Genomic DNA, 143,482 nt, shown 5'->3' with positions numbered 1-143,482 from the left:
TGCTGCCTGTGCTGCCTCTCCTTGCTCCCTCTGTTGGGGGGGTGGGGCTGTGTCCCACCTCTCCCCCTCTATACCCATTCATAAGCCGACCCTCTTCTCTGGTGCTTCCCTTTTTTACTAAAAAATTTGACTTATAAACGAGTATATATGTAGTTAAGTCCCAGGCAGACTGCGAAGAGCTACAAAAGGATCTCTCACAACTGGATGACTGGGCAACAAAATGGCAGATGAATTTCAATGTTGATAAACGTAAAGTAACACACACTGAAAAACATAATCCCAACTATACATATCAAATGATGGGGTCTAAATTAGTTGTTACCACTCAAGAAAGAGACCTTGGAGTCAGGGTGGACAATTCTCTGAAAACATTCACTCAATGTGCAGCGGCAGTCAAAAAAGCAAACCATGTTGGGAATCATTAAGAAATGGATGGATAGATAATAAGACAGAAAATATCATATTGCCTCTATATAAATCCATAGTTAGCAGGTTTAAAACAAAAAAGTATTTTTTCATACAACACAGTCAATCTGCAGAGCTCCTTGCCAGAGGATGTTATGAAGGCCAAGACTATAACAAGGTTCAAAAAAGAACTAGATAAGTTCATGGAGAATAGGTCCATGAATAGCTGTTAGCCAGGATGGGCAGGGATGGTGTTCCCTAGCCTCTGTTTGACAGAAGGTGGAAATGGATCACTGGATGATTATCTGTTCTGTTCATTCCCTCTGGGGCACCTGGCATTGGCCACTGTCAGAAGACCAGATACTGGGGTAGATGGACCTTTGATCCAACCCAGTATAGCCGTTCTTATAAATCCAGCAGGATGAATATATATATCCATCTGTAAAGGTGGTACCAGTGCCACATCCTCATCTGAAACCTGACTGAAGCATCTAAGAACATTGGTTGAGATCAGTTGCTGCTGGACTATTCTCAGGACCACTTTCTTGATAATTTTGGTGCAAAGAAGGTAGGTTGCTAGCTGGCTTGAGAACTATCTAGATTACTGTACAATTTAGGGTGGTCAGTAGATTGCCCACAATGAGAAACTTTGATAATATTGGTCAACAGAGGACCCAGCTACTCTCCAACAATCACAGGGGTAACAGGTCCATTTCATATAGATCACAGCCTTCTATTTAAGAATTCCCATTTGTACAATTGGGTCACATAGAAGACCATTTCTAATTCTCAGTTTAGACTATAAACCTTTCAGGGTAGGGACTTTTATTCCATGTCTGTACAGCTCCTAATAATGGGACACTTACCACACTTGAGAACCCTAGACACTACTGTAACAAAAGAATTTTGTTGATCCTTTCAAAAAAGGAGGCATGAGAGCTCTTATCAACGAGAGGGACTCTGATCTGAAGCTGTCAACTGCAGTCTGGGTTGAGATATTGCAGATGGTGTGGGAGTGAAGATTCTTTTGACCGCTAGCACAGTTGCTCTATTTATGACTGCATAAAATTTCTTGTGATGCTAATGGGAATCCAAGAATATTTAGCACCAGTTGTATTATAATATTCTGCCCATCAGCTGATGTAGATAAGTAGTAAATTATGATAAGCTATGAGGACAAGGCAGGAGACAAAGAATTTTAGAACTAAAGTTCTGCTGAATGATAGCAGATGATTGTTATGTTTGAACTACACACATTTTGGTTCCATAAATGGACAACACGCTCCTCAACTATACTGGCTCAAGGAGGCCCTAGCATGCATGATCAAACCCACTCTCTCACCTCGAGCTGGTAGTAATAGCATCTTGGATTGAATGGTAACATCGGTAACTCTAAATAAGAGGCACTTAACATTTTAATAGTCACTAGCACAGGACTGTTCTCCTGAGTACTCTGATACCTGGCATTGATTATTTTTTGTTTTTGAAGAATAAGGTAATATTGAATTGGCAGTAGGGAAAAGATAGTTTATCAACCTCACACTGTAGGAAAAGAATAGACAAGCTGGTAAACCTAGCATGTTCAGAGAACAACACTATTCCCCTTAAACATTCTCACTCAGACTTATGGACTTTAAGGTCAGAAGGGACCACCATGATCATCTAGTCCAGTTGTTTTCAAACTGCGGGTTGCAATCCACTACTGGGTTGTGGAACGTAAGACACTCAGTCATGGCTGCTCTGGTCAGCACTGCTGACAAGGCCGTTAAAAGTCCCGTCAGCAGTGCTGCCCGGCTAAGGCAGGCTAGCCTCTATCCATTCCAACACCGCACTGTGCCCTGGAAGCAGCCAGCAGCAGGTCCGGCTCCCAGGCAGGGGGCCACGGGGCTCCACGCACTGCCCCTGCCCCAAGCACCGGCTCCACACTCCCATTGGCCAGTTCCCAGCCAATGGGAGCTGGGGGTTGGCACCTGCGCGTGAGAGCCGCGCAGAGCTGCTTGCATGCCTCCGCTTAGGAGCCAGACCTGCTGCTGGCCACTGCCAGGGCACAGCACAGTCCGCTGTGCCAAGACAGGCAGGAAGCCCACCTTAGGACCCCTGCTGTGCTGCTGACCAGGAACCGCTGGAGGTAAGCTGGCGCCCCAAATCTTCACTCCAAACTCCTTATCCCCACCCCCACCCTAGAGCCTGCACCCTCAGCCCAAAACCCTGACCCCCTCCCACATCCCAACCCTCTGCCCTGACCCCCCCAAACCCAGAGCCCCCTCATTCCCCACCCCAGAGCCTGCACCCCCAGCCCATTATTAATAATTTTACCATTAGCCTCCACATTTTTATTATAGAAGAGAACAAACAACTACTTTACTTCCTCTACTTTTCCTCTTAAAAGCTAGTGAAAGGTGATACCGTGACAGCCTGGAGACTGGGTTTGCTACAGGCACTGTCAGTGTCCCCATGCTAGCCTGCAGTGTGCTTGACGTGACTCGTCTCTCAAATATTGTAATTTTGATATTAAATACTTCTCTTTTATCAAATGATAAGTCAGTCATGGCATATTTTTTCCCCAAAAGGCCAGTTTCTGCTTCACTAAGGACAAAGAAAAGTCATCTCTTTGCAGCTATTTTGCTGAATTCCTCTAGTCTTGTCAAAATGTGTCTGACTGGCGGGGGCGGGGATAGCTCAGTGGTTTGAGCATTGGCCTGCTCATTCTAGGGTTGTGAGTTCAATCCTCAAGGGGGCCGCTTAGGGATCTGGGGCAAAATTGGTCCTGCTAGTGAAGGCAGGGGGCTGGACTCAATGACCTTTCAAGGTCCCTTCCAGTTCTGCGAGATTGGTATATCTCCAATTAATACAAGTGGTAACGGAGGCAACCTATTAGATCTAGTCCATCTAACAGCAATGGCATTATATATTCAATAGGTGACTCACAATACCTCTTTAGGTTACAAGTTTATCCAAAATGCCTTACACTGAAAGTCAACATGCATATTGCTTGTACTGAATCTGTAGTATTAGGGTTTTTTAAATTATTGCCCTGTACCAATGCCCAATGTTAACAGTCCTTATCAGCGGCCATTTAAAGAGGAAGAAGAGAAGCTCTGCATAACGCAGAAAGTTTGAATTGAACTGCTTTGAGGCCCGTATTTTTTCTGTGGGAGAAGATTCGTGTTTTGATTCCACACGGTTTATAGAAACTATTACATTAAGTGACCTCAGTTAAAATATTTAACTTCAGCTATAGTAACAAGCATATGCAATCAGTAGTCAGTCTCCAATCCCCCTCTTGTACTCACCACCTCTTCCCCTAAGAGGCTCTGCCATTCCTTGCTATACAGTCATCTTGAATTCCCTGGGAAAGCATTCTCAGGGAAGACAACTGGCAGAGTGGAGTGGGTGGCCTGGAAGCTGACAACTGATTAGAAAGCCAAGATAAACCTGAAAAATTTAGCAGTCTTAAACTGTTTTCCTGGTAACAAATGTCAGCCTGATTCTGCGGCATTACCAGAGATGGATATCAGCATTATGACAAACTAATATAGGGTATATTTAAATATTGGAATAATTGCTTAAGCAAAACAGACAAGTATCTAACTTAGAAAAAAGTACAATAGCAATTGTAATCTAACATTTAGAGTAGATTGAGTCAGGTCTCCTTGGGCGTATTTCCAGCTCTGCCACTTACTTTGTAAACTTGGGCAAGTTACTTAACTGCTTCACCTCAGTTTACCCAAAATGGGAACAGTAATGCCAGCTTCTGTGAAAGGAAGCCTTGTACAGTTTTATCAATGACTAAAACACGAGACCATCTGATAAACACTGCTGGAGCAGGCTGGGATAGGAGTTAAATTTCCCATATGTGGTCAGGCTATGTATGCTCACCTTTCTGGGAAGTTTAAGAAGGTACAGAGAAACAATGTCTTAAAGGATACTACTAGAAAAAAAGCATTTCATGATAAATACCCCAAGCCATGATTTCAGTAGCCTCTTGAAATTAAAGTGGTGCAAATATACACACTGATACCTACATCTAGCCTTAAATAAATACCTATTTGTGATTAAAAGTCGCCCGATGTAATAACAATTTTTAAGATTTCTCCACAAAGATTGAGCATCAAAAGAGGTATAGTATATCTGTGAAAGTAAATCTCTATGTTATTATGCTAAGTGAGTTATGCATATTGTTTGAAAGGCAGCTACACAGTTAAATTCAGAGAAAACAGATGATACTGGATCACCCTGGACCTGAACTCAACCCACCACATGCCCTTGGGCATATTACTTGACCTTCCTGTGCCTCACGCAACCCATCTGCAATTGAGTATGAACAACACCTCACTAATTCAGATGTTGTGCCTGGTTTTTAAATCTTGACTGAGTAAATTACTATACAAGTGTCAAAAATCTAAGCTGTAAGGAAATAAGGTAACATTAATAGTACAATTGTGTTGTCCTCTTCAGCTATCAATGAAAAATGTATTACAGATGTGTGTGAACAGGGAAACATTCTAACCACAGAGAGCACAGGACTGGGATCAAGGAACTATTTAGTTTTAATCCTGGCTATAACATTGGCCTGGACTTCATCTATACCACCAGTTCAGCTGCAATCTCTCTAGCTCAGTTTCTTATCTAACATAGGGATAATAATTCTCCATGATGAAGGTGTTACCAGTACTGCAGTTTATCTAATGCTAAACACCTAGTATTTTGTGTTATGGATTTTTATATAAACCCCTATATTTCTCTCAATTACAACAGTACAATTAACTAAAGGAAGAAAATACTAATTTTACTGACTTGCTTTTAGGATCGTGTGACTAATGACACACATATGTTTGTGAGAATTGAACAGCCTGGTTTGTCAGTCCACCATGGAAATCATCATCACTATAAATAGACTAAGTGAGATAATGCTATTTCATTGGAGCAGGCACTAGTGCTGTGGTAGCTCAGCAACTCCTAGAGCTTTAGATACAGCTAAAAGTTAAATGCAAAACTGAAGGTCCTCTGAGTTGAATGTGGATAAGCGTTTTGCAATACGAACACTTGCTCAGCAATCCCCCAGCAGTATCTGAAGTTTTAGGTCACAAATTTTGTATTATTATATTACATACCCAGTGCTATCAATACAGACACTTATCCTGTGACCTTTCAGTTTTAGGAATATTAGAGGTTACTAGTAACTGTAAGCAATGAAGTGTTGAGGGAGATAAAAGTTCACTGTGTTCCTTTAAAATCTACAATTTTTCAAAAACTTTCACAGGTAGCACTGTAGATGTGGGGAGGGGCAGGAGGGGGAAATAAACACAGCCAACAGTTCTAACCACTTTCTTCTTTACACAAATACAACCTGCAGCCACTCCTTTAGACGTAAGATCTGTGTAACTACAGGGTCCAAGGGACACAGATGCCTGTCCGATGAAACTTGCATTGTCGGTGGAGCAGAGGATATGGGAGTGGTCACAATAAGACAAAAGGAGATGGGTGAGTAAGAACACAGAGCCATGAAGGTCCTTAAAAACAAAGAGCGGAAGTTTGAACTTGATGCAGTATAATTGAGAAGACAGTGAAGAGATTCAAAGAGGAGAGATGTGATCAGAGCAACAGGCAAAGTTGACAGCAGATATGTTACTTGCTGCTTTGAGCAAACCATACCCTTTTTTGGATCTCTCCACTGCACCCTTCCCTCTTAATCTTCAAGGCCATTCAGAATTCTGTATCTATTCTTTGTTCATCCAGTCTTACTTCATTAACCCTCATCTCCTCTGCATTGTTGATGGTAGCCTTATCTACCAGTCTGTCAGCTTCCCACCGGAGTTTCTATGTCTTCTTTTACAATTCAGGAGGATTTACATGGCATGTGCTGTGACCACTGACTATCATGCTATTCTTAGTTGCCTTGCTGTTGCTTTGCATTTCCTTCATCATCTGTTTGTTGTACCATTTGTTTATTATCTTATAGATTGTAAGCTCTTCAGAGCATGCAGTCTTTTTGTTGCAGTTTTTACAATGCGTATTTTAGTGTGGGCCCAAGTACTACCACAATACAAGCAAACAAATAACTAAACACAAAGTCACACTTTTCTTCTTTCAAATCTCTACTCAAAACACAGTTCTGCTGAGATGCCTTTAAGAAGTCAGCCAATTAATTATTAGTTTGAAAAGCAGATAGGGATAGCTGGCACTTATAATTAAAAAAATACAAGTGGGTACATATATAAAAAATGAATCTCAACTGTTATCCTAATCCTTCTGTTCATATGCAGCTTACTGTATTCAGCAATCATTTTCCAGCATCTTTTCTGCCCCTCCCCCCATTGTTCACTTAACAAAACACTGGTATTACAGGTACACTGACATTATTATCTGATATTACACCAGCCATCCAAGTCTCAAAGTAATGAAACCCTTCTCTGGATCAGTTTCTTTTGTAAACACCTGATTCTTCCAGATTATTAACCATGCAGATAAACTGTTCAAGAGGACAGCACTCACAGGTTGATCAAGCACATTATTATAGTCTTAGGAATAGTTGCTGTGTTGATTGCCAAACTGCACCACATTTCATCTCACTGATTGGGTGATACTGATTTACGTAGACATGGATCCAAACTCCATGTAGGAAAAAAAGGTTGTGTGCTTGCTAGACCCAAACCACAGAAAATCCTGTGTCACCCAAAATTTTATTTCAAGCTTGTAAAATGAATTCTAGATTTGCAAGGAGGCCTAAGAGAACAGTTGCCCTGGAGAAGGGGAGAAAGTTGCATCTTCCCCAGACACAGCTCTTGGCACTTAATCACAGGAAAAACAATTACACCTAACATTAGGGCTAGGTGTGGCAACCACCACAATAGAACTACCTCTGAAGCAGTGGTTCTCAAAAAGCAACCCACTTGCAGCCCAATCAGCACACAGCTGCTGCCCATGTGACATCTTAAGGACCACAAAGGTAGTATTGGATACAGCCCACATAATACCTCATGGGCTGCATAACAATAAGTAGGTTGAGAACCACTGCTCTGAAGGATGATACTATATTCATTTCCCATCTCACCACTTTTATCTAAAATGGCTAAAGGGATGCTGTCAGATAGTTGAAGCCAAAAATTAAGTTTTATAAAGACAAATATTTAAATAAGAAACTGTCAGATTTTAAATCCCTTACTACAGACCTAGAAAAACTAAACTGAAGTAGTCTTGTTCACTCTTCACCTTTTATACGATTTTTATTTTTAATTTCACTAGCCCAGACAATGAAAATAGACTAGCACTTCACTTGTGTATAATCAGTCTAAATAGCATAACATTATTATCTGGGTTGCAAGTACTGCAGAAGAATGGTTAAAGCTAAATAAACTGTTTTCAGAAGATAATGAAATTTGATAGATTTAAAGGAACACTGTTCGGTATTTCAGCAAAGATTTATGCTTGGTTGACTTTAATAGCCAAGATTCACTGATTCCAGTAAAACTAGCATTCCTACAGAAGAGTTCTAACAGTCTTTGAAACAAAGTCAGAAACTGTGCTTTACTTATATATTAACACTAGCTATCATCAAAAAAGTTTGAAACTTTGTAACTATGCTGTTTGAGTTATGACTTCACAAGAAGACTACAAAAGCAAATGTGTAAACTTCTCGGAGCACAAACAATTTGGCTGATTTCTTTCAAGATTAAAAATATTTCAGAAGTGACCCATGGGGTCAGACAGATTTAAGAATAGTCTTCAGTATTCTGAATAAGAGTGATGACAACTTTGGAAGAGTCTGTCCAAAAATGCCAGAATTTATAACAATGAGTAGAACCAAAAGGAAAAGCTCAAACATTAGAAAATGTCATCTGAAATACATTCAACATCTTTGGTTATGTCTATACTAGAGAGTTTACAGCGGCACAGCTGTTCCAATGCAGCTGCACTGCTATAAGATCTCTCATACAGCCACTCTATGCCAAGGGGACAGAGCTCTCCTGTCAATATAATTAAACCACCCCCATCAACCGGCAGTAGCTACGTCCGCAGGAGAAGCGCACACCACCACTTATGCCAGCATAATTTATATCGCTCAGGGCGGGCGTGGTGTTTTTTTCACACCCAAGTGACAAATTGCCAGCATAAGTGGTTGGCGAGACATAGCCATAGTGTCTCTCTTAAACCAAGCAGGACAGTGAAGTTTTATTTTACAGTATTTTTAAAAGATCTTTATACTTAAAGCTTCGAGACAAGTCCTACTGTCATTCAGTAGAAACTCCTATTAAAGTCAATGGGAAATTTGCCTAAGTAAGGAACGCACAATCTGAACTCGTCACAAACCCTTGAATTGGAATTTTTGCATAGATTTAGACAGATCTACTATTTATTACATATATTATCCATGCATTTGTTTCAAGGGACTTTTCAAACAAAACACATTATGGTATCAAATTATGTAAATTTCTTTCTAGACCTATTTAAGTTAAGTAACCAAAAATTTGCTTCCCAGCATTGTCAAGACAGATTCAGCGAGCTACAGTAAGCAAGTCACAACCAATTATGGGGCTATAAAGAACTGGAAAACTTGAAAGTTGAGTTTTTATGTCAAGACATCAATGAACACAAATCATCACATCAGTGCTCACCGGCTCTAACCTAGTAAACCTGAATACCAGGAACGATTATTTCAGTTACCCCTATGTATTCTCTCTGTCCTTGGTAATATTGACTTAAAAAAACATGGTAAGTAAGATCCCTAAAGGCAGATAGGATGAGCATAAGAGTTTATAACTAGAATGCTAGGCAGCAGAGCTGGAGCAGTGGTGGGGTTGGGGGAGGGAGGAAAGGCACTTAGCCACTTTTTGACTTGGTCAAACCTGAAGGCACTTTGAGCCCACACTCCATGTTGCAACACCATTCAGGACACTCCTCTGTGATGACAGAGGGGCAGCTGAACCAAATCTGAGTGAATGGCATCCCCACCTCGCACACAGGGTTATGGCAGCACTCAGGTTTGCACCAGGGTCACAATGCCATCTACTCAAATTTGGCCCAGTCACCCCTCCATCACAATGGAAGGGCAACTGGGTCAGACCTGAGTGGTTCTGCAACCTCACACGCCAGACTGCAGCATCACTTGTTCAAATTTGGAAAGGATGCATGTAGGGGCTCATGGGCAGGAAGACCAGGCTGCTAGTGGGTGGGGTGCCTGAGCAAAGAAGAGAAAGGTCAGACAGAGAAGCAAATTCTATTGGCCCCCACTTCAAACAGATCTACACGGCCTTGACTGGAACAAGTCCAACATACTAAAGGTCTCTACTGGGCTTCTCATGAAATCAGAAGTGAAGTGTTGCACTCCCACACTTCCTGCCATCTGGTAAAATGGGCAGGAGTGGGGGCAGAGAGATACATCTAAGGGCTCCTGAAAAGCCACCCCCAAAACGTAGAAGGTTCTTTAAGAGTCATTCCCGTGCTGCGCTGAATTGCATTACCTGGAGCTCAAGGGTGTAGACGTGACCTCCCACCAGGCTGCCCGGCATTCACACACCACACGGGCCCTGAGGCACTAGAACCACCCCTAAGCTCCCCCCTCCCGCGCAGAATTCACCCTGCGCCTTGGCACCAGAGGGCCCCTCCTGCCCGCGCTGCGCACTCTAAGGGCGCAGGCCCGTCCCTCCTCAGTGCCTCCTCCCGGCATCCCTTCGGGGCCCAGCCCGGTGCAGCGCGCCGGGACCCGGGCCCTGCCTCCGCTCACGGGCTTCCTCCCCGGCCCAGAGCGGGGCGGATTCTACCCGAGGCCCCCTCCTGCCAGTCCCGGCGCGCTGGGGGCGGGTGTACGGGCCTCTTCCTCCCAGCGCCAGCGGGAGGGGGCCAGCGAGCCCGGATCTCGGTGAGGGCGGCCGGGCGGGTCCCCCAAGACTGGCTCTGGCGAGGGGCCCGAGCCCCCAGCGGCTGAACGCGGGTCACTCACCAGTGCGGCAGCTGCCGCCGCCACCGCTGCTCCTCTTCGCCTCCCCCTCGCGGGGGAGCAGCTCGGACATGGGGGGCCGAGGCCAAGTCTCCGCCGCCACCGCCACCGCCGCCTGCCTCGCTCCCCGCCCTGCGCGCCACTGAGAGAAAATGTCACCGGAGGCCGCTCGGCTCCGCTCGCGGCGTCACTTCCGGCGGCCAGGACCGGGCTGCCGCTGACCGGCGAGCGGCGCACAGAGCGGCCCCGCCGCTGGTCCCTGCAGCGCCACCTGTCGGCCCCTGCGGCGCGTCGACCCTCTGCCAGCCCCACCAGGGCCCCATAGGGATCGAGGAAAAAGCCAGGACCCTTCCTTCCTGCCCCCACCAGGGCCCCCTGGGGAAAGGAACCAGGGAGACCCCTGACCCCTTCTCCCCTAGATCCCTCTCTCCTCCTCTGGGGAGTCAGGAGGGGGAATAATCCAGAGCCTCCCAACTAGGGTCCCGTCCAGAGGGATGGGACCCAGAGCCTGTTCCCAGCCCCCCTTCTCTCCCACACTCAAGCCCAATGGGAGAGACCCAGAGCCTCACCTGCAAGCTCCTTCTCCCTGTGGGGCCAGGTGGGAATGGTGTGTGAGCATTGCTTGTGGTATCACCCTCAGGGAAGGCAGGGCAGTGCTGGCCGTCCCATGATGGATGGCCGCCTTGTCTGAAACAGGAGGCTTGGACACAAACAAGTTAACACCAAGTCCCATCCTCGTGGTCATGTCCAGGGCTGGATTTGGGGTGCCAGGCTTGGGAAGCACCAGCCAGCAAGTGTGAAAAATCAGGACGGGGGTGGGGGATAGTAGACACCTACAGAAGAAAATGCCCCAAATATTGGGACTGTCCCTATAAAATAGGGATATCTGGTTACCCTGCTCCGGTTGCTGTTTTTGTTGTTAGTGACAAAAGGAAAAACAGAATGTTTGAAGTAAAATGTTTCAGGTGTTCCATGCGCAAATTCATTTTTCACTCACCTCGTAGAATGTTCCAGACCTTTGTAGAACCTCATGCAACCTTCCAGAGTTTTTGAGAACTACATTTTCTTTGAACCTCCTCGAATGTTGTCAGCCATGCCCTCATGGGTATAGAAGGGGTTGTTAGTCAGTAAGATACAGAGTGAAGTGAGAGCCCAGCTGCAATATTGTGTAATTGTGAAAGTGTACTTGTGTTTTAAGACTTGAAGAGTGTAAATAGTGACTAGTAAAGGACTATTTAACGAGACACCAGAGATATCTATTGAACCCCTATCTGTGCAACAATATAAAAGAAATACAGTTACTTCTTTTGCCATACTTAACACATAATGTTCAATGACTTTCTAAGACTGCAGAACATAGACTTTTGCTCTCCATAATACTGTCTGTTCTTCCCCATAGAAAATAAAAGATTCCCCGCAAAGAAGCTTTCAAGAGCTCAGTATAGGAAGCAAAAAGTTCAATTGCAATCTTGTTTGAAGCAAGAGGCAAGTTTGATGGGAAAATATCTGAAACAGAACAACACAAACCAGGCTTTAGGCAATAGTGATTGTCCCAGTGCAGAAGAAATTGAGGAGCAAAGTGTAAATGATAAGAAGTCATATTACTAAGGAATTAGCAGATTTACCTGATAAGGAATGGAAATGTGAGGAAAGTGATGGAGAATCATCCAGATTTCCTGGCGGTGTAAAGGAGAGTGATGATAAAGAAAAATCTGGTTTACATGAAAAGGAGAGAAACAATAGAAAAAATTCAGCCTCGCATGATGGCAGAAACAGAAGTAAGAAAAATTGCAACCCACAAATCAATACATCAGATTCTGCTTTATTGCCAGTGATCCTAAACTCTGCTCATACTGATCATAAAATTTTGAATGGACTGGGCTAATTCGAAGATATGTTTCCAGTAAATGAAAAATGACGCTTCTCAAAGTCACACTGCAAAAGAGTACTCAAGAATGGTAAGAAACTGAATTGGCATTGGCTAGTTTACTCAAAACCAACTGACAATGTGTTCTGTTTTTATTGCAAAATATTTGACAAGAATGTCAAATCTTTGGTTGTGCTTTTGGAGTACAATTATTGGCATAACTTAGCTGATGCTTTGAAGCAACATGAAAAGGCATCTGGCCGTTTTATGGCCTACTCCAAATATATGGAGGTCCAGTCCAGGCTCAAACTGAATAAATACACAGATGCAGAAAACCAGCACATTATTAATGTAAAAATCCAGCACTGAAGGAGCGTGCTCAAACCTCTGATCTCAATTACCCTCTTCCCTGCAAAGAATAATTTGCCTTTCTGGGGTTCTGATAAGTTGTTCACTGAACATAATGGTAATTTCCTTGGTTTGGTAGCGCTCCTTGGGAAATATGACAATATCATGCATGAGCACTTACATTGAGTAGTTTGTAAAGAAGCTATGAACCATTACCACAGCAAAACAATTTGTAAGCAGGGTCTGAATAAGTTCTTCCCTGACAGCTAGTTGGAGAGACTTCAGAAGCAAACTGTATTTACATTAACACATCTACCCTGCATAGGTATCCAGCAGACAGGAGCTATGTAGCTCCAAGTGATCAACTTTGGCTGGTGTTGGGTAAAAAAATCACTTTAGTACTGAATGCAGGGGTAGTGAAATGAGATAAAACTAGCTAGAGACATAAAGGGAACAAGAAAACATTCTACAAATACATTAGAAGCAAGAGGAAGACTGAGGACAGTGTAGGCCCGTTGCTTAATGAGGAGGGGGAAACAATAACAGCAAATGTGGAAATCGCAGAGGTACTTAATGACTTGTTTGTTTCAGTTTTCACCAAGAAGATTGCTTGGTGATTGGACATCTAACATGCTGAATGCCAGTGAAAATGAGGTAGGATCAGAGGCTAAAACAGGGAAAGAACAAGTTAAAAATTACTTAGATAAGTTAGATGTCTTCAAGTCACCAGGGCCTGATGAAATGCATCCTAGAATACTCAAGGAGCTGACTGAGGAGATATCTGAGCCGTTAGTGATTATCTTTGAAAAGTCATGGAAGACAGGAGAGATTTCAGAGGACTGGAAAAGGGCAAATATAGTGCCAATCTATAAAAAAGAAAATAAGGACAACCCTGGGAATTACAGACCAGTCATCTTAACTTCTGTACCTGGAAAGATAATGGAGCAAATAATTAAGCAATCAATCTGCAAGCATCTAAAAGATAATAAGGTGATAAGTAACAGTCAGCATGGATTTGTCAAGAACAAATCGTGTCAAACCAACCTGATAGCTTTCTTTGACAGAGTAACAAGCCTTATGGATGGGGGGAAGTGGTAGATGTGGTATATCTCAAATTTAATAAAGCTTTTGATACCGTCTCACATGACCTTCTCTTAAGCAAACTAGAGAAATGCAACCTAGATGGAGCTACTATAAGGTGGATGCATAACTGGTTGGAAAACTGTTCCCAGAGAGTAGTTATCAGTGGTTCACAGTCATGATGGAAGGGCATATCAAGTGGGGTCCCTCAGGGATCAGTTCTGGATCTGGTTCTGTTCAATAACTTCATCAGTGATTTAGATAACAGCATAGAGAGCACACTTCCATTAAAAGTTTCTTTTTTACACTCAGACTCTGTGCTGGCGAGTGGGAAAGTATTGCCTCTGAGAGGCGCCCAGGGGTGGTGTGTAATTTTCCCAGGTTACTGGGTGGGGGCTTGAGCTGGTTCTGTGTTGTATTGTAGAAAAGGAACCCCTAGATATTGAACTTGTTGCTGCCAGCTCCACCTGGCAGAAGGGTTACAAATTCAAAATGAATTGATTGACCTTATGGCAAGGAAGGTTCTTGATAACATATTGATGCAACTTGAAAAAGCAAAGTACTATGCCATAATAATGGACTGCACTCCCAACATTAGTCACAGGGAAAAGATGTCATTTACAGTAAGATTTGTTGATGACAAGCATGGCTGTATCCAAGTAAAGGAACACTTAATCTGTTTCCAGTCAGTGGATGACACTACTGGAAAAGGCCTAACAGAACTGTTTATGAACGTTTTGAATGAGAATAAAATAAAGCTTTAGGACTGCTGCTGCCAAGACTACAACAACAACGTGAATATGAAGGGAAGAAACAGTGGTGTCCAGGCAAGAATCCTTATGCTGAATTCAAGAGATTCCTTCATGCCTTGTGGTTGTCATTCCCTCAAAATGGTTGTGTCAGATGCAGTGTCTTCTGACCTTCTTCTTTAGGTTCATTAACTCTCTTCAGAGTACTGCAAGGGCTATATATCCTGTTTTCAGCATCAACTATCAGGTGGAAAATCCTCAAGGTCATTGACAATGCTTCAAATCTGACTGTGAAGCCGCTAAGTGACACTTGCTGGGAGAGCCACATTGACAGTGTAAGGCCAGTGAGATATCAAGTTTCTGAGGTATACGATGCCCTCATGGAACTGGTGCAGTCAATTAAAGCCAAGGCTAGAATCCAACACAAGGTGCAAAGCCTGGAAAACCAGATTACTGACTTCAAATTTTTGGTCTCAGTTATGGGCTGGCACAATATCCTGTTCCAAGTAAACATTTCAAGCAAGGCATTACAAACTCAGTTGCTGGACATTGTGACCACTACTACTTCGACGACAAGCTGCCTTGATTTCATTGTAGCCTACAGAGACAATGAATTCGAAGGTGTCATCACTGCTGCCAAAGAAATGGCGGAAAACTTTGGAGTTGAGCCTGTCTTCAAGGAAACTCGTATTCATCAGAAGAGACAGTTTGGTTATGAGGGCAGAGAAGGGAAGCTTGGAAGAAAAATTAAAAAGGGAAGTTCTTCGCTCATTCATTTACACTGCTTTAGACTCCATCGAAGAAAGGTTTGGACAAATGAAGCACCACAAAAGGATCTGGGGCGGTTGTATTACCTTAGTAACATTCTTGAACAATTGTACAGACCTTCACCAGACACTGACAGATGGGGAATGTAATGTTCAGACGCAGGGCCATCCTTAGGCATACACAGCTGCCTAGGGCACTATGACAGTGCGGTTCTGGCGGGACCCAACTGAGAGTGCCAATTCAGGACCAATCGCTTAAAACGGGACAGTCACAGCCCAAGGCTGGGGTTTTTCCACCTCTAAGGCAAACCAAACCAGCCAGGCAGAGAGGACTTTGGTCTCACCCCACTGGCTAACCACAAGTCACGCAAGCACTTCCCTTAGACACCCATTCCCAGTATCACACCCAGTGACCCTCTGCGGGAATGAATGGTTATGAAAACAAAGACCCCAATAAAAGAAAAGGTTTCTCGATCCAAAGAATCAGCCCAGACCCAGGTCAATATACAAATCACATCTTACACACAAATACGCTGGTGCCAGCTTGAGAATCATAATAATCTAAAGTTTATTCATAAAATAGGAAAAAGATAGAGATGAGAGCTAGAATTCTGGTTAAATAGAATCAATACTCATGATGGCAAAGTTCTTAGTTCAGGCTTGTAGCAGTGATGGAATAAACTGCAGGTTCAAATCAAGTCTCTGGAGCACATCCCCAGCTGAAATGGGTCATTCAGTCCTTTGTGCAGAGCTTCCATTTGTAGCAAAGTCCCTCCAGAGGTAAGAAGCAGGATTGAAGACCAGATGGAGATGAGGCATCAGCCTTTTATAGGCTTTTCCAGGTGTAAGAACAGCTGTTTGTTCATACTGTGGAAAATTACAGCAAAATGGAGTCTTGGAGTCACATGGGCAAGTTCCTGCATGCTTTGCTGAGTTACAAGACGTATCTGCCTTCTTTCAATAGGTTAATTCTATAGCTGATGGTCTTTAATGGGCCATCAAGCAGGCTAGGCAGAGCTAACACCAACTTGTCTGGGATGTCACCCAGAAGCATAGCATAAGTTTGAATTACAGACAGTATAGAGCCAATATTCATAACTTTAACTAAAAAATGACACATGCATATAGACAGCATAATCATAACCAGCACCCATAACCTGGTCTTAGGCACCTTATATGACCCCCTTTACATAAAATTTGGTGCCAATAGAGGACCTTGGTTGCAACCATGTTCTATATGGTCCGAGATTATATCAATAAGGTCACAGGCACCATGAAATTTGGGGCATCAAATTGCCCCAAATTTCATGGTACCCTAGGCAGCTGCGTGCTGCATATATGGCAGCACCAGCCCCGGCGACCAGCCCTATCCCTCGGCCAGCCCCCCCGTAAGGGGCAGGGCTGTTCCTAGGGGTGTGTAGGGTCCCGGAAAACTCCCTCCGCCCTGCCTCTTACTCTTCCCTCAGCTCTGCCCCCAATCCACCCCCATTCCACCTGTTCTCTCAGCAGGGCCGGCTCCAGGCCCCAGCGCGCCAGGCGCATGCTTGGGGCGGCATGTTGCGGGGGGGCGCTCTACCGGTTGCCTGGAAGGCAGCAGGCGGCTCCAGTGGATCTCCCACAGACATGCCTGCGGGAGGTCCACCGGAGCCGCGGGACTGGCGAGCGGCAGAGCGCTCTCAGCGGCGCGCTGCTGTGCTTGGGGCGGTGAATGGCTAGAGCCGGTCTTGTCCCTCAGAGACCCCGCCCTCACTGGCAGCGGTGGGAAGTGGAGCAACCCGGCCCCAGCCTGCTCTACTCCGCCAGCTCCCAGCCACGGCACTCCGCTTCCTGCCACCAGTGAGTGCGGGGAAAGGATCGCCCCCCACACTGGTGGTGGGAATCAGAGAGACGCGGTCCCAACCCACTCCGCTTCCCTTGCCCCGGCCCCAGCCATGTCGCTCAGGTTGGGGAAAGTATCACCCACCCTGCACTCACCGGCGGTGGGAAGCAGAGTGCCACAGTTGGGAGCTGATGGAGTAGAATGGGCTGGAGCTGGGATGCTCCACCTCCTGCCGCTGCTAGTGATTGGGGGAATCCATTCCCCCAAGCCCCCTCCCCCGGGCGACACAGCTGGGGCCAGGGTGAGGGAAGCAGAATGGGCTGCTCCCGGCCCCCCCCCACTCCCGCGGGCCACTCTGGGCCTGTGGGACCCCCAAAAGTGGCCCCCCACAGCTTCTGCCTCCCAGAACTGGAGGGGGAGGCCTAGGGCCCACACACAGCCCCCCTGCGTGGGGCGGGGGTGTACTGCATAGGATACCCAAATGGCTAAGGACAGCCCTGTTCAGACTTCAATGATAAAGATCTCTATGTTGAATCGAAGAACATTCATCACATTTTGCAACACGGGAAGCACTCTCCACCCCAAATTCTCTAATTCATTCATAATGCAGAGCTGAAGGACACTTTTCCAAATGTGTGGATAGCTTTGAGGATTCTGCTCACGCTGCCAATCACAGTCGTAAGTGGTGAGCACAGCTTTTCGAAGCTCTGGCTCATTAAAACCAGGGGCGGCTCCAGGCACCAGCACGCCAAGTGAATGCTTGGGGCGGCAAGCCACTAAGGGCACTCTGCCGGTCGCCGCGAGGGCGTCAGGCAGGCTGCCTTCAGCATCTTGCCTGCGAAGGGTCCGCTAGTCCTGTGGCTTCAGGACCAGCGGACCCTCCGCAGGCATGCCACTGAAGGCAGCCTGCCTGCCATGCTTGGGGCAGCAAAATGCCTAGAGCCGCCCCTGATTAAAACATATATTCGATCGACAGTAGCTGATGAGAGACAGACATTGCTTGCTATTTTTTCACTTGAAAATGCTATTGGCCAGTCTTTGGATTTCTCTCTGATGCTGTGGTTCAATTCACAAGGGCAAAGGTGACAAAAGCGACCTTTTGAACTACAGGACTAGCATCAACATTCCAAGGTTGTCACCTACTGTAACGTGATTTAATACCAGTCTACCCAGTGTGGAGGCACAGTTCCATTTCTTGATGTTCGTACGTTTCAGTTATTCTTAAAATTAAAAAGTTTCTGTAAGCTTAGAGGAAACTAATTTTTGTATTTGCTTATATATGGCATGAATAAATACAGATTTACAGATCCTAGCGTTCAAATGTATCACATGGTGAGGATAACTCATGCTTGCAAACTGTGCATCAAAATCATGAAATGGGCTACAAATGGAATTAAAAAAATATGATATTCAAAAGTTTAGCAAATGGAGAGAGGGCATGGCAGAAGCTCCTCATCCAAGGCTGGCCCCAATGATGCCTATAAAACAATCAGGCATTAGCAATGGCCTAAGCCCCCTGGGCAGGGCTTGGAAGGATTAGATTTTTATGAGTGTTGGTAAATGTCTATTTCATGGTACACACATAAACCCACAAAATATATTTCCAGTGATAATAAATGAAATTTACAGATAGGCAACATAAAAAAATGCATCTGGGGAACTTTGATTCAAAATCCAGTGATTTAGAGAGTGAGTTAGGCTTGTTTACAATGGATTACCAAATGAATAGGAACAACAGGTATGATTTGGATATTTACTGTGTATATTTTAGCATGTGACACTGACAGTTTGTGTTTAATGGTTTATAAAACTTTGATTCTCAACATCTACTGTCAATAAGTAGTGGTCTGACCCTCCCCCATAATTCAAACTGTGAAAATTTGTATCTGTAAAAATAAGTGCTTAAAAATAATAAATATCAACCCTCAAAAGTTATTTAAAAATCAAATTCTGCCAATCCTAAAGCTAAGTTGCTTTTTATAATCAAACCAAATTCAAGTGTCTATATTATAGGAAGTGCTTGCAGCTCAGCCTATTTATTAAGATTGCCCACTTCTCATGATATGATCCTGTTTCCTTGTTTATATAACTTTGCCAAACTTTTAACCATTTAGACTGAAATTTCCCATGCTGCGTGTCTGCCTCACGATGAATTGTTTTGGAAAGTTTAAGCCAAAATGGTTCCACCGTTTCTGAGAATGACGATAGGGAAAGGCCATGTTAGAAGTTTCTTAGTCTTTTTGTTGGTGAGCTCTAATGCCCCCATGCTTTGGGGCAATGACCTGAAATTTGGCTGGGGAGTTGTCTGCATCTCAGCAATGTGCCTTTTGCTGTTCTTATGAAAATCCACCCAGATTTGGCGAAGTTATAAATCATTGAAAAACTGCAGTTTGCATATGCTCAGTAAAGACTTCTCAGAGCTTCACAGCTAAAGACTCTAACTCTCTCTGCACCACGCTTGCTCGAGCCCTATCCAGGGCATTATTTGCCCAGTTTACTCAGTCTTAAATGCACAATTAAAAATCCCCATCTAAATTATCAAATCACTCTGCTATTTCTCTCACAATAGACCACACTCAGATTAGGCCACAACCTCTTTCATACCCACAACCTAGATCAGGGGTGGGCAAAGTTTTTGGCCCAAGGGCCATATTGGGGTTGTGCAACTGTATGGAGGGCCAGGTAAGGAAGGCTGTGCCTCCCCAAACAGCCTGGGCCCTGCCCCCTAACTGCCCCCTTCAAAACCCCCTAACCCATCTCTAACCCCCCCCCCGCTTCCTTTGTTCCTCCTGACCGCCCTTTCCTGGGACCCCACCCCTAACTGCCCACTGGGATCCCACCCTCCCTGCTCCCTGTCCCCTGACTGCCCTCCTGACCCCTATCCACATCCCTGCCCCTCGACAGCCCCCCTGGGACTCCCACTCCTAATCCTCCCTGTCCCCCACCCTCCGACCGCCCCCCAGAATCTCTGCCCCATCCAACCACTCCCTCCTCCCTGACTGCCCCCCAGGACTCCACTGCTCCCCGCCCCCTTACCAGCAGCAGGAGCCAGCTGCGCTCCCCATGTTGCCTAGCAGGAGCAGTGGGCCAGAGCACGGCCTGGCTGTAGGGGATGGGGAACAGCGGGGGAGCAGCCGGGGACTAGGCTCCCCGGCTGGGAGCTCAGGGGCTGGGCAGGATGGTCCCACGGGCCGGATGTGGCCCACTGGCTGTAGTTTGCCCATGTCTGACCTAGATAGACTTTCTAAGGACATGGCCACACTTGCGAGTTAGAACGCATTAAAGCAGCCCAGTGCGCTCTAACTCGCAACGCATCCACACCGGCAAGGCACGTAGAGTGGTCTGACTCCACAGTTAGAGCGTTCCTGGTACTCCACCTCAGCGAGTGGAATAACATTTGACGCACCCCTGCTGGAACGCCACAGCGCCAGTGTGGACGCCCTGGTCTGTTAATGTGCTCTGATCAGCCTCCAGAAGTATCCCACAATGCCTCTTCTAGCCACTCTGGTCATCAGTTTGACTCTACTGACTGCCCTCAGGCGACCAACTGTCAGACTCACCCTTTACATTCTCTGGGAATTTTGAAAATCCCCTTCCTGTTTGCTCAGCAAGGTGTGGAGCGCTCTGAGCAAATCTTTCCAGGTGACCATGCCTCCACGCGCCAGGTGATCCCCAATATGGAGCAATGGCAAGGTGCTGGTCCTCATCAGTGTTTGAGCGGAGGAAGCTGTCCAGTCCCAGCTGTACTCCAGCCATAGGAATTACGATACCTTCGGGCAGATATCAAGGGACATGATGGAAAGGGACCATGACAGGGACGCACTGCAGTGCAGGGTTAAAGTGAAGGAGCTGCGGAACACCTACCACAAAGCCCGCGAGGCAAACTGCCACTCCGGTGCTGCCCCCACCACTTGCTGTTTCTACAAAGAGCTGGATGCAATACTTGGGGGCGACCCCACCGCCACTCCGACTACCACCATGGACACTTCAGAGCCCAGTTCAACAAGGCAGGAGGAAGAGAAGCAAAGCGGGAGCAAGGGTGCTGAGGCAGAGGAATACACTCTGGAATCCCTAGATGCATGCAGCCAGGAGCTGTTCTTAAGCCAGGAGGAAGGTAGCCAGTCACAGCAGCAGGTGCTTGGGGAAGGACAAACACCAGAGGAGGTTCCTGGTAAGCAGCTTTTATTTTGGGAAGGAAGTTATTCGGTGTGTGCTCTTAGGGTGAGGAGGGTTAGGGCTGTATGCATGCTTAGATGCAGAATAGGGCATTGATGTGCTCTCTCACATCACGGTATTCGGCCTCGCTAATCTCTTCAAAGGTCTCATCCAGCACTTGGGCAATCCACTTGCTCAGGTTTATTGGGAGAGACACTGTGGTCCTTTTCCCAGTCAGGCTATCTGGAGTATTTCCAGCTGTGTGACTTTCATAATGTACAATACCAATGATGAGGGATCTCTTACTATTTTGTAAAGCAACATGTACATTTACAACACTATGTAATTGAAGAACTGAGAACTGTGCTGTGACAACTGGCAGTTGATTTATGTGACTGCAGCAGATGGCTCAGTTCTGGCACAGAGCTAGCACACAGCTGTTTGATTCCCGAGACATTTCCTAGCAGTACCAAGTAGGATAGCAATCCAGCTATCTTTGGACAGTAGCACTAAAGTCAAACTCCAGCCCCTGCGGCTACTGTCAGCCAATACCAATGTATGTAGTGTGGATGTTTGGGTAGGTTCTGCTGCTGCAAAGCCAGATATGGAAAAATGCAAGTTTGCAGTGTACTGTACTAAAATCAAGGGCTTAATTTAGCACTGAACTGAGTAAAGCCTCACTCAAGTATTATTCCCAGCTAGTCCACTGCCACTCTGTATCCAGCAGACTGATGTTCCTGAAGCCTCTGGGTCCTATTAGCTGAACCTAGAAAGAGGTGAAACCATCTACAAAGGTAAATAGCCCTAATCCTGGCTTATTTAACATTATTATTTAATAGCCAAACCACAAGTCTTCTCTTCTGAGATGGTGAGGTGGTCCAGAAAACTCCCATGAGATTCAGCTCACAGAGGTTTCTCTAAATCATCTCCTTGGGGAAAGGTTTAGGGAGAACCACAAAGGAGGTTGAGTATAGAACGCCAGTCTTGTAGATCTGCAGCTCCTGATCACACGCATAACCAAGATCACCATGGCCCTAGATTCCATGCTGGTATTGCATCAAGAGGCAGGTAGGCACAAGCAGGAACAAGGTCATGGAGAAAGTAGATCCTCCTATAGATCCAGCAAAGCCCAATCCCTGCTGTGAATTGAATGGGGGAGTGCACATGAAGGAGGGGACAGTAATTGGCATGCAGTGGTAACTAATGCAGGCAATGAACTCTCCCCTTATTTGCCTGCTCATTCAGCCGTTGCTTCTATTTCTACATTCTCCAGGCTCAATACACCCAAAGATTAGGTGCTCCGAGAACTAGAAGAGTCAATTAGGCACCTATATCTTTTTTCTATCACTTTCCCCCTCATAGTTGAGCTACAGCAAGTTCTCTGGAGTTTCTTCCATTGATTTAGTATTAATCATAATGTACTAAAAAGAACAAGGAAGGCAGCAAAGCCTTAACCCAGTGCAAACCTCACAGTTGAGGATATAGTCTAATTTGATTAGACTCCCGGGCAAGTAGACACCCTCCCGGGGTCAGTATTAGATTTCAGCTCTAGGTCACTGATTCAAATCCAACCCAGGTGAGCAGTGAAAGCTGTTGCCAGCCAAAGGCTGTTCAGTGATCGATATGAAACGAAGAACTGAGCTCAGGGTGATGGCAGGCAGCCATCCATCCCATCAAAAAAGGCATCCTCCTTGTTGACTGGCTCCAGGGCTTGAATAGGCTATAGTGTGCTACTACTCTACAGCGGCCTTACTACTCTCAGTGCCTTCCAAGTCAGTCACTTCAATTTCTGTCTGCAGCAGGCACCTGTTATGTTAAAGTGGGGAAAGTAATTAAGCTTTGTCTTAACAACTAGAACTCTACATTCATTTTAAACAAGGATTTGAAGAGGAGAAGAGAAAAGTGATTGATATTGGGTTATTACGTCTCACAAGACGTAATAACAAATACTGTCTAGTTTCCCTCGACTCACCCAGTAGAGGACTCTTCTAAGGCTAGAGATCTAGACCCTGGCAGGGGAGAAGAAGAGACCAAGACTAACCAGACAGCTTTCTGTCAAGTCTCAACTCCTTCCCTTTTCCCCCAGTTGATCTAATTTAGTAAAACAGAAGATACCTAGTACAGAAATTTAACCAAACATGAAACTGCTTGTTTGTTGATTAGGTCACCATCTGGAGGTCATTTACCAGTTTTAGCTCATATTTATAAAAGTGAACAGAGAAAGAAGCCTTGTTTTTTTTATTCAGTCTTACAGAAAACAGAAATATACATATTTTTTACAAAACCAAAAGCTATGAGAAACCATCAAAATCTGTGTGCTTGGAAGAAAGATGGCAAGCGTGCAGGCCCCAACAGTGAGGAATACACCACCACATTTAAGAGTGCAAAAAGTCTGCCTTAAAAAAAAAAAAAAAAAGTCCTTTCCCCACATAGTTGACGTCAGGTATATCGGCGTTTGCTGGGCTCTGGTACCGACAGTGCCATCATGTCCACTTTACTGGAGAACTCAGCCTCAAGAGCATTCTAGAGGGAGGAAGAAACAAGAGAAATCAGTGGCAATGCAAATAACTTTTACATTGCTGTTAGACAAATATGTTGCTAATGGTCAACCCCATTGGACATCATTTGTATGCATTAACCCAAATAACTGAAAGAGCATTATTGGTGTGGGATGTTTACCAGTACTCAGTACAATGCACAGTTAGTTGAAAATATAATAGGTGACTCAGCATTTAGCAGCTCATGAACAGAGAAAAATGAGTCATCATAAAAAGCCAAAAATTAGCATTACTAATCGGAATGATGACCCAAAAAGATATACAGTATTCTTTAATATTATGACAATGTTACATTGTTCCCAGGACAATCTCCAAATATCAAACCCTAATAAAGCATCCACTGTTACACTGATAGTCCACAAAGAAACAATTTTGGCTTGTAACATCTAGAGTTCTTATTGCCAGGTAGCTAAAAGGCTAAATCACAGTAATTATTTCCAAACTGACACCACTGGTTCATGTTGTGTGATCCTCATGGTCCTTGGAATGCAACATTTTTAGAACCAAGCAGCTGGTGAACAGGGGGTGAATAGAGAGTCCATGACACAGTCTCTTACAATGTGATGCATGGAACAGGAATATTGAAGAACCTTGTACTCTAGTTTTACTGAGATTAACATACAAATTCCACACGTATGCACAAAAACAGCAAAATGCTAGTCACATGTTGTGGGCTTCCCATCATGCTTGGAAGGGTTATTAGACACAGATAGGCTGCCAAAGCATATTACTAAGGTGAAAAAACTCTTACCTGAAAAAGCCCTACCAGTGGTGAAGTGGGATCAAATTCATGAAATAAGTGCCTCACCATTGATCCTATTGGTACAGTCCAAAGAGATGGATGGTTTCATAATTGTGATCCTGACTGTTTAGGGCCTTAATGATTATCAACACCTTCAATTGTATCTAGAAGCAAATAGGAAGCTAGTGCAAAAACTTAAGCACAGGTTTTATGTACACACTGGTCCATGACACTCAGGAGAAAGACAGCTGCAGTCCCATGTGGACTTCAAAGGCAACCCTATATACAGCACTTAGCAGCGATCAAGCCTGCAGGAGACAAATGCATAGATGACCTTTGTGCAGTCTATTTTATAGAGAAATGGCCATACTCCTGTCCAACTGCTGATTAAAAAATGCATTACAAGCCATAACTACCGTCTGAGAATCCAGCAGCAGTGATGTATCCAAAAGGGCCTAGAGACTGCAAAGCGTTTCAGCAAAAAGCATCCTTGAAAGGTGGCACAAACACTTCTGCACAGTTCTTCAAAGCTATTTAGGTGATTAACTTCCACTCATTGCATGAGACTAAGGCATCCAAATAACTCCGAAAAGCTGGGCCATCCTTCAACATGTTCCTCCCTATCAACAAGAATCACTTCCATCTAACCTCAGCCACATTTTTACCCAGATCTTTATCTCTGGAGAGCATCAAGATTAGAATCGGAGGCAGATAAACCCAAACCTAGCCATCATCAACATTGGAGTTTTGGATGATTTTTTTTTGGGGGGGGGGGGGGAGTGCCAGGGTCCAATTAAATCTCTGTAAGCAACAAAAGCCCCTACCAGCTCCCGCTTTGCTTCTTCAATCTTCACTCGAGCAAGGGAAGGATTCTAAAAGAAAGAAAAATGGCATGTTAACCGCAAGTAGCAACAGTCCCACTTCAGCTTGAAACACAGGGTTTCTCCTCACCCAAAAGATTTTAATAAAGGGTAGGAGAGGAGTGGGGGATAATCAAATGGTCTCTACGTGTTTCCCCCAAGATGCAAAAAGTGCTGCAATTAAAGACACAGAACAACCCAAAACTCAATGGATTTTGAAAGCGCTTTTACAAAGCCGAATGTTAAAAGAAACATTTCCATGAAAAATTCACAAAGCTCTTGACCAAGAGAGCCTGGCTTTAAACATTCCTGGCAGTGTTTGCAGCCCAGATGCCGAATAGGAAGGTGCCCACATGTGCACATAGCCTGCTTGTAGGAACACTCCTCTCCTGCTCAGCATCTCAGGCACTCAGCCAGTGGTGAGAGAAGCACAAAGGCTAAGGGGCAGGGCTAAGCCTTCTACATTCACTGAAAGCAAGATAGGGAAAGAATAAAAGCCAATTCTGGTGTCTCGAGTCCCTTGATAGAACCAAGCAAACTGCCTCTGGGGACTAGGATAGAAGGGGGTACGCAGAGGTCTTCCAGAGGGTATGTCAACTCATCTAGATATTTGCCTAGTTTTACAAAAGGCTACATGAAAAGCTCTAGCAAAATCATAAACGAAAATTTCATATTGAAAATGACTTGTTTATACTGCTCTACATGCTATATCAGTGTTTCACAACCAGGGGTGCGTGTGCTGAGATTTAGTTTACAATTACATGGTAAAAAGGAGAAAGGAAGCAATTTTTCAGTAATAGTATGCTGGGACAGATTTGCATTTTTATGTCTGTTTTTTAAGCAAGTAGTTTTTAAATGAGGTGAAATTTGGGGTACGCAAGACAAATCAGCCTCCTGAAAGGGGTCTAGTAGTCTGGAAAGGTTGAGAACCACTGATCTAAGGTGAGGGAGTCAAGCCTGCAGCAAGGATGTGCGTAGTGGGGAACTCACTGCAAGGAGCAGGTTGGTGAAGAGAAGAAGGATGGTCCAGTGGGTTAGGGACATTAGCTGAGGACCTGGGAGACCTGGATTCAGTTCCTTGTTCCAGCACAGCTCCCCATGTGACCTTGGGGAAGTCATTTAATGGCTCTGTGCCTCATTTCCCCATCTGAGATAGGGGATAATAGCACTTCCCTACCTCACAGGGTGCTGTGAGGATAAATACATTAAAGATTGTGAGGCACCCAGAGACTACAGTAATGGGACCAGATAAATACGAGAGGTAGAATGGTGAATCTCGACACACAGGTTCATTTAATAAATCACAAAGCTACCCCTCACAATTGTTGCAGCATCTTCCCTATGTCCAAGAGAGAGAATCCCTCACTACTGATCTGAGAAAGGAACATGAATTTTGTGTTTCATCCACTTTCAGAGGAGCTCTGCAAGTGCTGCAGTTAGATTGTCCCCCAAACAACACATACAGGTGACCTGTCCACTTCATGCAAAGACAGCGTTTGGATACTTCTCACTTTGTGGATTAATAAACTACTGTTGGCTCTAATCTCTTTGAATTACTGTACAGTTGTTTACAGAGGTTCCCTTGACTGAACTCCAACTACTGCACAATGCTGTAACCATTTATACTGCTACATAAATGATTAACAGTAATGGTGGTATGTACCAACAGATTCAAAGTTTCATGTATATACCTTTTAAAATGACTGATAATCTTTGGAAAATAATTGTGCCATAGATTTTTGTTTTCCTCTCAGCTTTTCCAGATAATTCACCTGATGCCTAGCTTATCCAATCAGTTTATTTGGGTTCAATTCCCATGCATTGTGGTAGGAGAGAGCAAAATCTATCTAGTGGAACTATTTAAACATCCTTCTATTTAAGCAAAATTCTTCCGTACACAGAGTTTGGGAACAGCATAACTGTGAGCCTGTCAACTCATTGCAACAGAATTTATTTACATTTTGATGTCTATATATATCTAAAATATTTCAGCTACAAAACATCCCCTGAAGTTAATTTGACGTGAAATTAATGCCTAAGTTATAGCACCTAAAGAGAAGCAATTCCATTTTCTTATATATACACACATACACATTTAGGGTACTAGAAGATAGTAGCAGTAGTAGAAATAATTACAGGAGTTAAGTCCAAGTAGGACTCCAGTTTCTTCTTCAAAGGCACAGTCTGTTGCTTTAGTTCAGTCAGTTTCTGTGAAAAGGGCAAAGCACCAGGTTATATTTCTGCAATCTAATTTGGTATAAGTGATGCAAACCAGTAAAACAAAGCATTTACGAATTTCCAAATGTTTTATTCTGTATAGATTTTAAGGGAGCCCATCGTTGCCGTAATTCTGATTAAGGATCTATAACTCTTCCCAGGATTTAATATTCCAACAATTTTATTTAGTCAAATCCAGTTGAAGTTTTATATTGAAGTAAATATACAAATTTTTGCATACATCTTTTCATACAGTGTACCATTTGGTGGCTGTCCGTTGGTCTGTGGTGATCTCAATCTATAACCCAGTGGACAGATGTCCACGTCACCTTCACAATGGGCACTATCTGAGACCCTTACTGGTGATCTCAGCACAGGCCAAGACTGAAAAGATCACTAAGAATGAGTTACACACTAATACCAAGAGGCTGCCCTGCCAGAACAGAGCTGAGCCACATTGGTGGGACAGTGTGGGGAACTTTCCACCACCACTTTTGGTGCTGTAACCATTCAGTGCACAAAGCGAAGAGTTAACTTGCGGATTACTAATCAAGCAACTTTCACCAGCTCTAAAGCCATTTAAAAATCAAAGATAAACCTATGATGCATTATGATGCAGTAATTTACACCCCCTTCACCCCAAATATTTGTTCAGCACTCTGCAAAACAGATAAAAGAACACTGTCAAGTCAAACTTGCCCCCATATTTAGGCTCTATTAGAAAACAAGTTTTACAAAACCAAGACCTAGGTAGAAGTTTCTATGATTTTTTTAAATTTAAGATTTCAATGGGAACATTTTTCAACCAGCATTTTGCAATCCAAATAATGCCAAATAATGCTAGTTCATGACATCCACAAAATGAAACTGACTAGGTTATATTCATCATTCAAACTAACTAATAAGCAAGAAATAAAACACCACAAACAGCAAAAAGCACATTACCCGTTTGGATTTCTCTCTGTTATAGTAACAGGGTGATATTAGTGTTGTGACAGCAGAAAGAACAGACTCAGACAGACATCATGTGCAGCATCAAAGAGCTGGAGAATCCACAATTAGAAACACAGGAAACTTGTTTTTTTAAAAATGAAAGTATTGTGACAGTGTCTCTTTAACAAATTACACCATTCACAATTATATCAAAAGATGTTATGTTCACCTAAAATTGGAGGTAGCCTCAGGATGTAAAATTTGGATCACAGATTAGATTTTGGACACCCCCACAGATCAGAGACATTTGGATGTGGATGTTAGTTTGGGCCTCTCTCTAACATACACATGTACTCAAATAGCCATATGAATAAATGTTATTTCTTTAAAACTATCCAAACAAATGCTGATTCACATGCACCACTTCAGAAATGTCCCTCTTGTCACAACACACCCACCTCTGAGAGGCTCACTAATGACTGATGTGTCAAGGAAGGATCCATCCCACTTGCAGAAAGCTGTTCCTACAAAAGAAGAAACAGTTCACAGTTTGTACAGCACACCCTGCTCCTCTACTGAACAGACAGTGTACAATACGTTATGCATTTTCTGTTTAAAGTTTTGCTATGAATAGAGATATTCTGATGCTTACTTGTATTTTAACATAAGCAGGGAAAAAGAAAAAAAAGTCAACTAGAGCAAGATTTTAATGCTGTTTTAAGTGCTAATCTCCAAGCAACTTTAAACTGTGGAGCCAGTGGCTAATGAAACATGCATAAACAGCAATATACCTACTAGAAAACCAGCAGGACTAGAGCATTCAATGAGGACATGAGTAGGTTTACCTAGTAAAATGTCACCACACTAATAGAACATTTATCCCTCAGAATTGCCAGACTATTGAACATAGTCATTTTGTCAAAGTGGAATCTAACACTCACTCTTACTTGCTTCATAAGGGGGTTGGGAAACTTCATTTCTCATATAGCACTTAACTAGTCCAACAATGGGTTTCAGAATCAGTCAAGTACCCAATATGCAATGCATGTTACACTGTACCACTATTGAAATCATGACACTGGAAGAGAACATGCTCTCTGATATCATCTGTATAGACAAGTATGTGAAGAGTAATTCCAACTATAGCCCATGCTTATACATTTTTAAATTTATGAAAGTTCCCCAAATTTATGAAGGTTCCTGCTTTGAGCAGAGGGTTGGACTAGACCTCCTGAGGGGTCTCTTCCAACCCTAATCTTCTATGATTCTATATCAAGGAACAACTGTACAAAATTGCTCTTATTCAACAGAAAAACAGCTATGGGGGATGTAAATTTACTTACTGTTATAAGCTTATGCTCAAACAAATTTGTTCGTCTCTAAGGTGCCACAAGTACTCCTGTTCTTTTTACCTGGAATTGTTGCTTTAAGGTCCCAGTTCTCCAACACTTAAAGCCCATGTGTAACTTTGACTTTATGGGACAATTCATGTGAGTAAAAAGCTACACACTTGCTTACATATTTGCATTTGTCCTCCCAGTATACAATTAAGGCTACATTTTTGGCATAACAGTCGCATTCATAGTAATAATTCATTTTAATAAAGTCAATTTAATAAAGCCACAATTGTGGGGTGAGCTCATTTTTCAATCCCCCACTCCCAGACCGTAACCTTTCTGTGAGCATGGTTCCCCCCTCCCTGCCCAAACACACACACACACCTGTTATGAAATTGACTAAAAATTTGTTTAACAAAATCATAGCCTTATACACAACTAGTGGGAACTTCCCTAACTTTAAAATATTGAGGCAACTACTTGCCACCCCACTCCAGCAGGGAACTACCATTCAACCCCTAAGGCCTCTCTTACCTCTTAAGCAAAAGGATTCAAGCATCACAGCATCCATCCACTTATCCCCAGCTCTGCAGGAAAGGTGACGGGGGATCAGTTACAACTGATTCCCTTCAGGGACCAACCATTCTTTATTTCCAAATATCAGCTGTAATAGATTCCCCCTCTTGAAGGTTAAGAAGCTCCAAAGATGTCTCTAATAGTGAAACCATACATTTTGGGGCCCAATTTGACACGTATTCCTTCAACAATACTGGTAGAAGATGTTTATCACCAACCTCTGCAGCCTTTATCCTGAATTTGAAGTCCTCAGATTTATCCTTCAGGAACTTCATGTTCTGGGTTCGGCTGTCAGCTTTGGCTTTTTCCATTGCCAGATGTTCTTCTGTTTTTTTAAGGTCCCTTTAAGAAGAAAATTGTGGTGAATGTATGTGGCTTAGTAACCTTCAGCCAAATTAACACTCTCAAGTAAACACCCACAGGAGGGACAGAGTTTCACACTCAGTCTCTCCACCAGCTTAGTTATTGGTGGAATGAAATTTCCACGTGCACAGATACCCCACAGATTCCCAAGACCCTAGGATATCCCTACTGATAGCAGGGCATCTGCATGAAAAGCCAGGACATCTATACAACAACTGATACCAATAACCTGGTGCATAACTATAATAGATTAGTTAGTAGAGAATCTAAGAATACAACTGTTCAGTGACTTGACTAAAATCATGCAGTGTGGTAATGGCAGAGCTGGGACAAGTACACAGAAATGCTAGTTCTACAACATTAACTATGCTGCTGCTGCTATCAGTGCCACCATAGTTAGAGTAAACTCTAACGCCCCTCATTGTCATATCCAAGCACTTCAATGTAAATGAAATCTGCATGGTGAGCTGCTGGTGGACTTAGTGGAATTTTATAATCTTTTGGTTAAAGAGGATTCTTCTTGGGAATCGTCTTTGTTCTAACCCAGTCCCTTATTTTTATCACTAAACCACACTGCTCATGCTCAGAAAAATATGCTCACTTTGAACTTATGCATAAAGCAGTAAGTGGGAGATGCGCCAGGCATGTACTTGTGAGCATTATTCATCCCATAATATTTAATTTCATCATTGTAGGCTTAGGATTTTTAACCTTTTTTCGACTATCTGAAGTAAATTTTCTGCAAGGACCCTTGACTAGTGGTTTAAATTGCTGTGAAGTAGAGCAATATTGAACTGAATATTCAGATATCCTTGTTACTGTTTATAGACAATAAAGTTGCTGAGAACAGGAGACCAGCAAACCCCATTCAGCTCTTTCCCTTTCTTCTCCACTACTCACTCTTGGAGATGTTTTTCCAACACCAGAGCTGCAGTTAGCTTTTTCCTAAGGCTGGTCAATTCAAGCTCCATTTCTCTGTTTCTTGATTCTGTCGCATGTAAATCTGAGGTCAAATCATTGATAGCAGGGATGAAGCTAATGAAACAAGAGATTTCATTGATCTGTTTAGAAGTCAACTCTGCCGAAGCTCAGGGTTATATAATTCCTTATTTTCTTTCACACTTTCCATAAACGTTTTGTAGGATTGTTCTCAAATAATGGCAAATCTGATAACAGTTAGGTCTGTCTAAGTGATCTTACAATCCAAATAGCTAAGAACTTCTATAAGCCAGGGTTCGACAATTTACACAAAATTCAAAATAGCTTAACATTTTAATTACTATGCAATACACATTTATACAGCTCCTTTTATCATGAAGCATTTCACAAGCTATAAACATGCACTAACTGAACTGCAACCGCTTTCGGGACAGATCATGGCATGCAGCCTGAGCACACCACACTGCACAGCAGCTGGAGTAGGAAGGAAAGAAACAGAGGCAGAAATGGACATTTTAGCTAAAAGTACATGGAAAACCCCTAGTTTTATTAAGAGAGCCAGAATGAACCTCAGTTTTGTAAGGTTTCATCTGAGAAATCAATGCAGGGTGCACAGCTAAATACTCCATTTAAATCTCTTCAGAAGGATGAAGGGCTGAGCAGATCCTGGCAGGTTTTAGGCAATCAGATTTGAAATACTGAGGTGTCCAACCTATGGCTCTTGAGGGTGACTACATTAAGGAAAAGTCTATTTAATTAAGAATTGAATATGCAACCCCTGAAACCACACTCTGCAATTCTTCAGCAGAAACATCTGAATCAGCCAACCACCGCAGCTACGCACTGAGCAGCTATCAGTCCTTCTCTGCTGCAAGTGCTCAACAGCACCTCTGCTGGCAGCCTGCACCACCACAGGAATAGGAAGTGAGAGTAACATTGACTATTCCATTGCCGGCTTCTTGGCTAGCTCTGGGGGCCCCAGGAAGAGCCGCACAGCACTAGAATGGCTCCCTCTGGGCCTACTGAAGTGGCTAGCAAAGGCTGGCTCCCACTCCCACACACACTGACTCAGAGCAGCCCAAGAGGTGGGAAAAAGAGGAGAAGCTGGGAATGAGCAGCCAATTACAGCTCCCTGATTCTTTAGCTGAGTCCAGGTTAGAGTAGTCTGGGAGCTGCTATAAATTGTGCCTGTTAGCATAAGAGCCCCCAGGGAGGGACCATATGGCAGCAGGGGATAGCTGGAGTGCAGCATCCTTCAACTACTCTCCCTCCGCCCCCTTGACCTACCGCAGAGAGTACAGGGAGGGAGGGAGGAGTAGGAGATGGCCATTTCATCTCTACATCTACTGGGAGCTCCTCCACCACAGAATTCTGGGTGCTTTCCACTCACTTTGTGCTGCATAAGTGACACAGAGAAGTGGAACAGGGCAGAAAATTGGCCCCAGAGAATTGATTGTGGCCTCAAGCTGAGGAGGTTGGACACCAATGATACAGACTTCAGCAAACTGTGGAAGAATTACCTTGCTAAGGAAGTGTCCCTTGTTTCAAGCGCCATTGCACTGTCTACCAATGCGTTCAGATAGCTGGTGCCTGCGCTAGAGAGACTGTTGAAGGAAAGATTCACACTCTCCATGAGAAGATCCTGTAGATAGTTGACTGAAAAAACAAATAGTTACTTTCATTTAATATTTGTCACATGTGTGCATGGGACTATACACATTTAGAATACAAAGTCTCTCCTTCAAGGTGCTTACAGTCTGATCAGACACAAAAGACACAGTTTAAGGTTCAATGTTCTGTGCTCCATTTTGTAGTATTACATAAACAATCTATTGGCTGGATCTTAAAGAGTCCTACAAAAAGCAGAAACTAGGTCAAACTACAAAGGATGGATATAAACAAATAACACAAGCATGTAGAGACAAAATTAGAAAGGCCAAGGCATAAAACAAGATTAAACTAGCTAGCGACATAAAGGATAACAAGAAAACATTCTACAAATGCATTTACAGCAGTTCTCAAACTGTGGGTTGGGACCTCAAAGTGCGTTGCAATTCCATTTTAATGGGGGTCACCAGGGCCAGCATTAGACTTGCTGGGACACAGGGTTGACGCTGAAACCTGAGCACCACTCTCACCCGGGGAGGCGGGGATGAAGCTGCAGCCCCTTCTCCCCGTCCCCATGGTGGTAGGGTCAGGCTCCAGCCCTCCCCCAGGGTCATAAAGTAACTGTTGTCAGAACGGGGTGGTGGTGCAGCAAAGTTTGAGAATCCCTGAGGCAAGGGGAAGACCAAGGACAGGTTAGGCCCATTACTCAATTGGGGTGGGGAGGGGTGCACAGTAACAGAAAAGGTGAAAATGGCAAAAGTGCTAAATTACTTTCTTGTTTCAGTTTTCACTAAAAAGGTTAGTAGTGACCGGATGTGAATGCTAGTGAAAATGAGGTATGATCAGAGGTTAAAATAGGGAAAGAAAAAATTAAAAATTACTTAGGCCTGGTCTATACAGGGGAATTGATCTAAGATACACAACTTCAGCTATGAGAATAGTGTAGCTGAAGTTGACGTATCTTAGGTCAACTCCCCAAACATCCTCACAGTGCGGGGTCAACTGCCGCCACTCCCCCATCGACTCCGCTTCCGCCTCTCGCCGTGGTGGAGTACAGGAGTCAACCGCAGAGCGATCGGGGATCAATATATCGCGTATACACTAGACGGGATAAATCGATCCCTGATAGATCAATCACTACCCGCCGATCTGGGAGGTAGTGTAGACGTCCCCTTAGACAAGTTAGATGTCTTCAAGTCACAAGGGTCTGATGAAATGCACCCTAGAATATTCAAGGAGCTGACTGGGCAGATATCTGAGCCATTAGCGATTATCTTTGAAAAGTAGTGGAAGACTGGAGAGATTTCAGAGGACTGGAAAAGGGCAAATATAGTGCTAATCTATAAAAAGGGAAATACAGACAATTTAGGGAATTACAGACCAGTCAGCTTAATTTCAGTACCCAGAAAGATAATGGAGCAAATAATTAAGCAATCAACTTGCAAAAACCTAGAAAATAATAAGGTGATAAGTAACAGTCAACATGGATTTGCCAAGAACAAGCTGAACCTAACAGCTTTCTTTGACAGGGTAACAAACCTTCTGGATGGATAGAGGGGGAGTGGTAGATGTGGCATATCTTGACTTTGGTAAGGTTTTTGATACTGTCTCACATGACCTTCTCATAAACAAACTACAGATGGAGCTACTGTAAGGTGGATGCATAACTGGTTGGAAAACTGTTCCCAGAGAGTAGTTATCAGTGGTTAAGTCACGCTGGAAGGGCATATCCCGTGGGGTCCCACAGGGATAAGTTCTGGGTCTAGTTCTGTTCAATATCTTCACTAGTGATTTAGATAACAGCATAGAGACCACACTTATAAAGTTTGCGGATGATACCAAACTGTGCACGACTGCAAGTGCTTTGGAGGATAGGATTAAAATTCAAAATGATCTGGACAAAAACTGGAAGTAAATAGGATGAAATTCAATAAGGCACTCCACTTAGGAAGGAACAATCAGTCGCACGCATACAAAAGGGGAAATGACTGCCTAGGAAAGAGTATTGCAGAAAGGGATCTGGGGGTCATAGTGGATCACAAGCTAAATATGTGTGAACAATGTAACACTGTTGCAAAAAAAGCAAATATTCTGGGATGTATTAGCAGGAGTGTTGTACGCAAGACACAAGAAGTAATTCTGCTCTATTCCATGCTGTTTAGGTCTCAACTGGAATATTGTGTCCAGTTCTGGACGTCAGATTTTAGGAAAGATGTGGACAAATTGGAGGAAGTCTAGGGAAGAGCAACAAAAATTATTAAAGGTCTAGAAAACATGACCTATGAGCGAAGACTGAAAAAATTGGATTTGTTTTGTCTGGAGAAAAGAAGACTCAGAGGAGACATGATAACTCTTTATGTACTTGAAAACTGTTGTTACAAGGAGGTGGGAGGTCAATTGTTCTCGTTAACCTCTGAGGACAGACAAGAAGCAATGGCTTAAATTGAAGCAAGGGCAGTTTAGGAAAAACTTCCTAATTGTCAGGGTAGGTAAGCAATGGAATAAATTGCCTTGGGAGATTGTGGAATCTCCATAATTGGAGATTTTTAAGAGCAGATTAGACAAACACCTCTCAGGAATAGTCTAAATAATACTAAGTCCTGCCAAGAGTGTAGGGGACTGGACTAGATGACCTCTCAAGGTCCCTTTCAGTCCTACAAGTCTATGATTCATTGGGAGACTACACTGGGAAAAAAACAAACAAAAAACACACACACACACATTTTTGGGAGTGATTAGGAAAGGAGAAAGAAATTCTCCTCCATATAATATCAGAATTCTTATATCATAAACTTATAGAATCCTACCTAATTAAAACCTTGCAACTGGTTTTTATTTAGTATATGAAACGCGAAAATAAGAATGATTACGGTGGCCTGAGTTGCGTGGTCACTCGAGAACTACTGACTGCTGTTCTCCACTTTATCCAATGCTCACTCCCTATGATTAGCTAAGGAGTTGCTAAATAACATCGCTGCTGTTTCAAAATCTTAAATTGCTTCCCTCAGTTAGAGATTAACATGGGCTCAGACACTTGAGATCAACACTAACCCTGACCCCCACCCTTGTACATACAGTATCTCTATTTCAGTGCTGTGCCATCTAGCTTGGCAGTGTAGGAAGTTCAGCAGCTAAGATGCTTATCAGCCTTTACAGCCTGCTCAAGTTGATTTATGAAATTGTTGTTGGCCACTCTGATGTCACTGTTGGGAGCAAAGCATTTGTTTATGACAATATATAGCTGGAATTCAAGGAAATCTGAGCCTACTGCTACTTTTTCACACTTCTTATAAAGTATTACAGCGAATAGTAAAGAGAAACCTTATAGGGTCACTTAGAAAAAGGCGTTTTTACTGTAACTGGAGTTTGAAGCACCAAGCTCACCTTCTGACTCATATTCTGCAGTCTTCTGTTTCATGTCATCTATCACGAGGGAGACATCCCTGTCTCTGGTTTCATTGCATTCCACAAGCTCATATAAAATATCAACAGTCCGTGAATTCACTTCGTATTGTGGAATGGGTTGATCCCCAAATGTCCTTTTTAGCCATAAAGTAACCTGCCGGGAAAGTGGGAGTAAAGAAGGTAAATGGTTTAATTTAAGGAAGGGGAATTAAATATCAGGCAAGAGAATTGGAATGTAGAGCCATCAACCACAAATCTTACTCCTGTCTGAGGGGTTTTGTCTACCCTAGACTTTTTTTTTGGGAGGGGGATCGTCCATTGTTGCACTACCATTGGTTGTAGCAATGGTAGAAGCACAAATGTAGACTGGAAGAACAGTGTTCACCCCCAAATTTAGTCTGCTGGTTGGATCATTAGCTTCCCTGGCCTGGTACTGACAGGGAGCACGACATGAATGCTTATCCATGTCACCCTTTGCAACCATGAAGAAGCACATGAAGCTCACATGCAAAATGGCGCAAGACTTCAGGATAACGCTCTCACAAGACAAGTGATCACAAGTGGTAAAATCTAAGAGTCTGGAATTTCCAGTACTATGCAAAACTGTTTGGCATGCTAACACAGATAAGGCTAAACAGTTTCTAAGGTACGTTGTGACTGAATTCACTTCATGGTCAATTCATATGGTTTTAAATAATTTATTTAAATAATTGGCTTTTAGGCAACCCAGTTACCCCTCCAGCAAGTGACATTAAATATAGTTTTTCTTCAGCATTCAACTGTAGCTTTGATTAGAAGCTCTTTGGCTGATCTGCTCTAGCCAGATGAACAGGCAGAACACACTGTGGCTCCTGTTACCATAGTATCTCAGCATCCCACACTGTTTAGAATTTACCCTATCAACAGCCCTGTGAAATAGGAGGATGTTATTATTCTGATTTTACAAATGAGGAACAAAGGACCAGATCCTCAAACTTCCTCCAGGGACATTAGGACGCTAAATACCTTTAAGGATCAAGGAGTCTAATTGACTTGCCCAAAGTCACATAGGAAGTCTGTGGCAGAGTAGGAATTTGAATCTAGGTCTCCCATATCCCAGAGTAGTGCCTTAACCACTGAACTATTCTTCCTGTCTGCTTAGCCTGAAATGGTTTTATATTGAGTTTAAATGTTGATAACAGATGGATTATTGTGGGACATTAAAGAGGCCAAAAGACATTTGTTGTTTTGTCCCCCTCGTTCTAAAAACAAGCCATGCAAGTGGATTCCTCCCATCAGCTGAGCTTACAGCTCAGAGCACAATAGAGGAGGGGGAGAAAGACACCTAAAAAGAAGGAACTGGATCTCTATGCTGCTTATAGTCTGAGGAACAAGGTTTTCTAAGCATAAACAAGAAGTCCATAGCCTCTTAACCTGGGTTAGACCTAAAGCAGTAGTTTTCAACCTTTTTTTATTTGTGGGCCCCTAACAAATTTTGAATGGAGATGCAGACCCCATTTGAAGTTCAACCTGTAGTCTGTGGACCCCTACCATAGAAGTCTTTGACTGATAACTGACTGAACAGAATTCAACTACCATTGCTGTGTGTTCTTGGCAGGGCATTTGACGTAGTGTGAAAAAGTGTGCTAAACTGTGGGCTTCTATGGTAATGACACTTCCAGGGTTTTGACAACGGGGGTGGAGGGGAGGGAGTGTGTGTGTGAAGGGGAAAGGATTCACATACTTTTGATTCAAACTTTATTTTCATAGTCACCTTTTGCGTACCTCTTAAATACAGTCTGTGGACCCCCCAGGGTCCTAAAGGGCATATAGAACTTGCTGAATACAGAAGCTTCTATTACCTTTGGAAACTTAAAACTGTAACTCATTTGGGTGTGAATGTTCACCTGCTTTAATTTTATAAAAACTTGTTTCCTTTTCCTACTTAATATATTTTGTACAGTTTATTACAAGATTGGCTACAAGCATCATCTTTGGTATAAGATCTAATGGTCTTGGATGACCTGGGGTAAGTAACTGATCCTTTGAGACTGAGTGTAACCTGAATATAGCTGTGATTCTTGGTGTAAGGAACCATTTATCACGAAGATAAGCTTAGTTGGATGGCAAGATAGTGCCCAAGGGGACTGTCTGTGACTGCATGTTAAAGCTGTACAGTAAGTCCTCACTTATAATCGTCCCAGTTAACGTAGTTTCATTGTTATGTTGCTGATCAATTAGGGAACATGCTCGTTTAAAGTTGTGCAATGTTCCCTTCTCACATTGTTTGGCAGCCGCCTGCTTTGTCCACTGCTTGCAGGAAGAGCAGCCCGTTGCAGCTAGCTGGTGGGGGCTTGGAACCAGGGTGAATCGGCAGCCCCCCGACAAGCTCCCCGCTCCCCTAAGTTCCCTGTGCAGCAGCTGCCCAGCAGCCTAGCAATTGCTGGCAGTTCAGCTGTCCCTCCCCCACTGCCATGTGCTGTTCCTGCCCTCTGCCTTGGAGCTGTTCCCCAAGACTCCTGTTTGCTGTGCGGGGGGAGGAGAGGAAGAGGGGGGCTCTCAGGGTGTCCCCCTCCCCCCTGCTCCCGCCGACCCTATCTTCCATAGAGCAGGGGGACACATGACAGGGCTCAGGACAGAGGGAGCTTGCTGGCAGCAGCTGGGGTCTCAGCAAGCTGATCTAATTAACAAGGCATTGTACTTAAGAGTAGGGTCAGCAAAACATGCATCTCTCTCTTTCACACATGGTATGTGTCTCTGTCTCTATCTGCAATGCTGTCTTCCCTCCCTCCATTCCTGCTGTCTTGTAGAGTGTGAGAGTTAACCTCGAGGACTCAGCCAATTGCTAGGTCATCATTTAGCAGTAAGGCATTCCCTGGGAAATATCCCACCCTCTGACTCCTCCACCTCAACCAAGCTTCATAATCGTCTCACTGTGTACCAGTACTAAACTGTTTGTTTAAAATGTACACTCTGTGTGTGTGTGTATAAAATATATATATCAATATAGTCTTTTGTCTGGTGAAAAAAATTTCCCTGGAACCTAATCCCCTCTTACACATTAATTCTTATGGGGAAATTGGATTAGCTTAATATCATTTTGTTTAAAGTAATGTTTTTCAGGAACATAAATACAATGTTAAGTGAGGAGTTACTGCATAGCATCTGAGGAACTTACACTTGATAACTGTTTAGTGTAATCTAATTATAGAACTTTCAACCAATCTGATGTTTGTGCTCTCCTTCCTAACAGTCTGCCTTGAGTCTGGTACTCCTGTTTTTGAATCACTGCAGGTAACTTTACATCAGCAAATCACAATTTTCTGACACAGAAGATCTATCTTAATAGTATAGTACCTTAAACCTGTCAAGGCTACCAGCCCAGACATCATTTAAGTCACACTGAATTAGGGCTGACTATTTTTTTAATGGGACTTTGCTTTGTTTTGAACATTCCCCTTCCTTTTCTTCTGGTTACAAACATAATAAGAAAGCAGGGTTTTTTTAGTTTAATGCTCCATATAAACAAGAGGTAGGAAAGCACTTATCCAGGATAACACAGGTGTACCCCAGCCTATACTAGTGAAGTGGGATGCGGAAGTTGCAACCCCTGTTCTTCCTGAGCACAAATATCTACTTCTCTACAAACTTTTGTGCAAACCACAATGTCTAGTTAAACACAGGAACTCTGTAGTTTATGAGCTATCTCCCAAAATTGTTGAAAGGGGTCAGAGGGCTTCGAGTAAGCCCTAGTGACCCGTCCCATCAGTAAGTAATATACAGAGTAGGATAATTATGAATGTACCCCTCCACATTCCATAGGACAAGTGGAGAAGTATATGCAGTGGACTGTTTTGTTTAGGAAATGTTTTTTGATAAACATTTGATAAATGGGCTGGAGGGGGGCCGCGGAGGCAAAGCCCGGGGAGCGAGCTGCCACGGGCTGGGGGGCGGACGCGGAGGCAAACCCCGGGGGCGGGCACAGGTGGGCGGTGGGACACAGACGACAACCCTGGGGGGGCACTGGGCCGCGCGGGGGGCCGGACGCTGGTGGACATAGAGACAAACTTGGCGGGGGGGCACTGGGCCGGGGGGACGGCTGTGGGGGACACGAGACAACCCTGGGGGGGGCACTGGACCGGGGGGCACGGGCTGGGGTGGGGGTGGGGGGAGGACATGGAGGCAACCCTGGGTGGGGCACTAGGGACGATGGGGCACGGGAGCTGGGGGGGACATGGAGGCAACCCTGGCCTGCGGACCGGGGGGCGCTGAAGCGGGGGCAAGGGCTGAGCGGGGACACAGAGACAAACACCCTGTGTGGGGGGGCACTTGGGACCGGGGGGCACGGGCCTGGGGGGTGAACATAGGAGACAACCCTGGGGAGGCACTGGGAGCGAGGGGGGAACACGGGCTGGTGGGAGACACAGAGACAAACCCTGGGGGGGGCAACTGGACGGCGGGGCACGTGGCTGGGGGGAACTATGGAGGCAACCCCTGGGGGGGCAGGTAGAGCCGGGGGGGCACGGCTAGGTGGGGACACCCAGAGACAAACCTGGGGGCAGGGCTGGGGGGACATGGAGGCAAGACCCTGGGGGGCAACTGGGGACGGGGAGCAGGCTGGCGGGGACACAGAGACAAACCCTGGGGGGGGCACTGGGGACCGGGGGGCACGGGCTGGTGGGGACATAGAAGACAAGACGCTGGTGGGGGGCACTGCGGAGCCCGGGGGGCACGGGGCTGCGGGGACACAGAGACAAACCTGGGGGGGCACTGGATCCGAGGGGGCACGGGCTGGGGGGACATGGAGCAACTGGCGCGGGGGCATGGACGCCGGGGGCACGGGGCCTGGGGGGGACATGGAGTGGCAAACCGCCTGGGGGGCACTGCGGACGGGGGGCACGGGCTGGGGGGACATGGAGGCAAACCCCTGCGGGGGCACTGGGAGCGGGGGGGGACCCAGGGGCTGGGGGGACGCAGAAGCAAACCTCGGGGGAAGGAAGGCGCGGGGATGAGGAAGAGGCCAGAGGGCACGGGAGGCGCACAGTGAGGAGGGGCCATGAGGCGGGGGGTCAGGGGTGGAGGAGTATCCCGGCCGGGCGGACACGTCCCTCTCTGTGGGGACCCCTCCAAGGACTGTCAGTCGGGGGCAGCACCCGCGCGGTGACCGTTACCCGTCTCAGCTTCTCCTCCATACCGGCCTCTGCCACTTGAATTCCACCTCCTTCCCGTCAGCCTCCGCGCACTGCCGCAGCCAGCACTGAGGGAAACGAGGCCGCTAACAGACGACCTCAGTGCCGCGGCGCTTGCTGGGAGTTGTAGTTCACAGCGGGTGTCCTGCTCTCAGACTCCGCCCCTCCCTAAACCACGCCCAGAAGAGACTGACAGGCTGGTGGCAGCTCCTGTTGTCCTAGAGACAGCACACGAGGGGCCTGGGCTGTGACCCTCTGTCTAAAACGAGGGGCCTCACCTTGCTCAGCCTGGGCAAGAAGAATGTTGCAGAATTTGCAAAAGCCCCATGTCACGTTTACAGTACAGTAACCAAGACCCCAGCGGGGAACCTATCACTGTGATGATGTGTCGACACAGAATCATGAAATCTGTCATCATGTCAGGACAACATGGGTCGTCTTCCCTGCCCCCCTCCAAAAAAACCCACTGTTGTATCACAATGTATTGATGCTGTCAGGAAACCCATCACAATGTCTTGGGGTGGTGACATGGTGTCCCAAAATCTTGTGATTGTACCATAGTGTTATTTTCAGGAAAACATTAGTAAGATTGCTAAAACATGATATCAGGTCACAATACAATGGAACAATGTCCTGAAAAAATGTCATCATAAAATAGGATTTGGACATTTTGAAGAAAATAGCATCACACCATGATATGATAATGCACATCTCCTCAGTAACACACACTAGCCGCTATGAACACATCAGACCCATCCTCCTCTCCCTGCACTGCCTTCCCATAGACTATCAAATGAAGTTCAAGGTCTCAGTCCTTTTCTTCAAGACACTCAATGGCCTGGCCCAGGGTATCTGAAAGATCACGTAAAGGTCTGAGATGAGGACTGTTGTCAGCAACTTTGCTCCTCTGGTACAGAGAAGCTTGACAGTGGAAAAGCTCACCTATGCAAGACACAAAGCTTTCTCTGAGACTGTTTGCCCGAGACTGTGGAATGAATTCCCCCAGCAATTAAGGACCATCATAAACCTCACCACCTTCTGCTCTAGGTACAAGAAGCATTTCTTTGACCTTGCCTTCTCCAACAAATGTACAACAACTTGGATATTTTTTATCAAAAAACATTTCCTAAAGAAAACATTCCACCGCATATACTTCTCCCCCTGAAAGGAGGATGAGACAAGGAATCCATGACAGATGTTAGTCATGTTGCTTAATGCACTACTGGAAGGCTCTCAGATACTACTATCATTGGTACAGTAAAGAACCTGAATAGAATACATTAGAATAACATGTTTTACAGGTTTGGATATAATTTTATAATGGTAAAAAGATCTTTCACTATGCAGAATCGCCCCAGTAAAATTAGGACAAGTGGCAACCCTGGTTTAGTATCATACAGACAGATCATAGGTAGGGCTCTGTGTCTGTCAAAGTGGTTGCAGAAGTCATGAATTCCGTGACTTTCCGTGATCTCTGTGACTTCTCAGCGGTTCTGCAGCCAGCTGCACCAGTGCTGCTTGGGTGGCCCCAGGCATCTGGCCCTGGGGACCGCCCAGGGGTGGCTCCAGGCCCCAGCACGCCAAGTGCGTGCTTGGGGCAGCATGCCGCGGGGGGTGCTCTGCTGGTCGCCGGTAGGGCGGCAGGCAGCTCCGGTGGACCTTCCACAGGTGTGCCTGCGGAGGGTCCGCTGGTTCCAAGGCTCCGGTGGACCTCCCGCGGGACCAACGGACCCTCTGCAGGCACGCCTGCGAGAGGTCCACCGGAGACGCCTGCTGCTCTACCGGAGACCGGTAGAGCGCCCCCCGCGGCATGCCGCCCTGCTTGGGGCGGCAAAATGTCTAGAGCCACCCCTGGGACCGCCAAAGCCAGAGGTGCCAACATCGCCTCTTTTCTGTAGGTGCTCAACCCTCACCTCTGGCCCCACCCCTGCCATACCCCTTCCCGCCCCCATTTCAACCCCTTCCCCAAAGTCCCTGCCTCAGCTCTGCTCCTCCCTGCCCCTATTCCAACTCCTTCCCCAAATCTCTGCCTCTTCCCCACCTCCTCCCCTGCTTCCGGAGCATGCAAACAGCTGTTTGGCGATGGCTAGGCAGGAAGCGCTGGGAAGTGGGTGGAGGAGTGGGGACACAGCATGCTCGGTGAGGGAGGAGGATGAGGTGGAGCAGTGGGTGAGGGGAGCTTGGCTGCCGGTGGGAGCAGAGCACCCATTAATTTTTCCCTGTGGGTGCTCCAGCCCTGGAGCACCCACGGAGTCGGCACTTGTGGCCTGAGCAGCAGTCCTGGGAGCGGAAAGAGCAGCGGCAATTGGGTGGCCTCGCAGCCAGCCACAACGATGCTGCAGGAGCAGCCTCAGGGCCAGCTGCATCAGCTGCTTCTCGAGTGGCCCTGGGCAGCTAATCACAATCCTTGGGGCTGCATGAGCAGCAGCGCGTGGGCGGCCCTGGGGGCTGCCGGAGCAGCCACTGCTTGGTGGCCCCCCCAGCAGCTGGTGTCACTTGCTTTGGTGGCCCCCAGCTAGGGTTGCCAGGTATCCAGTTTTCGAACAGAACACCAGTTGAAAAGGGACTCTGGTGGCTCCCGTTAAAAGTCCAGTAGGTGGCACAGTGGGGCTAAGGCAGGCTCCCTACCTGCCGTGGCTCTGCATGGCTCCCAGAAGCAGAAGCATGTCCTCCCCCCGGCGTCTATGCGTAGGGGCAGCCAGGGGGCTCCACACACTGACCCTGCCCCACACGCCAGCTCTGCAGCTCTCATTGGCCAGGAACTGCAGCCAATGGGAGCCGGGGGGCAGCGCCGGCAGACAGGGCAGCGCGCAGAGCCACCTGGCGTGCCTCTGCGTAGGAGCCGTATGGGGAATATGCCACTGCTTCTGGGAGCTGCTTGAGGTAAGCGGTGCCTGGAGACTGCACCCCTGAGTCCCCTCCCATGCCCCAGCCCTGATCCCCCTCCCACCTTCTGAACCCCTCAGTCCCAGCCCGGAGCACCCTCCTTCACCCCAAATCCCTCATTCCCAGCCCCACCCCAGAGCCAGCACCTCCAGATGGAGCCCTCACTCCTCCTCCCCCTCTCACAGCCCAACCGCCTGCCCCAGCCCTGATCCCCTCCAAACCCCTTGGTCCCAGCCTGGAGCACCCTCCTGAGCCCCAAACCTCTCATCACTGGCTCCACACCAGAGCCTGCATCCCCAGCCAGAGCCCTCACCCCCACCCATATCCCAACCCTCTGCCCCAGCCCAGAGCCCCCTCCCACACTCTGAACCCATCATTTCTGGCCCCACCCTGGAAACCACATCCTCCACCAGAGCCCGTACCCCCTCCCACACTCCTACCCCCTGCCTCAGCCCAGAACCCCCTCCCATACCCTAAACCCCTCAGCTCCACCCCCAAGCCCCAAGCTCTCTCCTGCACTCCAAACCTTTCATCCCTGGTCCCACCCCAGAGTCCGCACCCCCAGCCGGAATGCTTACCCTCTCCAGCACCCCACCCTCTGCCCCAGTCTGGTGAAAAGGAGCAAGTGAGTGCGGATGGGGAGAGCAACAGAGGGAAGGGAGATGGAGTGAGCAGGAGCGGGGCCTCGGAGAAGGGGCAGGGCAAGGGGCAGAGTAGGGGTATTCAATTTTGTGCAAGTAGAAAGCTGGCAACCCTACCCTTGGCAGGTGGTGCCAGGGGTGGCTCTATATATTTTGCTGCCCCAAGCACGGTAGTTAGGTGGCTTTCGGCGGCGCACCTGCAGTAGATCTGCAGGTAATGAACCCACTGCAGAATTGCCGCCGAAACTGCAGCACCGGCGGACCTCCCGCAGGCATGCCACCAAAGGCAGCCTGACTACCGCCCTCACGGCGACCAGCAGGCCGCCTCCCATGGCTTGCTGCCCCTGGCACTCGCTTGGTGTGCTGGTGCCTAGAGCCGCCCTGGCTAGTGCTGCTGGCCTCTGAGACCCCTCCCCCAGGAGCAGTGGCCCCTCACCCCTCCCACAGCAGTGCCCAGCCCCAGCCCCCCAAAGCAGCGTTCCTTCCACCCCCCAGCTAAGATTTAGTCTGGGGTGTATAGTAAAAGTCATTTCTGAATTTTAGTTTATTGCCCGTGACCTGTCCGTGACCTTTACTAAAAATAGCCATGACTAAATCATAGTCTTAATCATAGGTACTGAGTAGGATAATAGATGATAATACTTTGCTTTTCTGTTTAGAAGTCCTAAATCCCAAGCTTTCAAAATGCATGAGTCAGACCACCAAAAAAACCCATGAGATATCTTAAAAATACTGGGATTTAAAAACAATACATTTTGGGTTTTTTTTTGTTTTATAGTGTCTGAATCTTTAGGGCAGGGGTCAGCAACCTCTGGCACATGGCTCACCAGGGTAAGCACCCTGGCGGGCTGGACCAGTTTGTTTACCTGCTACGTCATCAGGTTTGGCCGATCGCGGCTCCCATTGGCCGCGGTTCTCCGTCCCAGGCCAATGGGGGTGTCAGAAAGCAGCGTGGGCGAGGGATGTGCTGGCTGTGGTTTCCCGCTGCCCCTATTGGCCTGGGACGGCGAACTATGGCCAGTGGGAGCCACGGTACGCCAAACCTGCCGATGCGGCAGGTAAACAAACTGGCCTGGCCCGCCAGGGTGTTTACCCTAGAGAGGCATGATGTAGCTGATATAGTGCTGGATCTTTAGTTGCTTCTTGTATATTGCCTAGGGTGGCCACTGCTGCATTCCCAGAACAGCAGGCATTCCAGTACTTCTGGGAACGGCAGAAAGCATGCAAGGTCACACTGTGGGAGGCTGACTGGTGCTAGGGTGACTAGACACCCTGATATTGTTAGGACCGTCCTGATATTAGTGGATTTGTCATATATGCAACTATTCCCCCCCTTCGCCCCCCAAAAAGTGTTCCGATTTTTCACACGTGCTATCTGGTCACCAAGTGCTCTTCAAAATGATGCCCCTCAACCATGTCCAGTTTTGTTTCAGTACCAGAAAGGGACAAAAACATGGAAAAAGAGGACTGCTCGGCTTAAAACCAGATGATTGACCTGACTAAAATTGCAGGTGGTATATGTCTATGTAAAGACATTTCTACACAATACACAGTGGTTTTGCCATACAATTGTCACATTCCCTATGACAAAGAAGTACCTTCACCTGGTGCAATGGAGGCAGCCTTGATGGTCAAGTTTCTACACAATAGCCAACGCTACGCTTTCAAAAATCATTAGGCCCCAAAACATTATGAGATTGACTTAAAATTCAGGGAAGTTTTTATTTGCGTCCAGGTTTTAGAATCTTTAGGGTACTGTCAGGGCTTTCAAGCTTTTTTTCCACAACCACAAGGGGCTAGAAATGATATAGTGTGTGTGCATGCACATATGAACGTGTGTGTGTATGTATGATGTGTTGTATATATACACCTCTACCCCAATATAACGCTGTCCTTGGGAGTCAAAAAATCTTACCGCGTTATAGGTGAAACCACATTATATTGAACTTGCTTTTATCCGCCAGACTGTGGAGCTCTGCCCCCGTGGAATGCTGCTTTACCGCGTTATATCCAAATTCGTGTTATATCGGGTCGCGTTATATTGGGGTAGAGGTGTATATAAATTAAAGCAGAGCTTCTTATAGAAATCACATGACTCTAGGATCTGGAGCTTCAAGAAAACCACCAAACATAGGGATACTATTGTCAGAGCTCATGACACTGAGTACCAGTGCAGAATGGGCACTATCCTGTTGGCTATGGGTAGGGTGACCAGACAGCAAATGTGAAAAACCCTGACGGAGGGTGGGGGGTAATAGGAGCCTATATAAGAAAAAAAAACCCCAAAATCAGGACTGTCCCTATAAAATCAGGACATCTGGTCACCCTAGCTATGGGACATGGTGGCAGCGGCCACTAGTGAGCCCTGCCCTCTGCCATCCTGGACAGGCCCCACCCCTTGGACGCTGCCCTTTGCCTGCCTGGGGGAGGGGCAGCTGCATCTGCTTACGATGGGCTGGGCCATTTCAAGGGCAACTGACAATTTTTTTTTTACAATTTCAAACTATATTTTTTTGTTTACAGGAAATGCCCTAAAAACGTTGACGCAACACCGAAACTGTGAAATTAAAAGTGTAGGCTATCACCCTGGGGGGGAGGGGTGCAAGAACCGCTTCCGGGTCAGGGCCTGTGCTTGCCCCTCCCCGGCGCGCTGGGGGCGTGACCTTCCCGCTGAAGGGGCGGAGCGGAAGGGGCCATTTTGTGCAGAGTGTGCAAGGCGCCGGCAGCGGCGGCAGCAGCAGCTGTAGGACACGGCACCGGCTCGCTCCTCAGCCTAGCAAGATGCTCTCGGTCCGCGTGGCTGCCGCCCTCGCCCGCGCTCTGCCCCGGCAGGCCGGCCTGGTGAGAACGCGCTGGGCGCGGGGCAGCCGGGCGCGCTCGCCGCCATCTTGGAGTCCGGGCCTGGGGTGACATTGAGAGGGGCCCGCGGGGCTGCCGCCTCCTCCCCCTACCTGTAGCCGGACCGCCGCCATCCTCCTCTGGCTGGGTGCTGCGGGGGGCTCGGCTCCAGCTAAGGCAGGCCCAGCCCGGGTCCCTGGGGCGGGCGGAGACGCGCGGGGGGTGGGAGGGTGAGCTCTGGGCTGGGGTAACCCTGGCAGCCTCCGTCCCTGGAGCAGGCCACTTGGAGGCCTTGGGATCTCAGGGGTTGGGGTGAGAGTGCAGGGATCTCTGAGGCTGTTCAGCCCTAGGCAGTGACCCTGGTGACGGTGAGTGCGGGGCTTTGGTGGCTTCCCAAGTCTTACTGGCCTGGCATTTGCTTGTGGTAACATTATTTTAGTCCTCTGCAAGCCTTGGTGCTGCTTTGTTTTGTGTCCTTCGTCTTTGTAGCACTAGCTTTTGAGTTGTGTTGTTGTCTTTTACCCGAACTCCTGTTAATTGAGCTCACTTACGAGGTTGAGAACTTCAGGGGGATGCTCTGTGCTTAAATTGATTACTTAAAATTTTTTCCCAGTTTCTGATAGTGCCCTTCTTAAAGTCCTTTTTTAAAAAAAATAATCAAACTGTCCTGTGGCTTAAAAACCATTATAGAAAGTAATTAAACCTGAAGCGCTGTGAGTGGTAATCACCTTGCTTAAAGCACTTCCGGAAGGTGCTCATATGCTATAGTGTTGAGGACAGTATAGAATCTGAATGGAAAATGCATCCAAGTAAATTAAAAAAAAAAAACAACAAACTCTTTACTAGCTACTCTTAATTATACTAATCTTGGGCCTGATCTTTCAAACTGTGTAGGAGGCCTTCTACTGAAGTCAGTAGGGCTCTGCAAGGGATATTGCCAGGAAGCAACTTGTGAAGTTGAGGAATTAGGTGTTGGGTTTCTGTCTGGAAATTTTATGTATGCAGATGGCTTTCAAGGTGGTGGTGTCCTTTAAAATGTTGTGTTCCTCTTGCATATTTTTACATAGTCACTAGAAACACACAATAAATTACTGACTCTTTAAACAAAATGTTTTTTGTTAGGTTTCCAGAAATGCCCTGGGTGCAACATTTGTTGCTACAAGGAACATCCATGCCTCCAAAACTAGTCTTCAAAAAGTTGGTGAGTCGAAATAAACTTCTTAACATAAGACACGCTGTTCTTGCAAATTTACCAATTCAGATTTGCTAACCAAATGACAATATTCACAGCAGATAGAAAATGACCTTGCAATATAAGTTCTACATTTTAGTTTGCAAACATGGCTCCCATCTCCTTGTTTTGTGGAGATTTCTTTATATCAAATGGTGTTTTAGAAGTTTCATAGATGTACCTTAGTTGTCAGTGGTATGCTCAAACTAGAGGGAATGGTATTGTAGTCTTAAGCATCAGCTCTATGTACCTGGAACTGAAAGCTGAATTTAGCCCCTCTAAAAGAGATGAAGGGAGTACCATGCAGGAGAGCTATAAAGTCTTAAACCACAGGTTCTTGTTAGTTCAGTATTTGTGCTAAAGTCACGGCTTTCTCAAGAAGTGCTTGGGTTTGACCCTGTGTCCTTGGCCATAGTTTCTCTGTCCCTCCAGCAGTATGCTTTGTCTGCTTGGCTGTATTTTTCAGTGCTGCTATATACCACTAGTCAAGTAGTTTAAGACCTTTCAGGATGAATTACTTTTTTTAAAAGGTATGTCTTAACAGCATGAGCCTACCTTGTCTGTCCTGCTGGTACAAGCTTTTGATGTTAGTTTAGCGGTGTACTATAACCAAGTTCTAATGGAGTAGGACACAACTTGTTAGATTAAACATAAATTAAAAAAAACTAAACAGACTAGATTTTTTAAACAAAGCAAGATTAGTCTGTTTAGTTCTGTTTTAATTTTCCTTTGCTTTGCAGTAATGAAAAAATAAACTGTTCAGTTTCTTCAATTGTACTTCCATATGCTAATGCAGCACACAACTACAGTCTTTGAGTTGTGAGTTTTAGGAGAATGTTCACTTAAACTATTTGCTTTTTATGGGAACACTTCTCTGGCTTTTTTATAAAACCTTGTTTCTGCATTTACAGAATTCTAATATTACCTAGTCCACATGAATCCTGTACTAGTCTAGCTACAGTAGAACTAAATTTAGATTCTGCAACTGGGTTAGACTACATGCCCCCAAATGGAGCCCTGTAGCACTTTGTCACTACCTGTCCAGCTTCTGACCCCTCAGTGGGTCCAAATCTAATGCTTTCATCCTTTTTGGAGAACTTAATGCTCACATCTTAATATGCTTCAGCCAGCATCACTCATGAATTCATCATGCTGCCTCTCAGAGGCACTGTGCTGTTACAGTGACAGAAAATTCCCGTTTAGATATGGGAGCAGATAGGGCTACCATTGGCTGTTTCTCCCCAGCAAGCTGTAGTTCTAAAGAACAGTTGTGCCTAAAATCTTGCATTATGCCTGGTTTAACTTGTATTTTCTTGAATTAACGCTACTAAATTCGCACAGCTGTTTTAACAAGGTACTGTTCCAGTTTAAAATTGTTTGTTCTTACCAGGCACTGCTGAGGTATCCTCTATTCTGGAGGAACGTATTCTGGGAACTGACACCTCTGTTGAGCTAGAAGAGACTGGGCGTGTGCTGTCAATTGGTGATGGTATTGCCCGTGTATATGGCCTAAGGAATGTTCAAGCAGAAGAAATGGTGGAGTTCTCTTCTGGACTAAAGGTAAACTTGATACAACTAAAACCTTGTTTCTCTCTGTTTCTCAGAATGCTACAAGTATCACTGGAATGTCTCTTGAGATTCTGCTTGATAGCTTGTTATGTTCAGAAGCACTTATCCTCTACTTCATATGGGAGTGCAGGGAATATTTTGAGTAACATTTGTTGTGGAGAGCAGAATTTAAGTTGGAATCTGAACAATAATGCTATGGTTTTAGGGTGTTGGTATTTAGTCTACCTCAGATGTATCACTGTCTTGCTTTTTTTTATTTCATCACATTTTCACTTACTGGATAAGTCTTAAGATGGAAACTAAACAGAACAGATGAACTTGGTGGGTCTGAAGGAAGGGCTTCCCTAGCTTCAAGAGAATAAGTTCCTTCACTGAACTAAAAAAAGTGTAAATTACCACAGCTGAATACAGTGTACAGTGATTAGCTGGATTCTTTATTCAGGAGTTAACAGTCCAATATAAACAAAGCAGTGTGCTGAGCATATTGTTTTGCTCCTCACAACACTTGTTACTAACCAAGCACTCACTCCTAATGTCTAGTAACTTCTGAGTGACTTTTTTGTTTTCTATATGACTTGTCTCTCCGGAATAATGGGGGCGGCCCTTGAACTTGATACTAGATGCCTAAGGCTGCTCTATTTCAGGGAGTGAGGTGGTTCTTTTAATCTAACTAGATGTTAGATTTCCAAGCTGTCTTTAAATTAAAGCTCCCTCATTCTACTAATTTTGGCAAACACGCTTCCCAAAGACTACACTTTCCAGGAAAAGAGTTAATTCAGTATGTGCACCAAAACTTTTTAAAGGGGGTGTTAGTTACCCCTTTGAACTGAAGTTTCGGTTGTCGTAGTGCTGAAATACTTACCTTGACAGACATTATTTTATCACTACATCTGAGTGTTATGTGATATTATTTATCACTATATCTCTTCTCAGAGTTAACAGTTTGTTACTTTTTTGCTAGTCTTAATCTAGAATTGCTTGCCTAAGAATATAAGAATGGTCTGACCCAGTATGATCAATGCTCCATCTAGGCCAGTATCCTGCCTTCCGATTATGGCCAGTGCCAGTGGTTCAGAGAGAACGTACAGAACAGAGCAATTATCCAGTGATGCATCCCCTGTTGTCAAGTCTCAGATTCTGGCAGTCAGAGGTCTAGAAGCAGTCAGAGCATGGGGTTGTATCCCTGACCATCTTGGCTAATAAGTTCATGGAGGATAGATAGGTCCATAATGGCTAATTCTTTTTTTTTTTTAAACCCATTTATACTTTTGGCCTATACAATGGGGGAAGGGATAGCTCAGTGTTTTGAGCATTGGCCTGCTAAACCCAGGGTTGTGAGTTGAATCCTTGAGGAGGCCACTTAGGGATCTGGGGCAAAATCAGTACTTGGTCCTGTTAGTGAAGGCAGGGGGCTGGACTCGATGACGCTTCGGTGTCCCTTCGAGTTTTAGGAGATAGGTGTATATCCATTTAAAAAAAATTTCGCCACAAGGAGCTCCACACTTCGACTGCATTGTGTGAAGTACCTTGATTTTTTTTTAAAACCTGCTGCCTATTAATTTCACCAGACTTTTGGTTCTTGTGTTATGTGAAGGGGTAAATAACACTTGTTTTCTCCTTAACATCCATGATTTCATAGACTTTTATCATATCCTGCCTTAGTCATCTCTTTTCTAAGCTGAACAGTCCCATTTTCTTTAATCTTTCCTCTTACAGGAGTTGTCCTATATCCTAATTATTTTTGTTGCCCTTCTCTTTTTCCAATTCTAATATCTTTTTAGAGATCGGGTGACAAGAATGGATTTATATAATGGCCTTATCTTTTCTGTCTTAGTCCTTATCCCTTTCCTAATGATTCCTAACATTGTTTAGCTTTATTGACTGCTTCTGCACATTGAATGGATGTTTTCAGAGAACTATCCACAATGACTAAGAGCTCTTTCCTGATTAGCTGTAGCTAAATTAGCCCCCATCATATTGTATGTATAGTTGAGGTGGTTTTCCAATATGCATAACTTTGTATTGTCATTAATTTGAAACATGGCTCTAGAGTTGCCTTTCCTTCTAGAAACAGCTTGACTATAGATGCCACAGCAGGTAGATTGAGGCTGTGCAACTTCATCTATGGAGAGCTCATGTGTTTAAACCTGTTGTTGTTCAGAATACTTTGTTTTTTTTTTTAATTCTCTTAATATCTAGTTAAATTGTTGCAAGAACTAACTGAATTCCTACCTGCATCATGTTGTTCCATAATGGCATCACCTCTGTTTTAGGGTATGTCCCTGAACTTGGAACCTGACAATGTTGGTGTTGTCGTGTTTGGTAATGACAGACTGATTAAGGAAGGGGACATTGTGAAGAGGACTGGTGCCATTGTGGATGTCCCAGTTGGTGATGAGCTCTTGGGTCGTGTCGTAGATGCGCTGGGTAATGCCATTGATGGAAAGGTAAATGTGGCAAACAAATATTTGCTGTATCTTAAATTATATAGTGACATATGCTTTGTGAATAGCTACAAAATCTATCTTTGCTTTCAAGGGGCCACTTGGTTCTAAGACACGTAGGAGAGTTGGTCTAAAGGCTCCTGGGATCATTCCCAGAATCTCTGTGCGTGAGCCCATGCAAACTGGCATCAAGGCTGTGGATAGTTTAGTACCCATTGGCCGTGGCCAACGCGAATTGATCATTGGTGACAGACAGACAGGGTAAGTAATTCGTGTCTTCTGAAGCTTACTGTTTAATGTCTAAGCTGCTAAGGAGTTGTTTCTTCATGGAAGAAACGGTGTAAATATACAAAGCTAATCTGTACATGTGGAGGGAAGAAAATAAAGTAACTTGGACAAATTAGCCCATCTCAGTTCTCACTTCCTACTATTTTGCAGCAAAACTTCAATTGCTATTGACACAATCATCAACCAAAAAAGATTTAACGATGGAACTGATGAGAAAAAGAAACTATACTGTATATATGTTGCAATTGGTCAGAAGAGATCTACTGTTGCCCAGCTGGTGAAGAGGCTTACTGATGCAGGTATAAAGAGTTGGAGAAAACACTGGAATTCTTTCAGTGAAAGTGACTTTCCAATTCAGCTTTTACACTAATACTATTCCTTCTGTGCATTTAATAATGGATTAACTGGTGCAAATGTGTTAAATGTCGAGAGTGCACAAAGCTCCCTAAGAGCAAACTGTCTGCTGAATCTCTGATGCACAAGAAAAGAATCACCTTGATTTCAGATCCCAGATCGTTTTGCAGTACTTTCAGTTGGCAGAAAATGCATGTTCTGTTGATGTATTCTTTGGAAGTTGCTGAGGCAAGCATGGAACCTGACAGTGCTCCTTTCTGGGTGGCTTGTCAGGGTAGAACTACACTATTGATCTTAATTTCTAGCCAGCCCTTCTCTTTGGCAGTAGACTGGTAACTAACTATACCTGAAAAATGCTGTGCATTGTACACACATCATAAAGTAGAATCATTTCCTGTGTCTACACTTCATGCGCAGATGAGGTTTGTGCAAAATAAATGGGGCTTTTTAAGAGTAATGATAGCAGGTGAGGCTGAAGCGAGGACCTTAATTGTAGTCTCATGGTTAGTTACTACAAATGTTCTAGCTCAAATAGAAGATTCTCCTTTGCTTGCCTCTATTTTGAATTCCATAGTCTTTCACTGTTTGAAAATACCTAACACTGACCATGGAGCTGTGTTGCTTTGCTTCTTGGGCAAGTGGTGTCAACTTCTGGTGGGGGGGAATTGTTTCAACTCTGCTGTGGTCCCATGGAGCAAAGAGCAGTGATATAACTTAGCAGAAGCTGAGAAATTGTTGCTTGGAGTCACCTGAAGAAGGAGCCCTTTATCTGCTTAAATATGCATAAGCTTATGTAATGCCATAGCAGCTGCTTCATTTCAATTTAAACTATAAAGGTATCTCCTTAGAGGGAGACCAAAACAGTGACTGAATTAGTAACAAGACTTCATAGCTATTCTAACAGGTTTGTAATCCTAAAAGGAAGAGTCTAAAGGGTTTTAAAACAAAATAACATTTATCAATAACTGTCTCAAACTCTTTTCAGATGCCATGAAGTACACTATCGTGGTTTCTGCAACAGCGTCAGATGCTGCTCCTCTTCAGTATCTGGCTCCTTATTCTGGTTGCTCCATGGGAGAGTATTTCCGAGACAATGGGAAACATGCTCTGATCATTTATGATGACTTATCCAAACAGGTAAAATGAAATAGTCCCTATTTCAAGAAATTATGACATAGCTTTGGGAACTTAACACTGGAATTTAAACAGATGTACAATTTAGACTTGTCATTAGAAATTTGTTACTTTTCTAAAGCCTTTTTCTTTATTTTTATACAGGCTGTTGCCTACCGTCAGATGTCTCTGCTGCTGAGACGGCCACCTGGTCGTGAGGCCTACCCTGGTGATGTGTTCTACCTACACTCTCGTCTCTTGGAGAGAGCAGCCAAAATGAATGACGCCTTTAAAGGTGGCTCTCTGACTGCCCTTCCTGTCATTGAGACTCAGGCTGGTGATGTGTCAGCCTACATTCCAACTAATGTAATCTCCATCACTGATGGACAGGTAGGATTTAAGGATATATTCCTTTTGTGCTGGTGTAACTGGATAAGTAATCAGCTCTCACTAATAAAGTGATAAAGTCTGTTAGTATCATGGTAGAAACTCCAGAAATCTGTCTTCACAGATCTTTTTGGAAACTGAACTGTTCTACAAAGGCATCCGTCCAGCCATCAATGTTGGGCTGTCTGTTTCCCGTGTGGGATCTGCTGCCCAGACCAGAGCCATGAAGCAGGTGAGCATAAAATAACTTAAATGTTACTAGAATACTTGTTGCTTAAAAACAAGGACTTTTGGGTCCTGTCCTATACTCCTTTTCACTTCCTTTGCTAGCATTTAAGATCATAACATGAAAAGTAACTTCACACTAAAACTGACTTCACTTTTTATGTAAAGCCAGTTGTAAATAACTGTAAACTCTCTCAATGAAAAAATCTCAAGAAACTGGCCTCCGCCTTCTGTTTTTGTAAATATTGGTGGAGTTATAGAAATCCCCCCCTCCCCCCAAATTTAGACACAATGATGAAATCAAACAGAAGTATCTAACTATTTATGTTGAATCCAGAACTGAAGGTATTTATCTGTGATCAGACTTGTGGTAATCTGTTTAATCAAAATAAGAAGGCAGTTAACCTTTAATGTAGATTGCAAAATTATTGTCCACTGAAAAGTTTACTTCAGGATGCAACACAGCTCCACTACCTGAACTTCTGCTTACCTCTCTCTCCTTGCCAGCCTGATTTTTTTTTTTTTTTTTTTTCTTTTTCTTCTCATCCTTGCACCATGATGGTGCTCTGTATGCTTAAGTGACTTTAATAACCATCATTCGGACCTGAAATGAATCCATGTTGCTCTGATAGCTTTCTAAGGAAAATAAGTTAGAGGATTTTAGCGCTTGCAAAATGTGGCAATAACCAAACCCAATGATTTTTTCTTGTGTTTTTAGGTGGCCGGTACCATGAAGCTAGAATTGGCTCAGTATCGTGAAGTAGCTGCTTTTGCTCAGTTTGGATCTGATCTGGATGCTGCTACTCAACAGCTCCTGAATCGTGGTGTGCGTCTGACTGAGCTGCTGAAACAAGGACAGTATTGTGAGTGTCCTGTCTTTATACAACACTTAACTAGCTGGGGAAGAAACAGATCTGGGTCCATAGCAGGGTCAGAGCGGCTGCAGCCGATGTGGAACGTTTCAGTCCTGTTAGGTGACTTATGGTGTTGCTAGGCCACTAGAGCTTTCTGACTATTAATCATCAGGTCAGCTTCTGTGAGTATAGCTACAATAACATAAAGCTGAGTAGTTGTGAACAAGTTATGTGCAGAATGCAGTCTTCATTTTTGAATCACCTTGTTACAAATATACAGTGAGCTTTCCAGGGACTCCAGCATGACACTGAGCTATGTTCTGAGGCGAGAAATAGAGGTTGGCTAACACTGCCCTCTTTTGTGCAGCCCCCATGGCTATTGAGGAACAGGTTGCAGTCATCTATGCTGGTGTAAGAGGTTACTTGGACAAACTGGAGCCCAGCAAAATCACCAAATTTGAGAGTGCTTTCCTAGCCCACATTCTGAGCCAGCAACAGACCCTTCTAGCCACAATCAGGTATGTGTCTTCAATGTTCCCACTTTTTTTATTTTAAAGGCGATGTATCCATAAATACTCCAGACATAAGACTAGATTCTTATTGGTATGTAGCAGTGAAGTCTTGAGCATTGAAACTGGATTTTTAATTGTGTAACTAGTCACTGTTTTAAATGATTCATTCCCCTCCTTCCCTATTTGATGGGTAGCAATTGAGGGCACATGACCTGGTCTTCAAAGCATATCTGAAGCATGTTGGATTATCTTGAAGTAAAGGTCACTGGCAACAAACAGAACCTCATTTAACCTAGATACTGAATTTGTGCCAAAGTGTACTTTGATTCTCACCACAACTGAAGTCTTACTGATGTTGTTTCCACAAAATGCTACCTTCAGTAGTATGCCTTAACCTTGCATTCCTGTTCATTCAGTAGCTAGCCTGCCACAGACCTCCCACTTAAGTTAGTAAGATTCTAGATAGCTGCTTTTTGTGTCAAGAGGGAAGGGTTAGGGAATGACCTATTATTGGATCTGAAGTGTAATTCATGCCTGTTTTTATCTAACAGGAGTGATGGGAAGATCTCTGAAGAAACAGATGCTAAGCTGAAAGAAGTAGTCACAAACTTCCTGGCTACTTTTGAAGCATAAACACTTAACTGTTCTGACATGCCACACTGTTTGTCACTGAATTCTTGGGCTCTAACTCCATTCTTCAGAAGTTTAAAGTATGTGTGACTTGACTGTACAGATCTCATTGAGAATAAAAGATTCCATGTAAAAAAAAGTTCTAGACATTCAGTATAAACTGACCTTTCTATCCAGGTATTCTAGGTGTGTCTACAGAAACTACTAAAGTAACACAAATGTAAAAATATAACTTTCCCCACTCATTGAGGTGCTGTTGACAATTCTGGAAAGCATGTGGAAAACATAAGGCTCAAATTTGTCACAGTATTTAGATCAAATTTTGCTTAATGCACAGGTGTTTTTCCAGGGATAGCAACAAGAATCTAAAGTCTTAAAAGCTTATCTGGGTCCTTTCTGGCTCACTTATCAATAGGAATAGATTCTGTAACTGAAATTGAGAGCTCAGATACATGATGGGCTGCTGGGAGGTGCCCAGATCATAATAAGTACTGGAAGCCACTTAAATCATACTTCCTCCTATACCTATCCTGCCTCTGCGGCATAAAGTATCTTCTCAATGCATGTATTTGGAACCTGATGAAGCATGCACTGAGTTAGGACTGTCTAGGAATCTTGAATATGAAGCTGTCAGTCTCCTGATCATAATCCCACTTTGTATACAGGCTTTTGGGGGGATGGGGGGGGAATTGTAAATGGAGTTTGGAGCAAGTCATGAAGAACTTGAATTGAGGCTGAGAATTTTATCAGCATACCTAACTAACACTTCTTGGGACATTTCCTAGAACAAATGGTTTCTGAATATGTTCAGTTTCCTAATGCAGAAAACTCAGAGGGTAAAAGACCATTCTAAAACTCATGCATATGAAAGGCCCAGGAACTACTTACCCCTGCTAAACACTGAAACACTAACTTCAGTTTGGGATGGGGAGTGTTATTTAGTAATTTTCACTAGTTCTCTTACACAAGGGAACTGGGTTTACAACTTGCTATTTCAGTCTTAGTTGCTTTCAGCTCTGGCACTAGCAGTTTCTTGCTTAAGGTACAGTATGCACAGCATGTGCCATTAGCTGGTTGCAGCTTTCAAATCTGTAATCTCTTCCACTTTTGTAAGAGTTGCTGTTCAGTCAAAACTAACAGCAAGCAGAGGAAGCAACCAATAATCAGCCTATGATCTTAAGGGTTCTGTACCTCTCATTGAACTATATACAGATGGGCAGTTCTGTGCATATTGAAGAAATGTCCTCCCACAGGTTCTCTTTACTTTCTAGCAGAAAAATGGTTTCAGTGGGGAAGCAAAGAGAAGCTTCTCTAATGCTTGCTCACCCCTCCCTGTTTGCACAGCCTGGGAGAGGTAAGTCATGGGGAATGCCTAGGCTGCCCAGGGCTTTTAGTCCTGGCTGGGTTCCTTCCCTGCATGGAGCAGCTGGGGCTGGGTAAGATCAACCCCCAAAGACTCCTCTGGCTATAGGAAGCTCTCCCCTATGGGGTGGGGGCCTGGTGGGATCAAAGCTCAGCAGAGGGGGTGGTGAGGGGTCCAGATGCACCAGGGGTTGGACAGACAGGCGGCAGCTCACTGGACAGTAACGCCGCCTCCCCTCCCCCCCCCCCATTGCTCCTCAGCCATGAGGGAAGCAGTCACTGCATGGGTAGTTGCTTCCCCTCCCCCCAGATCTGCCCAACCCCTGTGCATGTGCAGCAGAGTCCCATTTTCCCCTGCATCCTGAACCCCAACAAGCTCCTGTGCATCCAGACCCTGCCCCTGTTCCCAGACCTCCCACTGACCTACTTGTACCCCTGTTGTGCTACAATATTTTGGTACTCCTGGGGGAATTATCGCACCAGAAAACTAAATTCCACATACGATATTGTAAAATTCCACTTATATTTTGGAACACCACCCTATAAATCGCATCACTTCCAAATATTGGAAACTTCAAAATATTTGGGAGTGGTGTTCTGACAAATAAAATTTGCAGAATTCCCTCGAGTAATCTTCATGTTTTTCTCCAGGCAGTGGTTCTGAATCACTGAGCAGCCTTGAGCTTTAATTTACAGTGGTATTTTAAGTGCCTAAATCAGTAGATAAATTACACTAAGCACCTGCAGAAGCAGGTGAGCATACAAGCTGACAAGTTGGCTACTGTGAATTTCACTAGAGGTCTGTATACTGAAGTCCTTAAATACATTATGTAAAGTTGCTATGTAACAGTTGTCCAACTGTTACTAATATGTGATTGCTGCTACTGCGGTTTGCTCCACAATCAGTGTTCCCTCTAATTTTTTCCATCCATGGGTGGAATGAATTTTGTTATGTCCATATCAAGGTAATGTGTGGATGTGCACCACCAGTAGAAATAAAAAGCCTAGATAAATATTTAAGAAGTTACTATAGGGATTATTACTCCAGCCAGAACAGGTTAGGCATTTTAAAACTCACTACTCAGAATTAAATTTAAGCAAAAGAAAAAAAACTTATGAAAGGCATAGATCAGTCAAAAAAACTAAACATACTTTGAAAAGTGTCAAATAGCAGTACAAACGTGTTGACAGGTGCGTGTGAAAGACAATGTGTGGCTGAGAGTGTGTGTGAGGGACCGACGTGCTGCCCTTTCAAGTCGCTCTGCACTCAGCAGGCTGAAGCCTGCTTGTTTAGACACAGCAGCAGGTATCATAAGCTCCCTCCCTCCTGAGTCCTGTCATGTCCCATCCCTTTCTCCTGCTTTGTGGAGATGGGGTAACGCAGTGAAGGGAAGAGGACACCCTGACATCAGTGCCCCCCACCTCCATTCCTTCCCACCCACTCTGCACAGCAAGCAGGAGGCTCCCGGGAGCAGCTGGCCAGGGGCTCTAAGGCATTCTACAGCGACTAGTTGCAGAGCAAGTTGTTAGGGGGCTTATTTCTTCACCTTCTCACTTCATGTGAGAAGGACCAGGGAACAGAGAGCAATAATACCTCAAGTCCAAAGGTGCAAACAATTCAATGTTTATTGGGGTGAACTTCCAGCAAGCATGATTCCAGTTTCCTTCCTCAGTGTCCCCCTTCCCAGCTCTGACACCACAGAGCCTTGCCTGTGTCGCATTCCCTGTTCGCATTCTTCCTCCTTAGCTAAACATAACTTCAATTCCCCCATCCCTGTTCCCATTTCCCCCCCTTACTTCCTGATTGACTGCAGATTATATAGTAAAACGTGAGTTTTGCTTAGCTGTACCTTAACCCAGTGGTCCCCAGTGTAGTGCCCACAGGTGCAATGGCATCCGCTGGCGCATCTGTGGGGCTGCACGCTGGACAGTGGACAAGCATCTGCTGAAAGGCTGCCGAAAAGTGGCATCATCAAGAGGCGTTGCTGCCGAAATGCCACCGAAAAGTGGCATCACCAAGAGGTGCCGTTGCCGAAATGCCACTGATTTTTGGCGGTGACGCCTCTTGATGATGCTATTTCGGCGGTGATGCCTCTTGACGTTGCCGCTTCTTGGCATTTTGGCAAATGCTTGTCTGCCGGCCACGGTCCTCGGTGGCTTGTCATCTGGCACCTGCCACCTGGAAAAGGTTGGGGACCACTGCCTTAACCAATCGTTTTACTAAAATGTAACAAACCAAACATTGTAACATGATTATTTAACCAATTATATCCCACGACCTTAATTGATTTATACTCAACAAAATTAATTATACAGCAGACAGAAACAATCATAGAACCAGACAGAGATTACACAGACAAACAATAGGAAAGTGAAGACTACAGTGATAGAACAATACAAAAATGAGGATTTCACATCCCAGCTGTTAAGTAAATTCTTGCCAGACAGGATGGTATCAAACTAAGTTTCCTTTTACATCTTCTAGGCTCTTCCCTTTCTCTGGAGGTGATAGGAATACAATCCTGTCCTGATATTCCTAACAGCCCAATAGCACCTTATTTCAGTCTGACTAGTTTGGAATGTGATGATGTAACCATACAGTTCCCAGCTTATGGCTGCCTTTGCTGCTTAGCCAAAGGCTTGGCCTACGAAAAAAGCCTCAGACTGTTGCAGTAAGAGAAGGCCCTTAGAGCGGCAGACAGTGATTTTAATTTTCTTTTATATCTCTATAACTAGCTAAGTAAAAATACACCTAAATTCTTAAAGTATAGGCCTTTGCAGACAGGCCTGAATAGCTATATCCTAACACAAGTAAGTATAATTTTTTTGTTATTGTAGGGTCCGTAGCTGTGACAGGATTTATTGACATTTTTTCACTAGGAGCATTGGTGTATGTTGAGGTGTGTGCATCTTGTTTGTACAGTCTGGTGCACTGGTTCCCAGCCTATTTTCTATTGTGGGCCACATATGCAGCTCTCTGTGTTACATGGGCTGCATCCATACAATATATATACTACCTGTGTGGCCCTGAGGATGTTACATGGGCCGCAGCTGTGTGGTGATTGGGCTGTGGGTTGAGAACCACTGGTGTGGTGTATAGTAAGATTGGGGGCTAAGGTAAGAATTTTACCCCCTCTTAAATGCTGATGTTGTCCAAAGGCATGCCAACGGTAGACACGTGTAAATTCTGGTTCCGCGTGATGATGGAGAGCACCGCATATGAAGTAGGCACTAAGAGGCATACAAAAAATATCAGTTAAGACTTCTGAAAGGTTAGCTGGAAAGTGAAGTGACATGCTTTGACCACAGGATGGTGCTAGATGATTAACAATGCTGTTATCATGGAGGAGTACTGGCCCTGGAGAAACTGAGGATTGCTGAACACAATGTGGTGAGAGCTTTGATTCACAAATTGAGGATTCTCTCTCTTGTCTACACAGGGTGTTCATGCTCTCTCTGGACACTGGTATATAATCTTGAGCACCTGCTGCATAAGAGGTGCTAGCAGACATACAAAAACTAAGGAACACTTCTGAGAGGTTATCCATAAAGCCCTGTACAAGTATTAGACAAGACTCAACCTTGGGAATCAAATACTGCTGAAGAGCAAACTATTTTTTATCTCTGTATTGGACTCAATTGCACTGCACTGCAGGAATCTTGAGAAGTGCCCTAGAGGTGACTGCTGGAACCTCCCCAACTGTGTAAGACCTTGAACGCTGTCCAACTACCACTCTGAAAGGGGTAGTAATTGCTGTTAATAAGGTTGCAAAGCCATTTCCATTACAAACTCCTGTTGTATTCAGCACAGTTCTCAAGAACAAAGTATAAATGTCCTCAGCAAATGCACCGTTTGTCAAAAGGTGTCATCTTGGTTACAACTGAGCAGCTTTGTTTCAGTAAAGGGGAAGATAAAGAGGCCTTCAGCCCTCCTCTGTGTGAACATGCATTTTTTGGCCCTTGGGGGTTTATCTCAGACTTGGTTGACATGTTTTTAGGAGCTCCTGGTTAAAGTATTGGCAGCACATCATGGCTGAATTCAAGTGGTAGGGATGAGGAACTGTCAGGAACAGGTCATCTGAACACAATGCAATGAGTCTAATCTCATGAAAATTTTTATGGCTTTGATTCATTGATGACCAGCCAAGCATCATGTGCCTTCTCCTCCCCTTGTAGGGGAGAACTGATTTCTGAAATACCCAGCTGGAATTTCATATAGTTGCTGATAATGACAGAGGTGAATTAGTCCTCAAACTTACCGTAGTTGCACAACAGAGCATACCTTATCCATCACTGCCTACAAACTTGCTCAGTTTGACTAATTTCATTCTGCTTGCTGAAATTCCCCTGCCATTCCAGAGGGCAGTGGTGGTCTTCAGTTTCTGTTCTTGAATGTTGTGCTGTGGGTATATAGCTGTCATGTTCCACTCTAGAGGTGGCTGCATCTCACTAGTGGGTGAAGTGATTCTCTGCAATGAATGGCATGGTATACATCTGCTATTTTTATTAAACCTAGTTAACTGTGCTTTTTCTGGAGTTAGTGGCCTAAAAGAGGATTGCGTGGCAATTCATCATAGAATATGAGGGTTGGAAAGGACCTCAGGAGATCATCTAGTCCAACCCCCTGCTCAAAGCAGGACCAATCCCCAACTAAATCCCTAAATGGGGCCCTCAAGGCTTGAGCTCACAACCCTGGGTTTAGTAGGCTAATACTCAAGCCATTGAGGTATCCCTCCTCCCACTCAAAGTACTGCTTCTTAAAAGAAGCTTTGCTTTCCTCAGTTTCTCCATATGGACTTGCCCCTTGGACCACACTGGAATCCCAGGTACCTATGGTTATCAGTTCTCCCAATGCTGTGGCATTTGTGCCCTCTCTAAGGTTAGAGATTGAAAGAATAATGACTGGAAACTTATTGGAGAAGAAGTGGAGGTCTCAGCACAGTCAACACTACAGAGAGGAATGAGCAAAAGTGACACATCGTAGACACAAGATCCAGAGAAGACAGAAATGGAAAAGATCCAACAGGTCATAAAGTTCATCCACTCTGCAAAGGCAAGACGTGTGCATTCCATTCATGCCATGACATCCAGTCAGTATTTCCTTCACGAGCCTCTCCCTGTATCTCTACAAGACGTCAGGTGCCCCGAGAAGCAGCTTTTGGCTCTCGTCTGCATCCCAGCTTGTAGAACCAGAACCCAAGTCTGTTGACATCTTTTTAGTTCTCTGTGAAAGAGGAGGAAGAGAGGACTCGATCTTAGCTAATGCTTTGGAACATGCCAAATAGAGGTTTTGATTAGATGGCCCCCATTTTCTCAGTTAAACCAGCAACATGCAATGTCATGCTACTTAGCAAGAACCACATTGGGTCAGATATTCAGGCTGCTTTAGAGCATGCTGACCAGAAAGGACGATGGTTTCAGATTGGGTTTGGAGAGCATTTAAATAGATTTTTTTGACTCTGGCATAAAATTATTCTTCTGTTTATGTTGTGACTTTCACCCCTAAATGGATCTATAGTCAAAGATTTTAAGGTCAGAAGGGACCATTATGATCATCTAGTCTGACCTCCTGCACACCGCAGGCCACAGAATCTCACCCACCCATTCCTGTAATTAACTCCTAACCTACGTCTGAGCTATTGAAGTCCTCAAATCATGGTTTAAAGACTTCAAGGTGCAGAGAATCCTCCAGGAAGTGACCCGTGCCCTACGCTGCAGAGGAAGGCGAAAACCCCCCAGGACCTCTGCCAATCTGCCCTGGAGGAAAATTCCTTCCCGACCCCAAATATGGTGATCAGTTAAACCCTGAGCATGTGGGCAAGACTCACCAGCTGGACACCCAGGAAAGAATTCTCTGTAGTAACTCAGATCCCACCTCATCTAACATCCCATCACAGGCCATTGGGTATATTTACAGCTAATAGTCAAAGATCAATTCATATTAGGCTATCCTGTCATACCATCCCCTCCATAAACTTATCAAGCTTAGTTTTGAAGCCAGATATGTCTTTTGCCCCCACTGCTCCCCTTGGAAGGCTGTTCCAGAACTTCACTCCTCTGATAGTTAGAAACCTTTGTCTAGATCAGGGATCGGTAACCTTTGGCACGCGACTCGCCAGGGTAAGCACCCTGGCAGGCCAGGCCGGTTTGTTTACCTGCCATGTCCGCAGGTTCAGCCTATCGTGGTTCCCACTGGCCACGGTTCACCTCCCCAGGCCAATGGGGGTGGCAGGAAGCGGTGACCAGCACATCTCTCAGCCCGTGGCGCTTCCCGCAGCCTCCCTTGGCCTGGAGCAGCGAACCATGGCCAGTGGGAGCCGCGATCGGCCGAACCTGAGGACACGACAGCTAAACAAACCGTCCCATCCCGTCAGGGTGCTTCCCTGGTGAGCCACGTGCCAAACGTTGCTGATCCCTGGTCTAGATCTTTACAAACTTAAATGTAGACACACGGATCACTTCGTTCATGCTCTTCGGAGCTGTCATTTCCAGAGAGCAGCACTCAGCAGTGTAGGGCACAGCAGCGCTAGGGAAGGAGAGCACTCAGCAACTGGCAGGCAATGCAGGTGCGTAACTTCCATCGGCTTCAAAGGGAGGGGGTATGCAGGGGGGCCTGGGCCCTATGTGTATTAAGGAGGATTAAGGGCAGCTTTTGAGACTGAAAGTCAGTTCTGAACCAACATAGGTGGGGCACTTAGACATCTTCGCAGTGTCTGAAATCCTGCTGAGTGCTGAGCAGAGCAAATTAACCCATCCCCAACCATGCCCTACACAGCTGGCTAGGAGGTGCCTGCCCGGCCTCTGACCGTGCTGGGCACATCGTAATGGACTATTTCACTAAAACGGTAACAGATGAGATCAACACAGGGAATGCAATAGAGACCCAGCAGCCGGAGGGTTGGCTCCAGTGGATTCCCATGTGAAATGATAGAGTAAAGCAGAGGAGCAATTCCTGTACCAAAATCTGGATGTCCGTGATGGAAATCGCTGCTGGCTGTACAGGGCTGTTACATATAAATGTGGTGCCTCTCTTAAAAGCAATTCTCCATTTCCTGGACACACTGAGAATCCGACAGTGGAGCTCAGCACAGCTCTGAAGTCAAGGGAAAGACATTTTGCAACCAGATAGCTGCTTCCCTTCTGGAAGGGTACTCTGAACTCACAACCCAGTGGAAGGAAACAGGTCGCACAAATGCCTGCTTTCATCAGCCTCACACAGTAACATTCAAGTTTCTGGCGGGCCTGCAGATGTGATCATTATTTATTTGTACTGTGGTAGCACTAAGGAGCCTCAGTCATGAACCAGGATCCTGCTGTGCTAGGAGCTGCACAAACAAAAGAAAAAGGCAATCCTTGCTTCAAAGAGCTTACAGTCTACAAGTGAGGGACGATCCCTTATTGGGAGGATTTTTAAGACTTGTTTTTATTGTCATATGTTCAGTGCAACTCACAAAAGAAACAGATCTCTGAACAACTTTCTCAACTCCCTGACATATATATACCTTGAGGGGGAAAAAACCTGATTGTCATTATAGATTTGCTATATTTGTATTTCCTTTCCCAATAATAATTAGCCAGTGGTTTGCATTGCTGTGGAGTCGTTCATCTGAGGCTCTCTCAGCACTTCACAAACAATAAGCAAGCCTCACAATGCCCCTTTTAGGTATAAAAGGATACAGAGAGATCACTTTCCCCACAATGGAAATGCAGCCGCCTCTGGGGTGGAACATGGCAGCATCCACATTCTTTTATCGTATCTTTTAACCTGGTTTCTTATGTAAATAAATAAACTCCCTCAAGATACCACCTCTATTAAGAATGTACTGGTTATGCTCATGAAGAAAATACTTGTATGCCTGAACGTTTTCAAGGGTAGCTAGTTACTGTCAGTCACAAAAGCAATGTGTCCTGTGTGTTCCACTCCTTTCCAATTAATTAGTTATATAGCACCCAAAATATACTAGAAACTTTACAGACCAATATACAAACAAAGCCCCTTCCCCAAAGTGTTTACTATCTTTGGCCGTGAGCCTGCATTCTCATCTTCGTGAGCAGATCCTTGTGCCTGAAGAGATCCGCATAGAAGTCACTATGTCAAGAGTCATCCCTCCCTTGGTACAGGTGGGAATGATATTGTGGAAGTAGCTGAATGGTGAAATTAGCGCACAGCTATAGTTAGGTGACCAGACAGCAAATGTGAAAAATTGGGACAGGGGCTGGGGGGTAATAGGAGCCTATATAAGAAAAAGACCCAAAAATCGAGACTGTCTCTATAAAATCGGACATCTGGTCACCCTAGCTATAGTGGACAGGTGAAACTACCCCACAGAAGGCAATGACAAAATTAATTGACTTCAAGAGGGCCAGGATCTCACACTCATGTTTTTTGTTGTAGAGGTTCTTTTAATTTTAACTTGATTCTCAGATACTCTTTTCCATGCTGAGTGATGGATGCAAGTGCCTACACCTAAATAACTTCAGTAAATTTCACTGATTTTTTTTTGAAATCAGTGAAAATATTGAATGGCAGTGGAATGGAGTTATTTCAAGACTGACTGTATGTTATTGATAAAAGTTCCCCACACAGATCTTCAATTTACTTTAATTTTATTTGATATAATTATTTTAGAAGCATTAACAAATGCACTCTCCTGTGCAATAACTTGTTCTGGCTTAGGAAAATGAGCACATAGTGATTAAGAGACTTGCACCAAGGCACAGAGATAATCAGTGTCAGAGCTGGAGCAGTTCTCAGCTCCCTATCCTGGGATCAGCTGACCAGACCAGGGTTTCTTGCAATAAACAGCACGATTATAATAATTTAGGGACACAACATTATTTCAGGATTGCTAGACCTGGGGAAACAAAGCACAGAAAAGAAAAACGGACAGTGAATCTTTAAAAATATGAGAAGTGGAAGTTTGCAGTAGCTAAGAATCATAATTGCAAAACTAGGAAGGGACCGGACCGAGATTGCTTCATATGCACTAGCTGTTACAGTGACCTGACTCTCCCAATGGGGAAGGCATCCCTGTGACCTCACTTTGTCTTTTGCTAGCAAAAGACATATCAGCTCAGACCGGTTCCAGATTGGCAGCATGAATGTTCTGTTTTGGAATACGCAGGCCACCTTTTCTAGTTAACCTTTTTGTTACCAGGCTGGCCAGAAACCTCACATCCTGCTGAAATGTTATGGTTTGTTTGTTTTCAAGCTGCAGGGATTCTAAAGAGATGATCTTTTAAAGGGGATTAAAAGGCTTCTAAAATGACTTTGTCCCATTCGATTAAACATCTCCTTTTCATAGGGTTTCTTCATTTTCTTTCGTCTATTCCCAAGTTTACTTTACCTTAACTTGCCCACTCACTAGCATTCATTTCCGGACAGTAATTCTTAGGTTTCATAATGCCATAACACAGTTTATTGTTAAACTTGGATCTTCCAGTTAGTGAGTTATACAGCACAGCCCACTCACTGCCTCCCAGTCTCGCTATCTCCTTGAGGGTTGTGTTAGTGCACTGTGATGGCACTAATTTCAAGGCAAGGACTCTCTGTTGGGGGATTCAGGCACTATCGTACTATAAATATTTACTTATGCTATTACCAATGTGTGATGTTCCCCTCTGGTGTTATCTGGACCAGAGATCTGCTAGGTCACTCCAATCCTTGACTCTGGGACCCAGCCTTACCCTGCTCTGCTGTGAGAACTCCCATTCCTGTAGTGTTCCCACGCAGCCTCTGGCACGTAAGCTGCTTGGATTGTGCAACCGAATGATATTAGCCAATATCTCTGGTCCCAGACACAACCCTAGCAACCTCCGTTTTACAGTGTCCAGTTATGCCTGCTGGACGCTCCAAGCTTATATGAGTTTGTCAGTTTAACAAAGAAATTGATATGCACCAGGCTTGTTATCCCAAGGGGAGTCTCTGACACATTTCAAAGCAAATGCATTGCTTCAGGTAGAATAAACAAACATATTTATTAACTACAAAAGATAGATTTTAAGTGATTATAAGTCAAAGCACAACAAGTCGGATTTGGTCAAATGAAATAAAAGCAAAACACATTCTAAGCTGATCTTAACACTTTCAGTGCCCTTACAAACTTAGATGTTTCTCACAACAGGCTGGCTGGTTGCCCTTCAGCCTGGCTCTCCCCTTTGATTGACACTTTAGTCACTTGGTGGTGGTGGTATCTGTAGATGGAGGTGGAAAAGAGAGAGCCTGGCAAATGTCTCTTCCTTTGCACCCCCCCCCACTTCAGGGTCAGGTAAGCATTACCTTATCGTAGTCCCTGACTGACCAAGGGAACAGGAGTGAATCCAACAGATCCTTTGTTGCTGCCAAGGCCAGTGTCCTTTGTTCCTGTGAGGTCGGGCTGGGTTTGTCCCATATATGCCCTGATGGGGTGTGAACTGCATCTCTCTTCATGGAGAGTTTTGCCTGGGCTTGTTTTAAGCCATGAGGACACATTTTCAGCCTCATAACTATATACTTGAAATTACAACCTATAACCTTACTATAACATTACTGTAACAATTACTATAACATCACTATAATAACAATGCTCAGTGGATCGTGAGCCTTCCGAAGACACCCGACGTGACAAACTTTGCATTGGATACCACACAATCATATTATAAGGATGAGCAGGAGGGCGCAGGGTGTTCCCCTGAGATACAGAGTGTAACACAATGGATGAGACATTTTCTGCCCTGAAAAACTTGCAGTGTCAATAAGGCAAGACAAGTCTCTGGTGAGCAGAGCTGATTTAAAAATTAAAATAAAATAAAAAAAATTGTGACCATTTTTGATCTAGAAGTTATTTTTTGTTTCACGGGAATTGAAAACGGCTAGTTTTCAGTGAGATTTTCCCCCTCACATTTCTTTTATTAAAAATTTTATTGAAATCATTATTGGCATTCTAAATAATTCAATTACCATTTTAAAATGTTTTTGTTTACCAGAAAACCCTGGGGTTTTGGTAAACAAACCATTTTGATAAAAAAAAATTTCAAAAATATTTTTTTTAAATTGCGAACAAAAATGATAGTGCTATTTTTTGCAAATGTTTTGATTGAAGAAGAACTGTTTTTCAATTTAAAAAGAAAGTGTCATGAAAAATTTCAAGCTGTTACATCCACGAAGCACTTTGTAGGGATTGCTTACCAGGCTGGGTCCCAGCAGGGTTCTGAAGCTGCAGAGAATACCTGGTGGATGAAGACAGGCATGTGCTTTGGGAAGCGTGACAACAGAAAGGGGGAAAAGCAATGAAGTTCCAGTCCATGTTGGTATGAATGACACATAGTTTTTTCCGCATCCCTATAGTACATTTCCGTTGAGTGACACTCCTTGCAGATGGCTCAACAGGGACCGTGAGTTGTGCAGTTAGTTTCCACGCAGAAGCAATGCAGGATCCTGGCTCTGTTTAAAGGTAAATATTCAGGGGCCATTTCCCTGGCAGGGGCATGTAGCTGAAACAAGAAGAAGCACTGTCAAGGTTGAAAGCTGAGCAGAAATGCTAAAGAAAAGGCAGAGGCCCATCCTACATGATGAAAAAGAGGCCGTGTATTTCCCCGCCAGTCGTAGCAATAGTAGAAGCTTCGTAGTGTAGTCAAAGTACGATTAAATAACCTAATGCTAAAAACACCTGTGCTCTGTCTGGACTACAGCTTCTCCCAGTGTGACCACTAGTAGAGCTGCACCATTGGAGATTACAGATGTGAATTCTGACTATGCAGATGCAGCCAAGTCGGTAATTAGGAATTGCCACCCAAAGTCAGACCAATGGCTCAGCTAGTCTCCAACAGTAGCCATTGCTGCTGCTTCAAAGCAAGGCAAAGTCCCCCAGAATGCTCCTAATTTTGCAAGACTCGCCCATGGATGTTTTGACCAAGAATCTCAATGCACCTTTGATGCATTGATTAAAGTTCTCAGACAGACGGTATCAAAGTATTATTATCCTCCTCTGATAGATAGGTCAGCTAAGGTGAAGTGACTTGACCATGGTGAAACAGTAAGCCAATGGTAGCCTAGAGGAAGGATGACCAGACTTCCTGATCTTCAGGGTTTTGTCTTATATATGTAACTATACTCACCCTCTGCCCCCCCAAAAAAGTGTCCCAATTTTTCACACTTGCTATCTGGTCACCCTACTAGAGGTAGGAATAGAACCCAGAAGTCCTGATTTCCTATCTATAGGTACAACCCTATCTTCTTAACAGAGACTATGGTAGTAACTGTTCCATATTAATAGCCTGACCTAGGTCCCACTAGCAAGGGGCTGCATACCCACTGCAACAACCCTTCAGAGAATTCTTCATATTTCCCCCACACACTGGTTCTGCTCCAATGCCATTAATTTTAATGGTGGTTGGATCAGGGCCTAATGGAGGATAAGCAATTTTTGCTTGAAACTGCAAGTACTAAACAGTCTAGCAATATACAGGAAGCGTGACTAGAAAATACACTATTTCAGTAGTAATCCTCCCCACCAGCACAGACCACATGGCCCTGTGGTTTAGACACTAGCCAATGACCAGGGTTCCATTCCCTGCTCTGCCACAGACTTCCCTTATGACCTTAGGGCAAATCACTTAATCTCTCTGTGCCTCAGTTCCATGGGGACAGTAGTAGTAACCTGCCTCCCGGGGATGTTCTGAAGATAAATACATTAAAGATTGTAAAGTGCCTTGAGGTCTAGTGATAATGTGCTTTATCAGAACTATGTAATATTACTGTAGGATCATGATTGCTTGACTAGAAAAATACATTTAGCTCAGGAATACAACAGGATCTGGGCAGTAGATCTTGCAGCATGTACTGCATAAGCAAATTTTGATATGTCGGGCTCTCTAATGGTCTGAGGCAGGTAAAGAAAATGAACACTCTTGTCATACTGATCTCTGAAGGAAAAATGACCTACAGTGGGTGGGTGAATATGACCCATTCGCTGGGTGCTCCAGAAAGGGCCACCAATTCACATGGTGTCCCTGTGCAATGGATGTAGCATTTGGAGTTGGAGCCGGCTGTTGGATGTCATGTCTAAGATGTGTCTACACCAGGCATTTATACCAAAGGACAGAGTTGGCACAAGAACAAATTGGTATAAACTGGCCATGAATCAATTTAGGCTGGAAATTAGAAGGAGATTCTAGATCACCCTCCCAATAGGAGTAGTGGGGGGGCAAACAACCTAACTAGTTTTAAAATGAAACTCGATACATTTTTGAGTGGGATTATATGCCAGGATTGTCTGCAGTGGCAGAGGACTGGACCTGATGACTCAGAAGGTCCTGTCTAGAGTGACCATATTTTCCCAAAGAGAAAATGGGACACCACAGTGGGCTGGCCCAAGGCCCGCCCCCTGCCTCCCACGAGCCCCTCCTCCAGCCTTCCCTGCCTCCTGCCTGTGCGGGGCTGGCCCGAGGCCCCCTTCTACCCCCTGCTCGCTTGGGACCAGCCAAGTCCCCCCCTACCCTCTGCATGCGGGGCTGACCCAAATCACCCTGCCGCCAGCCTGCACAGGGCTGGCCTGGCCCAAGCCGCTCTCCTGAGCCCTCCCTCCAGTGCAGGTCTGGCATTGCTGCTTGCCCTCTCCCTCCCCCCATTCCTCTGCACCCCGCTAAGGGTCACACCCTGCTTTTTGGACAAAACTGGGCATTTGTCCAGTTTGTTCTTGCCAGCTGACCATCAGTTGGCAAGAGCAAAAGGGACAAATGACAAGTTTTGCCCCAAAAGTCAGGATGGCTGGGACAGGGCTTAAAAAAAGGATGATCCTGGCCAAAATGGGACATATGATCACCCTAGTCCTGTCCTATGTCCCTATGAAGCCACGTGGCTCTCTATCAGTATTGCATCTGAGCAGGCTCTGATGGACGTTATTTGAACTACAGCTCCACAGATACCTATGCTCCTCCAGGAGTGCACACCTACTGCTGGGGGAGTGAGAGGGGGAGCTGAGAGAAAGCAGCATGGGCCTGCCCCTTTAGGGTACTGCATGTTCATCGGGGTGTACAGAGGAAGCAGCCCTTGCACTCAGAGACTGCAGTGTGTTTGGGTCTTTCATGGGCTGCACAAGGACAGGAAGGTTCACCTATCCGCCCCATGTGCACAAGGGCCAGGCCCAGATCAGCTACTAAATGAAAGACATTGTCTGGTGCACTGAGGGCCTGTGACACCTGGATCCGCCCATCGCTGACTCTCTCTGTGGCCTGGGGATAACGCTGCTTCCACGCCTCACAGAAGTGGTGAGGCTGAATTAGTTGGGTTTGTGAAAGCACAGAACTGCTTCGTGGCGAGCGCTGAAGCTACTTCTCTGTAGATAACCTGTGCCCAAATATCTCCTTCCCCCATCAGCGTATCCAAGAATTAATCAATTCCCCTGGGATGTCACATGGGCCCCTCCAGGAAGCTGGGGATGCCAGACAGTCAGTAAGTCCTGATTTTGGTCAAATAAGTTCAAAGTCTGCAATGTTGGAGGTGGGAAAAGGGTTATTTATTGATCAAAAACAAACTAGAAATTCTACTGAACCAATAATAGCCCAGAGATTAATTTGAGGAACCACAAAGCCAGGGCTTTCAGCAGGGGACAGTTCTGACCCTGAGGCTGAGCTGTGATCAGCTGGCTCTCCAGCCATTCCACCCTTTCCCAGCTTCCAAGTGCTCTGGGCAACACAGCTCTCTCACAGGGAGATTTCCCTCACATGCTGCACTCAGTAAATAGGCTCTTAAACAAGGTCCTACCCAACAGCTGCACAGTCTTGGGCAGGGGCATCATTTCAGGAAAATTGAGGGAGCAGTGGAGGGAGTTTGCTTACCTAATGACCGCTTGCAAAGTTGATGAGTGGAGTGAAAGCATGGAGCATACAGACCTATGAAAAGTAGGGGAGTGTGGGGCGGGGAGCTGACGTGCCTGCTTTTGGGAGGCTAATGGGGTGGGGGTGGAGAAAGGGGCCTCACCTGTCTCCGTGGGAACTTTGCCCTCAGGGACTCTCGGACTGAGGCACAACAACAACTGAGTCCCACCTCTTGCTTTAAACTAGACCCCTTGGGGAATAGTAATACATTCTACCCAAGCATTTCAGCCCTGACGGAGGGTGGGAGTGCACATGTGTGTGCAGAGGACCAGGAGAAGCACAGTGGGACATAGTTGGGATGAGGAGGGGAACCGTGTAATAAATTATAAAGCCAGAAGGGACCGTTCAATCATCTAATCTGAGCTCCTTTAAATTACAAGCCAGAGAATTTCACCCAGTTACTCCAGTCCTAAGCACAAGAACTGGTAAGGCGGAGGTTACTGGAGGGTGATGGATAAATACATGCCAAAAGGTAGAAGTTCTAAAATATTTGTAAGGAAAGTGTCATTTTGGGCAGGACGGGGGCAAGGGAGAGGCTGTGGGTTGTTAGCTGGACTCCATTGACTGACTTCAGTGGGATTTGTGGATGCTCAAACAGGTTTCAATCCACAGCCTGTCACCATAGTATCAGAGCACCAGCCACATAAAATCAATATCAACAGCAATGTCTGTATTGAATTCCATGGGGTATTTGGCACTTCTCTTTTGGATTACAAACTTTGCTAGAGGTAAGGCTTTTGCTTTTTTAAAATTTTATTTATTTGTGGTTGATTGGGATTTGCTGGGCAGAAGAGTGTCAGTGGTATGAGTTTCAGAGTAGCAGCCGTGTTAGTCTGTATCCGCAAAAAGAACAGGAGTCCTTGTGGCACCTTAGAGACTAACAAATTTATCTGAGCATAAGCTTTTGTGGGCTACAGCCCACTTCACTGGATGCATAGAATGGAGCATATAGTAAGGAGACATACAGTATATATACATACAGAGAACATGGAAAGGTGGGAGTTATCCTACCAACTCTAAGAAGCTAATTAAGAGAAAAAACTTTTGTAGTGATAATCAGTATAGCCCATTACAGACAGTTTGACAAGAGGTGGGAGAATACTTAACATGGGGAAATAGAGTATTGTTCCTATGGTGGAAAGGCCTTTTCAAAGAGGATGGAAAACTTTAGGAAGTAACTTTTGCTGCCTTTGCAGGAACTGATCTGGTTTGATGGTAACAGAAAATCTTCTTTCTGAAGCTTGTATCATCATCAGCATAACACTGAGGACATATAAAGTGTCTTCAAAGTGTTTAACAAACATTAATTAAGTTTTATAATCTTCTTATGAGGTAAGGAAGTATTATCACCTCTGTTTTACTGTTGGGGAACTGAGGCATAGAAAGATTTAAGTATTGTAATGTATTCAAGGCTACACAATTAACCAGTGTCAGAGATAGGGTTAGAACTCAGGAGTTTCTGGTTTCCAGTTTTATGTTGATGGAGTAGCCTAATTTCTCCTAAGGCCCTTCATGTGTATTTTCCATGCAGCTTTTGGACTTGACTATGTTTGAGCCACACTTTTGATTCTGAATTTTTTTGCGTAACATGCAACTATATAAATCTGTGGAGACATTTCCCATCGGATCACATGTCCTCAAACACCACCCCATGCTGGTGCTTGCCCTGCAGTGCCCCACCTATACATGCTCCACAGACTGCTCTGCTCTAGAACTACAGAACAGCTGCGCCTTCCTGGTACCAATGGTCATACCTGTTCCACTGGCTCTGCTAGTTCGGATGGTGCATCTGAGCTGGCAGGTGCTGAGAGAAGGAAAGACATGGAGTTCTTTTGGAATAGCTTTGCCCTAATAGAAAAACCTATCTTCAAGGCAAGGGCACCCCAGATGCAGGTAAGAATCTTTGGTTGTGTTTGAGGTGGGCAGGGGGAAAGAGAAATGTCCCCCCTCCCCCCAGCAAAATGAGTGAAGTCCAGGGATAGTGATTGATTGCTGGTTTTCCAAATGCATTGGTCACCTGTGTCTGGCATGTATCTGAATGATAAAAGGAAGGTGCAAAATTAGTCAGTTTGAGACAAGAGTGCCACAAATAGCTACAGGCAGAGGCTCCGGTGGGAGAGTGATTTTGTGGTTATGACACAGGACTTGGAGTTAGGAGATGGGGGTTCTTCTCCTGTCTCTGCCATGTGACCTCAGCCAAATCACTCACCAACTCTCTGCCTCAGTTTCCCCACCTGTTCAGAGGGGGTGATAATACTTATCTACCTCGCAGGGGAAGAGGCAGGTTTTAGGATACATGCAGACCACGGGATCCCACTGTTTTTAGAGACCAAGAAACATTGAGATATATTTCAACCCCTCTCCTTGTGGAGCCCTGACAGCCAAAACCAATGGGAAATGATAATTTAAGATGTTTCTGTAGTTTTCCCTGTAGATCCCCTGTAAGCTACTGAGAGCAAAGGACAGCAATGGGCTAATCTCAGCTCAGTCACTGACTCCCTCTGTGACTTAGTCAAGTCACTTAGCATCTTTGCCAGTTGATATTTAAACCTGGGACGTAGATGCTTACTTTATCTGCCTGTGACAATTAACTAGTTAATGATTGTATAACTCTAGTCATATATATGCTCAAATTCACCAGAATACATCCATGTTCACAGTACCTAGCAGCCCCACAGCCTCAGTTCATTTGGAGGACAGTCCCTCAACTAACCTTTCTGAGAGCTGGCGACGATGGCCGTTCTCAGCTTGTAGCTAGGCTCCACGTCGGCTCGGAAGCTGATGATTATTGTTATTGTTTTATGGTGGCACCTAGAGACGGCAACTGAGATCAGGACCCCATTGGGCTCAGCACTGTACATGCGCATAGAGAGAGGAAGACCCCACCCTGGCAAGCTTACAGTATGCACAGATAAGACAACTGGACTGGGAGAAAGGAAGAACTTAGACTGTAAGCTCTTTGGGGCAGGAACCATCCTTCTGTTGTGTGTTTGTAGTGTCTAGCACAATGGGGCTCTGATCCATGCCAGGGGCTCCTAGGTGCTATGGTAACATAAATCAGTAATAATATTGTTATCTCCATTTTAAACCGAGAGACTAAGTGATTGGCCTAAGATCACACAGGATGTCTGTGGCTGAACAGGGAACTGAACGTAGGTCTCCTAAGTCCCAAGCCAGTGCCTTAAGCACAAAACCATCTGTGCTTGGAAGGGTGTTTCTAACCCTTTGATAAACAATGAGTCAGTTAAGTTTTGAGAAGCCCTAAAGGCTTCTCTGGACGTGATAAGTATGGAAATCTATTTCAGGTTCTCCTCCTCCTGGCAGCAGAGGGAGCTCTGCCTGTGATCATGGTTCCCAAGAACCAGTGGCTTTGTGCATCTGTGTGAAAAATTGTTCTGTGGGCCTAATGCTGGCTCTGCAAACTCCGCAAGCAGTGAGGCTAAGTCCATGAATGCTCCCAGATAGATTCTTGGATGGGCGTAATTTAACCAGGCAGGTGCAAGTGCTCTTCCGCTGTGCACTGCCGAAGCTGGAGACAACATAGGTGGAGAGTCATTATTCCATCGCTCTTGGGACAGGAATTAGGGAACCTCATGAGTTCATAGTTTTCCTGCTGTTATTACTGAGCATGGAACATTATCTCTTCAAACATACTTCACGATGGGCAGCCTTTCGTTCTCTCAAAGAGGCCAGTCAGACACCGGCATGCTAAACTGTACAAATGTCCCTTGCCTAGGGATGCTGCAGACACTCAACTTGTATCAGCGGAGAAAGAAACCCCATTAGGAGGAACTAATCAGACTGGTGCCTGCCATTGTCCCATTTCAAAACAGACAAATCTCAATGCATGGAGGACTGACCTGACCCAAAGCTTTCCCTATCTTTACCCTGAATAGAAAGGGAGACTAATGGATTTAATTATCTTTCTCAACAGCCCCGCTTCCTGATCCAGCTCTGAATCAGGGTTATGTGACATCTGCATGTATATTACATGGCAGTAGAGCAGGAACCTGTTTTATTTTTCTCATCAACAGCAGAGTTATTCTTAGTAACTTGACAGGGCGGATTCATTGAAGGAACAGCCAGGTCTTTCTGCTGTTGTGGGATGTTAATGAACAAATGACATTGCTAATTGTTATGTAGCTACTTAAAGCCTGTAATGAAGAACCCTGAGTGCTCATTCCTCCTTCCACATGGTGTTCTCCCCTCCCGCCTCTTCATGCACCTTATTACGAGGGTGTGGCAGCTGCAGCTCCTGTTGCCCTCTCCACGACGGAATGGCAAGCGCTGCTCAAGTATTTATGACTATGTCATCTTCAAGTGGCTGGCCCAGAAATCATAAGAAAGTTACATGCTCCCCCTCCTCTTCCACACAGAAGCCTTGATATTTTGGAGCTGAATGGTGTGATGATATCTAGCATTGGGCAAATCTTGGTGGTTTGCATGGGGTCCCCAGCTCCAGCTGACACTCCTTGCTTTTGTGTCCTGCAAAGGACTAGAGATGATCCTTTGAGCTTTTCAAGTAGAAGGGCCTATTTCCTCCACGCTTTCTACTTGGGTTTAGATGGCAACTCACAACAACAACACAGGATGCATATTGATACACTTTCATTCTGAAGGATCCCAACACACTTTGCAAGCTAAGGTCTGGATGATTCCATGCAGAGGGGACCCCTTACTCACATGGAAAATATGGATAGCTGCCTTTATAGCAGAATCTTCCCTGACCCTGGGAGCTCATGGTATACCCTCCAGGGCTGAGGATACGTGCATCATCGCCCCTGCTAAGCTGCTGTCCTCTGAAAAGTAAATACAGTCTATGCAGCCATATTAAGTAGTTGACATGAACAGTGTTGCCAGGAAGCTGGAAATGGCTAGGGTCCCTGGAGCCAATGCAGCCACATGGGGCCTTTGCACACAGTGACGTGGCCTCCAACAGATTCTCATTTTACCTCTAGATCGTTCTTCATGGGGACAACACTTTCCCGCTGTGGAGTGATTTGGGTTTACCTTGTTAATTACAATGTGTAATAAACCACGTAGACAGCTGCACGTCGACATTGCAACGTTAACCCAGGCTCTTCCCCAGGTTTTAGCCCAACTCTCCCATCCACACCGTGTACCTGGATTGGGAGGTGCTTTAAACCTGCGCTGATCTTATGGGAGCATAGATTAGAACCCAGGCTCCGCTTCAACTTGGGCTGGAACCTGCCCACTTTGCAGTGTGGATGTAGGTGAAATCACTTCAGTGCTGATAGTCCTCCAAGGCCTTACCGTGATGCCTTCTGAATAGTTCTCTCACTATTGAGTGGGAAAGAATCCTAGAGTGTCTCAGCACAAAGAACCATGGGCCGTACCCTCCAGCAACACATGGGGGAGTGCAGAAACAGTGAGGACACAGTAATGCCGCTACTACGACTTTGCAGTATGGCTGCTCAGACCCAGGTGAGATTAAAACCCAGGTGCCAATCGCCCAAGTGAACTTAACCTGAATGAGATCTGCCACCTTCTTTTGCCTCTTTGTGGGAAGACGCATTAGTAACTGACTGGTGACAGCAAATATTACCCTAGGGTACGCTGATTTTCTGCAGGTTTTGGTTACCCAGTGGCTGAAAAGCAGCCATGAGACTGACTAATTCTAGACTGTGTTTGATTAGTCAGATGTCAGTAAATGGACCTGCAGGTTCACGTCAAAAGGTGTTTGCTGGCAGCAGTGCTTATTACTAAAGCAAGGTGTTGGCTATATGGAAAATAATCAGATGCATGCAGGGAAAGCAGCACTGTGTAGCGATTAGTAGGACAAAGCTTGGGTTATCATCCTGGCAATGCTCCTAGCTCGCTGTGTGACACTAGGGTCAAAGTCTCCCATAGATTGCCCTACTGGGGGGCTCTGTCCTCCCTTAGGCTCAAAAGTGGGCACTAATTTTGGGTGTCCAACTTGAGACACATTAGTGTCTGATTTTCTGAGGTGATGAGCAATCCTAGGGCGAGGTTTCCAGTCTACTGGAGGTCAGACTAGATGATCACAATGAACCTTCCTGCCTTGGAATCCATTAATGATCTAATCGGAGGGGAAATTCACACACACCTTGTGGGAATGCTGAACAGCCAGTTGCACTGAACTAATTGTGCCCGTTGCCTGTTGGCACATATGCAGTGAAACTGTGCCTACACCCCAGGGATTCCAAGAAACCTTGATTATTTGCTGTTGTGGTACTGGGGGGCAGGGAGGGATGGCTCAGTGGTTTGAGCATTGGCCTGCTAAACCCAGGGTTGTGAGTTTAATCCTCGAAGGGGACTATTTAGGGATCTGGAGCAAAAAAAAAAAAAAATTCTGTCAGGGACAGTACTTGGTCCTGCTAGTGAAAATAGCAGACTGGACTCAATAACCTTTGGTCCCTTTCAGCTCTATGAGATAGATATATCATTTATTTAATGGTAGTTACCAGTGATTACTGGTGGTGTTTTCCCCTCTTTCTCTTGGTATTTCCATTCTGCCCTTAGGTTATTCCTCACCCTCAGCCCTGGAAATAACTGTGTGTTACAGATCATTAACTTGGAATAGGCCCAGTCCCAGTGATGGGCACTGAGCAATCAAGAATCTGGCCCCACATCATTCTTGACCATGTTCTCTGCCTCATAATGCTTTACAGCTGTACATGCATTAGCAATTTATCAAATGATTATTAATCATACTGCCTAACTCTTACAGCTATTTTCATCAATCAGTAGCACTCAGAGCACTTTACAAAGGAGGTCAGTATCATTAATTATCTCCATTTTTAGATGGGGAAGCTGAGGCACAGAGAGTCATTTGTCTGAGGTCACTCTGTAGTCCAGCAGCAGAGCTGGGATTAGAGCTCTGGTCCCCTGAGTCCCAGGCCAGTGTTCACTCCACTAGGCCACACTAATTTGGGGCAGAGTCTTGACCCATGATTTTGTAATCTGCTGTAGTCATTAAGTAGCCTAGGAAGGAAACATCCAGCCAGGTGTGCACTTGCTGGGCCTTTCCCTCCTAAAGCCCAGACTCTCTCCATGCCTTGCCCTTCTTCCCCAAGAAAAGAGCCACTAAAAAGGAAACAAGCCCAGGGAGGCAGGAGGAAAGTCCTGCTGAGCCCTGAAATCCCGGGCAGATAGGCAGGTTGCTTGCTTTGGGGTTTAGGACCCAGAGGAGCCAGCGGCAGGCACCAGGGATTGAGGAGGAACTAAAAAGTTACCGACTCAGTGTGGCTGGGGTGGGTCAGACTCTGTGCAGCCTGGGGCGCTGGGAGACTCTGCTGTAGCTCGTCCTGCACCATGAAGGAGACTCTGTTCAAGGGGAACTTCTGGGTGAGAGGGGGAGCTGGGTGGGAGGTGTTGGGGGGACAGCTGGCCTGGGGAAAGAGGAGCTGGAATGAAGCCAGCCCCCAACTGGGCTTTTCTGGATTCCCAAGAGCCTTTTTCTCTCTAAGGAGAAGCTTAATTCCCTGGGCTGGAGCTCCCTGCTTGACCCAGCTTTTCTGATCCTGCTTTCCTTCTGCCTCCCCTCAGCTGGAGTAGGCTGGCTGCTGCGCTGGCTCCAGGGCAGCCGCTTTAATGCATGTCAGGAGCGGAGCGCCAGGGTTTGCGTGGCTGATAAACAATGTTCATGGTTAAAATTGCCTGCCCGCCAGGCAGTAACTGCAGCTGGCTGGTCCTCTGTGACGTTTGGATACCATATGCTGCAGCTTTCCTCGGACGGGGTGTTCTTCGCTTACTGTTAGTGTGGTTTTTGTTGTGTGCTGTCCAGCAGTGGCAGTGTGGCACCCCAGAAGTGGCTGCAGTTCTGTGGTGAGCGACACCATCCCTCAGAAAACAATGGGAGTTTTGATGTTAACTTCCCTGGGGCCAGGATTTCAACCCATAGGGGGAGAGGGGAGAGCATGCACGGTCAAATGCCCTGCCAGTTTGCCCTGCAGGGAGAGAGAGGGGCTCTGTCCTCCTGCTGTGCCTGCCTGCCGGCACCCTGGGCCCCTGTCCCTGGCAGCTGGGTCAGGCAGGGAGTGGAAGGGGCAGGACAAGCTGCTATAACTATATTATATATAGTTATATAGCACTTCTATGGCCCTGATCCTACAAGCTGCTCTGCAAGCCAGATCCAATTGCTCCTGTAAGTATCTCCCCACTGAGGACAGGATGCAGTCAGTTGGACTCGGTGCAGCTGCGTGGACGAAGTAACTTGCCAGGACAGGGTAGATGACGGAAACTGACTTTCTGGTCCCTTGACATAGTCTGATCACAGGAGTAGGACCTAGACACTCTTGCGTTTGATTCTCAGCTCTTACACTAAATTGGTGTGTGATCTTTAGGAAAGTCACTTGGGCCTGGATTTCTCCGCTGTCTTTGAATTCCTTAATTTTTGGGTGCCCAAGTGCGGAGCGGCTACGACTCCAGTGAAAGGCAGTCAGAGCAAGTGGCTGTGCAGCACCTATGAAAATCCAGGTGCCTGGATCTGGACACCCTAATACTGAGGCATCCAAAATCGGTGGCCACTTCTGAAAATGTCGTCCTTGGTCTTTTGGTGCTGCCATTCCCTAGCTGTAAAATGGGGCTAATGACGCCTCCCCTACCTCGCAAGAATGTTAGCCTGACTGAGAAGCACAGAGCAGCCTCCCTGAAGACTGTGCAGGGGTTGGCTGGATTAGCTGAATGTGACTGTGGTGGTTTGCAATGTGAGATGTAAATGCTGAGTGTTGTACCTATTGGGTTCCGGGAACTGGGTGGGGGGAAGCCTGCCCACTGCCCACTGGGTGGGGGGAAGCCTCCCCCCCAGCCTAAGGGGAGGACCCACAGGACCTCAGAACCCCACTGATTGTGGGGGACAACCAATAAAAGAGCAGGGACAGGAGTGAGGTCAAAAAGTCATAAGAAGGGAGCCTGACGGGGACACCGAGCAGAGAACCCTGGACAGCGCCCACTGCTCCTCGAAGGCATCAAGGGAGCCAGTGGACACCGTCCAGAGGAACTCCGCCCGGATACGTGAAAGGACCATGGACCGGAAACAAGCCCCACAGTCACCGGAGTCTCCATCGGCCAGTCTCCTCTCCCTGGTTGCGTAGATGGCCATTTTAGCCAGGGCGAGGAGGAGATTGACTAGGAGGTCCCGCGACTTTGTGGGGCCATGGATAGGGAGTGCATAGAGAAGGAGGTGAGGGGAAAAGTGCAGCCAGAAACGCAACAGGATATTGGTGAGGAGCCGGTATAGGGGCTGCAACCTGGCGCACTCTAAGTAAACGTGCGCCAGGGTCTCCTTCACACCGCAGAAGGGGCAGGTGTCTGGGACAGGGGTAAACTGCGCCAAATACACGCCCGTGCTCATGGCCCCATGAAGGAGCCGCCAACTGATATCCCCGGCGGGCCTTGGGACCAGGGTAGAGTATAGGCTGGCCCACCAGGGCTCCTCACCCTCCAGAAGTGGCAGGAGGTCCGACCACTTTGTGTCGGGGCGGGACACGAGGGTGAGGAAGTGAAGAGTGTGGAGCACGAGCGTGTAGAGATGCTTCCTTAGCGCGGTTTGGAAGCGGAGCGGCTGCAGATTGTGCAGCCGGCTTGCAGAGAAGGGGTGGGGCAACCGGTCGGGTCCACGGGTCTGTTATCTCGGTCTGTAGCATGGCACAATCGGCATGCAAATACAAGGTACATATTGGAAAAAAGTATGAAAATAAGCATTGGTTCACGCCTTGCCTCTGTTTTTCAGCATAAACAAAACCCATTTTTATCTTTGCTCTGTTTTGTAGACGTGCTACTGAACTTCATCTGTAGGGAAGAAGGTCTGTGAGATCCAGGGCTGTGCGTTTAAAAAACCAGCCAACCAACCTCTGAAAACTGTCAATTCAAGGCCCTCTTTACCCCTAGGATTTTAGAAAGGGCGAGCGGGGCGGAGAAGGGGTGTGTGAATGAGCCATGTGTAGGGAAAGTATTAGAGAGGTTTCAAAAAACCTGCCTCTGAGCAGTTTGCCTGTCTCTGATGTCATTGTGGACTAAGGGGATGTCTTGACTCAAACTTACTTTGTGGTCATCTACTGTCAAGTTAGCTAGTTTGAGTGATGGCGGCCCTACCGCAAAATAACCCAGATGGGTTGGATTAGCCACACAGAGCAGCTGCATTCCTTCTGCGGTACTCGCTTGAGCATCAGCAGCACTCAAGCTTCCCCACCAGCCCCGTGACAGGCCGGCTACCTCAAGTTTAACGCAGCACCTAACCCAAGCTAGCGATTTTTGTGTGTGGACGGGGGTCAGGTTAGGGGCAGTGCTCGTTATACCTTGAGCTAGTGCTGCAGTGGAGACAAGCCCTTAAGTTAAGTGGGGCATCAGATCATCCCCTCCCATTTTGAAAAGCTGCAGGAGGGGGCTTTATGGGAGAAAATCTCTAAATGGAGTCACCTCCTCCCCACCTTCCCCAAACCTAGTTTGAAGCGCCAGGATCATCTTCTCAGAGGCCCTGTGTCTCTGGTTTTGGCTGGGCAGCCCTCTGCTTCCTGGCTCCATTGGAGTGCTGATAGTGTGTGTGTCTGTGTCCCCAGAGGGGCTATGCAGGAAAGGCTGGGGGCTGAAATATCTTAAGGCCCTCAGAGGTCGAAGGAGAATGATGTATGTTTCTTTCCCTGCTACTCTCCCCACCCTACGAGACCCCCCAGCATGGAGTGTCCTCTACCACAGTGACGGGGAAGGGTGTCACAACAGGGGCTGATCCTCCCTTCTGCATGGAGAAGGGGAAATCCATGCATGGAAGGTGCTCATGGTATTCATATAGCCCAGGGGGAGGTTTTTTGAGGCCAAGAGAAAACGCTGCGTAAACCCGCGTGCCTTGACACCCAAGGAAAATACAACAGAATCTCTCAAGTTCCCTCCTCCCCCTGGCCATACACTGCTCGCTCTCTCTCCCCTGTCTCAGGAAGGATTTACAAAACATCTCCACTGATGCTGGCTGAAAATTTTAAGCCAAAACTTTTTCCCCCAGAGAGCAAAGCTGCTTCGGCGATACTGGAATGTTTTTAGAATTCGTGTATTGTTTCTGAATTGTTTAGTTACAAAGAAAACTGAAAGAAAAAATCTGATATTCGCACAGCTCTAATTGGGAGGCCTCAGGTCTTGGGTGTCCAGCTTGAGACCACCAAAGGCCTATTTTTCAGAAGAGCTGCCAGAAGTAAGCCTGTGCCCCAACCCCACACCCCAACCCTCTGCCCCAGCCCTGAATGCCCCCCTAAACTTGGAGCCCCATCCTGCACCCCAAACCCCTCATCCCTGGCCCCACCCCAGAGCCTGCACCCCTATCCCCACATCCCAACCTCCTGCCCCAGCCCAGAGCCCTCCCAAACCTGGAGCCCCCTCCTGTATCCCAAACCCTCATCTCCAGCCCCATCCCAGAGCCTGTACCCCCAGCCCAGAGCCCTGACCCCCTCCTGTATCCCAACCCCCAGCCCAGAGCCCCCTCTCACATGAACCCCTCATTCCCAGCCCCATCCCGCAGCCCTCACCCCTGCACCCCAACCCTCTGCCCCAGCCCTGAGCCCCTCATCTCCAACTCCACTGAGTCACGGGCATCAACAATTCTCTTCAGCTGGGTCACCAGAAGAAAAGGTTGAAAAGCACTGCTGTAGGAGTGTGTGTGTGTCTCTCATAAGTAATCTTTTGTTTCTTGGAGAAGATCTGTTGCAGTTCAGTTAGGAAGTATCCTAAATGAATAAAGCTTATCAATGGAGGTAGTGGGCGAAAGAGAAATACATTTTGTGAAATGTTTTGAAAGAAATGAAAAGAATTAATTTCATTTGAAATTTCCAGTCAATTTTTTTAAATGAAAATGTCATGTATTTTCAAGTTTTGAAACAAAGCTTTTTGAAATTTTCAAATACTTTAAAAAAATTTTCATTTGTCAGCAGGACAAAACCATCTTTTCCCCGCCCTTCTACTAGAATGATGGAGGGCAGGGTATAAAAAGTGCATATTCTTCCCCCATCCCCCACAAAAACAAAACCTTCCCCCAAAATTTCAGAACTTTTTTTTGTGTGTGTGCGTAAAAGCCACACATCTAATTTTGGTTGAAATTTTGTGTGTGTGTGCACGTGCGTATGCGCAAGTTTTCATTTTGGTCAAAAAGATAATTTTCCATGGTGGGGGAAAAAGTTCAACATAAAATTTTTGATTGGTTTGACTACCCCACACATGTCAAAATGAAAGAGTATAGAATCTCTTATGGTGCATGAGCCTTGTTCATTTGTGAATCATGCAGGGCTTGATCCGGTCAGCACTTATGTCTGTGTGTTAGTCAGATCATGTGGGTGGTACCCTGGAATTCAATGGCACTATTCACTCGAGTAAAATTACCCCCAGGCTTTGTCTACAGTGGCGCAGCTGCAGCGTTTCAGTGTACACGCTCAGTGTAGTGACGGGAGTGGTTCTCTCATTCCTGTCATTAATCCACCGCCCTGGGAGGTGGTAGCTAGGTCGACAGAAGAATTCTTCCATCACACTAGTGCTGTTTATACCGGGGGCTAGGTTGGCATAGCTCACGGGTGAGCCTGAGGAGCCAGAATTTACCAGTATACATTGCCAAAGAGCCACAGTAATTTGTCAGCAGCCCCCCATCAGATCTCCCTCCTTCCCCCCCCAGTTCCAAGTGGCTCCCACCCACTGGCAGCCCTGCCGATCAGAACCTATCCCTCCCTCCCCGCTGTTTCCTGGCATGCAGGAGGGTCTGGGGGGGAGGGGGAGGAGCAAGGGCATGGCAGGCTCAGGGAAGGGGTGCAGTGGGGGCAGGGTCTGTGGCAGACCAAGCGGTTGAGCAGCGAGCACCCCCCCGGCACATTGGAAAGTTGGTGCTGGTAGCGCCAGCCCCAGAGTCAGTGCCTATGCAAGGAGCCGCATATTAACTTCTGAAATGTCACAGGTTGGCCACCCCTGCATAGCAAGAGCTCTCAGTGGCGTGGATTTTTCACACTGTTGAGAGATGCAGCTTTGTCGATGTCAGTTTTCATTGAAGATCTGTCCTCAGTCTTGTGTGTTGACAGGATTGGGCCCTGATTTGATTGCAGTAGTACTTGCGATTATTAGTCCAGTCCACCCTCCTCATCCCCCTCCTTTTTCAAAATGCTCCAGTTCCAGGATATTGCTGACCCCTTTCAGCCTGGTGGGAAGTTTTACTGTGGGTTCTGAACACCTGAACGTCAAGGCTGGTAATGGACATGCAGCTAGATTCGTAATCCTGCTATTTATGGCACTTTACGAACAGGCCGAAAGAGATGGATTCTACCCCAGGATGCTGTGTGTGTGTGTGTGTGTGTGTGTGTGTGATTTTTTTGGTTTGGTTTGCCTTTCTAACTATTTCTATATTTAGGAAGTTTTTACAGGTGTGCATATCCTAGCCATGTAAATATCAGAGCCTATACAGTAATCATTACAACAGCGAGCTTTTGTTTAGAGAAACATTATACAGTATTATAATCGCTGGATCTCTTTATTTGACAGGGTGTTAGCTGGCTACAGAGTGAGCATTTTTACACTGCCCAGGACATGGTATTTCTAGTGATTTGATTAAACTGAGCGAAATCTCTGATGATGTATTTAACAACCAGGCACATCTCTCAACTGTTAATATTCAAGTTCATCAGACGGGTGTGCTGGGTTTTTTTGCTGGTGAATGTATGTGGTTTGAATCTTGAATAAATAGTAACCAAATATCTAAGTATCTATTTGTCCTCTGTCTGTTTTGCAGGGTACATAATTGATGCATTAATTTTTCAGTGAGAGTCGCCTTTGTTTGAACCATTCCTCTAGAGTTGGACTATTTTTCTTTTTCTAACCGGAGGCTATCAGAAGCTTATCAGCTACTAGCAGATAAGAGATTAATTCCTCATTTCCTTGTGTGTGACCATTTCTGGTAGGAAGCCCCAGTAGATTGCCAAAGGATCGTTTGGTAATTAATATCCAATAATTTGTGATAGCTGATTATAAATTTCATTCAGGAGCCCCTAATGACTGCAGATGTCCACCATATCTATATAAAATCTACTCATTTCCCCAACATTTATCCCCCTAATTTGCAGTTTTTCATTTGGCAGAACTTCCAGTGTAGTAAAGATGACTGGTTGAGCTGAGGATTAAAGGATTACACTGCATTATTATTTATTTGGATTTGTGTTGTGGTAGTACCTAGAAGTGTCATTCAAGGATCGGGGCCCCTTTGTCTAGGCTCACAGGGTGAAAAAACAGTCTATGCCCCAAAGAGCTTATGATCTAAGTACTAGCGACTGTTGATTGGCCAGGACTGGTTGGTGAGGGTGCAGATGGGTGGGGAGGGGAATGAGTGATGGAAGGAGAAGCCAACAAAGTAAGTTTAAAGAGAGATTTGGTTTTAGGTTCTCACGACTTGGCTTCAGCAGGTATCTGTGTATCGTTGCTGTGCTAGCTGTTGCATGCAGCGATAGAGCTCCAACTTCCTCCTTTAATTTTTTCCGCTTTGCTTACTGAAAAAAGCAAGAGGAAGAAGAGCTTTTCTTCACTAAACCTACTGACCATCGTTGTGTGAACGATGAGGATGATACCATAGGAGAGTAAGAGCTAATCTGTCAGGCTGTGTCTGCACTGGGAAACCTGGTAGCTATATTTCTCCACCAGAGTTAGCAAGGGTGGACTCTGTAGGGTCAACCAACATCATGGCTGGTGGGTAGAAAAGAGTTAACTGGGCTAGGCAACACATTAGCTAAAAATAACAAAACCAAAGTCTGAGTCCTGTTCCTACTGGAGTTGCATTGATAGTAAATTATGACAACAGAGTTTCTTAGTTTAGACCAGTCTGAACCGTCACCACTGAATGACAGCAGGTACAGCTGTGGATGCTGACTGTCCAAAGCTGCATTCTGATTGGCTGGTGGGGCCTTCCTGATGTCACAGGTGTTCACCAATTTCCAGCTGTACTCAGCTAGGACCTTCTGGTTGATTTATTCAAAAAGTCCCTATGACCGTTGTGGTAAAGGAGGAAAATGTTACGGTGCTTCACTGATAAAGAACAGAAGGTCAGTGAGTCCTTCAAAGTTACTGTACCTTGTTAACCAAGCTAACCAACTTCCAGTTGATTTTGATCTGAACTGCTTATTTTATATCCCCATCTGTTTGCCTGCATTGATACTCTTGTGTGACATTAGAATGCAAAGAGCTGCCGCAGTAAGTTATTTATGTATTGTTTTCATCTGAAAAATAGCAGCTAGAGGTGGATACTAGATTAGGTGGATACTATAAATTTACTAGTAAACACAGTTCAGATCATGCAACCATCCCTTGTTACCTGGCCTCACACTCTCATCCTGTTTCCAGTCTCATGCGCATGTTCCCTTGTCCATATGCTTTTCTTCTCTCCCCTTTGTTCTTCATGCTTTTTTCTTCACCTCTGTTCTCACAACTTTTCTCCAGGTATTGTCACTGTAGCTTATAAACAAACATTTTAAGAGTGCGGCTCCTTCAAGTTGATTTGTTATTCATGCATCTTGAAAGATGCTGGCTAAGCGCGTGTGATGTGCCCCTCTTGTGGCTGACTTATAGAGGATAAGAGTCTGCTAGTGCTACCAGCTAATGAAGGCTCTCCTTTAGGTACAGTGATAGAGGCCTATGCTTTGAGGGTGAATGTCTCGGGTTTGCTCCTTGCTGGTGGAATTGTGGAGGGGATTGTTGCAAAACCAACCACATGATGTTATTTTCATTATCCCTTCACTCCCACCTTGTTTATCACTTGTCCTGTTAGGTCTAAACTTAGCTTGTAAACTCTATAGGGCAGAATGGTCTTTTGTCTCTAAAGCGCGGTATTCACCGCAGGCATTGTAGACATAAGCTGTGTCAGAAATTCTTAGTTATGCCCTTCACTGAGTGACCCTCCAAGTCCAGAAGCAAAAAGATCAGTTATTAATGTAAAGCTGCCTCTACAAATGGAACGTACATGGAAAAGAAACCTGCTGAAGACAATTTTTTCCCCATCCTGCTATTTCCTGTTGGTCTTTCCTGAAGCAATTGCTGCCAATTGAGCAAGCAAAGTTTTTGCAACTTGTCATTTTCATCTCGTATTGTTAAGCCTCTTCTTTTATTTATTTTTTATCCCTTCCTGAATTTCTTCTTCTCCTCGCACCAGTTTCTCTCCCCCCACACCCTGAATATTTCAGGTAATTTGGCAGGCAGGACCCTTGGCTCCTAATTGGACATTAATTATGGTCTTGGGTGCCTGTCAATCAAAGCAGCAATAAGAACAATGATTAAATTGCTATAAAACAGACAAAGGAGGACGTAGTGGAATGCAATCCTGAACCTTGAAAGCAGGGTTTTTTGTCCTCTTGCTTTGCATGTATGGGAAAATGCTTGAGTAGGAGATGTCTGGGAAAATTTTCAAATGTGCATATGTCTGACTTTCCAAACAGCTCTGTATATGTGGAATATTGCAGACCTGGATGCTCGGTGCCCTCCACTCAGATTGGTAAATGGGTCCTTGCTGCTTGGGGCCCTTAGGGTGCGTGTTTTGAAATGGCTGAAATGTGAGTTTCCATTTGTTTGGAGTCCTGTGTAACTTTTGCAGAATCTGGAAACATCAGCTGCTGATTTGTCACCTTGAACTTGTTTGTTTAGAGTTTCCGTGGCTAACACTGTAAAGCTTCTGGATTTCTGTTAATAGCTCTAGCAGAGAGCGAAGAAGGTGGTTGAGGGGTGAGAACTGAACTTGTGCTATATTAAGGCTCCCTGTATATATCATGCAAGATTTTGTGAACAAAAACATTTCCCATCATGCGCTTGTTAGTTTACTTAGGAATTCAGGTCTTATCTTCCTTGGAAAACTTGCTGCTGGGAAACTAGTAAAATTGTTTCAAACCAAGAGGCCGAGGGTGAAATCCTGGCCCTATTGAACTCGATGACAAATGACCCATTGACTTGAATGGGGTAGGGTTTCACCTTGAGTTGAATTATTGATGGTGGAAGGGATTCATAGTTATGCTTTTTAAAACTGATTTTCACACCCATTAAATTCCAGTGCCTAATAAACACGAGGGAGAAAGAACATCATTGTTAATTATGTACCACCTCTGCCCCTTACTCAGGTGCCAGAGCTCTCAGTACTGATCTCTGAGAGCTCCAAGAGGTCCTTTAGTAGAACTAGGGAAGACCAGACTTGACTTCACTGATAGTTGTAAAGTTTACAGATAACCAAAAAATTCTCCTGTGCCCCCCACCACAAACAACAAAAAGCCTTTCAGGGTTCCTTTAGTCATTGATAGCCCCCTTCATCCACAAATCCACCTCCTCTTCCGTCTTTCCATTCCTCCTTGAAACTCTCCTTTGCTGTGGCACCTTCCAAAACTTGACTGTTTTTTAATTTTTTTGAGTCATATCAGCACTGTATTAATTTTTTAAAAAAGCAACATTTGTACAGGAGTCGGTCATTGATCACGCAGTAATTACAAGAATGGCCGTCGTGAGTTAACAGGAAAAAACAAAACATAGGCCAAGCTGCTTTTAAAGTTTACTTTGTTAGGCAGCTGGTGGACTGAGACCACTGCCTGTCAGCTTTGTCTCATGGTTTCCTTGTGCTCCCCATCTCTCTGGCTGCCTGCCTGCCCCTGCTCTCTCTTGTCTTCGGGTCTGTCTGTGTGCAGACTTGCACTGGTTAATGTTAAATTAGTTAAATCAGTTCAAATCCCGCCGGGGCCTCTCTTAGTTCAGTTGAGTGGCTGGTTTTGGTTTAATTTAAACTGGTTTATGACTAACTCCAGATCAGATGGAAACAACCCCACACTTATAATGGAACAGGAGTGTCCTGCCCAGGGATTTGCACCTGTTTAACTATGCTGGTTTAAATTCACATTTAAGGCTCTACTGGCAAAGCCTTATACTTGCATTGGGGCAGGGACCATCTTTTTGTTCTGTGTTTGCACAGTGGGATTATTGCAATAAAAATAATAAGAATCATAAATAATCAGGTAAAAAAACAAGACAGAGGCACCCTTTGCACGTCACCTTTAAAATAATCCTGAGTGACCATGAGAACGGCCATACTGGGTCAGACCAATTGTCATCTAGCCCAGTATCCTGTCTACTGACAGTGGCCAACACCAGATGCTTCAGAGGAGATGGTATGATGAGATTGCCTACAATGGCATCTGGCCCATCAGCGACTGCTAGTAGCAAAAATCCCCAACTGCGGGAGACAGGACACTAAATGGGGAGGGCTCTGACTTACTACAGAGAATTATTCCAGGTAGTGGTGGGTCTTTCCCACATGCTCAGTGTCTAACTGATCACCATATTTGGGATCAGGAAGGAATTTCCCCCTGGTTTAGACTGGCAGGGACCCTGTGGGGGTTCGCCGCCTTCTGCATCATGGGGCATGGGTCATTTGCAGGTTTAAACTAGTATAAATAGTGAATTCTTGTAACTTCGTCTTTAAAGCATGATTTGAAGACTTCAGTAACTCAGCCAGAGCTTAGGGGTCTATTACAGGAGAGGGTGAGATTCTGTGGCCCGCGATGTGCAAGAGGTCAGACTAGTTGATCACGATGGTCTCTTCTGACCTTAAAGATGATGAGTCGACAACAGAACAGGCAATCATTGAGTGATCCATCCTCTGTTGTCCACTCCCAGCTTCTGGCAGTGAAGTGTGGAGTCCCCCCTCTTTGCCTTGCTTCATTTTAGGTGCCCCCCTTTTCACCCACTCTTCTGTTTCTGGTCTGTGACTCTTGCCTTTGATCCCCTTTGGCTATTCAGAGGGGTCGGATTCCTGAATCTGAGTCTGACCATACAGCTTTGATTCTGGGTTGGATACAAAACCAGAAGGAGCTTTTTTTTGGTTGGTTTTGGTTCAGAAGCAGCCAAACTATCCTGCAAAAGAGCTCAGGAGACTTGAATCCAGCCTGCGCCTGAATTCAGACCCCTAGGGCTAACTTAATCTGCATCTGAGTCCTGCTACTGTCTTGCCTCTCGTTCTAATATCCAGGGTGTTTTAATCCCTCTAAATGGCTCTATTATATTTTTACAACATACAAAACAGAGTACAGAGTTGGTAGTGATTAGGGGGAGGGGTGGGAATGTGTCATAACGAACCATTCAGGAGGTCAGAGGAAAATATTTCTAGCCCTTGTGTCAAATCCTCTTTGAAATGACAGATATTATTCATCTGACTTTGCTTCCGTAGATCTCTATATTCAGCTTGGGAGAAGGGGAATTCTGAAGCTCTCTGCCCCATATATGGGATGCAATGGACAGGGCACTGGGCTGGGAACCAGAAGACCTAGGTTCTGTTCCTACTTCTGTCACTGGCAAACACTCAGATATCAAATGTACATCAGCTGCTGTGGCAAAAATCCTGCAGATCTCAGCTGAACAGTGCTGGAGAGACAGAAACCAGACCTGAGTGGGGGACCTTCCCATTTCTTCTTTCAGTATCATGTCTCCATAACGTGTGGTGCTGGTGATAGGTGCTTACTGTTCTGTTTCTGGCATACGTGCAGAGAAGTCAGATAAAAAACATAAATCACTCTTGCTGGAAGGTTGCAACATAATACTGTTTGAGAATCCAGAACAAAAACAGACCATAACCAAAACCAGAGAGAGACAAAGCAGGCTACTCCCTAAGGCAGAGAGACACAGCTCACCCCACTGTTTTAAGCTAGCTCTTTCCAGACTGACTTTGATTGTGTGCTTTCCTGCAGAGCCCCCCGTACTGGGAAGCAGGGCCAGTAAACCCCGTACTAATTAAGGTGACAGCCTACAGTTCCAACATAGTTTTCAAATACACCACCCCTCCATTGTGACTCTAGTCACTGAAAGGAGATGTCCCAGCCTCAAGAAAGATATTGAAGTCCTTAAAAACAGTGGACTGTTACGTTTCCAGTAGGTTAGAAATTCTAGCTCCAATGCATTCTAGCCCCACTAGTTGAACCCATATTGCTTTCAGTGAACTCTGCATTGAACACAAACTCGCAAAGTCTCTATCTGCAAAGCCTGAGATGACTTGACCTTATTTAAGTGCAAACAGAGTACAGCACTGAATGAACTCGTGCTCTACAGAGAAACGCAATTTCTGTGTAACTTGCTGAACCCCTACGGAGCTGGGCCTGGAACCGGGATCTTTTCAGCTATACCCTCCCCCAACCTCTACTATTTGAGAACTCCTCTGTAGCAGGTCCCATACCCTTATTGTGAGCCAGCCACTGGAGGGCTAGCCAGCCCTCATAAACCTAGTACGGGGGTGGCCAACCTGTGGCTCCGGAGCCACATGTGACTTTTCAGAAGTTAGTATGCGGCTTCTTGTAGAGGCACCGACTCTGTGGCTGGAGCTACAGATGCCAACTTTCCAATGTGCTGGGGGTGGGGGGTGCTCACTGCTCAACCCCTGGCTGTGCCACAGGCCCTGCCCCCACTCCACCCCTTCCCGCCCCTCCCCGAGCCTGCCCTGCCCTCACGCCTCCCCCGCCTTCCCAGAGCCTCCTTCATGCCACGAAACAGCTGAAGGGGGGAGGGGGAGGTGCTGATTGGCGGGGCTGCCAGTGAGCGGCAGGCACTAGGAGCGGGTGGTGGGGGAGCTTATGGTGGGGCTGCTGACATATTACTGTGGCTCTGTGGCAATGAAAATTGGTAAATTCTGGCTCCTTCTCAGGCTCAGGTTGGCCACTCCGACCTAGTACATTACAAGGGGACCATGCTTCAGAAAGTGCTGTCTTTCAGTCCAAGAAGCAGTGACTGGGTTTTACTTTTCTTACTCCTACTATAAGGGATGTGACTTAAACAGGAACGGCTTACGCAAATGCCAGGTCACCATGAAATAGGAAGCACTCACTAGTGGGGCTGGCCGCTGTCACCCAGGCCTGCAGTGACACTTGCAGGTGACTCAGAGATGTGGGCAACTGGTTTGACCAGATTTAGAATTCACTTGAAAATCAGTCTAAGTTTAGAACGGCACTTTGGAGCTTCTGAGGGTCAAGATTTTGTGTTTGGCACAAGGCAAGTTCTGGGCCGCTGCAGTTTTTGAATGTATCTTATTTCCCTGGAATTCTAGCAGCACAGCAACTTTCAAACGAGAATTTTTGCTTGCGTAATACAGGCTTCTCTTTTGTTAGATGTTTTAAAAAAATGTAGCTTGCCCTTGGAAAGTAGCGTCTGTACATGAAGTGTGTATGGGGGTTCTGGGGGGGGTGAAGAATGTTTTTATGACATCCCAACCCCCCTCCTGCTTCTCTGGTTCTCACATCTCTGAATCAGATGCCCACCCTGGGAGAGCCCAGTTGCCGTCCCCAGTTAGTTAATCAGTGTAAACCCTGAGTAACTTGGGAGTCAACCATTGCTGGAGGTTGATATGGATGTAAACTGAGGCCAGATTTTTATCTGAGTCCATCACTGGCCTGTAATGTGCCTGGCTTCTCTGCATACCGTCTCCCTTACCTAGCAGGATACTTGAAGATGAAGACACCAGAGGCTGACACGCTGCTCCGCAGGTAACTATTAAACAGACTCTAGGCAACCGCCAGACTACCACAGGCACTTAGCAAAGCTGCATCCTCATTGTGCTTCTTAGCAAGATCATAAGGAAATATTAAAAAAAACCCAAAACCCTTTTTGTAAGCCAGTCAACAATGACAGGAAATATCTCTCTGTGGCTGTGGCTATGGATTGCCGCTGCTAAGTAGCCAACCACAGATAGTAATGTTTCCATGTTCTTCAAACTGCTTCTGAGCATGCTGTCACAGTGAAAGCCTGTCTAGATGGTTTCTAACACATGTCCTTTCCTGGCAGCCAGCCTTTGGTGGTCATTCAGTTTGGGGCTTAGAATTCTGTGTTGGTATGGTTAAAAAACTGGCAGTGCTACTCCTATGTGACTATCTTCTTGTTAATAAGAACATCTTCTCTGTGGACAGGTATCAGAGGGGTAGCCGTGTTAGTCTGGATCTGTAAAAGCAGCAGAGAATCCTGTGGCACCTTATAAACTAACAGACGTTTTGGAGCGTGAGCTTTCGTGGGTAAATACCCACTTCGTCAGATACGAAGTGGGTATTCACCCACAAAAGCTCATGCTCCAAAACGTCTGTTGTCTATAAGGTGCCACAGGATTCTCTGCTGCCTTCTCTGTGGAAAGTCCTTTGGTTATTGACAAATTGATTTAAAAATCTTGCCGTAGCAAATCCTTCTCTGCAGAGGAGATTTTACATAACAGGAGATCTCAACCCACGTGGCTCTGAAAAGCAATCACCTAGATCCCCGAACAGGAGAGGAAAATGGAGCTCGGATGCAGATGATGAGGATTCCTGAGCTTGCTGGCGTTAACGAGGCCAGTAGCAGCAGTATCATAGCGTTATCTGAATAACGCCGCTGGAAGCCGACAGTTACTCTGGATTTACCCCAGCATAACAGGACTTTTATCTGACTGCCCCCAGTGGCAGTGTAATCAGGGTATGCTGGGCATATCCTGCAGTCTTCTTACAGGAGTTTATCATCTCAATTGTCACGGCATTCCAATTGCCTTCAGTATGTAGCATAGACCTTATGATGTGTCAGCCTAACTTTTGGTCAGCACACACAGCGTGTCCCTTACATGCCTGAGTGCACCCCAAGACACCAGGAGGAATTTGGCTTCACTAACGTTTGATTAGAACCCAAACTCATCCAGGTCTTGCATGAAACCATCAATGGTGATGTTTTATTAGTGTGTAGTGGCAATAATGGCTCCTGATGCAGGGCCATTAAGTTCTGTATCTCAAATTGAGTATTTGTTATAACCTTTGAGATGCCTTGGGCTAACCGCTAGCACAAACGGCCTCTCAAGATGAAAAGGGAAGGTGTATGAATTTGTGTTTGTGGGCACACAGGGCCTTTCCTGAGAACTAATTGTGGGCATGTTGATCTGGATCGTTGTGATGGGTTGCATGTATCTAGTGGGTCTGTCCTGGCTCCAGTGCCATTCAATATTTTCATTAACGACTTGGATAATGGAATGGAGTGTATGCTTATAATATTTGTGGATGACACCATGCTGGGAGGAGTTGCAAACACTATGGAGGACAGGATTGGAATTCAAAATGACCTCGACAAATTAGAGAATTGGTCTGAAATCAACAAGATGAAATTTAATAAAGATAAGTGAGAAGTACTACACTTACGAAGGGAAAATCAAATGCACAGCGACAAGGAATAACTGGCTAGTTGGCAGTTCTGGGGGTTATAGTGGATCACAAATTGATGCAGTTGCAAAAAAAAGCTAATATCATGTTGGGGTGTACTAACAGGAGTGTCATATGTAGGACACAGTAGGTGATGGTTCCCCTGCACTTGGCACTGGTAAGGCCTCAGTTGTGTCCTGTTGTGGGCACCACACTTTAGGAAAGATGAGGACAAATTGGAGAGAGTTCAGAGGAGAGCAACAAAAATGATAAAAGGTTTAGGAAACCTGACTGTGACATCCTGCTGGTACGCAGGAGTGGGATAAAAGGCTGAAGAGAAGAACTTATTCCCAAATGAAGCTGCAGACCACAAATCCCTCTTTTAAAAAAAACAACAACCCAGAAAACGTTTTCAATTTTTAAAAAAATGGCCGTTATGAAAAAATATATTTTTGTGACTATTAATGTGTTTTTAATGTTGTGCATTTGCTGTTTTTCTGTTCCCGCCCGAGGTTCTACTGAAATCTATTTAGATACACCACACAGTTTTACCGCCAAACAGTTCCAATGAAATCTGCCCTCACTTTTCGACTTTGAGTGATCACTTGCAGAAGTGGTGACTCATCACAACTGGAAATTCCCCTTTTGTGTTTGGAGGTTTTTAAGAACAGATTAAACAATGATGGAAATTCCACTATGGCCCCTGGAAGTCTATTCCAATGCTTAAAACTATCCTTATAATTCAAGTTTTTCCTAATATCTAACCTAAACTCTGCTGCAGATTAAGCCCATTATTTCTTCTCCTATCTTCAGTGGACTTGGAGGACAATTGATCACCAGCTCATTTATAGCAGCCCTTAACGTATTTGAAGAGTCTTCTGAGGTCTACTCTCAGTCTTCTTTCCTCGGGACTACACATGGCCAGTTTTTTTAACCTTTCCTCATTGGTCAGTGGAACAGAATACACCCCTGCATTCACACCCTACACCACTGAAATCATTTTTGTACAGTGTATGCCTTGGAAGGTATCACCTGAAAGCTCATAATTTGTTGATCAACATTGTCGTGGTAAAATGTACGTGGCAACATTGTAGGTGAAGTTATAAGATTTCCTGTACGATGTTATTAACACACGCCAAACCCCACAGCCCTGCCCAAACTAAGGTTGGCAAACAGGTCTGTCCTAAACAACGGAATGTGTGCTCTGCTTAACTTGCATTTAAGCAGTAAACACAGTCATCAAGCAGGAAAGGAAACAAACAAAGCTCAAACAGGTGAGGAAAAGCCAGCAGGGAACATCCCTCCACATAGACTCTGTCTCCTAGTGCACATCTGGAAATGTTTTTAAGAGGGGGACTGAAACTATAAAAAGGATGGATAAAACACCCAAAGGGACCCCTTCTCTCTCTCTCTCTCTCTCTCTCTCTGCCCGTTACATTCACTGCACCTGAAAGGACAAAGAAAGCATTCATGGGACAATATGGGGAGGGGTCCTGACCTACAGGGTTTGGTCAGTAGGACTACTGAAAGCGTGTGGTGAGAAACTTGGCTTGAATCTAATACAGTTTATCAGGTATTAGTAAACGTTTTATCTTTATTTTCCTTGTAGCCATTTCTGATTTCTATGCCTTGTTACTTGTACTCATTTAAAACTCTCTCTTTGTAGTTAATAAACTTGTTTTATTGTTTTATCTAATCCAGTGTGTTCAAGTTCAAGTGTCTCAATTTGGAGTGACAAGTTGTGTACATATTAGGCCAGTCTACACGGGGTGGGGGGGAGCGATCTAAGTCACGCAACTTCAGCTACATGAATAACGTAGCTGAAGTCGACGTACTTAGATCGACTTACTGTGCTGTCTTCACTGCGGTGAGTCGACTGCTGCTGCTCCCCCGTCGACTTTGCCTGCCTGTGGAGCTGGAGTACAGGAGTCGATGGGAGAGCGCTTGGGAGTTGATTTATTGTGTCTAGACTAGATGCAATAAATCGACCCCCCGCTGGATCGATTGCTGCCTGCCCATCCAGGGGGTAGTATAGACATACCCTTAGTCCCTTAAAGGAATAACAGACTCAAAAGATTTGTACTGTCCAGGAGAGGGCTGGGCAATACAGGACATACATTGTTTGGAGGAAAATCTGAGACTGGGGGTGTGTTCAGGTCATCCTGCAGCATGACCGAGGCTGGTGAGAGCCCAGAGTGTAACCCAAGTGTGGCTGGCAGGCAGCAGTTACACACAAACACTCAGGATGTGGGTTGCATGCTGTTAGGCTGTTTGTGAGCGGCCCCGATGGGAGCTACTTCAGCAAGGCATTGTAAGGCTTCCAAAGTTGCAGGGCAGGGATGACACAGCTGCTCATTAGTCTTGAAACATAGATTTGCTCAGAATGTAAAGCGTTTATACAAAAAGTTTGCTTGTCTCAGCTCCAGCCCCTGCAGCAAATATCTGGTCTCCTTGAGTTTGTGCTGAGAAACCCACGTGGCTGGAATAGGAGCAGACAGGGCCACAGTGACTGCTGAAGTTTACATCAGAGATGGGTTTGCTTCACTGACTGTAGAGTATATGGAAGACAGGGATGCCAGAACAGGGGTTTCCAGGGGACTTTGGCCCCATCACTTTTTACCAGACGTAAGGGCAAGCGACTGGGAAGGGAAGGGGGTGGAGAGGACCGAGTGGGAAGTGATGTCTTGGGGGGAAGGGGTGGCATGGGGGTAGGGCCTCGGGGGAAGGAGTGGCAGTGGTCCTCCCACTTTTAGGAAGCTTCCCTTGCTCCTGATGGTTGAGGAATTTGCTGCTTATGTTGGGTTTAAAGTTAGCCTAAAAACACTTGCTGTAATTCACTTATCCTCTGATTGTCTAAGCAAAGGGCCTAACAGATTTGAAAAAAACTTGAAAACCTTTTTGATGCTGGCTGTTGCTATCTCAACATTTTATTCATAAGAATGGCTATATTGGGTCAAGCCAATGGTCCATCTATTTTGCTGACTTCTGACAGTGGCTTGTGCCAGATGCTTCAGATGGAATGGACAGAACAGGGTAATATCATGTGATCCATCCCCTGTCATCCAGTCCCAGCTTCTGGCAGTCTGAGGTTTAGGGACACCCAGAGCATAGGTAAAAGCAGCAGAGAATCCTGTGGCACCTTATAGACTAACAGACGTTTTGGAGCATGAGCTTTCGTGGGTGAATACCCACTTCGTCACACGCAGAGCATAGGGTGTGTCCCTGACTATCTTGGTTAATAGCTGTTGGTGGATCTATCCTCCACCAATGTATCTAATTCTTTTTTTGATCTCAGTTATACTTTTGGCCTTCACAACAACTCCCACCAAGTTCCACAAGTTGACTGTGTGCTGGGTGAAGAAGTATTTCTTTGTTTCTTTTAAACCTGCTGCCTATTAATTTAATCAAGTGACTCTTAGTTCTTGTTACGCGAAGGGGTAAACAACACTTCCTTATTCACTTTCTCTGTGCCATTCACAACTTTATAGATTTCTATCACATCCCCCTTAGCTGTCTCTTTTCTAAGATGAACAATCCAAGCCCCAGACTCTTCCAGCGCCACCAGACTCCTTGATGTCTTTGTGGATACAGACTAAATGGCTACCCCTCTGATACTTGAATCTAAGTCCTTTATATTCTTATATGGAAGCTGTTCCATACCTAATATTTTTTGTTACACATCTTTGTACCTTTTCCAATTCTAATATATCTTTTTTGAGATGGGGTGACCAGAACTGCACACAGTATTTAAGGTGTGGGCATATCATGGATTGACATGGTGGCATCTGTTTTATTATCTCCTTTTCCTAATGATTCCTTGTATTTTGTTAGCTTTTTTGACTGCTGCTGCACGTTGAGGTGCTGGAGCGTAATGTGTTGAGCAGGATAAGAAAAAACAGGTTTGGTTTCAGGAAGGAAATGGTCTGGCATGACACGAGGGGCTCAGGAATGCAAGCTGGTGGCCAGGCTGCTACTGGATAAACACGCCTCTCAGCATTTAGCACTGGCCACTATCCATGGTCAATAAAGATTTCTTTCTGACAGCTCTGCCTGTCTGTCACATCTCTTATTGCTAATGAAACTGAATACTAGCAATATCAAAAAATTAGTGATATTAAGTCACAAGAGCATGTAATGGGGACTCTCTAAAAATTCTCTGGGATACTGACAAAACAATGTCAGAGCATAAGGTCTGGTCATGCCCATTCATCACACAATAAAATTAATGCCAACTCTCAATTTGCCTATTGACTTGATGGGAATCTGTGTTGTAAAAGAAGGTAGTTGTGTTTATGACTCATCTATCAGCTGTTCGAACACTTCTCTCACAGTTGTAGCTCAGGATTTGATCTTAGGGCTACTTGATTCCCAGATCGTTGGAGCTTCATCACGTTAGAGGTGACTGGGAAATGGAAATCCCTCCCTGCAAAAAAAATTCACATTTTTTAGGGAAATAATCATTCTGAATTGGGACAAAAAAATCCAAAATTGTTCACAGGAAGGGATTTCCAGAAATATTGTACTTTGGGAAAACCCAAGTAGAATTTTTTTTTTCTTCACAGCTCCCTTTCTGAAAGGCTCTTGTCAATTTCAATCCCTGACTGAAATTAACAAGAGCCTTCCAGGGAGGCCATCATTTTGATCTTCTTGATGGAAAATCAAAAATTTTGTGAAAAGAGCATTTTTTGTTGGACCAATGACAAATTCTTGACCAGTTCTAAAAACGACTTAGAGCCTGGGGGAATGGAAATCTCAGTTGCTTGCCACGTAAATGTTTCTTTCCAGCTAACTTGTAGTGCAATATTTGTGCTAGTCTTTGTAGGAGGTTGCTCACCTCCCTTCTATGCTAGAGGGACAGTAACTGCACCAAGGCCATTTGAATGGCATCTACAGAATCAATGTTGGTATGGAGAGGAATTGTTTTATATCCCTGTGTGTCATTTCCTAAATAAGTGTAATGAGATGAAATGTAGGCTGAATAGAACTGGGTGGGAAATATCTCCCCTCCCCCCATTTCACCTTAGGATAAAATAGACCTTTTAAAGTTTTTCAGGGTAGAGAGACAAAGCATAAATCCCAGAATAGCTCTGTAGCTTGATGGCTACTCACTTGGGAGGTAGGAAGCCTGGGTTTAAATTCCTATTCTGCCTAGTCCGGAGCAGAGACTTGAGCCCTGGTCTATCATACCCCAGGTAAGTAGCCAACAGCTTGCTGATTAGGACACACTGGGGTAGATCTCTCTTCCTCTTTGTACCTTAGAAACCTCTCTTCACAAATCAACGTTTTCCAACACACATCTGTTTCACTGGAAAATTCCCAAACAGCTCTAAGGCTGACTTCCATGGCTTCAGAGAGTGTGTTCTTTTCGGGTGTGAAATGATGTCTCCAAAAGGCAGTGCTGGAAGCTCTATCTCTTGGGACATCTAATGACTGGACAAAGCACAAGAAAATGTGCTCGAGAGAGCAAATCTGCAGCGGCAGAGAGATGGGTTGGATAATCTAGTGGGGTGTTGCCATGTCTAATGTCTACGATTTTGAACGCTGAAAGTACCGGCTGACTGGCGTGCTTGATGCACAGTGATGTGCTGGCTTTGGCAGTGCGGTAGAGTGCTGGAGGGAAAGCTGTTTTCCAGAACCTGGAGAAAGGGTGGCTGGCAGAGGATGTATCTGACTGAAAACTGGCTCCAGAGCCAGGGCCAGCTCCAGGCACCAGCCAGGCAAGCTCGTGCTTGGGGCAGCATTCCACCCAATCCTAGGGTGGCACGGCCGCCCTCTTCTTTTCTTTTCTTTTTTTGGGTTTGCCGCTCTGGCTGCCCTGTAGGAGGTGGCCGTGCGGAGGATGGGAGCGCCCTGCTGGGAGTGGGCTGCATGCTCTGTCTGCACCAGCCGGTGCCAGGTCTACAGGAAGCCCGGCAGCCCACATCCTTCCCTCCCCGCCGACCTTCAATTCACCTGCAGGCAGGAGCGGCGTAGAGTCCTCCCGGCAGGCAGTGCAGCGGGAGGGGCCGAGTGGTGAGCGCCCCGGCTGAAGGAAGCACTGGCCACCCCCCTTCTTTCTCTCCCCCCCCCGCTAGCCGGGGCGCTCACTCTGCTGCCCGGGGCATGTCTGCAGCGCAGGGAGTCCCGCTAGCCAGCACGGCCGGGGGAGTGGCACTGAAAGTTTGCACCCTGGCTCCGGCCGCCCTGCACGTTTTTTGCTTTGCTGCTCCGGCCGCCCCACAGTTTTTTTTTTGCTTGGGGCAGCAAAAAAGCCAGAGCCGGCCCTGTCCAGAGCGTATGGAGACTATTTCACCTCCATTAGGGTTGTACAAAGGAGCATCTGTATTAAACAGCGTGGGTGGGGTGTAGGTGTGGGTGTACGTATGTATTATTGGTTTGTAGTACCATAATGTCTGGAAGCTCTAGTCACAGACCAGAACAAGAACCCAGTCTCTGCTCCCGAGGGGTTTACAGTCTTAAGTAGAAGGCAAGTGGCAACAGATAAAGACAGACCGACAGGGGAGCAGAAGGAAACAGACAATATTTTTTTAAGCCACTGGCTGTGTTGGGAGGGTAGGGTGGGGTGAGGAGAAGCCAAGCAGAAGCAGCAGTCTGTAGAGGAATAGCCAGAATTGCTCTGTGGGGAAGAGTAGGCCTGAGTAGGTGCTGGACTTGCTCTACTAGCTCATGCTCGTGGCGATGTTGATCTAAAGCATCCCCTGTCCTTTGCTGAGGCCTACCTAGTACTGGGCCTGGGCTCTCCAGCTGCAGTCAGAAGGAGCCTAGCTCCATTTGTTCCTCTTCCCTGCCCCTTCTCTTGTACCTCCCCTGTAAATATACCCCTGGGAGGGAGATTTCTGGGATCGGAACTTTCAGAGAGTTGCATGGGACCCCAAAGTGCTGCCCCCCAGTCTAATGCATACTAGAACTGGAAAAGGTTCAGATAAGGGTAACAAAGGTGATCAAGGGGACGTTGCGGCTTCCATACAGAGAGAGACTGAAAAGATTCGGGCTGTTCAGCTTAGAAAAGAGACGACTGAGAAGGGATCTGAGGGAGGTCTATAAAATCATGAATGGTGGGAGAAAGTGAATAGGGAAGTGTTATTTACCTTTTTCCACAATACAAAAACCAGGGGTCACCCAATGAAATCAGCAGCCAGCAGATTTAATACAAAATCAGGAAGTTCTTCGCACAATGCACCACTAACCTGTGGAACTCATTGCCAGGGGATGTTGGGATGGCCAAAAGTGTAACTGGTCTCAGAAAAGAATGAGGTAAGTTCCTGGAGGTTAGGTCCATCAATGGCTATTATTTAAGATGGTCAGAGACCCAACCCCATGTTGAGGTGACCCTAAACCTTTGACAGCCAGAAGCCAGGAGGGGAAGACATGGGTGGATCACTCTAGCTGCCCTGATCTGTACACTCCCCCTGAAGTATGATACTGACTGCTGTCAGAAGACAGGCTGCTGTGGCTAGAATGATGAACCATTGATCTGATCCTGTGCGACAGGTCTTGTGTCTTCAATCTAGGCTCCATCTGCTTTTGCATGGTTTTTGCTAGCTTGATGCAAATGCTATTTTACTGGCCAAAATTGACTGGGTAGAAACCTATCTAGAAGGTCTTATAAAAGACCTTTTGTAAAATAGCTTTGTGATGGGATGTACAAACCCCAGACAAGTCAGGAAAGGCTTAACGGGCTGCTTGGAGCCCAGGCAGTCCCACCCTACACCACCTCGAGGTGTCAGGCTTTGAGAGAGGAGCTAAAAAGGGAGACCCCAGTCCAGTTGCTGTCTGGCTGGGATGGGGTGCAGATCTTGAACTCTGACTGCGGAAGAGATGGCTGGCTGGAGCCAGGAACCTGGGAAGGCTGCTGCCTATCGGGGCCTTCCTGGGTGAAGGGAAAAACATGTTTCTTTGTGATTATTTTAGCCTTTGGGTATCTGGAGAGGGGTGGAACTGTTACCCTCCAGCTAGATCATGTAAGTCCCCTCAGCCCGGAAGGTGTTGAAGGCAGGGTGGAACAGCGAAAGGCTCGGTTATTGCTGCATTATGCCATGCCATCAGGGTGTGCAACCACAGGCTTATAAACCTGCTTTGTTCCCACCGGTGCTGGCCATAGACACTGTGCAGTCTTAGCACTTAGCTAGCCAGGACCATGTTGAAATCCCACGTTTGCTAAAGCTCTCCCTCTGCATGATGAGTCTCATTGCATCTGCTTACAGTTGCCTGGCACAGGTAGGGGATATTTGCATTCAAAGGTGTGCCTGCAGATGGCATGGGACAAGGCAGCTGGGGATCTGCCTCTGGTTGCAGGTCACTTTAAACTCATACAGAGTCTCATGGGCCCTCCTGCTGTTTCAGCCCTAGTGTTCACCAGATCGACATGGGATTCCTCGCTCTCTAGCCACCGACTTTCACTTCCTTGACATACAGTGGATAAGTCTGCAGTGCTGAAATCCTTGCTGCACGCTGACAGTGCTGCTGCAACTTCTCCTATTTCTCTGTCCTGCCTCTTGCACTTGTGTACAAACCCTCTAGAAATCCCCCTCCCCTTCAATGATCTCCAGCCATCTTGGTTTTGGACCATTTCCTGAATCTTAGTCCTGATATTATTCCTCTTTTCACTTAGGCTTCCTGTTATCTGTTTGACTGTGGCTTCCAGTTCCTTTCTGCAAGCTGCATACCCATCTCTACCACTGCTTCGTTTTCCTACTGCTTTTGTCGATATGCTCTCTGCCCATACATTTGCCTCTTCTCAACCAGGTTAAACTCTCACGCACACAACACAGAGCTATTCTTTCAGCTGGGGACATCTTCCATTCGCATGTGGCTTGCGGCATCTGCTTCAGGCTTCTTATATAGAGGAAGGACAGTTTGGTTCTTAAAGCACTAACCTGGGCCATGGGAAAGTCTGGTTCGGTGCCTGCTCTGTCGCAAACTTTTTGTGTGACCTCGGGCAAGTTCCTTAGTCTGCCTGAACCTCGGGTCCCTGTATGTAAAAGGGGTGTGATAGCACTGCTTTCCTTTACTAGGGTTCTGTGAGGGCATATACATTAAAGAGCATGAGGCACTGAGATAAGAATGTGATGGTGGCCATATAATTACCTTAGATAATTAGAGGTTTCATCTTCATGAGTTGAGAATGTTTCTATGATTTATACTCCAGAGGCACCTACAAATCTCAGTCAGACTCTGCACTAGTTCTCTGTAGTATTTAAGCCTGGCTGTTATGTTTTCCTGAAAGCCAGCATAGATCCATTATCCTAAGTTTTCTGAAACTGAGACCTCCTCCAGTCCAGAATGAAGGAATCTCATTTTATATATTCTTCAGACACAGGAGAGAAAATGTTGGAAAGGAAACTAAATATTAGAAATGGCTGAACTGTGAGCATATTAAACTCCAAGTGGAGGTGATGATGTTGACAATGATCTATCTTGATGCCCATGTGACGTGTTTTTTATTTGTGCTTGCAGAGTACCGATTTAACGAGCACAGCTGGCTATGACAGCATTGTTCAACGTCTGAATGATGGCAGGAAGAACTGCAAGGAATTTGAAGACTTTCTGAAGGAAAGGTACAGAGCTTTCTCTAAACACTGTGATATAGCATGGCCAGAGGACAGCAGGAGAGTGTTAGAAGGGAGCCTTATTCCCTGTAAGGGGAAGAAAGTTTGTTATAGATTAACTAGAGCACGTGACACCAATTAGAGCAACTGCAGTCAGTCACATGATAAAAAACCCTGCTTCAATCAGACAGTGTGGCAGTTGGAGCAGAAAGGATTGGTATTGGAACAGAGAACAGTTTGAAAGAGTTGGAGCAGAGAACAGTTTGAAGGGAAGCAGAGGACAGTTTGGAGAAGTGCTGCGGTGGACTAAGAAGTCCAAGACCCTAGGTAAGGGGCACCTGGCTTGTGCAGAGGGAGGGCAGGAAGCCCCCCACAAGCTGAAGAACAGGTGAGGGAAGTAGTCCAGGGGAAGGAACCGCCAGTTCAGGTGGTTCACCACTATCCTCAGGGCCCCTGGGCTGGAACCTGGAGTAGAGGGCAGGCCCAGGTCCCTCCCTCTCCACTCCCCTCCTCAAGGATACTAGTGGGTCAATTAATATTCCAATTCAGGGGCAAGAAATGGCACCCTGAACCCTCCCCCAAAGAAGAGAAAGAGCGAGACCCATCATAATAGTGCCGGCAATTTGGATGGATGGATGACGTGGTCCAGGCCCTAATACAAGCCACCGCGGCCCAGCAGGAGGCTACCGGGTCCAAGCAACAGCCCAACAGGAGGCGACTCAGATGCAGCAGGAGACTAATCGTCTGTTGATGAGTCAGGCTGCCCAGGACCGAGCCCTGCTGAAAGACCTGGTGAACCAGATGAAGGCCCTTATGGAACTGAACCGCAACTGTGAAGGCACCCGGAGCATATGGGCCAGCCATTGCCTACAGAAAATGACATGGGAGGATGATGTGTATGCATACCTCCTCGCTTTTGAAAGAGCAGCCCTGCGGGAGGCCTGGCCCCGAGATCAGTGGTCTGGTATCCTTGCCCCATTCCTGGGTGGGGAGGCCCAGAAGGTCTACTACAATATGGCTACAGAGACTGCAGCAGATTGCTCCCAGCTGAAGGCAGAGATCCTGACCAGATCCGGAGTAACGACGGCACTGCGAGCCCCGGGGTTCCAGGAGTGGCAGTATACAGAGGACAAGACACCCCGATCACAAGTGTTTGACCTGATTCACCTGACCCGGAAATGGCTGTGCCCTGAGGCCCTCAGCTCTGAGAAGATGATGGAGATCCTGGTACTGGACCAGTATATGGGGGCTACCACCAGGTCTCTGGCTTGGGTTGGCCAGAATGACCCTCCACCTATGATGAGTTGGTCTCCCTCATGGAAAGACAGCTGGCAGCCCATGAACTGTTCCAGACCCCAGGCGGGGAGACACGGCATTCCAGGAAGCCAGCCCCAAACCCAAGGCCCCGGACTGTCGATAACTATAGGAGAACTGTAACAGGGAGGAAAGACACCGAGGAATGGCCCGAGGCCAAGAAGGGATCTGGGGGTTTGGGAAGAGAGGTGGGGGGCCCGCCAAATAGCCCCAGGCAGAGGTGACAACCGGAATAAGGGGGCGGGGTTATGAGTGTGGGGAATTGGGGCATATAGCAGCCCAATGCCTCAACAGGAAAGAATCTATGCAGTGTAATCTGGGGGATTTCGGGGAGCAATGTGGCCTAATTGACCTGGTAGGGGGTCACAGTGACCTCACATGGGTATACAAGATCAGTAAAAATGAATAGTATTAAGACCACAGCCTTAATAGATTCTGGGAATGCTGTCACGCTGGTCTCGGGGAAGTTGGTGGGGCGAGACCAACTAACCCGGGCCAAAAACACAGGAGTAACGTGCGTTCATAGGACCGTGAATTTTTACCCCACAATCCCGGTGCGGATTGAGATCCAGAAGAATACTACCAGGGTGACTGCAGGGGTGATCCCCAAGCTCCCCTACCCTATCTTAATTGGTAGGGACTTCCCCGGGTTTCAGAGCTTACTTACCCCAATAGAGCCAGGGAGGGTAGCAACCCCTAGGCTGAGACGGAGGCACCTACAGATAGCCTCACCCCAATGTTTGCCGAATTTGCTCCAGAGTTATTCTCATCCCCTGGGAAACCCCGAAAGTCTAGGCGAGAAAGGAGGGCAGATACAAGATTAGGGATCAGAATTCTAGCAGAGAATCAAAAAACTTCCCTTGTGGGTAGGCGAACCTGCTCAGGAGACCAGGAGATAATTCAGGCCAGGGAGGACTTGGAAGCGGTTCCTAGCCTGAGTGGGAGCACCCCAGGGGGAAGAGTAGAAATTGGCCCCCTAGAATTAGGTCAGATCGGTACCACACATGAGACCTTTGGGCATGACCAGGCCAATGATCCGCTATATGCGAATGTGGGGGAGGAGGTAGTGGAAGTAAATGGCATACCTGTGGAAGGAAAAATCAAAGGCCCAAGGCCATATTATGTGCTCAAATGCGATCTTTTGTACAGGATAGAGCAGATACAAGGGGAAGAAGTAGAGCAACTCCTAGTTCCACGGAAACACACAAGGGCAGTACTAGAGTTAGCTCACAGTCATCTATTTGGGGGACATCTAGGAGTAGACAAGACACTGGAGAGAGTCCTAAGAAGGTTTTATTGGCCAGGGATACGCGCAGAAGTCCAGCGCTATTGTGCCTCCTGCCCTGAATGCCAATTGCATAGCCCCCGACCTCACTTGCAGGCCACATTAGTACCTTTGCCTATTATTGACGTCCCTTTCGAGAGGATAGCCATGGACATCGTGGGCCCACTGGAAAGATCGGCACGGGGCCACCAAAACGTACTAGTCATCCTTGACTATGCCACGCGGTATCCAGAGGCCATTCCTTTAAGAAACCCCACATCCAAGGCAATAGCAAAAGAACTACTACAGGTTTTTGTCAGAGTGGGCATCCCTAAGGAGATCCTGACAGACCAAGGAACCCCGTTCATGTCAAAATTAATGAAGGACTTATGTGCCCTACTCTGCATCCAGGCTATACGAACCTCAGTCTTCCATCCAAGAACAGATGGACTGGTCGAGCGGTTTAATCGTACCCATAAAAGTATGATCCAGAAGGTGGTAGCACAGGATGGAAAAGACTGGGATACCCTTCTACCGTATCTAATGTTTGCTATACGGGAAGTCCCCCAGGCGTCCACCGGTTTTTCTCCCTTTGAACTACTATACGGACGCCACCCAATTGGGATATTAGATATCACCAATGAAGATTGGGAAGAACAGCCCAACCCAGGAAAGAATGTTATTGAGCACGTGACACAGATGAGAGAGTGACTAACTCGAGTAATCCCTATAGTACGAGAACATTTGGAAAAAGCATAAGAGGCCCAGCGGACATATTACAACCGTTGGGCAAAAGTATGGAGATTTCAGCTGGGGGAATGGGTCATGGTGCTAGTGCCGACAGCAGAAAGCAAACTCCTAGCCAGCTGGCATGGACCATATGAGATAGTGGAAGCCACTGGGGAGGTGGACTATAAGGTCAGACAACCAGACCGCTGAAAGCCAGAGCAAATCTACCACGTCAACTTACTGAAGCCCTGGCGTGACCGAGAGACGTGTCTGGTCATTCGAGGAGCTCCACCCCAGACAGACGACCCACAGGGGCAGGTAAAGATATCTCCTGACTTAACCCCAGAACAACGGATGGAAGTCATTGAAAGGATCCACCGGAACCAGGACGTGTTCTGTACACAACCGGGCCGTACGACACTGGTCCAACATCATATTGTCACCAGCCCCAGAGTAAGGGTGACGATAAGACCATACCGAATACTGGAAGCTAAAAGGGAGGAAATTAGGATGGAAGTGAAGAAGATGCTGGAACTTGGGGTTATTGAAGAATTCTACAGTCAGTGGTCCAGCCCGATCATCCTAGTCCCCAAGCCTGATGGCACCCTGAGGTTTTGCAATGACTTCCGGAAATTGAATGAAGTATCCCAATTCAATGCCAGTCCGATACCACGCATTGACGAGCTAGTTGATCAGTTAGGCAAGGCCCGATACCTAACCACTCTGGATCTGGTCAGAGGATATTGGCAAATTCCCCTGGCCAAGAATGCTAAGGAAAAGACTGCCTTCTCTACACCTGATGCCCTGTTTCAATACACTGTCCTCCCTTTTGGACTCCATAGGGCCCCTGCAACATTCCAACGACTTATGGCTAAATTACTGCGACCCCATGCCAAGTATGCCGCCACCTATCTAGACGACATAGTCATCCGTAGCCCTGACTGGGAAATGCACCTAGGAAAAGTAGAAGCAGTGTTAGACGCCCTGTGGAAGGCCAGCCTCACTATTAACCGTCTCAAGTGCGTGATAGGACTAGCTGAGGCCAGATACCTCGGATATGTAGTAGGGAGAGGTTTGGTGAAACCTCAATGGAACAAAGTGGAGGCAACACAAGGTTGGCCTCGACCAGTCCGCAAAAAGCAGGTCAGAGCATTTCTAGGAATAGTAGGATACTATCGGAGATTGATCCCTCATTTTGCCACAAGAGCAGGGCCATTGACGGATCTGATAAAAGCTCGGGGCCCTGAGATAGTAAGGTGGATACGACAGAAGAAACATTTGCAGATTTAAGGACAGCCCTATGCTGCCGTCCAGTACTCATAGCCCCAGACTTCGAGAAAGAATTCATCCTACAAACAGACGCCTTGGAGGTAGGGCTAGGAGCCGTCCTTTCACAGATGGTAGGGGAAGAGAAACACCCAATCTTGTACCTCAGCTGAAAACTCACTCCTCCCCAGGGAACAAAAGTATGCTGTTGTTGAAAAGGAATGTCTGACGGTAAAATGGGCTATGGAGACTGTCCGCTACTATCTAGTGGGGTGGCGGTTTACCCTCGTGACAGACCATGCCCCGCTCCAGTGGATGCACAGGAACAAGGAGAAGAATGCAAGAGTGACTAAGTGGTTCCTATCCCTGCAGCCCTTCCATTTCCGGGTACAGCATAGGGCTGGAAGCCAACATAGCAATGCTGATGGCCTATCGCGACAACACTGTCTCTCGTCCCAAGTAGCCCAACACCGTGGTGTTGAGCGGTGGGGAGGATATGTGATACAGCATGGCCAGAGGGTAGCAGGAGAGTGTTAGAAGAAGAGGAAGAAAGTTTGCTATAGATTAATTAGAGCACCTGAAGCCAATTAGAGCACCTGCAGTCAGTCACGTGATAAAAACCCCTGCTTCAATCAGACAGTGTGGGAGTTGGAGCAGAAAGGATTGGTGTTGGAGCAGAGAACAGTTTGAAGGAGTTGGAGCAGAGAACAGTTTGAAGGGAAGCAGAGGACAGTTTGGAGGAGTGCTGCGGTGGGCTAAGAAGTCCAAGACCCTAGGTAAGGGGCACCTGGCTTTTGTAGAGTGAGGATAGGAAGCCCCCCACAAGCTGAAGGGCAGGTGAGGGAAGTAGCCCAGGGGAAGGAACCGCCAGTTCAGGTGGTTCACCACTATCCTCAGGGCCCCTGGGCTGGGACCTGGAATAGAGGGCGGGCCCAGGTCCCTCCCTCTCCACTTCCTTCCTCAAGGACACTAGTGGGGCAGTTAATATTCCAATTCAGGGGCAAAAAATGACACCCTGAACTCCCCCCCTCCCAAAGAAGAAAAGGCATGAGACCCATCATAATAGTGCCGGCAATTTGCTACTAACTAACACCTAGTTAGTCATGACTAGGAAATGAGTCAGTAATATTTTGATCTGCTGTTTCACATCTGGGTTTTTCCGTCTTTCACTGTCCACAGACGATGTAAATATCTCCCATGTTGAACTATATGGAACGTGCATTTTTATGCTGCCTCTGGTACCGTGTGTGTAGGGTGACCTGATATCCCAAATTTATAAGGTCAGTCCCGATATTCGGGGCTTTGTCCTATATAGGTGCCTATTAGCCCCAACCTCCCTGTCCTGATTTTTTTTACACTTGCTATGTGATCACCGTGTGTGTGTGTTGTGCTTGAAATCCTCTGCCAATCACATTTAATGTCAGTTCCCAAGTCTCGTATTCGATTCTCCAGCCATTACATGCCTGTAACTACTATTGAAGTCAGTGGGAGGTTTCTGGGCATGGAGAGTTCAACCTATGATACTTATGTGCCCCACACCCCCCATTGTGAGGTGCTCAGATACTACAGTGATCGCTGGATGTTTTTCCTCAGAGAGCTGCTCTAGGAAGTATTTTGGGGGCAGTTCTGGAGCCTGTGTTACACAGTTGGTCAGACTAGGTGGTCACTTCTGGCCCTGGAGTCAATGACTCTTCAATGTATGTAGCCCCTCAACACTCCTGTGAAGCGAGGAAGGACTTTTTTCTCTATTTACATGTTCCCCATGGGGAACTGAGGCAACTTCTTAGGGTCCCACAGGAAGCAAGTGGTGGAGCAAGGAATTGAACCCAGGTCTTGGAATGATGCCCTAACCTCTAGGCCATCCTTCCTCTCAGGTTAGGCCAGTTAGGCAGCTGGCATTTTATGGAAACCATTGGAAGGGAGAGGGGGCAAAAAAGCCTACTTGGAACTATTCTCACTATAGTCTTGCCCTGTGGCTTTGTGAAGTATTTCAGCCTCGATCCACCAAAGCAAACTAAAAATGTTCCTTACGCCAGCAGCTCAGGAGTACTTTGAACATGTAATCTGGATTTATGGCCATTCTTGTTTTGTTGACTGACATGACGGAATCTCTGAAGCCTGGCACGTGTGCCCATAAACTGGAGATGTGTGACTCCGAGATTGCTTCGGAATGGTTGCTCTTTATTTTCCAGGGGCTCTCATGACTTTCTAATTGGCAATCGGGAATTTTAGGGCCAATTTTTGTGTTTGACTGTTTCAGGTTGGTTTGTTTTTTTAATTGGAATAGTGCCAGTAGAGATTTTTTTTGTTTTTCCTTAAATTTTTTCAGGGTGGGTGTTGACACCTATGGCTGGGGCACCCTTTACTCAACTACACTGTGGATATTGGTCTTATGTCTGCTGAATTAGAAGCCCTTAAGGTTGTACTTCAAAGTATACGTGCACTTTGCAGAACAGCATATTATTTTTTTTTACAGGCTATTCAGCAGGCACTTTTTGGCATCATGCATCTTGGTGTCATTGCGCTCGAATGTGCAGGAGAAGCAGCATGTTCTAGTGCTTAAAGCAAGGGACCAAATTAGGTCTTTTTGTTTCTGTTCCTGACACTTACTTGTGGTGTGACCTTGGGTAAATCACGTAAATCTTTCTTGTCTCAGTTTCATCATCTAGAAGATGGGTCTAACACCGCCCTCCCTGAGGTGTGACGCTTCAATAGGCATTTTGATCTTTTAGGATTAAATGGCTACAGAAGATGAGATGATCTTTTAATTTTTTAACTCTTTTGACACAAATAGAGCGTTGGCAAAAGGTGCTGAATGGTCAACCCTGGAGACCAAACTCCACTAGTTATGCCCAGGTACAGTCGAGTTGCAAGATGAACTTTCTCAACCCACTAATAGGTTTCAAACCTGACCTAGAAGGACACATCTATGGAATAAGAATTAGTTCAGCCTCCATTGTCCAGTCAGTCCTTGGACCTGGTGCTGAGACTGTCAAAGAAATTGCCAGCTGGTGCCTTTTAGTGATGGGGACACGTGTCCACTGGGAATCATAGAAACGTAGAAATGTAGGTCTGGAAGGAAACTTGAAAGGTCATCTAGTTCAGCCACCTGCATGGAGGCAGGACCAAGTATCATTACACCATCCCTGACAGGTGTTTGTCCAGCCTGTTCTTAGAAACCTCCAGTGATGGGGCTTCCACAACCTCCCTTGGAAACCTAGTCCAGAGCTTCACTACCCTGATAGTTAGAAAGTTTTCCCTAATATCTAACCTAAATCTCCCTTGCTGCAGATTGAACCCATTATTTTTTCTCATATCTTCAGTGGACATGGAGGACAATTGATCACCATCCTTTTTATAACAGCCTTTAACAGATTTCAAGATTCTTGTCAGATCCCCTCGAAGTCGTCTTTTCTCAAGACTAAACATGCTCAGGTTTTTTTGTTTTTGTTTTTAACTTTCCTCATTGGTCACGTTTTCTAAACCTTTTATCATTTTTGTTGATCTCCTCTGGAATATCTCAAATTTGTCCACATCTTTTCTAAAGTGTGGTGCCCGGAATTGGACACAGTACGCCAGCTGAGGCCTCACCAGTGGGGAGTAGAGCAGGACAGTTACCTGCCATGTCTTACATACGACATGACACGCCTGTTATTACACCCCAGAAGGATAGTATCCTTTTTCACAACAGCATCACATTGTTGACTCATAGTCAATTTGTGGAAATGGGGCTGGTCTGGCATGATTTGACAGATCCATTCGGCTATTCTTTATAACCCTGTTATCTCCGGGTGCTTACCAATGGATTTTTCAATAATTTGTCCCAGTATCTTTCCTGTTATGGAAGTTAGGCTGACTGACTGGTAATTCCCCAGGTCCTCTTTGCTTCCCCTTTTAAAGACAGGCACTATATTTGCCCTTCTCCGGGGTGTGTTCCAGAGAAGAGTGACAAAAATGATTAAAAGTCTAGAAAACATGATCTGGGAGAAAAGCTTGGAAAAAATTGGGTTTGTTTAGTCTGAAAAAAAGATGACTGGGAGATAGGATGACCAGATGTGCCGATTTTGAGGTCTTTTTCTTATATAGGCTCCTTTTATCCCCCACCCCGTCCCAATTTTTCACGCTTGCTGTCTGGTCACTCTACTGAGAGGGGACATGATAACGATTTTCAAGTATGTAAAAGATTGTTACAAGGAGGAGGAAGAAAAATTGTTCTTCTTAACCTCTGAGAATAGGACAAGAAGCAACAGTCTTAAATTGCAGCAAGGGAGGTTTAGGTTGGACATTAGGAGAAACTTCCTAACTGTCAGGGTGGTTAAACCCTGGTATAAATTGCCTAGGGCGGTTGTGGAATCTCCCTCATTGGAGACTTTTAAGAGCAGGTTAGACAAACGCCTGTCAGGAATGGTCTAGATCAGTGGTCCCCAACGCGGTGCCCACAGGCACTATGGCACTCACTGGGGGATACGAATGCGCCTGTGTACTGGCCAGAGGATGAGCATCCGCCAAAATGCCGTCGAATTTCGGCCGCATTTCGGCGGCGATGCCTCTGAATGATGCCGCTTGTTGGCGACATTTCGGCGGATGCTCATCCGCCACCACGGTCCTCTGTGGCTCATCATCTGGTGCCCGCCAGACAAAAAAGGTTGGGGACCACTGGTCTAGATAATCCTTAGTCCTGCCAGGGGTGAAAGGGACTGGACTAGATGATCTCTCGAGGCCCCTTCCAGTTCTATGATTCTATGTTGACACTTTAGAGAATATGCTACTATGCCAATGGGAGAGCTTCTCCCATCCTCATAGTTAATCCATCTCCGCAAGAAGCAGTAGCTACCTTGACGGGAGAAACTCTTCCATTGACATAGCGCTGTGTACATAGGGGGTGAGGTCGGTCTAATTGCCTCTCTCAGGGGTGTGGATTTTTCACAGCTCTGAGCAATATAGTTATACTTATATAAATTCATGGTGTAGACCTGTCCCCAGTCTCCTGGGACTACACCCATCCTTGAGGAGTTTTCAAAGATAGTTCAGGGAGCAGGCTCCAGGAAGCCAAGCTCCCAGCAGGAAGCTCTGCACGGAGCTGAGAGTCAGGGCCCTCAGCCCCCCACACCGGTCCTTTTAAGTCAGTGGAAGTGCTCCTGGTGAGGACGTGCACACCGACAGAAGGAGGGTAGTGGATGTGAACCACTGCAGTAAGTCAACGTCTGTTAGGTTGACTTAAGTTTGTAGTGTAGACATGCCCTCATTTACCTTAGGATGAATTTCATCAGGCCCCGCTGACTTGAATACATCTAACGTGGCTAAATATTCTTTAACCTGTTCTTTCCCTAGTTTGGCTTGTGTTCCTTCCCCTTTGTTGTTAATGTTGTGTTAAGTGTCTGGTCACTATTAACCCTTTTGGTGAAGACTGAAGCAAAATAGGCATTAAACACCTCCACTAAACCCCTCCACTTTCTTGCTGAGGTGATCAGTTATTTGCTCTCCTTCCCCACTAGGTAGAGGGCCTACACTTTCCTTCATCTTTCTTTTGCTCCTATTGTGTTTATAGAACCTCTTCTTATTGCCTTTTCTGTCCCTTGTAGGTATAACTCCTTTTGTGCCTTAGCCTTTGGGATTTTTTTCCTACTTGCTTGTGCTGGTCTTCTGTACCCCTCCTTAGCAATTTGTCTATGCTTCCACTTTTTGTAGGATTCTTTTTTGATTTTTCAGGTCATTAAAGAGCTCCTGATGGTGCCATATTAGCCTCTTACTATTCTTCCTCTCTTTCCTTTTCATCAGAATAGTTTGCAGTTGTGCCTTTAATGTTGTTTTTCTTGAGGAACTGCAAGCGCTCTTGAACTCTTTTTTCCTGTATATTTTCTTCCCATGGGACCCATGTTACCAATTCCTGCTTGTTGGTTAGAGTCCAGTCTAAAATGGCAGTCCCCCGGTTGCATCCTCCACCTTCTGGAACAGAAAGTGTTCCCCAATACAGTCCCCCAAGATGTTGGAATGGAAATCCGAGATCCATTTCACATAGGCCACAGAATGATGGTCAGATAGTAACAGCTTTCTTTCACTACCAACCCAATCTGCAGTCAAACTTGATGACCTAGAGGCAGAAAGTGTTACTCTGTGTACCGAAGGATAACAGAGTTGTTCTTGGTGTTGGGTCAGTATTTCTCCTCATTCTCCAATTCATCAGCCCTGCCTGGCCGCTGTAATAAGATAGACTTTTTGCAGGTCTATATCATATACAGCATTGTTCCAATTAACTAGTGTGAGTCATTCTGCTTCAACTCCCCCTCTTCCTTATATTTACTATCACAGCTGCAGCAGGTTTTCATTGTACTGTCCTTTCGGGGGAAGATTATTGCAGAAATGAGTCTGAAGACAAATCTGATACTTAGCCCTCTGTACACATAGTTCTTCATGAACACCTTGATCACTGTGTGGTACCCATCAGACTGGGGTTTCCTGATGGTTTTAGACTTCGCTTTCGAGAGGATATTAAAGATGACAGGTATTGTAAGGCCACAGCTTTGGCAGGCATTAGGATAAATATAAATAGCTGCCTTTATTTTCAGTGGATCTTTACATCTTTAATACATGTAGGGCATGTGTATTGATTTCATAGCAACTGTAAATGTCCATTTGGGCTTAGAATAAGGTGACCAAACACTATTTCTGTGGTCTAGCCATGGGTTCGAATTCTGTTTTCCTCCAGAGAGAAGAGGCTAGTGTAATATCTCAGAAGTGCCACGTAGCCTCTGGGGCATGCCATATTTAACAGCTGACTTGGTGGGTAAAAACTCCAAGACTAAGGTCCTGCTTCAGATGTTGTTTTTAAAACTTTTTTTTTTTTTTAATTCCAAAGATCCGTTACAGACCTTGATCCATGGAAAACTCCCACTGGAGCTTTAAGGCCAAATTTTCCATCCACTTAACAGAGGTAGCCTTTATAAATTTCACCAGGGTAATCCCAAATACAGGAGGAGCTGTCCTTAGAGCTTCAAAGGAGGCAGAGTCTGAACACAGGTCTGGGAGCCAGAAACTCACAAGTAGCATTGGGTGATTTTTGTTTGTTTTGACAGATCGTTTTTTCACTGAAAAATGCATTTTGGGGGGGTCCGTTGGGTAAACAGCGACAATATAATCTTAGCTGCTGCTCTTTTGGACTAACCATGTGCAGCCTGTCTGTAGCAGCTGACCGGAAACCTGGGAGGTGAAAGGGTGAAATTCACAATACTTCATTTCCATTTTTGGCCAAACCTCAGCTATTAGCCCTCTGGTGGTTCAGACCTGGTAGAGTGGGTAACAGTCCCTTTCGCAGCCCCTTAGATCAGGTCAGGACTCAGCTCAACACCGCATGGCAGTACGAGGCAGTGCAGGTTGTGTGTAGTTCGTTTGAGAGCCAGATTTCATTCTAGCACCATCTCCTTCCAGCCATTACCCTTCTAGCAAGCACCACACAGACTCTGTGTGGCATGTGAGTTTCTTCTAACCTCCTCTCTTTCCACAACAGGGCAACTATAGAAGAAAAATATGGCAAAGAGCTCATTAACCTGACGAAGAAGAAGCCCTGTGGGCAGACAGAGTTGAAGTAAGTTTAGATCCTTGTGTGTGTTCTCATTCCTATTTGTGTTCAAAACAAAAGCTACCTTGACTTGGAACGCTGATGGAGGGGGCTGTAATGTCGAATCCAAAAAAGGGAGTGCAAGTCAGAAGGAGGCTGAAATTAGTATTGATCTGACTGGAAAAAGACTGGCTAAAATCAGATTCTTGCATATGAGACACATGCCCATAGTTAGAATTCTCTGATGTTAGCATTCCAGTAAACCAACTTCCTGTTATCAGAAATTAGCACTATTTAAAGGAAGTCAGCACTTGCTGTTGTGGTCTAGTGTAGAGGACTGGGAATCGTGAGAGCTGGGTTCTCTTCCTGACTTCATGCATGGCCTTGGGCAAGTCCCTTCACTTCCGTAAGCTGCAGTGTGTGGCTGTGTGTGAAAGGCTGTATTCTCGACTTGCTTGCATCTTCCTGCACCTAGGCTTTGTATAGAATGGAAATTCTATCAGGAGGGAGGGATAGCTCAGTGGTTTGAGCATTGGCCTGCTAAACCCAGGGTTGTGAGTTCAATCTTTGAGGGGGCCATTTAGGGAACTGGGGTAAAAATCTGTCTGGGAATTGGTCCTGCTTTGAGCAGGGAGTTGGACTATGTGACCTTCTGAGGTCCCTTCCAACCCTAATCTTCTATGGTTCTAAGATCTCCTCTACATTTCATCACTGAAATTCACTGTCCAAAAGATTCCAATTTCATGGGACCCATTTCAACATGTGTATGTTAGGAGTGGTGAAGGGGTGTTTAGTAGGTTCAACCTATGCTCTGAAGGATGCTGCAAACGCAAGAGAACATAGAACTAGCTTTCTTTATGTTAATTCCACTGCCTTTTGTGCTCCAGCTTTCCTCTTAGGGTACCCAAGGACTACACTGCGAATGAAGGTGTAGTTCTGTCTCAGGCAGGCATATCTGTGCTAGCCGGGTAACAGTGGATGTGTCTCCATAGCCTGTGGCAGTGAGCCTCCCAGCCCTGATCTGCACACTTGGGCTTGCACGAGCACTATAAAAATAGCTGCACTCTGAAGTCACGGCCTGAACTGGAGCTCACACTTAGAAGCCTCCTCTCTGCCCCTGCCAGCACTTTAGGCTTCTGAGTCTGAGCCACAACCTCTACCAGCTACATTCAGGGCCATAGTGAAAGCCCACGTCTGCAGACCAGGGCTGGGTGGCTTGGTGCTGTGGGCAGTGTAAAGATACTCCGGGTCAGTGCAGACTTGGTTGCATGGGCTTCAGTACAGGCTAGCAACCCAAATGCTTACCCAGGGTCCCCTATGGGTGGCTAGCCCATGCTGAATTCTGTGCCACCAGGTCTACACTGCTACTGTGACCTGTGCTGGCTAGATTACAGCCCACCCTTGCTACAGTCACAGAAAAGGAAGTGGAATGAAAGCAAACAAGTTAGTTTTATGTTCTTTGGAGTTTGTCTTGTCCGTCAGAGCACCTCAGCTCCCCATCTGTAAAATGGGGATCATCTCTCTTTCTTTGCCTGTCTTGTCTATCTAGACAGTCCTCGACCTAAACACAGAAAGAGGCTGTGTTTATGTACGGTGCCTAAGCCACTGGCACCCAATCTTGGGTGGAGCCTCTAGATCCTACTATAATACCAACAAATATTAATGATGATGATAACATAAGCATGGGTTAAACTGCCCTGGGTGTGACAGGAATGTCATCTCGAACTGCCCAGTTGGTTGGCATAGTAGTGATGTTAATAGTGTCTCCTGTCCCCACCATCTGTGCTGCTGCTGTATAGGGGAATGAAGTCTTGTCCTTGAATGACGGAATGGTGAAAAGCCCAAATCTCTGTTTGAGCCTGACTCTCTGCGTGCGTGTGTGCATGTGTGTGTACGTACATGTACAACCCATTAGTGTACATGAACTTGAAAGATTGACTGAGTGGGTGTGAGCAGCATATGAAAAAGATCAACTCTTGCCAGGTTAGAGCGAAGGGGGAATCTTGCCCCTGTCAGCGAAGCCATCATTACATGCCATGGGGAATCTGACAGTTCTATCACCTACCCTGTAACTCTGTGCCTGTGTTTTTCAGCACCCTGAAGAGAGCTCTTGAAGTTTTTAAGCAACGTAAGTAACGGCTTAACATCGTTCTTTGTATTTGTCAAGAAATCCGGCTGCATTGGCGACTGTGGACGACAGTTTGAAAAAAGTATATGCAAAAGTCTGCAAACTGTACAGTCATTTGCCTCAGAAATAGACTGTAAAATCAGGGATACAGTGAGCTATTCCCTTTTGACATTTGTTTGTTTTCGTCTCCTTAGCAGTTACATCCACTCCATACCTTCTAGGAGCGTAGTGCCATTATAGAATGCACAGCGCTGTTACCTTCAGAGCATTTTACAAACCTTAACCAATGAAGCCTCACAAAGACGCCCTGTGGGCAGATCAGAGAGGGAAGTGTAATCTCTGGTTCACAAACTGGGGAGCTATTGCAGAGAGAGATGAAGTGACTTGCTTAAAACCCCCCTCAGTTGGAAGCATTGTTAGTCATAGAGCTCCCCTCCCCCCCCCAAAAATGTAATTTGCTTTATGCTTACTGGGTCCCTGAGAAGCTAAACATCTAAATAGATCCGATGAAGTCCTGTGGAGAAGAGCAGGGATGTGACCGAAAGGACACTGACTTGCTGAGCAGTGTGTTTTAGCACACACCCTGTTTTGAGCTTTTGATTTGTCTAATGTCTTTGATGGAAGTGCAGGGATTCTAAAAAGGGATTTGGAGGAGACGGATTGGTGCTATATTCAAAGTGCCTCCTCTTCTGCATTCTGTTCAGCTTCATATCTCCTCCTGGTTGGCTGTATTTACATTTGTGGCTGTGCTCGGTTGTTCCATCGTGGCCCAAATATTTCGTATCTTTCTCCAGCCTGCACCTAACCCCTTATCATCCTGTACGTAACAGCTCATTGTATTGCTTCATCTGGTGGTGGAAAGAGAGAACTTGCTTACTGTTGTGGTTAATTTTTAACACTGGAGAAATAACTGATCTAATATGAGAAGAAGAGCTTCGCATAAGTGCCAAAGCTGGTCTCGCTCACCAACAGAAGCTGACCCAGTGAAAGATATTACCTCACCCACCTTGTCTCTCTTCTAGCCTTGTGGGTCCCAGGACACAACAACGCAGCATGATCTGACAGGAAACTTCTTTCACGTATCAAAGAGACTAGTTAGACTACAGCAAAGAGCTGATTAGAAATTTTCTGATGAAACCAAAGTTTAGTTGGAAAATAACAATACAGCAGACTGAAGTGTTTAACCAACCCTATTACAAGTTAGATGAAACTTTCATAGGGACACAGGGAGCTTTCTATGGGAAACCTGCCTGCTTTCCTGGTGGGCACTGGGAAGCCCTTGTTCCAGGGTCCACAGCTCTGGGACAATCTTACCACGCAGACTGTTCGGGACGGGGAGTCAACAACTCAAGAGTCTGGGCTCCAGCTACCACTCTGGGGCAGCCCCACCATGTCAGGCCTTCCAGGTCCCTGCTTGGAGCCAGGAATATGAAAACTCTTGGTGCTGTGGGTCTAGCAGCAGTGTAGTTCCCAGCTCCACAGCAAGGAGCCCAGAAGCCCTAGAGCCCTAGCTCTAGGTGAGGCTCATCAGGGCTTCTAGGCTTTCCGCTGCACACCTGGGAGCCTGCAATTCCTGGAACCAGCTTCCAGTGTCTGTGGCTCTGGGGCAGATGACCTGGGCTTGAATAGCAGGGGTGTATCCAAAAGGCCCCATTTTGTATCCAAAAGGCCCCATTTCGGTGTTTCCCAGATGCAGGTTTTTGTGGTTTGTCAGTTAGCAAAATATATCGGTAAATTCCAAATCAGAGAGAAACCAAATTCCCAAATACCAAAACTTTTTGTGAGCTGAAACCCGAAGTTTTGGCCAGCTCTCATGCTGTATACTTTTAAGTTATTTTTCTTGTGTGTGTCCAATGGGCCTGATTGGCCTTCCACTTAACAATCATATAAAATCAGGGGTAACTCCCTCTACTTCAGTGATGTTACACCAGAGAGAAAAATGGAATGACAGGTTGGAGAATTGAACAGTGAAGTTGAATCTGCAGGAAGGTTTTTGGTGTACTTTATGCTGCTCTGTTCTAAGCACATTCCAACCACTACTGGAGAGCTAGGAAGTCTCTTTCTAGAGACAAACTTGTCTCTTAAAAACAGTTGAGGTTAATTCGAAGTAACTGGCCTGATAGAGCCACTAATGCAGCCTTGGGGTCCTAACATGCATTTTAAAACTGTCTGGCACCAGGTGGACAGTGCAGTTATTTTTGTGATAACCGTTTCTTTCCCGGCAGATGCTCTGAAAGGGAGGAAGCTGGTGGCGCAAGAATAGCAGTGCTGGCATTTCAACACTCACAGCATTGTTAGACGTGAGAGAGGCTGGAAAGAATGTGACAACACAATAGTGTTGCCGGAAATCTGTGGTGCTCTAGGAACAGCACGCTTGTCACTACTCTGCACATTGCAGGCGCTCGGTGTGTCATGGCTAGAACTGCAATCAAGCTGGGGTCTGTTAGAGCAGGGCAGGGAAAGGCAATTCCGTTTTGTGGGAGATTTTTGATATTTTGAAACTTGCTTCTGAGTCAGAATGAAACCAAAACAGAAATTTTGAAATTTGCTGCCAAATGGAATGGAGTCCTAGGTTCCAGGCAGCCTGCCAGGCGGGCTGCAGACCCTGGAGGCCGAGCTCTCCGGCCGCCCACCAGCTGGGTTGCAGAGGAGCCAGATGGGGAAGCTGGCAGGAAACCAGACAGGTTTCTGTCATAACATTGTTGAAATCGAACCGTGTCTGTGAAACATTTAGATAAATCTTCAAATTCTGACGAAAAAAATGTTTTTTCAGCCTCCTCCCTGACCAGCTCTCCTGCCCATGACTAGGAACCTGCCAAATTCACGGTCTATTTTGATCAATTTCACCGCTGGAGGGTTTTAAAATTGGTCAGTCTCACGTTTTCAGATGTTTACATCTGAAATTTCATGGTGTTGTAATGGTGGGTTCCTGACCGAAAAGGAGGTTATGGAGGGGGGTCACAAAGCTTTTGTAGGGGGGGTCACAGGATTGCCACCCTCACTTCTGTGCTACTTCCAGAGCTGGGCTCAGAACGTATAGCCACAGAGCTCCCTGCAGCCAGGGGAGGTACCCAGAGGTGGGTCTGATCTCCCCCCGAGAGCGGCCATGCGGGGGAAGAGGAAATCCCATCTCTTTCCAGGCCGGCGGAGGAGTAGCTGGAGCAGCTGAACAGTAGGAGCCCCTCCAATAGCTAAATTTCATGGGGGAAGTCTGATTTCACGATCCGTGACGTGTTTTTCACGGCTATGAATTTGGTAGGGCCCTACCTATGACACACAGATGCACAATGCTGATTGCATCCAATAGAGGGCAGTGATACGCACACACCCGAGCCGGCTCATTGTAATGTCTTCGTAGAGGCTAGTGCTGCTGTCATGTAGCATGCTGGTTGAAAAATCTAGGGGGGCAGCAATTCACTTGAAAACAATGACATCAAGTTATGTCAGTTAAAACCCAGCCTTTGTGGTACACCCCAGGCTGCTTTGTTCATCAGCCTAAAGCAGTGATATAGGGACCTCAGTGGGCCAGGAGCCAAATTACTGATCAACATTACCCAAAAGAGCCACAGTCATGTGAATTCACTGTTTCGTTTACTATAGCACTATTCATATTTAAACAGCACGACAGGGAAATATTTAGTTTATATATAGATAGTTAATCTCACAGCAAATAAATTGATAACATAGTGCAAGTTAATAACTTAATTAGTTTAATGACATACTAAAAGCATCCTGAATGATTAAGAATTAAATGACACAGTGATTTAATATTGTGGGTTGCAAAGAGCCTCAGGAGGCACATTAAAGAGCCGCTCCCGAGGCGCAGCTTGAGTCTTACCCTAACTTCCCACACAACTCTGCCAGCGCGCCTGGATCCTGACCTGTTGCGCCCCCGACTCTTCCAGTCCTGGAAGCCTTGTACAGAAGCTGTCAATTGTTGGAGTTCTGGGTGTAGTTCTATATAGTGCCCTGTGGGACAAAACAAAGCTTTCATCTGTAAGCCAGGTGACCTCTAACCCCAGGCAAGGCCAATACCTAGTCACAGGGATCCATAATAAAATGAAACCAATCTTGAGTCTTTTCTTTTCTGATTCAGGGTCCATCAGTGGGAGCTGTGGGTGCTCAAAGCTTCTGAAAATCAGGTGCTAGGTGTTTCAAATTGGGCCCTTCCAAATCCATGGACACCGCTCAAAAGGGCTAGTGTTCACTGCAGCTTGAGGTATATCTCAAGTGTTGCCCCCAACTGGACTCTTGTTCATATACAAAAATCTCTAGCTGAGTTAGATGGTGCCATTTAGCTGGCCTGTGAGAGGGCATGGGGTGAAGCTTGAGTAATGTAGTGGGGGCACCACTCCTGGCTACAGCTCAATTTTTGGCATAGCTTATCACTCTGCTAGTGCTGTTGCTCTGCACTGTTAATCAGATCTTGAGTGTTGTTTCACAGTGTGTGACTGCTCTTGCTTGAGCTAGGCTAACTTGAGAGGAGTAACTCAAGTTAACTGTTGTTATCTAAATCTAAATCTAGTCCTTCACCTGTTTCTGTGCCTTAGCTTATCGATCTGTAAAGTGGGCACAATAGGCTGACCTACCTTATAGGGATGTTTTTAGGGTTTGATGTCTATGAAGCATGGTGCAGCTAAAGCTGGGCAAATAACTGATTTTTCAGTTTATTGGCATTTACAAAAAACAAACAAAAACATTTAGACCGAATCTGAAAATTTCCAAAAAAAAAAGGCAGCAAATTGAAAAAAATCCACAAAAATGTCACTGAGTTGAACTAAATGTTTTGTTCAACCCAGAATGAACTGGTTCATTTCCAGGCACTTTGTCCACATAAAAAGCAAAGGAAACAAAGGGTTAGATTCACCAAACAACTTGCCTGTTGGCCAGGTTGGAACAGGGATACAAACTTGGGTCTCGCAGGTAATTGCTCCAATCACCAGCTGTTGAGCTAGTCTCCCTTTCTCTCTCTCTGGCCCAGTGACTATTCATGTATTTTCTACATAGTAACAGTTTCAACAGAGGAGATTGAGAGAGCCCCACACTAGACTATCCCATACCCGTAGTTGGGGCACTCACCTACAATGTGGGAGATCTCCATTAAAGTGTCTTCTCCACATCAGGCAGAGGGGGGATTTGAACCTGTCTCCCACATCCCAGGTGATTGCCATTTGCCTGAAGAACTTGGCCTGGCTCTAGCTGAAACTTTCAGAGAAGGTGTTTTAGAAATGCCGCCTAGTGTTATGTGTTAGATAACACAAGTGACTCCAGTCAAGACAATCTTTGTGAGCATGTGGGTTTTTGTTTTTTCCTCTCACTTGCAGAGGTTGATGGTGTAGGGCAGAGTCACATCCAGCTGGCCCAGACCCTTCGGGAAGAGGCAAGGAAGATGGAGGACTTCCGGGAAAAGCAAAAACTTCTTCGGAAAAAGGTCAGGAATTTGGGAAGGCGTCACATGATTCTGGGAGCTGGAAACTGGCCGGAACGCCAAGATTAAAACTTTGACTTCTGCAAATGGTGCTGTGGGATCTTTAATGACCCCAAACGGCCAGCTCCTTAGCTTCACATCTGGACCTGGGAGCTGGGAAAGAGCCCAAGCTTTACTGGAAGTTTGCAAGTGTGCTAAATTTCCTGTTCGGTGTATATGCTGGATGCTGAGGCAAGGGTTTTCTTTCTCTGTCCCTCCCCTTCCCTCGCCCGTGAACTCCCTGCTGCTCTGGGAAGTCCAGAGTTCATTCTTAAATGCTGTAACTGCACCAGCGTGCATGAGTGCAGTGATTTACAACTTCCTCATTCATGCTGCATGTGTTTTGCCTTTGGGGTCCTACGCTTCTTTTTAGGAAAAATAGATCATTTTCGTATTTTCTTCCCATCGAAAGCTGTGCCTGGGGCCTTTCTGCTCCCTGAGTTTCAGGTCTTGGCAGGTGATCTTTACAATGTACAATTGCTTTTAATGGGGGAGCTGTGGTCTATGGCCAGGTTTTCAGACACACACGGTCCCCACTGGCTGCCTTTTTTCTCACTGTGGGCTGGAACACATCTGAAAATCAAGCCCTTACTGGGCTGTATTATGTGCAGGATCCAGGAAAGCTGGGTTCTGTTCCTGACTCTTTCCTGTGGGACTTTGGGCCAAGACACTTAACTCCTCTGTGTCTTAGTTTGCCCTCTGTCTGTAAAAGGAAGGATAACAATAGTTAAAGTTTATACCAAACAGGAGGGAGAGGGCTCACCCATGTTGCCAGACCTCATGAATAGGGCCCTACCAAATTCACGGTCCATTTTGGTCAATTTCATGGTCCCAGGCAGGGCCGGTGCAACCATTTAGGTGGACTAGGCCATTGCCTAGGGCGCCGAGTTTTGGGGGCACCAAAAAGCGCCCCCCAATTTTTTTTAAATGGTTGAGCAGCCCTGCTGCTAGGGCAGAGAGGGAGTCTGAGCTGCCAGTGGCAGCCGGCAGCCCAGGGTGTCCCCTGGGTCAGGGCGCCGCCATGGCAGCCGGCAGCCCAGGAGCCCCCTGGGTCAGGGTGCCACCGGAGGGGGCGGCAGGCAGCTCCCGTGGAGCTGCTGCAGTGGTGCCTGTGGGCAGTCCGCTGGTCCGCAGCTCGGATGGAGCTGCCGCAGTCGTGCCTGCGAACGGTCGGCTGCTCGCGTGGGTCTGGTGGACTGCCCGCAGGCACCACTGCAGCAGCTCCACCAGAGCCGCGGGACCAGCACGCGGGGCGGTGAAATTGCCGTCCGCCTAGGGCGCTCAAAACCCTAGCACCGGTCCTGGTCCCAGGATTTAGAAAATCATAACGTTCATGTTTTTAGCTATTTAAATCTGAAATTTCAGGGTGCTGTAATTGTAGGGAACCTGATCCAAAAAGGAGTTGTGGAGGGGGGCTGCAGTACAGCTACCCTTACTTCTGCGCTGCTGCTGGCGGCGGCGCTGCCTTCAGAGCTGTGCAGCTGGAGAGCAGCGGTGGCTGGCCAGGAGCCCAGCTCTGAAGGCAGCGCAGAAGTAAGGGTGGCAGTACTATGACCCCTCTAAAATAACCTTGCAACCCCCCTGCAACTCCCTTTTGGGACAGGACCCCCAATTTGAGAAACGCTGGTCTCCCCTGTGAAATCTGTATGGCATAGGGTAAAAGCACACAGAAGACCAGCTTTCACGGGGGGAGACCAGATTTCATGGTCCGTGGTGCGTTTTTCCTGGCTGTGAATTTGGTAGGACCCTAGTCAGGAAGGGTGTTGGTCATGTGATGCAATATATTGTTATGAGATTTGCTGGTCTCACATTGCTGAGATGTTGTCTGACAGACACAAGACAGGACTTGAACAGGGAACCTATCAAGGTGACTGCCTTAGCCACTAAGCTCCTCGGCAGCTTTCGTCCTTGCAGCGCTCCTGGGGCTGGATGGTGCACTAACGCTAGTGTTATTCCCTTCACAGATAGAGCTTGTAATGGATGCTATTCATAAAAATAGGAATTTGCAGTATAAGAAAACAGTGGAGGTAAGTGGCCTGTATCATCTGGTTCTTACAGACCACAGATCTGTAACATGCAGGCACATTAGAAATATAGCAGTGCCTGTGTTACCTACAATAGTTCTGTGTTTGAATGGTTGAACAGTGGTAATGGTATTTGCATGAGCACACGTCCTATGTCCAAGCACTGAAGCTGACTAAGCCACCAAATCTTTTCATTGTCTTTGTATTTACTGTATTTTTGTTCTGCACCTGTCGAGTGGCAGGCAGACAAGGTGCTACAGAGCAAATGCAAAGAATGTGGGAGGAAAATGAATGTGGGGCCAGCTGTGTTGTTCAGGCTGTGATGAGGATGATCAAATCTCATGCTTCAGGACATAAATGGATCTCGGGTCAGGAAGGAAAGGTGTCCTTACATATGCAGCATTGAACAGCTGGCTGCCTTCATTTGAGGGGCTTGTCTTCTTCTGAAGCATCAAATGTTGGTGGCTACCAGAGGCAGGATACTGAACTGAAGTTCCAGTAATGTGTGTGGCAGATCCTATAGAATCCTTAACCTGAGTGCAGGATTTGATTCAACAGTTTAATGAGTGTGTATTGTTTTGCATTTCCTACTCGCTTACACACCCACCTCTCTCCTAGGCAAAGAGGCTGTATGAGCAGCGATGCAGGGATAAAGATGAAGCAGAACAGGCCGTGCACCGCAATGCAAACCTTGTAACACAAAAGCAACAAGAAAAGGTAACACAGGGAGAGTGAAAGGAAGGCACTTTTCCTGTCCTGCTTTAGGTACTGTTCAACCACTAAATCACCTCCAGGAAAAAATAACATTAAGAACATAAGAACGGCCATACTGGAACAGACCAAAGGTGCATCTAGCCCCGTATCCTGACTTCTGACAGCGGCCAATGCCAGGTGCCCCAGAGGGAATGGACAGAACCAGGAATCATCAAGTGATCCATTCTCTGTTGCTCATTCCCAGCCTCTGACAAACAGAGGCTAGGGACACCATCCTGGCTAATAGCCATTGATGGACCTGTCCTCCATGAACTTATCTAGTTCTTTTTTGAGCCCTGTTATAGTCATTTTAGAACTAAAGATAGCGGCTACAATTTCTAAGAAACCTGCCAACAGGAATCCTGAACCTGCAGTTGGTTTTACACAGGAGAGCCCCCTTTCACTGCATGGAGGCTCTGGTAGTGGAATTGCCAGGAGTTCAGAGGTGGTTCTGGGTGCTTGGTAGCTGGCTGAAGGCCTGATGGTTGACAACCAGCATGGAAGACTTGAATCACTAGTGAGGAATCATTGACACAGAGCTTGGGGGGAAAAAGCTCTGGGTTGGTGGTTTGACTTCACCCGCTGGTTAAGGATGGATTTTCAGGATAGAAATGAGGTCCAACCTTACTTTCTCTGCAGTGTTTGTGGGTTGGGCTGTTGTCTCACAATGACCTCTTTATCTTTCTGTTTTTCAGCTGTTTGTAAAGTTGGCTCAGAGCAAGTCAGCTCTGGAAGATTCTGGTGAGTGCTGATAATGTGGAGTATCTGTTACATTTGGAGGGGCTGGGACATGCTGGGGGCTTGAGGTAGGGGATGGGATGGAGGGGAACCCCTTACACAAGTGCTCTATTGGGGTGAATGGCATAGACATCCCTTTCCTAAAACAGTGGTGTGATAAAGCCTCTTTCCCAAATCTGGACCTTAGCGTTCCCTTTGTTCACCCTTTTCAGGTAAAAGAAACATTAACCCTTACCCATCTATTTATGACAAGTGGGTCGCACAGTTATACGCTGGATACATTTGCCCCAGGGAGTCAAATGTTATGTCTTGATGGCTAATTGTCTCCTTGTGGTGAGACAATGTCCCAGCTAAAGCTGGTTTGAAATATTTAGTTAAAACTTTTTTTGATGGAAAATCCATTTTTGTCATACTGGGAATAATTTTGGAATAACAGTTTTATTTAATTGTGACAAATATTTCAGCAGAACAAAATATTTTGAAATAAAAATATTTCCATTTTGGAATATGTTTGTCTTGGAAAATGTCAAGAGTTTCTTGTTTGTGCGGCATTGTCTGGACTAGAACTGGCTGCAACTTGGACTTTGTGGTTTGCAGAAAATGTTAACACCTCAGAATTTCTTTTTGTTCTGATTTAAAATGAAAACAGATATTTTTGAAATTTCCCACCAAATGGAATTTCTCAAAAGTTTCAGTTTTGGGAATTTTTGTTTTGAAATTTCATTATTTCATTTTGGAATTTGAAAATATTGTTTAGTATTTTGAGTTTTGAATATTTTTATAATGTTCTTTCATGACACGTCCGTGAAAGTAGTGCTTAATATTCACTACAACTGCTGTCATGTCATAATATGACATGATGTAACTGAAATATTTTATTTTTATTTGATTTTCTTTTAACAATTAAGAGCAGCTACTACTTAGAACTGGTTGAAAGATCTTCCCTTTTTTAGGTGAAAGTGTCTGTGTTTATAATTTAAACAATCTGATCCTTTGAAATGAGTTTGAAACTCATTTCACATGCTCTAGACTCAAATTAAACCCAGGGTCCAACATATTCTGATCACTGTTTAGAATTGTGTACCTTAGTCTTTCATGCATCCAGACCTGTGTGTTGTACATGTGATCAAATTGCTGTTGGATTTCCCTGTCAGACAGGCAATATCAGCTGAACGTTGGTGCCCTTGAGAAGATCAGAGAAGAATGGCAGAATGAACACATCAAAGCCTGCGAGGTAACACACCAAAGCTTGCCATCCGTCCTAGAGATAATGGAGGATCTTAATGCTGCAACACTCTGTCTTTGAGATTGGGATTTCATTTCCTTCACTGCCAATGCTAGTGAGGGACCACAGTTGGCCTCTTCTGTTTCCTTGTTGGTAAAACTTCAAGATACTTCCCAATTAAACTTGCATGTCCCTGCCTTTTGGTGCGTCGATACAAAGCCCCCAAAACCTGGCATTTAAAAGAAGGGAAATATATTGGAAAGCCTTCAAGTGTCAGCGTGCAAAATAGTGGCATTTTTTGTGCTGGAATCTTTGTATGTAAAGTGCTGCCATCTACTGGGCAGAACCTTAGCTTATTTAATACAATGATGGACAGGCTTAGGGAGATTGAGATTTCCCTTTATTACTTTATTTCTCTGAGGAGCCCATAAACTCTTTCCACATTCTAGTCAAAGAAACAAGCTGCATGCTGTTATTGCTGTAACCTTTGTTCTTTCCCTGAGGCTTGATGGCACTCCTTGTCAGGTCATATCTTACCTTATACGCAAACCCTCTCAGCCAGGGATGTTTGGCCTGTTTCTCCTCTCACTAAGGCTGTGTCTACACTATGAAATTACTCCGATTTTACAGGAGTCGATTTTTGGGAACAGACTGTATAAAGTCAAGTGCATGCATCCACACTAAGAACATTAATTCAGCGGTGTGCATCCGTAGTACCGTGGCAAGCGTCGACTTTCGGAGGGGTGCACTGTGGTAGCTATCCCACAGTTCCTGCAGTCCCTGCTGCCCATTGGAATTCTGAGTTGAGCTCCCAATGCCTGATGGGGCCAAAAATTCAATGTGGGTGGTTATGGGTAAATGTCGTCAGTCAACCCTCCCTCTGTGAAAACAACGGCGGACAATCATTTCACTCCCTTTTCCCTGGATTGTCCGAGCAGATGCTATAGCACAGCAAGCATGGAGCCCATTCATGGGTGCTTCTGGCCGGCCTCCGTGAGGTCGGTCGGGGGTGCATGGACAAAAATGGGAACGACTCCCCAGATCATTCCCTTCGTTAAGTTTTGTCTAAAGGGAGAGTCAGTCCTGTCTAGATTATCGGGCAAGCCTACTAAAGAACCAGAGAGGCAAGCAGATGCTCCGGGTCAGAGCCCCAAACATCCCGCAGAAATGATGAGCTGCATGCCATTCTAGGGGATGGCCCTACAACAACCCCACTTGTTGCTTCCCTCCTCTTCCACCCCTCCCGGGCTACCTTTGCAGTTATCCCTCCGTTTGTGTGATGAAGTAATAAAGAATGCATGAATTTGAGACAAAACTGACTTCATTGCCTCTGCAAGCAGAGATCAAAGGGGGGAGGAGAGGGGAGGGCAGTTGTTTTGGCATTCCATCTTTTGGAACGGAGTCCGTCTCCCCATACAGTGATCAGATCCAGTACCTCCCGTACGGTCCATGCTGGAGCTCTTTTTCAATTTTGGGACTGCATGGTCACCTGTGCTGATGAGCTCTGCATGGTCACCTCTGCTGATCAGCTCTCCAAGCTGGGCAAACAGGAAATGAAATTAAAAAGTTCGCGGGGCTTTTCCTGTCTACCTGGCCAGTGCATCCAAGTTCAGATTGCTGCCCAGAGCGGTCACAATGGTGCACTGTGAGATAGCTCCCGGAGACCAGTACTGTCGAATTGCATCCGCACTAACCCTAATTCGAACCGGCAATGTCGATTTCAGCGCTCCTTCCCTCTTCGGGGAGGAGTACAGAAATCAATTTCAAGAGCCCTTTTTGTTGACAAAAATGGCTTCGTTGTGTGGCCGGGTGCAGGGTTAATTCGATTTAAAGCTGTTAAATTTGACCTAAACTCGTAGTGTAGACCAGGTCTTAGACTGGTATAAAATCAGCAGTAGCTCCTACACCAGCATAACACATGTGTCAGTGAGAGAAGAATCAGACCCTTTGCCTGTAAAGCACCACATGCGTTTAAGATGAGAGAGAGAGAGAGATGGAGATGGAGATGGAGATGGATCGCATCAGACCGAGACTCACATCTAAGTTCTATCCCCAGTTCAGCCAAGAACTCCGTGCATCATCTTGGGCAAATCTTGAGGTTTACGACACACCTATGATCCTGTCACGTGGCTTTAGCTTCGGTATATTGCATTTGCTGTTGGTGACACTGCTGTTGTAGGCAGAGCAGATGGGTTCTATTCCCTTCTCTGCCACTGGCCTGCTGGGTAACCTCGGGCACGGCATACCATTGCACTGTGCCTCAGTTTCTCATCTGTAAAATAGAGATGATGATACTGATGTCCTTTGTACAGTGCTCTGCGACCTCTCGATTAAAAAGGGCTCTAAAAGGGAGGTATTATTATGAGTTCAGCTCAGCCCATTCCCTAATGCTGACCCCTTTCAAAAATATCGCTGCTCGTTCTTCCATTTTGCTTTGGTTTTTTAAAATGAAATGACCTGCCTGTGTGTGCTTTGCCCATCCAAAACTTGTCAATGGGCTCAGGGTAATGAAAACCCATCGGCTGATAGTGAGGAGTGGGAAACAAAGATTCACTTCCTCAAATCAGTCGGGTTGTGTTGATTAGGCACGCCAAGTGCAGGAGTTCTGCCGCAGGTCCATTGTCCTGCCAATTAAATGTGTGCTCTTGGTGAGAGGTTGCTTGTTAGCTGTGGAAATGTGAAAAGGACTCTTCCTGATGGAATGAATACCTATCGAAGGGCGGACTTCCGAAGGTTTGGGCTCTGAGGAGCATCCAGACTGTTCCATGCCTATCGGAATGAGCCAAACGTGGGTGTGGGTCTGGGTGTAGGGATAAGAGCAGTGGCTTGGGATCACTAAATCAAGGGGTGACCAAACAGTGCATTGGCAAGCTGGCTAGCCTCCTCACCATCCGCAGGTGTCAGCATCTGGAATCAGTTCTCCCACCATGGTGCAACAGGACCCAATAACCTGCCTGAGCTTCCCTTTTAAGTTTAGCATGCAATTTTTGGCCATCCGATGTTTCAGGCAAGATCTCACTTAAGGCGGGTTGCGTGCGGATGAGATGGGATCAGAGGGAAAGTTGAAGACCCATCTTGAGGAGAAGGGGTCCCTTCAGAAAATGTGCAAATCCTGATGGAGCAGAGTGCTGGGACCAGCTGCACCTGGTGGATCCTGCCTTGATGCAGGCTTCTGTTTAATACCATGTAGTGTTGGCTGTTAATCTATTTTTCTCATAAAGGATGGAAGCAGTTAGAGATGAAAAAGACTCATTAGACTAAGTCCAGCCCCGTACAAAGGTAGGAGAGACTCCCCTAGGGAGGGGAGATTAAGGCCAAAATGCCAAGAAGTGGTGAAGTTAGACCCAAGGTCAGGTCATTGCTTAGAACATCTGTAAACAGGACTAGCAAAGCAGTAGTATGTGTCCCATATGGCCCAAACCTGTATTGGAAGGGAGGTTGCCTAGATGATGTATGTCTTCTCCTTCTCCAACTTCTACAATTAATCCCAGCTGGCTGGGAACATGGCCGTTAGTTATTTTGTTAACATACCCTGACTTGCCTCCCTGTATCTCTTCAGTTCTTTGAGACCCAGGAGTCCGAACGGATAAACTACTTCCGCAATGCGCTGTGGCTGCACCTTAACCAGCTCTCTCAGGAGTGTGTCTGGAGTGATGAGGTAGGTCTGAAAAACCCAAGGCCCTCCAAACCTTTTATTTGCCGAGCAGAAGGGGAAGGTTCTTCCCTCGCATTGCACTATCTTCACCGCTATTGCTACCTGTGCTTGCTATCTTCAAGCTAGCTCCGATAGGGTGGTCTGCGTACAGCTTTTTCTTTGTTGATATTCTCATAGATAATCAAGCAGATAGCAATAACGAACACCCAGTCAATAGTGTGGAAGAGGATTTGAAATCCTGGCTCCAATAAAGTCAATGGCAAAAGCTCCCGTTGCTTTTATTGGGGCCAAGATTTTCACCTCTTAGATTATTGATACTTTTGCTGATGCAAATTATATCCTTTCTCCTTCCAGAAAGACGAATTAATTCTTGTTTCTGCACTTTATGCTTTAAAAAAAAAACTCTTTTTTTGTTTTCTTTTTACAGCGATATGAAGAAACCCGTAGGAGTCTAGAAATGTGCAGCATCGAGAAGGATATCGAATTTTTTGTAAATTTCCGTAAAACCGGAAGTGTGCCCCCAGGTAACTGCATGATGTGGGTTTTCTAAGCGGTGTGGCCATCAGCATTCTGTACAGCTTCTCAGCTCTAGTAAGGTTATGGGTTTTATTAAACGAAGCTTGGCGCAGAAAGCAAGCGCGCTCGACGGTTCTGGTTCTTTGTTGGTCTCAAAATGAAGCATGTTTCTAGAGTGGCATCCTTGCACCGGGATAGCAGGCAATTGCCACCAGACCCTGAAGAGAACTCGAACCTCATTTCTATAGGCTTTGGTTTCTAATAATACAGTTTTTTCAGCGTGGAAAGGGATGGAGCAGAAGAAAGAATTTGCATGTCTCATTGTGCAGATGTGATGCTGTACATTGCATGCCAACGGCTCACAAAAAACATTTTTTACAGCTGACTTGTATTTCCACCCCTCCAGCTCCTGTGGTCTATGAAAATTACTATAACACACAAAGAAATGCAACTACAACAAGAAATCAGGCCCCAGCACCTGGGATAGGGAGGTAAGACTAAACAAACCCAACACAAACCAAATAAAAGTAATGGCCTGGCTCTTGGGAACCTATAGGTTAAAAGTGGGTGTTGCTTCTTTAAGTCTTTCAGAACTGTTTGGATCTTAGGCTCTTTCAGGGTCCCATAGAAGTTGGGGGCTGGGGTATGTGGTCAGCGGGGAGGCAGGGCAGGTTGGGAATTTTGCCTGGATTGAGTCCCCCTCTGAACCAGGAAACCCTCTGAGATCTTGGGCACTGGTTTGCCACCTCCTTTGCTCCCTAGCCCACCCTTGCTGCTGGAAACCTTCCTGCATTCCTGACATGGCTCCCTTCTCCCCACGTCTGTCTGGGGAGGGTTGGATCATCAAAGAACACATGCCCACGTGGGCAAAGGAGAGACCCTAATTCAGCTGCACTGGGAGAGCAAGGGAATCTGCTGACCAAAGAGGGGAGTGAACGGGTCTGCTGTGGGGAGAGAAAAGGAACTGAGAGGACCCTTGTCATCACTGAAGACTAGTGTCCATGGCTGCTTTGCAGTAGGAGTCAGTCACAGTAATGACTCCCTGATGGTTGGGGTTGGAATACTGAACTAAATGATGACACATTTGTGCATGAAGCCCCGTGGTTCATCCTGTGAAGGGCTGTGGCTCGCCACACCTTTTCTTCCCCACCCCACCCCAAAAACTACATTCTGGTGGGACAGGGACTGCCTGGTTCTTGCGTCTTGTCTGTTTCTGATGACATTGCAGGAGATTAATAATACGGCACCCTTTGAAACTGAGACACTGCAAACCTCAAACCAACCAAAGTTCTCAGCACTCACAATCTTCCAGAAATGCCATGTGGGGCTGCGCAAGAATTGAATAATATGACAGAATCAGATCATTTCGCAGCAAGGAGACAAGTGTTGTCTTGTTTGTTTTTGTGCAGGAGGGGGCCATTACCAATTCCTGCGAGTGGGCCAGGTGAGTTACACCAAGTCATTCAAGAAATCACACATTTTAAAGCATTTTTTTGTGCAATCCTCTTCATATTTCAATTTTGCAGGAGTTGCAGGTTCTGTGTATAATTCCACTGCCATGTAAATATTGGCGAGCTTGCCTGATTCTCATATTCCCCATATCATTCTAACCATAGATATCTCTAAAAATGTTGTTCTGGACACCTGTAAGCTTCTGTTAGAAATAGAGGGTGACATCGTGGCTCCATTGAAGTCAATTGGAGTTTTGCCACTGATTTCAGTGGGGCCAGAAGTTCACCCAGCAAGAGGTTCCAACCAAAGTCCTGGAAATGGGCAGTCCTGAACTTTGAGAAAGGCAAGATCTGAACCTGAAGGCTGCAGCTTGGGCTCTTCTCTACTTGGGAAGCATTGATTTTGTCATTAGCAGTGTGGCCTAGTAGATAGGGCCCTGGACTGGGACTCAGAAGACCTGGCTTCTGTTCTTGGCTCTGTCACTTCCTATTGGGTTACCCAGATCAAGTGCTTTCTCTCTGTCTGCTTCTGTTTCCCCATCTGTAAAAATGGGATAATGCTAGCAACCTCTTTTGTTAAGTGCTCTGAGCTTTATGGATGAAAAGTACTATGTAGTAGCTAAGTGTTATTATTGTGATCTCTATATTACAGGTGACTGTGATTACGCTACTGTTGATGGTTACAGTTTAATACATCAGTAGCATGAGCTGTAAGTATTTTCATTCTGAAAAGGAATTACTTGGGGCCTGCGTTAGTCACGCCGGGGAGGTGTAGGGTCTAATCCTCACCAACATGTTGCGCACTAACTGCCCCGTGGAGACCCTGCTAGTGTGCACTCAGAGGTCCCTTGTCATAGTATTCTATCCCCAATCTGAACCTTAGAGTCCAAAAATGAGGTAATAGCATGAATTCCTCTAAGCTTAATTACCAGCTTAGATTTGACAAGCTGCCACCACCCAAAAATATATATAGTGTTTTGGGGCACTCCGGTCCCCCCCAAAACCTTCCCTGGGGACCCCAAGACCCAAATTCCTTGAGTCTCACAACAAAGGGGAATAAACCATTTTCCTTCCCCTCCTTTTTCCTCCCAGAATCTTTCCCGCCCTGGGTACACTAGGAGAGATGACAGATTCAAGCTCCATGATTCTAAACAAAGGGATTCCCTCTTTTCCTCCCTCCCTTCTTTCCCTGTCTCCCACCACTTCCCTGGTAAGTACAGACTCCATTCCCTTGAGCCTCAACTGGGGAAAAATTAAACAGGGTCTTAAAAAGCAAACTTTTAATAACTTTTATTTTTTTTCTTTCTTTTATCTCTGTAATCTAGATGGTAAATATTACAGGGTCTTTCAGCTTATAGACAATGGAGAAAAGCCTCCTCCAGCAGAAATACAATTTAAAATACTTTCAGCCAATACACATTAAAAACTCTACCAGCCAGATACACAGTTGCAAATACAGAAACAATCAAAAGACTATAACCGCCTTTCTACTCAATACTCACTATTCTGAATATATAGGAGACTGTAGCAGGGAGATTGGCAAGAACCTGGGCATGTCTAGTCCCTTCAGGCTCGGAGAAGAACAAAGCAAAACCCAAAAAACACAAACAAAGGCTTCCCTCCCTTGAGATTTGAAAGTATCTTGTTTCCTGATTGGTCCTCTGGTCAGGTGTTGTTTGTTAACCCTTTCCAAGTGAAAGAAACATTAACCCTTAGCTATCTGTTTATGACATCCCTAGTGCGTCTTAATGTAGTCTGGTTTCAAACAGTACTATGTCAATGCTCACTAGAGAACTTTTAGTGTGTGTCAGCAGGGTCCACACGGCTCAGTTAGTGCACGTCACGCTTGTGCAGACTGACATGCTGCACAGTCTCTCATGGGAAGAATTGGAGGTCCCATTCTTTGGTATTTTAAAAGCCATGCTAAAAAAGCACTACACGGCGCTGTAGTGGAACAATCCTGCATAGGTTGGGAGGGGGACTGGATGAGTTAGCTGGCTGCTTTTCTCCCCATCAGTACATTTGATTCTGTTTACATTTCTTTCAGGGTCTCAAAGCTGCTTGCCCAGTAGTGCCACTGAGTGCAAAAATTAGTCGTCTGAGCCACCCATCAGAGTGTATTCAGTTGCAATTCCAGCATCGGGCACAGTGACACAGCATGGAACTGTTTCTTCTTTTAAAAAATATTTTAAAACTCTAGGGTATTTTGTATGTTTTGAGGATCCACATGAGGTCCAACAAGGTCCCTTTTCCTTCACGGCGACAAACTACAAGAGCTGATGTCTTAATTTCGAGGTCAGAAAGGAGGACATTGAATCTCTGAATAATATTCGCTGAATCAATAGAATCTCCCCTATCAATAAGAGAGGCTTGTGTTCTGGTGTTGGTGACAGTTCTTTGTGATGTGCAAACCTCTGTGGAAAACTCTAAAGGATTTAAAAAAAAGGAATCTCTTCTCACCATGATGACTGAGAATTCACACGTGCCGCCATAGTGCTGCCAATGGGAATCCTGTGCAGGGCTTTGGCCATAGCACACAGGTCAAAGTAAGGTTTTGGTCTGGTACGCTGGATTTTCACCAGGCTGATTAAGATCATAGCCTAGCCCTAATTGTGGGAGTGCTCATTAGACTGTTTACCCATGGCAATGCTGAGAGTTAGAACTCAAGAGGTATTTATATGGCTGTACTGTGCTTTGGCTCCAGGCTATGCAGTGATGTTGGAAGAAGCTGATTCATATCCTGTCTCTACCTATCACGCTTCAGGAGCCTGTTTGGATTACATGAATGGTCCGTTAACTTCAATATGGGTTCTGATGAGAGGAAGGTGAACAAGTTATGGCCCTTCAGTAGTTACCTACCACCCTTCCCTGGTTCTACTGTGGCACAGCAGTACAATACAGAACCATCCTTGCAGGTCCAGGCTGGTGACCCCTCCATTCTTGAATAACTAGAGGACATGAGCTGGCCCTCCGGAGAGCTACATCTGAAGGCAGGGCTTGCTGCTGTTCAGCTACCCACCACCAGGGCTGGCTCTGGCTTTTTTTCTGCCCCAAGCGCAAAAAAAAAAAAAAAAAAAAGAAAAAACCTGCGGGGTGACTGGAGCGCGAGTTGAGGGGGACTCCCGGTGCTGCAGACGTGCCCCGGGGAGGGAGAAGGAGGGGAGAGAGAAGGGGGACGGCCAGGCCTTCTGCCACACTGCCTGCTGGGAGGGCTCCGCACTGCTCCGGTTGGTGGGGTGGGAAGGATGCGGGGTGCCCTGCCAGACTTGCTACAGACCTGGCACTAGCTGGGGCAGACGGAGTGTGCAGCCCGCTCCCAGCAGGGCACTCCCCTCCTCTGCACCGCCGCCGCCTACAGGGCAGCCGGAGCGGCGAACAAAAAGAAAAAAGAAAAAAAGGATTCGAGGGAATGCCGCCCCTTAGAATCTGCCGCCCCAACCACAAGCTTGCTTGGCTGGTGCCTGGAGCCGGCCCTGCCCGCCACTTATCCTGCTCTTGACAGATTCTGCAAACTCCAAACAGGCTAATCTGTGTGAGCAGCTGGACTCTTGGGTGCATGTTTTGACCAGGACCCAGAGTCAGAATCTCGTGAGGTTTTGCCCATTGGAGGCAACAATTCAGGCACATTGTCAGCTGCTTCTTCTATCTTTTGCGTCCCACTGTCCAGTACACTTGAAAATAAATAATATTTTCTTATTGCCTTTTCCTGTCTCCATTTAGCAAACCTTTCCCCCCTCCCCCATTTCTTGGGGTCTGATCCTGCTCCCATTGAAGTCAATGGCAGAATTCCCATTTGTTATCAATGTTGTGGGATCTGACTCTTCCGTTTCTAATAAAGCCCAAACTAACTTGGTTACTGTTGTTGGCCTAGCTGCAAAGCTCATTTCCTGACCAGAACTTCCCCAGCCTTCATGTCCATCTCCATTGGCTGTTACCTGCAGGGCCGACTCCAGGCACCTGCCCAGCAAGTAACTGCTTGGGGTGGCCAACTGTGAGGGGTGTCACATCCAGGTCTTTGGTGGCAATTTGGCGCCGGGGTCCCTCACTCCCTCTTGGAGCAAAGGACCAGCTGCCGAATTGCCACTGAAGCGGTGGCAGTAGAGCTGCAGATCGCGGATCGTGACTTTTTTTTGCTGCTTGGGGCTGCAAAAACCCTGGAGGCAGCCCTGGTTACCTGTCAGGTGCACAGACACTGATGAAGTCTGCCCATCTGTGTGTCGCTCTTGGTGCGAGCGTATACAGGGATGAGTCTGCGTCAAATTGTGTCTGAGCTCTGTGTGCTTTTGTACAAACCTAGGGAATGTCGCTTTGTTTCCTTGTGTGGGAAAGACCCCAATGTGATGTGAGGTTTGAATTCTGCCCTGCTACATTTTAATGATCTGTGGTTGAAAATGATGATGTAACACTCAGTGAATTTAAACAGTGGTTCTGGAATGCGTAGCCACTAGTACATATACTGTGGTTAAAGGTTTTCCATCCTAGGCCCCTTTCCCATCTAGCTGAAATCCCCAACCCATTTAGCAACACGGGTGATTGTGATCCCAACATTTGTTTGTGACAGTCCCTATCCCTGTTTTAGTAGTTGCAACTCCCAAGGTGAGAACCCCTTATATAAAAGATGCCAGAAGCTGATCAAGCCTGGATTTAATTTGCAAATCCAGACCACAGAGCATTAAAAGAACAAACAGGTAAAGTGCAAGTGAGAAAATACATCCCTATTTATTATTGTATTGTTACAAATGCACACCAGAATAGATGGTTCAGTGATACCACCTAGCACTTATATAGTGCTTTTTCATCATTTGTTCTCAAAGTGCTTAACAAAGGAGATCAGTATAATTATTCCCATTTGACAGGTGGGCAAACCGAGGCCTAGCAACTTGGTCAGTCACCTAGCAGGTCAGTGGTACAGACAGGACTAGAATCTAGGTCTCCTGAGTCCTAGTCCTGCATGCTCTCCACTAGACCACATAGTCTCATCATGAGAGAGAATTGGTACAGAGCCTTTGTGAGTAGTGTCCAAATGTTACTTCTATCTGATAGCAGTAGAAAGAGAATTGACCCCAGAGCTACAGCTAGGGCCTTTCATTAGAGATTACTGGGATGACTGAACAGTAAGGTCAGGGCCATAGTTAAGAACTGGTAGTCAGAAGCATATTGTACAAGAAGCTCCCTTTTTCTGCTGGGATTTCCAGGCTGATACAGGGCAGTAGATCGTCTTAGTTTGTTTCTTGCTTACAAAAACTGCTGCTCAACAACTTTCAAAGTGATGCACTGTGTTTTAGGCACATAACTCACAATAACTTTAATGGAAGTCATGCAGCTAAACCCACATGCATCACTTGAAAAATGGAGGGGTTAAAATGCAGCCCCATATTAATTGCCCAAGAGTGACGCTCCTATCTCAGTCCTGAGAGTAGAGAGAGCGATTATTTAGTTGACAGCAGGACTCTAATAAATAAATGCTTTTCAAAAGGATCTTTTTAGTTCAGAGTGTAGCTAATCACAGGGCAATGTCATGCACATTTGAAATGTGGATCACTTCACTGTATTTGCTCTCTGATTTAAAGAAGCCAGTCCTGAAAGCAAAAGCAGCCAGTCGTAGAGAGAAAGAAAGCAAGCTGCCACCAAAAATCAAGGTTCTTCTCTGAGTTGTCCTGGAGAGTGTCTAAAATCACTTCAGAATCAATAGATCAATACTCCCTAGATAAAAGAGGAAGGTGTGAAACCGCTAGCAACGCAATATTGAGTTCAGTTTTTCAGGAGGTGAATTAGCATGGTTGTAAGCAGGTGGAAATACTTTCATTTCTAGCCTGACATTTTCAGTTTCTAAAGGAGTCTGTAAAGGCAGATGGTTTCAAACCTTAACATGTTAATGATAAAAATGACAAGCATGGTCAGTGGCTATTGTAAAAGCTTTTTATTATTGTGATTAGATCAATCATTTGTAAGAGTGTGGAGGTAAATTTGGAATAGACCTGAATTTATTAAGAGTTTAGCACAACTGGGCTAAAATGAAACTTCACAAGCAAGTGGTAGAAGGGAGCTTTCAATCTGGGGCCGCAGAACTCCATCAGTCAACACCCCCCATACCTGCAGCTGCAGTAGGCTGCAGAATTACAAGTGATACATCACCAGAGAAAACAATGAGGAGTCCTTGTGACACCTTAGAGACTAACATTTATTTGGGCATAAGCTTTCATGGGCTGGAACCCACTTCATCAGATGCAGGGAGTGGAAAATACTCTTGGGAGGTATAAATACACAGCATATGAAAAGATGGGAGTCACCAGAAAAAAATTCTCATTGGATGATTGTTTCCAAAGCATGACATTTGCTAGCTGCTTTAGGAAACAGTAACTCTTATACAAATTAAACCTCCTGTGAATATCCTGCTGTATTTTTCTGTGCACGTGAAGCACAGAGGTTGCTGCATTCTATGTTAAAGCTGTTTAAGTGAATGAGAAGAAAATTTGAGCTAATTTGGAAATTAAGGGCAAAACTCTTTCTTATCTGCGCTGCAAATTGCGATTGCGTCTTTGCTTCTCATATAACAGTGTGAACTGTTATTGACACCAGTAGACTTGCCAATGTTGTAACCAATACAACAGAGCCCTGCAGGGCAGGTAAGTGATCTGTAGTGTGACTCGGAGAGAACATTAGTTAGTGGCAATAAGAATTTTAGGGTAGC

The 143,482-nt window shown here is 45.8% G+C and overlaps 4 protein-coding genes across 6 annotated transcripts in view; 2 read left to right on the top strand and 2 right to left on the bottom strand.

Annotated features, from left to right (window-relative positions):
• The window catches only part of ARK2N (arkadia (RNF111) N-terminal like PKA signaling regulator 2N), a 68,363-nt gene extending 57,813 nt beyond the window's left edge, over positions 1–10,550 (bottom strand). For 2 of the 3 annotated variants that reach the window (XM_075066836.1, XM_032768960.2), the window contains exon 1: positions 10,346–10,523. The gene's annotated coding sequence lies outside the window, so the exon portion shown is untranslated. Of the gene's footprint in view, positions 1–10,345 lie in introns of all 3 variants that reach the window. The other variant, XM_032768958.2, reaches the window with a different exon arrangement.
• Positions 10,551–23,344: 12,794 nt separating this feature from the next.
• HAUS1 (HAUS augmin like complex subunit 1) lies at positions 23,345–41,918 on the bottom strand. Its single transcript, XM_032768964.2, has 9 exons — positions 41,816–41,918; positions 36,645–36,819; positions 33,173–33,308; positions 31,614–31,748; positions 30,569–30,692; positions 28,896–28,961; positions 27,424–27,495; positions 25,252–25,299; positions 23,345–23,650 (listed from the first exon to the last, which is right to left on the bottom strand). Exons 1-9 carry the CDS (start codon positions 41,834–41,836, stop codon positions 23,567–23,569), a joined length of 861 nt encoding a protein of 286 aa, XP_032624855.1. The 5' UTR covers positions 41,837–41,918; the 3' UTR covers positions 23,345–23,566.
• Positions 41,919–48,034: 6,116 nt separating this feature from the next.
• Positions 48,035–57,944, top strand: ATP5F1A (ATP synthase F1 subunit alpha). The gene is made up of 12 exons (XM_032768962.1): positions 48,035–48,201; positions 49,321–49,399; positions 50,820–50,989; positions 53,272–53,445; positions 53,537–53,703; positions 53,881–54,029; positions 55,070–55,221; positions 55,363–55,587; positions 55,709–55,816; positions 56,528–56,672; positions 57,031–57,181; positions 57,727–57,944. Exons 1-12 carry the CDS (start codon positions 48,142–48,144, stop codon positions 57,806–57,808), a joined length of 1,662 nt encoding a protein of 553 aa, XP_032624853.1. The 5' UTR covers positions 48,035–48,141; the 3' UTR covers positions 57,809–57,944.
• Positions 57,945–81,268: 23,324 nt separating this feature from the next.
• PSTPIP2 (proline-serine-threonine phosphatase interacting protein 2) lies at positions 81,269–139,876 on the top strand. Its single transcript, XM_032768973.2, has 15 exons — positions 81,269–81,352; positions 106,615–106,715; positions 118,784–118,861; positions 120,928–120,962; positions 126,287–126,393; positions 128,394–128,456; positions 129,072–129,170; positions 129,902–129,947; positions 131,099–131,178; positions 134,729–134,827; positions 135,252–135,348; positions 135,747–135,831; positions 136,750–136,784; positions 137,444–137,501; positions 138,839–139,876. The coding sequence occupies exons 1-14, from the start codon at positions 81,320–81,322 to the stop codon at positions 137,491–137,493; spliced, it is 1,008 nt and encodes a 335-aa protein (XP_032624864.1). The 5' UTR covers positions 81,269–81,319; the 3' UTR covers positions 137,494–137,501; positions 138,839–139,876.
• Positions 139,877–143,482: the final 3,606 nt, after the last annotated feature.

Source organism: Chelonoidis abingdonii, chromosome 6 (genome assembly GCF_003597395.2).
Source record: "Chelonoidis abingdonii isolate Lonesome George chromosome 6, CheloAbing_2.0, whole genome shotgun sequence".
Lineage (NCBI taxonomy): Eukaryota > Metazoa > Chordata > Testudines > Testudinidae > Chelonoidis > Chelonoidis abingdonii.
The sequence above is the reverse complement of the archived record's forward strand: the minus strand, read 5'-3'. Positions and strand labels throughout refer to the sequence as shown.

What these genes read in the sequence shown, in the direction of transcription:
- HAUS1 (XM_032768964.2), bottom strand. Translation starts at nt 41,836, where the DNA reads ATGGAGGAGAAGCTGAGACGG. An exon ending in AGGGACACTTCCTTAGCAAG is followed by an intron (nt 31,749 to 33,172) that starts GTAATTCTTCCA and finishes TTGTTTCATTAG; the next exon opens with CTTCATCCCTGCTATCAATG. An exon ending in AAGAAGCAAAGCGGGAGCTG is followed by an intron (nt 23,651 to 25,251) that starts GTAGGGGCTTTT and finishes TCCTCCCTCTAG; the next exon opens with AATGCTCTTGAGGCTGAGTT.
- ATP5F1A (XM_032768962.1), top strand. Translation starts at nt 48,142, where the DNA reads ATGCTCTCGGTCCGCGTGGCTGCCGCCCTCGCCCGCGCTCTGCCCCGG. An exon ending in AACTAGTCTTCAAAAAGTTG is followed by an intron (nt 49,400 to 50,819) that starts GTGAGTCGAAAT and finishes TGTTCTTACCAG; the next exon opens with GCACTGCTGAGGTATCCTCT. An exon ending in ATGATGACTTATCCAAACAG is followed by an intron (nt 55,222 to 55,362) that starts GTAAAATGAAAT and finishes ATTTTTATACAG; the next exon opens with GCTGTTGCCTACCGTCAGAT.
- PSTPIP2 (XM_032768973.2), top strand. Translation starts at nt 81,320, where the DNA reads ATGAAGGAGACTCTGTTCAAGGGGAACTTCTGG. An exon ending in CACAAAAGCAACAAGAAAAG is followed by an intron (nt 129,171 to 129,901) that starts GTAACACAGGGA and finishes TCTGTTTTTCAG; the next exon opens with CTGTTTGTAAAGTTGGCTCA. An exon ending in AGTGTGTCTGGAGTGATGAG is followed by an intron (nt 134,828 to 135,251) that starts GTAGGTCTGAAA and finishes TTCTTTTTACAG; the next exon opens with CGATATGAAGAAACCCGTAG.